Source organism: Nuphar pumila, chromosome 16 (assembly GCF_984573655.1).
Source record: "Nuphar pumila chromosome 16, dmNupPumi1.hap1.1, whole genome shotgun sequence".
NCBI lineage: Eukaryota > Viridiplantae > Streptophyta > Magnoliopsida > Nymphaeales > Nymphaeaceae > Nuphar > Nuphar pumila.
The window spans coordinates 70,500,446-70,628,634 of NC_143264.1; the positions used below are offsets into that span (position 1 = coordinate 70,500,446).

At 38.0% G+C, this 128,189-nt stretch overlaps 2 protein-coding genes across 6 annotated transcripts; one reads left to right on the forward strand and one right to left on the reverse strand.

Annotated features, from left to right (window-relative positions):
* Positions 1-20,867: 20,867 nt before the first annotated feature.
* LOC149813481 (cyclin-dependent kinase F-4-like) lies at positions 20,868-93,382 on the forward strand. Of its 5 annotated transcripts, XM_089992329.1 has the most exons (21): positions 20,874-21,073; positions 23,516-23,767; positions 23,869-23,940; positions 24,019-24,122; positions 24,213-24,375; positions 24,802-24,876; positions 24,974-25,052; positions 25,136-25,204; positions 25,396-25,485; positions 25,582-25,720; positions 34,561-34,663; positions 34,745-34,797; positions 34,887-34,953; positions 35,740-35,848; positions 60,126-60,191; positions 90,913-90,981; positions 91,067-91,127; positions 91,294-91,410; positions 91,541-91,572; positions 91,654-91,732; positions 92,838-93,382. In XM_089992329.1, exons 6-21 carry the CDS (start codon positions 24,869-24,871, stop codon positions 93,059-93,061), a joined length of 1,365 nt encoding a protein of 454 aa, XP_089848455.1. In that variant the 5' UTR covers positions 20,874-21,073; positions 23,516-23,767; positions 23,869-23,940; positions 24,019-24,122; positions 24,213-24,375; positions 24,802-24,868; the 3' UTR covers positions 93,062-93,382. The 5 variants fall into 5 exon arrangements, with proteins under 5 accessions (XP_089848453.1, XP_089848458.1, XP_089848456.1 ...); XM_089992327.1 differs by having other exon boundaries at positions 20,868-21,073; positions 23,516-23,735; positions 24,213-24,876; XM_089992332.1 differs by having other exon boundaries at positions 20,872-21,073; positions 24,213-24,876; positions 91,070-91,127.
* Positions 93,383-95,294: 1,912 nt separating this feature from the next.
* LOC149813482 (protein BREVIS RADIX-like) lies at positions 95,295-98,413 on the reverse strand. The gene is made up of 4 exons (XM_089991926.1): positions 97,656-98,413; positions 97,039-97,174; positions 95,983-96,353; positions 95,295-95,373 (listed from the first exon to the last, which is right to left on the reverse strand). The coding sequence occupies exons 1-4, from the start codon at positions 98,135-98,137 to the stop codon at positions 95,295-95,297; spliced, it is 1,068 nt and encodes a 355-aa protein (XP_089848052.1). The 5' UTR covers positions 98,138-98,413.
* Between the last annotated feature and the right edge of the window lie 29,776 nt (positions 98,414-128,189).

Genomic DNA, 128,189 nt, shown 5'->3' on the forward strand with positions numbered 1-128,189 from the left:
AATTCAGACTCGTCTGGACATCTAAGTAAAGTCACTGGGAACCAAAATCGGCCAATGAATGAACGAGTTCCGCACACGTACACTGAAAGAGAAGATGGCACAGATGGAGAGAGCTGCAGACAGTGATAATCAAGGAAAGTACCTCACGGACAAGCCAAACAGAGGGAACGCCCTCGAGTCGAGGCTATTCCCGTAATTCCGCACCAGACAACGTCCTTCCTGTCGTCGTTTCAGAGAGAGAGAGATCAACGAGGGAGGGGCACTCGCTCGGGAGTCGTAAGTGTCTTGGCACTGTCTCTCTTTTCTGGATCTGTCTTCTTCCCCCAGCCGTTCTTATAAACAACTGTCTTGGGGAACGGACGTAACATGAGGACGATCAATTTACCAGAATGCCTACAATAATGGATTTTAATGACGGCGACTGAAGCTCTCGTGACGGAGAAACGTCACTCATGCGGACGAGGTATTTGACAAGGAAAGGAGAGCAGATCAGGTGATATGCCAAATCACTTCAACTGATTTGGTGGCATCCTCACCAAATTGCATAAAGACGGTGGGGTCATTAGGACGAAGCAATGGACGGTGAAGATGTCAAATCACTTTAAGAAAGTGATTTGACGGATCACCTGATCTGCCCTCTAAGGAAAGGAGATAATGATACGGTTTTGGAGAATTTAGCTTTTTTTATTTATTTTTTTAAATGACCTAACCCTCACCCAGAATCGGGACAGTTAATGAGTTAATGGACCCGCTGCCAGCTAGACAAAAGCACAAAACTCAAGTGGGGCCCACGACCACCCCTGCCTTACATGGCCCACCCTCTTAAGATTCCGTTCAAAATTGGCATCTCCCGTACCCACTCCCTTTGCAAGAGATAAGGGTGCAAACAGATCTAATTTGATTGGATCTATGATCCAAATCCAATACATTATTTTCAGAATGGATGTGAAATAAAATCCTTGTTATGGCTATTGGAGTTCTGATGTTGAAACCCTACATCGGATCTTTACCTAATAGGACTTGTAGGGAGCTAACTCTGAAGTGTAGGGATGTCAACGGTTTGGATTTGCCAAATCCCATTTTTTACATGTAAACGGATTCGAATATCTATCAAATCCTGATATCTCTGTCGGATTCAGTATCAAGAAATCAAAACCATACCCGAATCCCATTATAATAGGACATGGTCTTGGTTAACCAAATGCTACTAAATAAAATCGGGTTTGGCTGGATATCGAATAAAATCCGATCCATTGACCCGTACACACAGAGACATTTCAACCAAATCCCGTACATGGACATCCATGTTCCTCCTTAAGGGTATTCTTGTTATTTAAATGGCCCCTTTGTTATTCTTGGGAGTTGATCATATAACATAAATGCCACTTATTATTTAAATGTTCCCCTTCAAGCCCAAATGGGATGATTATATTGGTACTCGATATACGCTTTATGTGTCGCATGTCAAGCATACCCGTATTTAGGGGTGTCAACGGGCCTGGTTTACCCGGATCCGACCCAAACCAAACCCTAGAGGGTCCAGGTATGGTGATAAATAAGAAAAATCGATTAAGACCTAAGTCCAAACCCAAAGCTTCGATTAGTACATGAATTCGGGTACAAGTCGTGAAATTTTATACCAGACCGGGACCCAACCCGAGTTTTGATTAAGACCTGCAAATTTTCATTGTAAAAATGATTAAAAAAATATGGTTTTATCAGGTATGCTCCAGGTTTGGTTCATGTAGTTCTTATCGGGTCCGAGTATGATTTTTCTAATAGTGAACCCAATTAAACTTGAGTTTGGACCCGATATCTTACCCGAAAATCTGGTCCAAGTCTGGTTTCACCTGGGTCTAAACCAAACCTGAATTGACACCCTTACCCGTATTAGAGACTGGTATAAAACACACTTAAATCATGCATAGGAGTACTAAAGACCAAGAGAAAGAGAAACTCGTACCATATACAATTGAAAATCATTTCATATATAATTTTTAAAAAGTAATATAAAATTCTAATCTTTATAGCAATTTTGTAATATTGAATTAGTAATATGTATAATACAATAACAATAATAAGTTACTTATTACTTTTGAAAAATATGACTATAGACTTAAAAAATATTGTTAATTATTGAAAAATGTTGATGAAACATTAGCCATGTAGTTAGTGTGAACAAGAGAACAATAGCCTGATAAATGCATTTTTCATTTTTTATAAAATTTTATATAGACACCCACCCAGCCTGGGGAGAAGGTGCTGACCCCTTTGTCCCGTGTTTGACTGCCATTGGGTGTGCATGTGACCTTAACTGATGGGCCTCGTTAGGGCTTGGATGTCAGTGACGCCACCCAAGGTTTACCTTGAGGGGGGACCCAATAAGTGGCCTGGTTCTCGGTGAGGGTTCTTAAAAAAAAATTATATAGAAAAACACTGGTCGTGACAATTTCACTTGTAAATTCATTTGAGTTGGTTAAGATATAAATGTTTTTGTGAGAATTGTGCATAACAAAATTAAATAAAAAAAATTTGCTTTAATTATTAAATATTATTTATATTAAAGTATATACTAGTAATCTTTTTAATAACTTGTATTAATCTTTCATATACTCAAACCAAATTTTTTTTTTCAAGTCATATATGATTTGGTGCATACAACAGTAACTGTCATAATACGTAGAGGATGTATAGAGGCATTCTCATCATAATTAGGAGCACTAAAATAAAATCCATTCTTACCACAAACTTCTAATAATATGACCTTTGATATCTCCTCGCCAATAATTTTATTATTTAAAAAAAAAAATTGTTTACGTTAGATTTCAAGAATCTCAGGAGCCGTCTGCGGGTGCATCTACTCCCAACGGTTCAAACTTCGATGGTTTAACGGTCATGAAAATGAAAGATTTTTTTTTGCCATTATATTTTGAAAAAGATAAAAATAACAGCATCTTGACAAGAAATTCCCTCTCACCAACCAGGAGAAAACGATGTACAAACCGTCTTACAAATAATTCAAGGGTATTTTCGTCTTTTATATGTCAAGAGTGTTATTTCATTTCTTTTAATTATTTTTTTTTATCCGAAACTCTGCCGTGTTTCCTTATTGAATAATTAATAACTTCTGGTAAGACTTAGCCAAAAATATTAAACATATGAAGGGAAAATTCTATTATGAAAATGACAAATTAAGGAAATCAGAGCAAATGACTAAAATATCCTTTTGTAGGCGTTGACTAGCGATATATATATATATATGGCAGACCCCTAGCAGTTATACAATAATACCATTGGGATTCGAACTTGCAACCTCCCGACACAAGGTGACGTGCACTAGCTGCTCTTACCAGACAAGGGGGAGCCCCTTTGGTGCGGTCCTGATATTTGCTCAAGGCTAGCATTTTATAAGTTCGTAAATAATTAGGGGTCGGATCCCCCAGCACATATCTGACCCGACCAAAGGTATTTCGGACGAACACGGTTTATAAAAGAATGCCCATTTTTTATAAATGGGTCGGATTTGGAACAGATATAATATCTGCTTAGATTCTGATAAATAAATATGTTCAAAACACCCCAGCTTGCTTATCAAAATAAATAAATATGTTCAAAACCAGGTCAGAACCGATGTATTATCTATTTCACATGAAAACCAATATACTGGATCCATTTTCTGTGGATCCAGTATAAAATGGGCCATATCGTCTCCAGATCCAGAGATCTACCTTGTGTTTCGAGTCAAATCCAAATCCAGAACCAGACTTATTGAAAATCGAATCCAGTACCGGGTCAATGGCAAATGTGCATGAGAACTGGCAGGTTCATTTTCTAAGAGGTTAAGTTGAAAGAAGTAGGATTTCTTAGTTGAACAGGCAACTTCATGCCAACACTCAATTAAACCAAATAACCAACCATGGGTGAGTAAGAGCTGGTGCGCACAGCCAGGGCTGGTAAACGAGCCCAATGAGCCGAGCTTGAGCTGTTAGGGTTCGACTCATTAAGGGTACACCCTTGCTCTGGCTCAGCTCATTAACTCATCACGAGCCAAGCCAAGCCAAGCTTTGCGAGCTGATCATGAGCTGACTCGTTTCCTAAAAAAAAAATTGCATTTTAGAGCTTAATAATATATAAAGTATATATAATATATGTATAATACATATATAATATGCATTTTATGTATATAATATATATAGTATATGTATATAATATATATAGTATATGTATAAAATATATAATATATTAATATATAATATGTAAAACGAGCCTATACTGTGCTTGGCTCATTTACCTAAATGAGATGGCTGGTAGCTTGGCTCACCGAGCTCAATTTCTGAGCCGAGCCGAACCGCAAGCCACTCGTCTTGTTTTCCAGCACTAGCAGAGATTAGATTCATTTGAAGGCTTAAGTTCGCAATTAGTTGACTTAATCAGATCACTTACTACTCGGTCCAAGTAGGTCTGAATCTTAATATTATTAGGACTCGTTTTCCCATTAAATCATGGATTATGACCTTTTGGCAGCTCTAACCTCCTAGTCCTACGCTGACTAGGGGTGCAAACTGATAGGATTTAAGCTGAATCACGTCAGATCTGAATCTGAATCCAAAATGCAAATAGTAGATCCAAACCCAAATTCAGATCTGAAGAGTTAAGGTTAAAATCGGTCCCAAAAACACATGTGGCAATACCAGATCCTGTAAAAAAGGAATAAAAACAAGTTATTTACATGTGAAAAAGGAAAAACTATCAGATGAATCTGATCCAGTTTAAATATTGATCCAAATCCGAAAACAAACTGATTTAACATATCTAAATCTGATCTGAAGTGCACATTCTGATCTTGCTTTAAGGATCTGTATCTAAAAATAACATGCCGGACTCGGATCAGATATTAGCCTGTATTCAATCTTTTTGCAACTTCTGCATTACTGTGAACTTCAACAGCATTTGTTTTTATTGCTTACTTATAATCAACCTTGTTCCTACATAACCCCATCAATTCGATCAGGCACTCGCCATCTATTTTCTTTGTTTAATTTTCTACAACATGAAAAAAAACAAATCAAAATCTCTGCCTTTCATCTCTATCTAGAACCGAGGGGCAGAGGAAGGTTCCCCTTAGTGCCCCTTCCCGTCAAGAATTGGTTTCTCACAATTAGGAGTGTCAACGGTGCGGGTTTACCCAGACTGGACCTGAACCAAATCCTATAGGGTCTGGGTATGGTGATAAATAATAAGACCTGGGTCTGGACCCGAAGGTCCCATTAATACATAGACCTGAGTATAGTTTATGCAATTTTATACCAGACTCGGGCCCGGCCTGAATTCCGATTAAGACCTACAAATTTTCAATGTAAAAATGATAAAAAACATATTGTTTCACCAGGTATGATCTGGGTCTGGTTCATGTAGTTTTTATCGGGTCTGGGTATGATTTCTCTTATGGTGGGTCTGATTAGACTCGGTTTTAGACCCAATACCATACCCGAAAATCTGAGCCCGGTCTTGTACCACTGGGGTCTGAACCAAACCCAACCCGTTGACTCTTAATGAGATTGACTTATGGTGGGTCTGATTAGACTCTGGTCTGAACCCAATATCATACCCGAAAATCCTCATGTGTTTAGTTGTTCTTGCATCCTTTGTTTTGAACTCGTGACGTCCCTTTATCTGGATAACGTTGCAAGCTGCCCCCTAACCAAATGAGCCTAGCCTGTGGGCTAAAATTGTTTTTTTAAAGCATCTAAAATTGTACTTTTCTTCCATCTTTGGCAGAAGTGTTTGGTGCAATGTTGTCATCGGTCCTGTATCGTTTGGCCGATTCAGGTGAGTCGGCCTATACCGATACTCAAGTGAATCATTTTGAATCGACCAAAAAATAATTAAAAAATATTACTGTCAATTAAAACGTGACGTGTTAATAATATAAAAAATATTTAAAATAATTTTGAATACTTTTATATTTATTAGAAAATAGCCGATTTAAGGGTGAAGCCGTATCAATTTTCAGACGATACGATACTATCCGCTGATATGCACGGAAACTGACAACATTTTGGTGGTTTTCTAAGACAAAAAGTCATTAGGCGGTATTTTCCTTAGACACAACCTCCCAAGCCCCAACAGCTTATATTTTTCACATCAATGTAGGCAGAATTAGTTTTTGAACTGAATCTTTTTAGGGCATGTTTGAAAGTGAGAAAATGGTAGAAAAAATGTAAATAGAAAAGAGAAAATGTCAAAATTTTCAACCATTTCAAATAAGTAAAAAAAAAATTGAAAAAAAGTTTTTCTAAAAAGTATGATATTTTATAGAAAAGATTTCTCTCTTGCTGGAAGATTTTTATATTAAAATTTATTTTTTATTAGAGTAACCATTCACTCAGATCAGAACACATCCCATTTCATAAGCCGCTACAAAAAAGAGCTTCGTGTCTTCATCTTCCTTTCACCCACCACCATTCCCAGGTCTCTCGCTCCTAGACTAAGGAGTATTGCTCTCATCGTGAAGCAATGTCAGATGATGCACCGCCCAGGCAATCTGTGTGGTCCTTTGCTCCATGCTAAGTACGGTTCTCTTGAGGCGATCCATTATAGTCATCGTCCCCACAGGCTTTATATCTCGCACTTGTGTCGCATGTAGCTTAAGGCCATGTCTTCCGTCCTTATGCAAGATGGTGATCTCGATCTTGACTCACAGTTTTTGCAATGGGCAATTGCGCCTAGCAGCATTTTTTGCACCAAAACTTTATATCGATCTCTTCTTCTGCCTGGGGTTGACTGGCTTCCTGAGCGTCTTTTATGGGCTAATAACCCAACTTCTCGCTCTCGGTTCTTAGCCTGATTAATTTTACACGATAGGGTACAGACCGACAACTTCCTTAAGAAGGTGGGTTTTCAGTATCTGAGCAGGTGTGTCCTTTGCCAAGCGGCGGAAGAATCAACCTACCATTTGTTTTGGGTTTGCCCAATCTTTGTGGATCTCTTTAAAAGTACATGGAATCCGCTTGAAGTCATCGTGAGACAGAAATCCTTCGTGCTTGACCTTCTGTGGAGTCAATCGCGGGTTCGCAGTTGCAAGCGGCGAAGGCTGATCTGGAGAACTTTGCTTCTTACTTACTGCTGGGTTGTGTGGATGACTCGCAACAATGCGATCTTCCGTTAAATTTTGGTTGCCTTCAATAAGCTCGTCCATTGCATCTTGGCTGATGTGTATGCAATTATGCGCCTCTCTTTCCATGTTATCCACCCCCTTCAGCCACCTTCTCTTCCTCAAGACCCTGGCTGATCTCTGTGTTCTTCTATTTTTATGTTTTGCATTCGTGCTTTCGGCCCTTTGTTTTGGGTTTGTTGTTGTTTTTTTGTTTTTGCGGGGCTTAACTTTTTGTTGATCCTCTACCTTAGTAATGTTGATGTTTCTTTCGTCTCTCTCTCTCACACACACGCACCCAGAGGGCCGATTGACCCTTTCTCTCATTCATTTTCTCACATTTTTTATTTCATTTTTCTCATGCTACACAAACAAGTGAAAAGTTTTCATTTAAAAAAATTATCATATCAAAACTTTTAGTAGGCAAAAAAAAGATTTCCTGGGAGAATTTTGCTTGCTTAACTCCAAACATGCCTTTAAACTGAATAATTCAGGAATCTTCCAACTCATAATTGAATTGAATCACACTTTTTGTTTTTTTGTTTTTCATTTTTTAAATAAGTACAAAAATCATAAAAATGAAAATTTCAAAAAATTATGAAAATACAGAAATGAAGCAAATGGACGTACATAGGGTCAAATCAAATAGCCAATACATTCTATAATTATTATAAAACCTACCAAACAAAAAGAAAACTGATTCAACTGGTTTTCTAGAACATTGGTGAAGAACCGAAAAGATTTGAATCGGCTGACTCGATTCTGGTGACATTGCTAAACACCGATAGTGTTAGGGGGTGTTTGATTGACTGGATGGCAGTGTCCTCTGTCCGCGCAATGCGTGTGGCCCATGCACCCACGCAAACGCCGGATGTACGGATAGGTGGGACATGGCATCCCGCGTGTCCCCTTGGGACATGTTTTGGTGTCTGGTGATCTCTGCCCTCCACCCTAGAACAGGAGAGGACACCACATCACTGGATGCCTTTAAAAGAAAAAAAATGCATTTCAGGTGTCCTTGTCTAAGGCTGTCTGCAGACTGAACAAGACAGGACATGGTGTCCTTGTCCATCCCTGTCCACGAATCAAACGCCCCCTTATAGGGATGCAGATGGATGGGATCCGGAATAGCTAAATACATGGCATGGAAAACTAATGTTAATGAAAAACAGTTGACCTGTGCCTTGTGGTGTCCTTTTATATACTATATTGTTAATGAAAAACTTACACAAAAATAATTTCCACTGTTTTAATCATTTTAACTTGTCCATCGCATATATAGCCCTTAACTTTTGAAAAGCCACAAACTTTTTTCATATATGGTCTTTAAACTCTAAATCTGGACTCCAACTCAAAGAAGGTACGTAATTGTCAAAATTTTAGAAAATCAGGAAACTAAATTTTAATAATGTTGTACATATCTATGTAAAACATAATCTAGGTGCATGGTTTTACGCCGCCGGCACGACGACGACCGTAGGTATGGCAGGCTGAGCCAGTGCGACCAGGTCAAAAAAAAAGAAAAGAAACAGAAGGGATAATGGTAGGCTTTGCTTTTTTTTATTCATTGATGTTCCAGTTGGTTTTTGCTTGCTTGACAGGGCAAGAAACTGAGTTAAGGAGCTAATTTAATTGTTTAGATCTGCTTAATGAAGTGGTTGGGACTGGACCAAGTCTGATGAGCAAAGGATTCTACTCACACAAACAAGTTAAACATGCTCCCCTATATCTAATTTTTGTATGCTTGGTTTGATGAATTTTAGCTGGTTTACTTGTACTTTGGGTTTTGGTGGTGACATAAAGAAAAATTGTTACCTAGATATGATCCTCTTTGATGTAATGGGATTGGATGATCTCATATCTCATGGCTTGGGTCTTTCAACAAATCACTTTGAGTGAAGTTGGCATTCAACAGCCGCAGGATCTGTGCAATGCCACCATGTGATTGCTCATGAGGACCCAAGCTATGAGACAGGAGATCATTATATTCAAGTTGCTGCCTTCTCTATCCTGTTGGTTTGTCATGAGTTGCAGCTATGTCAGAGGGACACCATCTTGATTGAATGTCTTTGGTGTGGGGGTGTCAACCAGTCGGTTTTGGTTCATGCCCAGGTGAAATCGGACCTGGCCCCAATTTTTGGGTATGATATTAGGTCCGGACCTGAGTCTGATTGGACCCACCATAAAAAAAAAAACCATACCCAGACTCAATAAGAACTACATGAACCAAACCGGGGCCATACCTGGTAAAAGAATTTTTTTTATCATTTTTACATTTAAAATTGCAGGTCTTAATCGGAACTCGTGTCAGACCCAAGTATGGTATAAAATTTCACAAACTATACTGAGCTCCATGTATTAATCAGACCTTCGGGTCTGGACCCAGGTCTAAATCAGATCTTCTTATTTATCACCATACCCAAACCCTATAGGATTTGGTATGGGTCGGGCCCGTTGACACCCCTACTTTGGTGGGACAAAGGGGATACACTATACCACACTGATGTGTTGTGTCACATAGACACGCCATTTTGGTGGCGTGTTCTTGGTGACATGAGCAGACATGTGGATATAGACACCGACACATACAAATAATATTTTAATGTTTTAAAGTATTATTTTAATAAAAATATCTTTTTAACATTAAAATATTAGAAATATTTTTTATTAATTAAAAATTCAAAAATTCCATGTCCAGGTGTCTTATTTTTCAAAAAAAAAAACTTGTGAGTTGAATTTGCATCATCTATCGTTATGTCCATGTGTTTTTGTGACATGGCTGACATGACTTAGACTCTTACAAACATTGTTTTGTTATTTTAAAGTAATTATTAATATCTTAAATATTATTCATAAAAAATAAAAAAATGATGTCTTAAGTCTTATTTTTCAAAGAAAAAAATCGTTTAAGGGTGAACCTTTTGTTGGAAATTTGGAACTTCTCTGCAGTAATTCGTAGGACCGAAGTTTGGAGGCGTGCAACAATGATACTTTATTAAAAGCGACAGTTTTCCAATCAAGGTTGAATACGCAAAAGGGTTGAAAACAACCTTGCTTCTGGGATACAAACAAGCTTGCACCTCATGTATAATACTAGTCACTCATATCACTGAGTAGACTAGTCGAACTACCCTAGACAACTTCATAGGAAATAATAGAGAGAGTGAGAGATGGAGAAAAATGTAAGACCCATAAAATTTTTGGAATTGTTAATGAACATTCTTGACCAATGAGAAAATTTTGATTTTTTATTTGATTGACCTATGTGAGTGATTAAAGATTTAATTTCAATTTTCCTAGTTTGTTTTCAATACAACGGGCAATTATGGGTCAACTCACAAATAAATTATAAATAATTGATTTAATTATCAAATAAATTAAATTATTATTATATGGTCAAACTAAATTGGTTTAGATGTCTAATTAAATGGTTAGAGCATAATTAGTTATGTAAATTAATCAAATAAAAAATATTTATATTAAAAAAATACTATAGATCGATTATTTTAATCCTTACTAAGTTAGATTCAAACTAATTGGATCTGGGTCCAATTGGGGATTCAATGAGGAAGGACATGGAGATCCAATAAATATATAAATATATATATGTATATAAAAAGAAACAAAAAAACTAATAGATATAATATATAATAAAGAAAATATAATAGATTTTGGGTTTGGAGTTGGATCGAGTTTGGATTCAACCAAACCCAAGGTGGGGGCCAACCTTCCATGTGGGCCCTCTTCTATGCCATGTGCACATGGAGAGGAGAGATGCATATTCCAAGGAAGAAGATCCCAAAGTGGATAAAGCCTTTTCTGAAACATAAGGCATATTTTTTTTTGTGAAATTTTTAAAAGTGGTTTATGACTTGGAAAAAGGCATTTTTAAAAGGAGGGTTTGACCTCTTCTCAGCCTTTCATCTCACACTTTTAATCTTAACCATACATCTACCTCAAACAATAGGCTAACTCTATAAATATATGCAAAAAAGGTAGAGAGGGGTCATTATCTCCTATTTTCAAAAATCTCTCTCTCCTTGCTCCCTCTTCCCCTTCCATGGCTTTTCTTATAGCTCTTGGTGAAGCTTTCAATCTCCTTCTCTAGCGCATAGTGTGAGGTACCATCAAGGGACTTCACTCTACACAATTTTGAGGAGGTTTCTCTTTTCTTGTTTGTAATTTTGTAAAAGTGTTCTTCAAAAAAATATAAGTAAATCTACCAATACATGTATTTAACTTTCACACACACACACACACACACACACACACACACACACATATATATATATATATATATAGGTATGAGTATGGATAATCATGAGAAAAACTCATGTACATATTTCGTTCATTGCTAGATCATATGTGTTTTGAGTTTTAATGGTCATTTTTCATTTTTAACTCATGTTAATGGTTAGATTTTATGTATTTTAATTTTTAATGGTTGTTTTTTATTTTTAAGTCATGTTCATAGTTAGATCTTATGTATCTTTAGTTTTAATGGTTGTTTTCTATTTTCAACTCATGTTCATGGTTAGATCTCATGTATCTTGAGTGTTAATGGTTGTTTTCTATTTTTAACTCATGTTCATGATTATATCTTATGTATTTTAATTTTTAATATTTGTTTTTTATTTTAACCTCATGTTCATGGTTAGATCTTATGTATCTTAAGTATTAAGGGTTGTTTTCTATTTTTAACTCATATTCATGGTTAGATCTTATGTATTTTAAATTTTAATGATTGTTTTATATTTTTAACTCATATTCATGGTTAGATCTTATGTATATTGAGTTTTAATAATTGTTTTCATTCTTAACTCAGGCTCATGGTTAGATCTTATGTATCTTGATTTTTAAAGGTAAGTTTTAAAATTTTAATACATTTTCATACTTAGATCTCATGTATTTTGATTTTTTTAATGGTGGTTTTATATCTTTAATACATATTCATAGTTAGAAATTATGTATTTTGAATTTTAACATGAATTTTCATTTTTAATACATATTTTTAGTTAAGGATTCTAAAACTATAGTCATTCTATTTTTATTAAACTAATAATGATTTTAAAACTATAATCATTCTGTTTTTATTAAACTGTTAATTATTCTGAATTATAGTCAATATATTTTATTAATCTTTTAATGATTCTGAAATTATAGTCAATCTATTTTATTAAATTGTTAATGATTTTGAACTATAGTCAAACTGTTTTATTAAACTCTTAATAATTCTAAAACTATAGATAATCTATTTTATTAAAATATTAATGATTCTTAATTATAGTTATTCTATTTTTATTAAATTGTTAATGATTATAAAACTATAGTTAATCTATTTTATTAAACTGTTATTGATTCTGAAACTATAGTCATTCTATTTTTTTTAAATTCTCAATGATTCTGAACAATAGTCAATCAGTTTATTAAATTGTTAGTGATTCTAGAACCATAGTTAATATGTTTTACTAAACTGTTAATAATTCTAAAATTATAGCCAATCTATAATATTAAACTGTTAATGATTATGAAACTATAATCATTCTTTTCTTGTTAAATTGTTAATGAATCTAAACTATAGTTAATATGTTTTATTAAATTGTTAATGATTCTAGAACTATAGTTAATCTATTTTATTAAACTTTAATGGTTTAGAACTATAGTCAATCTATTTTATTAAACAATTAATGATTCTGGAACTATAGTCAATCTATTTATTAAACTATTAGTTATTTTAAAACTATAGTCATTGTATTTTATTAAGTTGTTAATGATTTAAAAATTATAGTTATTTTATTTTATTAAGATATAAATGCATGCAATAAAATTATGAACGATGTAAATGCATGCAACAAAATTGTGCATGATGTAAATGCATGACTAAGTATGCAATATGATGTAAATGCATGCAATGAATTAATGTATGATGCAACTGCATAAGTATGCAATATAATATAAATGCATGCAATGAACCAATGTGTGATACAAATGTATGACTAAAAATGCAATACGATGTAAATGCATGCGATGAAATTATGTATGATGTAAATGCATACAATGAAAATGTTATATGACCTAAATGCTTAAATTATTTAGACAATGTGATTGAATATAAAACATGTTATTTTTTATGTTATATGTATATTCGAACCATGCTTGCATTATGAATTGCTTATGTTTGAGCATATGGTTTAAGAAACGTTCGCAGTGTCAATGAACATGTTTATGTGAATGTTTCTATTATTGCACGTAATATTGTTATACATGTGAGTCATGTCATTCATGTGATAGCTCAGGTATGAGCTTGGGTATGTTAAAAACCCACGAGGTGCGCATGAGTGTACCATACTACATGCATATATCTACACCATGAATGGTTTTACTCGCCTTCATCGGTGAATTGCTTATATGGCTAAAGGCATCAAAACAACGTGATTGAGTTAGGTACATAACAACATCATGTTATAGATTTTGCCCTAAGAGGGTACTTGGGCTATTGAGCTCTGTTTGCCTAATTGATCGATATACATAGAATGCCAAATGCATTAATTAAGAAAAATCATGTATCCCATTCACAATTGTGGTCTACCTTGGAGAGAGTAGATGATATAGGTTCGAATAACGCAAACACATGTGGATTTATTTACATGGCATATTAAACGCTTTGTAGGAGTGATGACATCCCTTTGGTCTCCAATCACTCAAAGTTAGGGAGGTCTGGGTTATTCATGTTTTCTATGTGATACACCTCTAGTACTGTATATAGTCCTTGATTATAATTCTTAATGAATGTTTAGCCTTTGCAAGAATTCTCTCAGTCACAGGTTGTCCACTTTGGATATCCAGTTTGTTAGGTACTTCGAGAAAGAAATTCATATAGCATAATAAACATCCATCATGACTTTATCAGATACGATGATTACACCCGAGTACCCGAGGATGTTAAAAAAGAAAAACAAGATATGCATTGACTCATAAAATGTTATGTTTTATTGTTGAGATATATAATTGTTATCTTCATTGATGTTGCGATACATGTTGTTTTTCACATTAATGCTAAGTTTCATGCTTGTTCTTTATTTCTATGATATCATGATATGATAAATTATTGAACTGTGACTATGCTGAATGTTCTAGCGTATACAGTATTTTTGTTATTGATTTAAACTTGCTTGAAAGAGTCAAACCCCATTTTATGGGGATACAGGTGATAAATGATCAGCGGTGCGATGTCGCGATGTGGTGGCGAGGCCACATACCCCATTTTTATCTTCTTGTCGATCCTAAGATCTTTATATCTCAATTAAATTAGTTGTTTTGGTGACTTTGTTGTATGGACATGGTTCAATGGTTTTAAATACATTTAATCTTTGATGAAATTATATTATATCTTTACTTTTATTTTTGTGGAATCAAATTTTTGATGTTATTGTTATTAATTCTATAACCCGCCCAAGGTTGTTCCATTTGAAAACCAAACAATTTTTGTTGTGCATCGATCCTCTCATTCGAGTTGCATTGTATTTCAAAAAAAAAAAAATAGTTGTAAGTTTTTACTTATTTCAAATTAAAAATTCTGGAGCGTTACAAAAAAAACTTGCTTGTTGGCTGACCTGAGGCAACTGAAGTTTATATATACCTCAATAGAACAGTCTAGAGAACCGTTTGCATAGGTTCATAAAAGCCCATTAAGGTTCAAATCGATAGTATGCACCCATTAAAGTCAAAATGGGTAACATGCACCTAAACCCAAACAACTGCCCACAATGGGCTGCTTATGCCCACTAACAACATAATGTCCCTAGACACATTGAGGCTATAGCTATTAAGGTTAGGTGTCACCCACCAGTTAGGTCACAAATGACCTTTGACGACCTTTGTTAATTACCAAAATGTTTTAAAAAATAAAAGCTTTTTGAAAGATATAAAATTATGCAAAATAAGTAATAAAAATATTGATCAAAGTCAAAATAGGACTAGAACCAAGGTTAGATAAGACCAAACTGAGTTGAGCAAGTTTGGGCTAGATCTGAATCCAAGTCCAAAGTTTAAAGTTTAATTGAGAAGCCCCTTGAGGGCCTTGCCCTCTAAGTTAACTCTACACATTTTAAGTCCAAAGTTTTTCTAAAAACTATTAAATGTGGAACTAAACATTCTTCATAAAGTAGACTTTCCCTTCAAAATCTGTTTTTTATAAAACTAGGCAAAGAGAGGATTATTTGGCCAAAGTGTTTGGTTTAAAAAACTATAAATTTGAGTCAACAAAAAAAATTCATCACGTGTGTCAAAATTATAAAAGAGGAAAACATGAAGTTGTTGATGAAAGTCATATACATAAATGATGGTATTTTTTAGGTTTGAACATTCACTTAGTATATACGAGATTCAGGTTGTCTGAGAAATCAAGTAGCTAGGCTTTGAACTTAGTCTCTACTATGGACATCTTAGGCCCATTTACACATATTTTTTTCAGGTTTCCATATACGTCATCAATATATAGAGGTTGCATATATTAAGGGTCATATGCAGTATCACATTTCATGAGTGCTTTAGAGACAACTTAAATCTCATAAAAAGTAGTTCACACCTTCACACTCATATAAGTGAGTCTATCTAAAGTGAAGACCTGTTTGAATCAATTTAGTCAAATTGACCTATGAATCTCATTAAGAGTCTTGGGACTCATCCTTATATCATAGTTTTTTGAGCACTTACATCATAATGGGAGATTAAGATACTACCTATCTTCACATATACTTTAGTGCTTACTCAATTACTTCAGTATCTTGTTCTTCCCATTGAACCAAGAACTCGAGTAACCCGAGTCACTTGGTTGAGTTTCTATCATAGGTAATTTCTTTGATAAGTTTTAATCTCATTATTCAGATGTATTTTGGATAATCTTTTCATGGAAGACCTTTTGTACATGGATTTGCCTGGTTTTAACATGATCACTCATAATCAACGAAAATTACTCATTGATTGAGTAATGATTCATTAGAGTTTGTAAGTCTAGATTTCTTTAAGTTCATATTATTCACCTATTATTGTTTGATTTATGTGAGCTTTTATATAATAGGTAATTTTTATATTAACAAAAACTAATATTATCGATTGTATTTATAGAATCAAGTAGATTGTCACAATGTGTTTTAGATGTCCAAGATACTTGAATATCTAAACGTACTAGAGTAAAATTCATCTACTCATACATTCAACAAAATTGAAATTAAAATTGTCATTCCCATAATTATACTTTTAAGTACATCATATCCCATAATCTTAAATTTTCAAAATTCTTCATAGCATAAATGAATAGTATTTCTATTGCTTATTTCTCTAAATTATCAATTCATTGACTTATCTTATGATATAATTGATATTATTCTAACTAATAGTATAAATAAAAAGTACAACTGATATCCATACACTTAAGTTATGATCAATATCGTTTAATGTAAAATAATACTAGGATGATACATTATATCAAATATTAGACTTTTCTACAACTTTTCAATATGAATGAATTGTGATCCATTTGCATAATAAAACAATTATAACACCACACATTAAAATAATTAATCTCATAACAATGAAAACAAACATTGCAATTCATTTTATTACTCAATATCGCCCATATGTAAGCTGTAAGCTCTGTGACAAGCTTTAGAGTTTTTACTTGGCAAATCTTCCAATCAAACAAAAGAACCCTCATCACATTCTTTCAATTTATATGCTGGCCAACAGTCTAACATGTGTTGCAATGTTTGTGTCTCCAAATGGAAGAGCTATAGAGCAACGTATTGTCAATAAGATTACATAGATGGAATCACTTTTGCTTGTTGGAAAAAATTGACATCACATATCTAGATTTTGTACGGGTATCGAGAAAGCAAAGTTTGGAGTTGATTGAGCTCATCCATTTTGTATTTTAGTTACACAAGTTATTTTGTATTTTTTTTTTCACAAAGGTGCTCTTAAGTTTATAAGAACTTTTTCCCTATATCATTCTCTAGGCAACCTCCCTCCAAAACATGGCTTTCGTTGATTATCCCAAATTTAATTTTGTTCAATTTAGCTGAGGCTGTCAATGGGTCTGATCCATGAGACGGGCCCAACATGAATGTACTAGCACTCACTAGTGACTTGAATAGGCTTCACAGCTTGAATTGGAGTAAGATTTGACAAGATCACAGTATACCTAAGTCCAAATCTGACCTAAAATTTTAGCATGACATAAAATCTCTCAGCATGCAAATGAAAAAACAATGAAAGATTCAGTTGTACTACTGCTAAGCCTGGTTGGATCTAGAAGTAGGGATGGCAGTGGAGCGGGGGAAAACGGAGGCCCGCCCGCTCGCCTTGCCCCGTTTGGACCAGGGATGGAGGACATGAAAAGGGGATGGAGGTTAAAATCAAAACCCGTACGGGGATGGACTTACGTTTTTTCTCGCCCTGCCCTGTCTCCGTCTCAATCCCCGCCTTGCCCCATCCCCAATCCTTCTTTAGGAATGACAGTGGACCGAGGGAAAATGGGGCTTCGCCCCACCTCACCCCGTTTGGACCAGGGATGGAGGACATGAAACAAGGATGGAGGTTAAAATCAAAACCCGTGTAGGGATGGAGGCGGGGATGGAGACCTTGTCCCCCACCCCCACCCTGGTCCACTGCCATCCCTATCTAGAAGTGGATCTGAAGAGAGAAATGGGTTGCAAGTGTGTGGGAAGTTCTACCGCCTGGAGAGTGGGGGATTAAAAAAAACGTCTATGGTCAATTGGCATCTTTGCAACTCAGATTGAGGGATGTAGAAGAATCATAGGATTGTTTTGGGTCGCGTCTTACAGGGCAGTGATAGTAATAAGTATGGCAGGCAGAGCCAGTGCGGCTAAGTCTTTGATCCTGAGATGGTAGATCTCCATGTAAATATAAAAGAACAAGCTGAAGGACAGTGCAACCTAACCAACCAGCTACCTCATTCAACCCGTAGCACTGGAGGCCTTGGCTGAACAATTTCTTGAAGTTGGGCCAATGAACGGAAATTCATGTTAAGTCAGTCCACTAGGCTCATAACATATATGTGTAGTGTGTGCTAGCTTTGCATTTGTAGGCTCCTTCTACAGTTGTAGGTTCTCTCTGAGTAAGAACTCAGGCGGGTGTTTGCCAAAACACTTTATAAACAATGAATTATATTTTAAAATCCAAAGAAAAAAAAAAACTCTTGGTTTCATTTCCATCCCTCATCAATTCATCTAGGGCTGCAAAACAGATTGGATATAATTCGATATCTAATTCCTATTGGGCACATTATTTTCAGATCCGGGTCTTTACAATAATGCAAATGTAGATTCGGTTGGGACTAGGATTTCTTTTGGAATCTGGATAAAAATGCGATCCTTCTGATTTCATTTTTTATGTGAAAAGAGCTTAATTATTAGTTTTTTTACTCAAACCCAGTATTACCACATATTTTGGATCTGGATTCAACCATACCATATCAGATCATATTCAAGTATGATTTCCGTTACAAATATTTGAATCTAGCAAGATCTGGTTTACGATCCTTTTACAGCCTTAACTGCATCCTTTCTTGCATTCACATATCTCTCTCTCATAATTCTATAATCTCCTCCATAATGGACAATGCTGACATTTTGTATAGCATTATTATACAAGTTTTTGTTAAAAATTGGCTGGATAAATATGAGCTAGCTGTGCCCTTATCCAAAGTCCAAACAACTGTCACTTTTGTCATGCTCAAAACATTATTAATTATTTTTTTATGACGAGGGGCCCTCGCTAAAATGAGCAAAACCCCGGGTGGGCCCCTACGACAACCCTGCCTTACGCGGCCCACCTCTAAAAGCTACGGACACACCCATGCACCAGTGGGCTTTGATCCACATAAAATTTTTGTCTATTATATTTGCCAAATTTGTATTTATTAGTAACCAAGTATAAGGGGTGAAATTGGATTGGCAGGCTGTATAACGCTTGATCCGAAATAAAATGGAACATATCTGGATCCAAGTCTTGTCTTGGACGGTGTCCATTAAAAGAAGGTCAAATCTAGATCCAAATGTTTGTGATAGGATTATATCTAGTGAAAAAAAGGAAAAAATTCCAAACATAATAATTTGCAGAAGGATCTTATTTCGATCAAGAGTGAAAGCATTCATACAAGATCCGGATCCAAAACTAATTTGACTAAGGACTCTTAAATCCAATCCAAATACACATTCAGTCATTCAGATCGTACTTCAAGGATCTATTGCAAAACTGCAATGTTGGATCAGATCCATTTACATTCAACCGAATATCTCTCTAGCCATTATTAACAACCTATTATGGCTTGTAAACGGATCAAACTTGATGTAAATCAAAAGTTTAATTATATGAAAAAATAGATTTAAGCCTAAGTCTAGTTCCTAATGATCACGCCCACTGAACCATGCCAAAAATGAATGTGATAATGCCAGTTAACGTAAAATGAAAAATAGTTAAAATAATGCAAATGGGTCAATATTTTACTGGGTACTGCTATCTTGTGACCCAAATTAAAGACGAGGAGCTTGGCCTAAAACTCTATTGAATACATAGTTTTATTGGATACTCTGTCCAATTATATTCTATAAATTCACTTCACGTATCTTCTAGTTGGTCCCATTTGGATTAGGTTCTTTGACAACTTTCCAAGCTATCAAAACACATGATTTAGGTCCATGATTGGATTTATGTGATGACCCATCTTTTCCAAATGATGATGTCCTAGCCACATGTGCATCTAAATGGGCCACATCTTGTGGTATTTGGTGCAAAGCACTAGCACTGTAGAACATTATGTTATATAGATTCAACAGGAACCATCAAATTTTGATTATAAATTTGAATCTTACTTTTAATATGCATGCTAAAAAGTATTTTAAATTTGGACAGGGTGTTCAAGCTTAGATTGATTTTTAGCAAGTTAAGCCGAGTTCGAACTCGTAACCCACTCGAACTAAATGAGCCTAGTTCGAGCCAGCCTGTTAAAAAAAATGCAATTGTTAAGTATGATTTTAATTATAAACCTATTGACCCAAGCTTAAGCTGACTGAAAAATGCATTCTTTCAAAGCTAGAAGAAATAAGATTTGAACTCTAATCCAAATGTTTGAAAGCAAAATAGGTTGATTAGAGCATCTAGCGCAGGTCACCTTGTGTTACATTGACCGGGTTTTAGATGCCGCTGGTGGGCCTAGGCTAGGTGCACTACCAAACCAATTCCCAAGGTTTACTGGCTATAACGTTTGACCCTCTAATTTTGGTCTCATTTAGGGTTTGAAATGATGGTGTAAATTGAGACTGAACCAGTCGCATGTGTAGTGGGTCTCAAACTAAAACTAAATCCTAACATTGCGGGGAGCTTCCATTGACCCAAGGGTCCAGTTGACTGTGATTAACAAAATGAGCTAACCAAGAAAGAGAGTCAAAGAACCTCACGAAGTTACCCAAGATATGAGGACCTTTTCGGATCATGCAGTGGGGTTGACCAAACGTTTTTCTCGGACCCACATCGAGTCCAGGTCCAGTCAAATGATGGCTTAGATGGTCGAGACTCGAACATACAAGCGAGAACAGGAACAGGGCTCGAGAAGGGACATGGTGGTTATTGTTAGAGAAGACAAGGGCAGAACCGGGCTTAGGTAGGGTATATGTGTATACTGTATAGGTAGATAGAGCGCGGTTTGGGTTGTGCCGAAGGAGAACGGGGAGGGAATCGAAGTGACAGTTTCGGGAAAGGGGGATTCGATGCGTGTCTTTGCGGTGGGGAAGAAGAGGATGATGATCCGTACGGTCTGAAACCCCAAGGGGAAGAAGAGAGTCTCTCTCTGCTGGCCTGTCTTCCGTGGGGGCGAAGGAGCTCGTGCTCGAAGCTATCCACGTAAATCTCTCTCTCTCTCTCTCTGTTGATCTTCTAATCGTCATGCGTTTTTTCCGATCATTTGTTGATCGTAGTCGAAATCCTAAAACGGACGTAATGTCTTGAAATTATCGTGAATCCTATCGAGTTTTGTTTCGAATTCATGGAAATTCTGATCCCGTTGTTGTTGTTGTTTCGAGCTGTAAATTTAGATCCAGGGTTGGTAATTGCTCAGATCTGTTGATTCTGTGATAAGAGGAGGAAGTCTAGGGTTTCTGCAGTTTGCGATCTTGTTTGTTCTTAGAATTAGGGCTCCTGGTGATCTCTATGCGGTTGGAGTGGACGAAAAGGGATTTCTTGGTTGAAGATGTTGCTTTGCAGGGTGTGGCGGTTTTCTTTCTGATTTGTTGCTTTGAAATTTGAATTTGTTTGACTGGATTGCTTGTAAATAGCGGTGCTTTGGTGTTTTATTATCTTAGAGTTTGCACTTCTGTGTTTTTTCGTGGTTATCTGCTTTGTTCTTTTTAAGGGCTGGATGAACAGAATGGGGCGGAGATTGCAACCGCTTATCCTCAATTTTGAGCATCCTATTATCTCAATCCCAGAGTTCCCTTTGATATAGGGCTTTTTTGAGTACTATTTTTTTTTGGTTTATATTTTCGCCTAATTTTGATGGCCTTTCTTAAAATTCGTTGGAGTAGTAGCTTGTGGATTGACAAAAAGGGATCCCATTTTGAGGGTTTAATCTCTGGTCTTGGTTAAGATTCCTGACTCCTTGCAGTTTTGATAGTTTTATGCTGATAGCATCTGTAACCAAATTGCTTTAAGATCGTGTTTGAATTTCAGACTTTGGAATTGGAATGCCAACCTAGCTCACAATTCGGGTGTGTGGATTGGCTCAATTTTTGAGCTGTACCTTCTTCCAGCAGCTGTATCGGAGATCTGGTCAGATGTCTCGGTGGATTGGATCCAATTATGATTATCAGACACATGCTTTTTGCGGGCTCTGCCAGGAGTAAGGGGAATAGGTACTTTGTTTGGAGGGGATGTCTTTTCCAGTAGTGAATTTAACCTGGAAACCAGGGTTTCACTTTGGACTGCATTCGTAGTTCCCTACATCACTATGTTTGTATGGTTGCTATTAATGAGTGGGGCCTGCAGGAGCTTGTGTGGATTGGCTCTTTGCAGACTGGATTAATGAGCAGCCTAGGGATGTTGTAGCCTCTTATTTATGTGTCTAGGTTTTCTTTTTCTGGTGATTTCTTGTCTCTTGTGTTTCTCTTGGGGGTTTAATGAAAATTTGCGCTTTTTTCAAAAAAAAAAGTCTATAAAGCTGTAATAGATTCTTGGCTATGAAATTATAGTTTGAGCATATCTTTTAAAAAGAGGCAAAATTAATTTGTAATGTTATCATCGTGTCATAGCTTGTGGAGTTAGATATAGCTCAACAAGGTCCTAATCAACATCAGGCTCAAATGAATGTAGAGATATGAGAGTATATCTTATGATTGAGAACCAGACGTGAATAGACATACTTGAAATTGCACTTTCTTTTCTCTTGTGTGCATGAACAGATGCATGTATGAGTGCATATGCATGCAGAAAAATCAAGGGAGGGAGAAAATTATTATTTTATATATTTTCAGTGTATGACATGTATATGTGTTGAAGCACCCAGCAATGTCATAAATATGTTGAGGCACCCAGCGCCATCACCCTGAAGTACCCATATCAACACATGTAAGCTGCACATTTTGAAGCACTCATGTACAGAGGCTACTGACCCTTTAAAGTTTGAAGTTGTCACAGTAAAAATGTTTTCTGTACTAGATTGTGAGCTTCAGACTATTGCACATAACATTAGGGTGGATGAAAATGGATTGAAAATCTTATTTTAATGACAATCTGGTTGGCTTATTTCAGGCATCAACAAGATCACCAAATTTGTATACTGGAAACAAATTCAAAATTCTGATGTAATGCTTTGTCCTGGATATTACAACCAGATCTATGTTTGTAAATTTGTAGGCATGCAATCAGATCATACTTTATTTAACACTAGAAAATACTCTTGGCGCAATTGAAGATGAAGTACTTTGATGAAGCTCCCTAATTTTCTTACATTAATTAAAGTTGGTGAACTTGTTAAGATCTGCTATAACTCTTGCAAGTTGACAAGATCCTACTCGCACATGCACACATACACACCTCCCTGTGCCAGTCAGTTAGTCACAGACTCTTTATATCCTGACTAGCTGATTTATCCTACTTAGAGTTTTACACTATTAAGCACCAGTAGATGAAGAGATTCATAATTTCAAAACCTTTTGTGTGTGTGTACGTTTTCTGTTTTGTGGATAGGCAGGTTTCTGGCTGATCCTTTTTGTTTATTGTCCTCATTCCATGTGAATTTTGTTCCTGCTTTATGGTTTGTATTAATGCTTTTGTTATGGGCCTTTTCAGGTTGCATCCTCTTTTGTTGGGAATTTGTGTAATTTAACAAAGATATGGAGCAACAGTTTTTTTGGTCAAATTGTTTCCAGTATAGATTTTTATCATTCCACAAGGTTCTCAATTGGTGGTTTCTCATCCTTGGTGGAGTTCTTGTTCTTGCTTTTGTCAATTGTACTTAACGGCCATCTGCTGTTACGAGGAAGCCACAGTAGACACAATGCATTCTGAAGTTAGTGTTGAATGTATTCTCTCTTTTTATGCGTAAGTTGGTTTGGAACACATGCATGCTTTATGTTTGTGTAGACTGCTTCTTACTGTGTTATGCTTTGCCTGCTTTTCTTTTTCTTTGTTCCTTTTAACAGAGTGCTACCAACACCTTGTGCACCCATATCGACTCTGAAATTGGATGCACTTTGTGTAGCAGATTGTCTGGGGTAAAGCCCGGCCTTAATTTAGTTGAGTGTATGCTTAGCACTTGGTTTCTTGTAATGACTTGTCTGATTGTGTTCCAGGATTGAACCTATGCATTAGCAAATGAGGGTCCTCTCTAGTTTCTGTACGCCGAATATCAAAGGTGCATGCTGTTTGTGTAGCATGGACTCTAGTGGCGAACTTTGTGAGTCAAATTTAACAGTCTCTGCCTCTTAAGTTAGTTTTTTTTTTTGCTGCATATTTTTCTTACTGTGTATGACTTTTTGGATGACAGGAGCTATTTGGATGAGACTGGAGTTAAGTTCACTTCAGCATCTCTTTCCAGATTTAATGCTTCACTTGAAGGTTGAATACATGCTAGGCATAGCCCTCACTGAGGTTTAGGGCAGTTAAATTTCCAGGGAGAAGTTCTTGTTGAATCGGTCACGAGGCAGAGTGTAAGATGTTGTGCTTCACAGTATTTCTGGACATATTTAACAATGATTTGCATAGTGGGGTGTCCTTATGGGAGTCCTTATTACTGCATGAGGCTTTTAAGCCTGTCAGAGAAGATTTAGATTTTGATATATCTCCTCTTGCAAGTCATTAGTGATACGAAATTCACCTGGCAAGCTTGTTCATATTTCTTTTGCATCGAGGAAGTTGATCCTTTAATAATCACTAGGAGTCTTTTTCGCTGAATGAGACTTCTAAGACTGTCAGAAAATGTTTAGACTTCGATAGATCTCCGGTTGCATGTCAGACTTAATACTGGTTTTCCCTGGCAAGCTTGTTTATTGTTCTTTTTGTATCAAGGAGGTTCCTTTCAAATCTTCAATTAAGTTGAGGGATTGTTACTGAAGCTTTATCTATAGGATATTCAGCAACACTTGTATAAGAGTGTGGCAGGCATATAGACGCCACCATCTACAATACTTCAAACCTACCAGAATGGACAAGTATGTCATATTAATAACTTTTTCCTTGTATATATCTCTTTGCTGGATAAACGATCTGGATGGGATATTCATGATCTAGAGGGAGCGAGTCCTGCAGGTACACACTTATTAAGGAAGTAGGTGATGGAACCTTTGGGACTGTCTGGAGGGCCATTCATCGTCAGACCGGCGAAATTGTATGCCCTTACCCTTGCATAATTGTAGCAATTTATACTGTTGAATATTTGTTTGAGATGGAATTGAACTTTTCCTTTGGCAGGTGGCAGTCAAGAAAATGAAAAGAAAATATTACTCGTGGGAAGAATGCATGAATCTTAGAGAAGTTAAGGTAATTGGAAGTGCCTGTTGTCTTTATTTACATTATTGACTATATGAATATTTCATTTTGACTCTTATTCTGCATCTCCTTATATGCAAGTCATACTAGAAACTTCATAAAAATGGATGTCAACTGTGACAATGTGACATAGATTATTGATTATTTCTCTGTCCTAATTCTTTTATTCTTTTTAATGGCAGTCATTGAGGAAGATGAATCATCCCAATATTGTGAAACTTAAGGAAGTCATCAGGGAGAATGACATTCTTTACTTTATATTTGAGTATATGGTATGTTCGGCTGTGGTCTCTGCTCTGTTGCTTTTAGTTTTTTCATGATTATTGAGGAAAACGTCTCCTGATTCATAGCCTTCACTTTTTGGTTAGGAATGTAACCTGTACCAGCTGATGAAAGACAGGGGCAAGTTATTCTCGGAGGCTGTAGTGCGAAATTGGTGCTTCCAAGTATTTCAGGCTCTTGCTTACATGCATCAGCAAGGGTATTTTCACCGAGACCTGAAACCAGGTGAATTTTCCATTGCACACTAGGTTCATTTGACTAAGTGGATCATATTGATCATTGAATATTTTATTCCATAGTTATTCTTCCTAATTCAAGTTTCTGCTGCTAGTGGTTTAAGATCAACTGTGTCATACAAGTGCATGTGCTATTAAATATCACTGGTATATAGTCATCAATAAAGCTCATTGAATAGGTGGTGCCTGGAGCGACATTTTCCGGTGGTTAGAAATAATTTATTATATAATTATGATTTTGGTGATGGAAAGATCATCGAGCGGTTGATGCAAGATATTCTGCTTTGGTTTCTAGTTGTTAATACCAGTCTGTTTCAGATCTTTTGTCCTTGTGCTGCCTTCTGCTGTTTTAGTTTCAGAATTATTATTCAAAATTGGAGTTTGGTATTGGTAAATTATTGTGGTATTAAGAGCAGAAGCAGCAGTTCTTATCCTGTAGCAATGCTACAGTTAACTATGATGATATGGTCTGCAGCATTAGTTATGTTATGTTTATCACATTTAGAATTATGACATCAGAAGATGATGACACATTTGCATGAAGATACGAAGGGTCTTCTTTTGGTTCTTTGCTATTGTAACCTGACTGTTAACTGCAAGTTATCGTTTTACTGTTTGAACTTTGAAAGAGTAATGGGTGGACTGTTTTATTGCATTCTAAGTAAATTAATGTTGTACTTCATGGAAATAAAAAATTGCTAGCAATCAAGTGTCATCACCATTTGTTTACTCAAGAATGAGGGGATTTCGTGTTTAAGACTGCGTGGTTTCCTATGAAGTTCTTGTCTATGTGATTATTTGTGGACATCATGTGATTATTTTTGGTTGTCTGTTTGATTAGTTCACACATGTTTGTGCTGCCTTTTCTCCCTTGTAACTTCAAGGTGGTTCTTAGAATTAATGCCCTGTGCCATGGTCATGGTTAGCTATGTTTGCGGTGCTCATATGAATCTAAGGCACAAGGCATGCACTTACAGGTAGTTTCACAAGAAAATAATTAAAATTTTCGATATGGCATTTTAAAGATGATGATCATCTAGTAACTTTTATTTTTCAATTTTATAAGATTCATTTAAAAATGAATCTTTGTTTGGGCTTCCAGACAATATCTAGGTGTTGCCTAGCGCTTCTCACTGCATAGACAATAGAGCATAAATATCAGTGGAGATGTGTATTAAGTGCAGTGTAGTTGGACCCAGTTTGGGGTCTGACCCAGACCCAATCTGGGATTGCGTATCTCATTGACGTGCTTACTGGGGCACGGATGTATTATTGCCTTTTGTTGCAGGACAGTCATGTCCACAAATGTATTGTCTTGTAACCTAATGTTTATATACACAAAACATGTCACAATTATGTTTAAGAAAAATCGTGCACCTGTGCAGCCACACGACTTTGTATTTTCCCTCTTCTTCTTATCCTACCTTTCTTCTTCTCTTTCTTTCTTTGTTGAAGACCAGATCTGACGCAAACTCAACTTCTATCATGGTATCAAAGCAAGGCTGGTTCTAGGGCTCGGTGTTGCTTCAAAAAAGGTATGACCATAGAGGTAATCTGATTCCGGTCAGGAAAGCGTTCTTATTTCTCTCTTTGTTTGATTTCTTCTCTTTCGCAACCTATTCTATCATGTTTTCTTCCAAAGGACAATCCCCGATTCTTTTATCGTGTTTTCTTCTAAAGAACGCACCCTTTCTTTCTCATCTCTATCCCTTCTTAAAACTTTTTCTCGTGTTTTCATTTGAAACACGTGTTTTGCCTTTTAAAAAAAGGCTGATTGAAACCCTATTCGTGACTCATTTTGAAGCTTGTAAGTTTTCGGTTCTCCTTTGAAACCCTACGTAACCCATCTTAGAATTCGTTCCAACTTAAACTTGTGTTTCCTGTTAGCTCATCTCAAAACTCATCGCTGATTCATCTGAAATCACGATTCATCGTGATCTTGGTCCACACTAATCGAACACGGCATGAACTGGTGACTTGATTCAGTAATATCGGATTGATATTTTTTGAACTTTTACGTGATCTGATATCTATAAAAAAAAAGGCAGATCCGAATTTGTCAGAATCAGTTTTCTTCTGGACTGAATTCTCACAGTGTCCCACAATCATTGAATTCCACTTAGAGTATTTTCCATTTTAGATTCCCGTGTCTTGGAAATGCTTGGGTGAGAAAGGTTTAGAATGGTTCACAAATCTTTTTAACAAGATTTGGCGGACAAATAAGATGCCTAATGAGTGTAAGAAGAGTACTTTGGTGCCTCTATATAAGAATAAAGGTGATATACAAGATTGCACAAACTATCATGGTATAAAACTCATGAGTCATACTATGAAACTTTGGGAGAGGGTGATTGATTATAGGTTGAGAAATGTTGTCATGATATCGGAGAATCAATTTGGTTTTATGCCTAGAAGATCAACTATGAAAGCTATACATCTTCTTAGACAACTTATTGAGAGATATAGAGGGAGGAACAAAGATTTGCATATGGTTTTTATTGATTTGGAGAAGGCATACGATAAAGTACCTAGGGATGTTCTCGGGTGGACAATGATGAAGAAAGGTGTTTCTCTGAAGTACATTAGTATAATTAAAGATATGTACGAAGGAGTAGTAACCAATGTCCGCACTTGTGGAAGGGTGACAACCAATTTTCCTATAACGGTTGGGTTACATCAAGGATCTGCATTAAGCCCTTTCCTATTTGCTATAGTGATGGATGGGCTTACAAGATCAATTCAAGAAAATGTGCCGTGGTGTATGTTGTTTGCTGATGATATTGTTTTGATTGATGAGTCTAGAGCTGTGGTTAATGCTAAGTTAGAATTATGGAGACAAACATTGAAAGCAAGAGGTTTTAAGTTGAGTCAAAGTAAGACAAAATATATGGAATGTCGGTTTAGTAAGCAACAAAGTAGTGATGGGAGTGTAGTGAAGCTTGGTGATCAAGAAATACCGGTGGATGACTGTTTCAAATATTTGAAATCTATCATTCAAAAGTATGGAGAAATTGATGGAGATGTAAATCATAGGATAAAGGTTGGGTGGATGAAATGGAAAAGTGTAACCGGGCTGTTGTGCGATCGTAGAATGTCATTGTGGTTGAAGGGAAAGTTTTATAGGACAACAATTAGGCCCACTTCACTATATGGTACAGAATGTTGAGCTGTCAAGAGACATCATATTCAAAAAATGAGTGTAGCTGAGATGTGTATGCTTAGATGGGTGTGTGGAAATACAATAAAAGATAAGATTCAAAACGAGGAGATACGTAAGAAGGTAGGCGTTGCATTCATTGAAAATAAGATGAGAGATAATCGTTTGCGATGGTTTGGACATATTCGGCGAAGGCCTAATGATGCTCTAGTTAGAAGGACGGAGAAATGAGAAAATATATTAGTTAAAAGAGGTCGGAGTAGGCCTAAGAAGACTTGGATGAAGATGATAGGAAAGAATATGAATGCTTTAAACCTCACCGAGGACATGGCATTGGATAGAAATGATTGGAGGAGAAGGATTCATGTGGAAGACCCAAATTGATTTTCTTTTTTGGTTCATATCGCCGACCCCAATTGTTTTGGGATGAAGGCATACTTGTTGTTGTTGTATTCCCGTGTCTCATAGTCATGAATTCCTCTTCAACCCAATCCGGTTTGTCATCAAACTTTCTTAGCCAACTCGTCTCTGAAAAATTAAATAATTTCAATTTCCTGACTTGGAAGAGACAGATAGCTCCTTTTATCAGGAGCCAAGACCTCTTTGGTCATCTGGATGGATCAATACCTGCTCCACCAGAATTCATCGCAAAGAAGGAACCAAACGCACAAGGAGCTACATCTACCAAGCTTGTTCGCAACTCGAATTATGTCTCTTGGATGAGAAAGTTTCAGGCATTAATTGCCTACATAACATCTATCCTGTCTCAGGAAGTACTTGTTGCTATTCCCGACGACTGCACAACGATGGAATTGCGGAATAGGTTGACACAGACGTACTCTCAGATATCTGAAGCAAGAGTTTTATTTCTCAAGCGTGAATTCCATCTTCTCAAGAAAGGTAGTCTATCTATCATGGATTACTTGAATAAGATGAAAATTATTATAGATCAACTAGCCATTGTTGGAAGTGAAGTGTCAGACAAGGATAAAGTGCAACAAACACTGAATGGCTTAGGCCCAGATTATCACGTGTTAGTGACATCACTGTTATGCTTGCCCACACTTCCCACATTTGAGGACCTCTGGGCAAAACTTCTATAATATGAAATGTCGATGAAAGGCATTGCTGAAGATTCTGGTACTCAATCTGACTCCCAAGATGTTTTAGTCACTGGGTTCTCCTTCGGTCGTGGTCGTGGAGGAAATAGCTTCAGAGGAGGAAGAGGTCGTGGCAGATTTGCAGGTCCAGGTTTGCTTCCCACACCCAATATGTCGTTTATCTCTAATGCGAAGAATCAAAATCAAAGAGTTATCCCAACATGTTACCTGTGCAATAAAAAGCGGCATATTAAGGCAAATTGCTGGTTTAATCCTCAAAATAAAGGCAAATTGCAAAACACTGAGAGTAAGAAGGAAGATAATGCCATCAAGTCTGATGGGGAGGTGAAACAACTTTTGTTAGCAACATTGTCTGGTTTGCACTTGAAGCAGAATGATCAAGGATCATGCTATGTTGATTCAGGAGCAGCGACCCATGTTACCGATGATGTTGGTAAGCTCTCGAACTCGGTTCTTTACTTTGGTAAAAATAGTATTGTTACTGGAGATGGATCTCACCATCACATTTCTCACATTGGTAATGCAAGCATTCCTCTGTCAAATTCATCTCTTGATTTGTCAAATGTTGTTCATGCTCCTAACATAAAAAAAATATTGTCTCTGTGTCCAAACTTGTTGATGATACACATTCTTATGTTGAATTCACTCCCTCTTCTGTGTATGTCAAGGATCTTCAAACGAGGGCAACATTCGCTGAAGGGGAGTGAAAAGGAAATATGTACATCTTCAAGGAAGATCCATTTGTGTGTACCAGTTCTGTCTTGAAGCCCTTATTGAAGTCTAAGTCCTTTCAGTCTGAGTCATCGAAGTCAGGTCCTGAGTTTGTTTTTAGTCTTTCTAAATGTAATAAGCCAAGTCTTTGGCACGATCATCTTGGTCATTGCAGTTATTCTTTTCTTGAGAAACTTGTATCAAGCAAATTAATTTCTAAATCAAGTTTAACTCTTGAGGACAGTAATAAAAAGTGTCTCAGTTGTCAAAGGCGTAAGAGTCATGTACTCCCTTTTGATTCTATAAATAAAAGAGCTTCAAGACCCTTTGAAATTGTGTATTCGGATGTTAGGGGTCCTGCGCCCGTATGCTCCTCTTCTAGTAGCAAATACTGTCTCATCTTTATTGACAACTACTCTCGTTATACTTGGATATTCTTTATGAAGCATAAGTTTGAAACCTTTCCCATATTTCGCAACTTTCATGCCTTTGTTTGAAACCATTTTTCTTCCAATATTCTGCATTTTCATTGTGATGGAGGTGGTGAGTATACATCGAATGATTTTATTGATTTTCTCCGGAATATTGGAATAAAGCGTAGAGTGTCTTGCCCACATACGCCACAACAAAATGGGGTTGCTGAGAGAAAGCATAGACATATTGTTGAAATGGCCATGAGCATGATGCACAACAGTAATCTTCCCATTAGTCTGTTGACAAAAGCATTCCATTCAACTGTTTATATTATAAATCGTCTGCCTATGATAGTTTTGCAAAATAGTTCACCGTTCTTATCTCTTTTCGGCATCCAACCCGATTATGATGCTCTGCCTGTGTTTGGATGCATTTGTTATGTTCATATTGATGACTCTCTCAGGAATAAATTCCAACCAAAGGCTACCAGGTGCAAATTTGTGGGATATGCAGATGATTATAAAGGTTATCAGTGTTATGACTCTATGACTAAGCGTGTCAAGACTTCCAGGAATGTTGTGTTTGATGAGAATGATCTTGGAGATGTAGCGTTTAATACCTGTCAGAGGATTCTCAGAGAAGAGGTTTATCATTCGCGGATGAATACAAAATTATTTGCATATGCTTATGGTGATTGCTCACCTCGGTGTACTCAAGAAACACATCCAGCAGACCTAAATGATATTGACTCAGGTCAAACATGCTTACCTCAATCTGGTGATTAGGTAGGTGAAACTTCACACACTGAAGAAGGGTATGTGTATGTGCGGAGAGAAAAAGGTGCCCCTCCTACTCCTCACATTGGATCAGATACTTGTGTGCCAGCTGAAAACCTGAGGAGTTCGAATAGAGTCAGACATCCTATTGACAGATGGGTCAGCTACAATAATTTTTCTATGGATCTTCAACTTTATGTCTCAGGTTGATAAGCATGGTTACCTCAATCTAGTGATTAGGTAGGTGAAACTTCACACACTGAAGAAGGGTATGTGTATGTGCGGAGAGAAAAAGGTGCCCCTCCTACTCCTCACATTGGATCAGATACTTGTGTGCCAGCTGAAAACCTGAGGAGTTCGAATAGAGTCAGACATCCTATTGACAGATGGGTCAGCTACAATAATTTTTCTATGGATCTTCAACTTTATGTCTCAGGTTGATAAGCATGATTAACCCGTAGGGTTTCATTAAGCTGTGAAATCAAACAAATGGATTGAGGCAATGAACGAAGAAGTGGAAGCGCTTCATGAGTGTTAGACATGAGAAATTGTGGCCAGACCTCCTAACAAAAATGTTGTTGATTCCAAGTGGGTTTATAAAATCAAGTACAAACTTGATGGTACCATAGAACAATACAAAGCAAGACTTGTTGCAAAGGTGTTTACACATGAATATGGTCAGGATTATGATGAGACTTTCAGTCCCGTGGTCAAAATGGTGACAATAAGAATTATACTGTCTTTAGCTTTCAAACATAGATGGACATTAAGTCAGTTAGATGTAAAAAATGCATTTCTTCATGGAGACTTGAAGTAAGAAGTTTACATAGAACGACCTCCAGGATATGCTAAGGGAGACCCAAGCACATATGTATGCAGACTAAAAAGAGCCATATATGGTTTGAAGCAGGCCTCACGCTCGTGGTTTGAGAGTTTCTCCTTAAAAATACAGAGGCATGGGTTCTGTAGATCTTTCTTAGACCACTCATTGTTTATATTCAAGGGTAAAGGCATAATCACCATGTTGTTAATATACGTTGATGATATTATAGTTACAGGGAATTCAATGAATCACATTGAAGAAATAAAAGGACTATTAAGTAAGAGGTTTAAGATGAAAGATTTGAGAGATTTGCGTTATTTCCTTAGCGTCGAGGTAGACATGAAGGATGGTTACCTGACCTTGACATGATGGGTAAAGGCATAAATACACACTCGATTTATTGAAGAAATTTGGCATGCAAGATTGCAAGCCTTTGTCTACATCGAATGTCTTACATCAAAAGCTCAGTTCACAGGATGAAGATTTGTACCCAGATCCTACAAGATATCGAAGTGTAGTCAGTATGCTTCAATATCTTACCTTTACTCGCCCTGACATTGTTTATTCTGTCAATCAAGTGTCGCAGTTCATGCATGAGCCGCGAACAGGGCATATGGATGCAGTCAAGAGAGTGTTGAGGTATTTAGAAGGTACCATTGAAGGTGAGTTGGTATATAAGAAAAGTTTGGAAAGAGGAAGCATGCATGATGTTACGATCTACAGTGATGCAGACTGGGCAGGAGATCCTGATGAAAGAAGATCAGTTTTCGGATATTGCATCTTTCTTGGAGAAAACCTAGTATCCTGCAGCAGTAGAAAACAAAAGGCAGTAGCTAGATCAAGTACTGAGGCTGAATATCGATCAATGACGGTTGCAACTGCTGAAGCTACTTGGACAAAGCATTTGTTGAATGAATTGGAGGAACAGATCTCCAAATCTATCTTATTGTGTGATAATCAAAGTGCCATTAAAATATCTTTTAATCTCATTTTCCACAGTAAGACAAAACATATTGAGATAGATCAACATTTCATTCGACAGCAGGTTGAAGACAAAGAGATTGAGCCTCATTTCATTCCTACGGAAGACCAGGTGGCAAATATGTTTACAAAGGGTTTGACGCAAAAGAGATTTTGGTTCCTAAAGAACAAGTTGTCCATGGTTCAAGACCATGCACAACTTGAGGGAGGGTATTAAGTGTCGTGTAGCTGGACCCAGTTTGAGTCTGACCCAGACCCAAACTGGGATTGTGCATCTCATTGACGTGCTTACTGGGGCACGGATGTAATATTGCCTTTTGTTGCAGGACAATCATGTCCACAAATGTATTGTCTTGTAATCTAATGTTTATATACACAAAACAGGTCACGATTATATTTAAGAAAAATCGTGCACCTGTGCAGCCACACGACTTTGTGTTTTCCCTCTTCTTCTTCTTCTACCTTCTTCTCTTTCTTTCTTTGTTGAAGACCAGATCTGACGCAAACTCAACTTCTATCAATGTGGTGATTGCTTCTGTTGCTTAACACTACAATTGGTAGAAGTGGTAGCAGTGTAGCACTAATTCTTCTTTGCAAGATTCAATATTATATTAACAGAAGTATAAGGAAGGCCTTGAGCATGATGCTTGTGTTCCTGTTTTATAGTCAAAACCATGGCACAGTTTGGTCATTAACTACAGTTTTTGTTATTCATTATAGTGTTTGATTAGCGGTTGAGATGGGTGATGCTATTGCGGTGAAAATAAGTTTATAGGTCATGAATTAAAAGTGAACATGCTTTCTTTTTGAGTAGTAGTGGTAAAGGTACTTGTATTTTTCATGCAGAGAATCTTTTGGTTACCAAAGATACAATTAGGATTGCTGATTTTGGTCTTGCACGTGAAGTCTTCTCTAAGCCACCATACACAGAATATGTTTCAACTCGATGGTAAGGCTACCATACATCTAAGGTCCTGTTCTTACAAATTTTCTTTTTTGCTCCAGTTTTTTCTGACCTGTTATCATCCAGGTATAGGGCACCCGAGGTTCTGCTCCAGTCACCTGCGTATGACTCTGCAGTTGGTAAGTTTGCTCTCTGGCCAAATCAAGAAGTTCCTTTTATTAATAAATGATGATATTGACTCCATGGATCTTCTTTTATCCTTTTGTAGATATGTGGGCTATGGGAGCAATCATGGCAGAGTTGTTTACTCTTCATCCTCTCTTTCCTGGTTCAAGGTACTCCTAGCAGGAGCATAATGGATGCGTTACATTGTTAGTGAAGCGCTCAGGAGATCATCAGACACACGAGTTTGTGCACATGCATCCCTTTTCTTTTTCACTTGGAGAATTCTCTGGTAACCATGTTAATCACAACTGGTCAAAGTTTCTAAGACATGGCATAGTTGCTTATGCTTGAAACGTTAGACCCAAAGTTACTTGGACACTTCTACAAGCCAACAGTGTCTGTGTTTGACACTCGGTGACACTGGCACCTGAGGATGCTTAAGTTTTTAGCTCATTTAATCTACAAGTATTCATTATAAATTTACCTTTAGGTTTTTTTTATATTTAAACATACTTTTTATGATTAAACGTGTTAATCTTGTTAAAAAGTACAAGCATCTTAATGCCTTTGTATTGGCCACACATTCATGGTTTTATTTGAATCCTCAAGAAAAATTACTAATGAAACACTTATGATGTTTTTTAGTCTTATGCATTGCATTGCTGATATGACACCTTCTCTTTGAAGTTTGATGTCCAAACACGCTTTACCTGCTCTCATATATATATATATATATATATATATATAGTTGTACCCCCATATCTACCACTTCTCAAAATCCCATTGTCGTACCCTTCGTTCCTGTACCTGAACCTGAACCTGTACATATGTGACATAGGTTGAGGATTTTTTTTCTGTTTACTGACTTGATTTTACAAACAACGCAACTTTCACTTTCCTTATTGATCCGTTTGGTTGATAATTCCTTGTATATCATATTTGTGAACTTTTTGCAGTGAAGCAGATGAAATATACAAGATATGCAGTGTGATAGGTAGTCCTGATCAAAATACCTGGGCTGATGGGTTAAGACTTGCTGATTCAATCAACTATCAATTTCCAAAGGTAAGATCTGTTTGTATATTATTACCACTTTCTGTGTGCCATGCTATTGTTTCTTGATTAGCATCCATCTATAGTGCTTTTCTTTTAAAACTTTGTGTTTTTTAAATTTAGTGGATGGATGTGTGTTCCAAGTTTTAATATGGGTGATCTGCTGCAATGCTTGGAGATACTTACTGGTTATGAAAATGAACATGGTTTCCTTTTTCCAAGTTTGTGGTATTTGAATTCCCGTTAGATTGGTTAGGATATTTTTATGATATGAATGTGAATCAACACATATAACTGGAAAGAGTTAATGTGTTAGGATTATTTGTTGAATTTGAAAGTGGCCATAGTATAGTTCTGGGCAATGTTGTCTGTATCGTATGATCCAGTACGATATGTATTGTATTGATACAATACACACCCATATCTCGATACAGGTGTGTGTCATAGATGTATCTCATGTATCGGACGATATGGTGCCTGCGGACATAAAATAGGTAAAATTGTGCTTTTATGTTTTTGGGTTTTAAAGAGCTTTTGAGGGCCGAAACCCTCATTCATATAGAACATACTGGAGAGCTTTCCATGCACCCTAAGAGTCATGAGATCGTTTTGGGGGTCGATCTTTGCGCCGAGGAGAGGGCTTTCGTGATTTCGTCAAGTAAGAGTGCATTTCCACTGTTTTTTCACTCAAAGAAGTGGGTTAAGGTAAAAAATGCATTTTCACCGTTTTTTCACTTAAGAAAATGGGTTAAGGTAAAAAATCTTTATTATGAGTAAAATTACAAAGTTACTCTGCAAAAAATTTCCACCTCAGTGGATGCTGCCCCCTACAACGAATATGGCATCAAATGATCCGACACGACAATGAAACAGTCAAATAATGAGTAAAAACCTAATGAAAATTGAGTACAATTGTTGCCATAATATTTTTGTTTATGTAATATGAAAGTATGAGTCTTGTGGCATATTCTTAATTGCTAGATAATTAATATTTTGCATTTTTCTTTTGAGATAGTTTATGTTTGATGATGTCTTATACAACTCATAGAGACATAAATGCTTCATATGTGATTTTATGGTTGCATTTTTGTGCATTTCATCATTATGTTTTTTTTTTAAATTTTTGCTATTTTTTCTGATTTTTTAGAATTTTTTATTTTTTTTTCAAAATTTATGATTTTTTATGATACGATACATATTTTATTTTGGATCGAATCGGTACAGGTTACGATACAATACTTACAACCTTAGTTCTGAGGTTCTTGATAGCTATTAAGCTCTTGAATTGTGTCCAAGTTGCATCCGTTGTTGAGCAGGGTTTTGTATTGATGTTAGGTTTGAAGAATGTTTTATGAAATTGCTGGATAATCCAGAGTTACCGGAAGCTTCTTAGATAGGTGGGAAGCTCGCTTTGGAAGCGCGATCCTCCTCGCTTTCGAAACTTGATGGGAATCTCGATTCTCCCATTCTTCTCTTATGCTTTACACATGCCTCATTTGTTCTTATAATTTTTCTTCTCTACTTTTCATGTTTTTTATGTGTTTCCTCTCACACTTCACACTCACTTCCATGTGCTTTCTCTAAATTGGCAGTCATCTTTTTTAGATTTTGTTAAAAATTTAATTCTTACACTAAAACATCATGAAATATAAGAATAGTCACTTTTATTTTAGTTTTTATTTACATTTCATTTCGATTCCCATTCATTTCTTATGTTGTTTTTTTTATTTCTCGCTTCCCGCTTCCTATACATTTTAAAACGCATTGCTTCTCGCTTCTGCTTTCCCGTATCATAAATATACATGTTAAAATGTATCTCTCTTATGTAAATATTTACATATATATATAAAGAGAGATACATATACATATATACATGATGTATATATGTACATGTATCTATCTTTATATATATATGTAAATATATATGCTTCCTTTTTTCTTGTAAAACCTGCAAGGGTATTTTAGTCATTTTCCTTCCTTTTGCGCATATTCATAATTATGAATATGTTGTAATATTTTTTGTATTTTTACTTTTTCTTCCTTTTCTTTTTTCTTTTCATTTTTATTTCTTTTTTTGTTGACTCAAAGTCAACTTGGAGGGGGCTCAACACTAGCTGTTGAGCCTCTCCAACCGTTAGAATTCTAACCGTTGGAGGGGCCCCAACAGCTAGTGGAGCCCCTCCAAGGCTCCTTTTCCTCTTATAAATAGGGGAGTTCCCCCCTTTGTAAAACTCACTTCTTGGAGCTTTTGTTCTCCATTCTTCTCAATAAAATTCTTTATATTTTGTATGCCTTTGTGCATTTGAGTTTCTTTATTGTACCTTCGTGTACATTTGTTCTAAGTGTTCTTGTGCATTTGTGCGCATTGGTGGTGTTGTGCTTATCACACACTTTATCTCCTTTTTGAGATATTCTCACATGGTATCAGAGCTAGGCTTAAAGGAAAAGAAGATCGTGCTCTTTTCTCTCTTCGGTGGAGTACCTCGAAAAGCGTGCCATTAAGTTGTGGTGGTTAGAGTGAAGACTCAGCTCTTCATTCTATATTTTAGAAGCTTCCTACATCAAGAAGGGACTCATTTCGCATTGTGGTACACATTTATTTCTTTTTGTATCCTCTCTAATGGGCGAAAAGGATTCTCACTTCTCTCTTGGCTTCAAATTGAATGGAACGAATTATCATGTATGGGCCGGGAATATGGAGGCCCATATAAAAGGTAAGAGTCTTTGGGGATATGTTCAAGGAACTATTCCCGAACCCGAACAAAAAATTACTACCCTTGAGAGAGGGGAGATCAAGGTTCTTGAGGGAGAAGAAAGAGAAAAGGCTTTTGAAGATTACAATAAGAAGCATGAAGAGTGAGAAATGAAAAATTACAAAATACTCTCATGGTTCTTCTCTTCGGTTGAGACCAAAATTAATGCTAACATTCTAAAGTTCAAAAAGGCATATCAAGTATGGGAATATCTTGAAAGAATGTATACCTCAAGAGATTTATCCCATAAATACTATCTCCAAAAGAAGGCTTTAACCCTTCAACAAGGAGAAATGTCCGTTAGAGAGTATTTCGCCGAGTTATCCACTATTTGGGATGAGCTTGCCCTCCAAGAACCTAAATGGAGTGGTGAGGCTATTGAATTGAGGTCCAAACAATTAGAAGATGATCATTTCTTTAACTTTTTAAATGGGCTTAGACCCGAGTTTGAACAAACTAGATCCTCTCTCTTATCTTCCTTCTCTTCCCCTCCTTTGGAAGATGTGCTTACCAAATTAAGTGGAGAAGAAACTAGATTGGGAATGAATAAAACCAATCTAAGTGTGTTGGCCGTTCCCTCTAAAGATGAGGATGAGGGTGCTTATGCCGTCTCAAGACCGGGGAATAATGTTAAAACCTATAAACCCCCTCATTTTAACAAAAATCAAGGAGGAAGAGAAAATGGTGGGCATTATGGAAGAAGAGATTATAGTAAGATCATATGCCATTTTTGCAAAGAACCGGGTCACATTAAACCAGTATGCCCTAAATGGAAGAAGATGGTGGCTATGTCTACTACTTTCCAATCAACCAAGGAGGAAGGTCCATCAACTTCCAACCATGCTACTTTGTCTCTCAATCAAATCATGGAAGCTCTTCAACCACTCCTCAAGGGATCCGTTTCCGGAGCCGCCATGACCACCTTTTCTCCTCCCGGTAAGACCCTTTGGCTCTTAGACTCGGGTGCATCCTTTCATATGACTCCAAATGTTTTTGCACTTTCTAAATACTCAAAAAATTTGTCACCCTCTTTTGTCTCCACCGCGGATGGGGCTTCTCTTGAAATAAAAGGAATTGGTGATTTTGAAAGACAAGGTTTTTTTATCCCTAAAGTTAGATTTATACCAAAACTAAATTTAAATTTGCTTTCCGTCTCTCAACTATCGGATCATGGGTGTGATATCAAATTCTCATCAAATAAATGTTGGATAGAGGATCGCCGGTCCGGGAAGTTGATTGGGGAAGGCTCTAGGAAGGGAGATCTTTATCTTATGGAATTTCTTCAAATTCCAAAAACCTCTTTTTGTAATGTTGCCCAACATAAAGATATAAATGTTTGGCATAAACGCCTTGGGCATCCAAATATTGTCAAGCTTTCTTATTTACATTTTGCTAAAACTTTATGTAAAAACAATTTCAATTGTAATGATTGTATTCTTGGTAAAATGATAAGCTTACCTTTTTGGACAAAGAACTATGTTTTCAACTAAGCCTTTTGAAGTTGTGCATTCGGATGTTTGGGGACCAGCACCCGTTGTGTCTAAGGGAGGTTTTTCGTATTATGTTATTTATGTGGATGATTTTTCAAGGTATAGTTGGATATACTTCCTCAAACATAAATATGAGGTTTTCTCTACTTTTAAGGTTTTTTAATACAAAATCAATTCAATAGTAAATTACAAATTCTTAGAACCGATTCCGGGGGAGAATATCTCTCAAATGATTTCAAAAGTTATATTGAAAATAATGGGATTGTTCATCAAAGGTCTTGTCCCAAAACTCCTCAACAAAATGGGTTGGCCGAACGAAAACATAGACACATAATTGAAACTACAAGAACTTTGCTAATTTCTCAAAAAATTCCAAAAAGATTTTGGGCCGAAGCGGCTCTTGCATCGGTTTATCTCATCAACCGACTTCCATCCAAAAACTTGAATCAAATATCTCCATATGAAATCTTGTATAAAAAAGAACCCGATTACAATAGGTTAAGAATTTTTGGTTGTAAATGTTTTGTTCTCACTGATAAGAATGATAAATTATCTCCCAAAGCTATTCCTTGTGCGTTTTTAGGATATTCGGAAACCCAAAAAAGTTTTAGGTGTTATGATATTAAGAATGATAAACTATATGTTTCAAGAAATGTAACCTTTTTAGAAAACATAAGTGGTTTTGAAGAACACAAGACTCATGAAGATAATGTCGATTATTCTTTCTTGTTTGAACTATTATCTAGAAATGAAGATGTTTTTAGCGATGATGAATTAAATGAGAATGAGGATATAAGTGAAAGTATTCCTCAAACCATTCATGATGAAGAAGAAATGATAAATGAACCAATTACCTATACACATAGAGATAAAAGCACTTTTAGAAGTGCAATAGAGAAATATAGTGACCTTAGTGAATCTTCCAACAACTCTCGAAGAACTGAAAGATCTAGGAAAAATCCTTCTAGATTTATATCCTATGAGTCTTTTTCTCCAAAGCATAGGGCATGTCTTAGTGCCATTCACTCATATCAAGAACCTAGAAATTTTAAAGAAGCTAAGGAAATGATAGAATGGAGGGATGCCATAGACAACGAACTTAGAGCCCTCAATAAAGCCAAAACGTGGGTTTTTCAAAGTCTTCCAGAAGGAAATAAAACAATAGGATGTAGATGGGTTTTTAAAATCAAAACCAAGAGTGATGTCACTCTCGAAAGATATAAAGCCCGTCTTGTCGCAAAATGATATAGTCCAGAATACGACATCGATTACGAAGAAACCTTTGCTCCTGTTGCACGAATGATTACTGTAAGATGTTTGATCACCATTGCATCTATTAAAAAATGTAATATTTACCAAATGGATGTTAACAATGCATTTCTAAATAGGGACCTTAATGAAGAAGTCTACATGGATGCTCCTTCTGGTATGAACGTACCAAAGGGGAAAGTCCTTCGTTTGCAAAAAGCGCTTTATGGTTTAAAACAAGCCCCTAAGGCTTGGTATGATCGATTTAATGATGCAATGGTTCAAAATGGTTTTTCCTCATGCTACACTGACACTTCTCTGTTCGTCAAAAAGTCTGATGCAGGAATTGTGATTTTACTGTTGTATGTTGATGATATGTTGATAACAGGTAGTGACATAAAGGGCATCAGAAACATTAAAACCACTTTAAAAGAAAAGTTTGAAATGTCAGACCTAGGGTATCTGACTTACTTTCTTGGTATCGAGGTAGCCTACTCTCATAGAGGCTATTTTTTGTCTCAAACTAAACTTGCCTCTGAGATTCTTGACAGATCAGGTATTACTGGTGATAAAATCTGTGACACCCCTGAAATTGTGGGATAAAAAATGAAGATCGATGATGGGAAACCTTTGGAGGATCCTACCCCCTACCGGCAACTTGTGGGATCTCTAATGTATCTTAGCATCACAAGGCCGGACATCTCTCTTGCTGTGCATACTGCAAGCCAATTTCAGCATGCTCCTATATCCGTTCATATGAGTGTCGTTCTCCGAGTTGTCAGATACATAAAGGGAACTTTAAACAAGGGAGTTTTTCTTTCCTCATCTTCTGAGTTAAATTTAATTGCATATACTGACTCTGATTGGGGAGGTGACCCAAATAATCGTCACTCCACTACAGGCTTTTGCATTTTTTTAGGTGAATCCCTGATCTCATGGAGATGTAAGAAACAACAGAAGGTGTCTCTATCATCCACCGAAGCAGAATATCGAGCCATGGCGTCTACAACTATAGAGATTGTCTGGATTCATCAGTTGCTGCAAGACATGGGGATTCCAATTCAAGAACCCATAAAGTTATGTTGTGATAATAAGAGTGCAATCTATATTGCTAAGAATCACACGTTTCATGAGCGGACAAAGCATATTGAGATGGACTGTCATTATGTCCGAGAGGCATATCTACAAAAAGTCATCGATCTTCCTTATGTAACGTCAGAATACGAGTCGGATCATGGGTGTGATATCAAATTCTCATCAAATAAATGTTGGATAGAGGATCGCCGGTCCGGGAAGTTGATTGGGGAAGGCTCTATGAAGGGAGATCTTTATCTTATGGAATTTCTTCAAATTTCAAAAACCTCTTTTTGTAATGTTGCCCAGCATAAAGATATAAATGTTTGGCATAAACGCCTTGGGCATCCAAATATTGTCAAGCTTTCTTATTTACATTTTGCTAAAACTTTATGTAAAGACAATTTCAATTGTAATGATTGTATTCTTGGTAAAATGAGAAGCTTACCTTTTGGACAATTAACTATGTTTTCAACTAAGCCTTTTGAAATTGTGCATTCGGATGTTTGGGGACCAGCACCCGTTGTGTCTAAGGGAGGTTTTTCGTATTATGTTATTTATGTGGATGATTTCTCAAGGTATAGTTGGATATACTTCCTCAAACATAAACATGAGGTTTTCTCTACTTTTAAGGTTTTTTAATACAAAATCAATTCAATAGTAAATTACAAATTCTTAGAACCGATTCCGGGGGAGAATATCTCTCAAATGATTTCAAAAGTTATATTGAAAATAATGGGATTGTTCATCAAAGGTCTTGTCCCAAAACTCCTCAACAAAATGGGTTGGCCGAATGAAAACATAGACACATAATTGAAACTACAAGAACTTTGCTCATTTCTCAAAAAATTCCCAAAAGATTTTGGGCCGAAGCGGCTCTTGCATCAGTTTATCTCATAAACCGACTTCCATCCAAAAACTTGAATCAAATATCTCCATATGAAATCTTGTATAAAAAAGAACCCGATTACAATAGGTTAAGAATTTTTTGTTGTAAATGTTTTGTTCTCATCGATAAGAATGATAAATTATCTCCCAAAGCTATTCCTTGTGCGTTTTTGGGATATTCGGAAACACAAAAAGGTTTTAGGTGTTATGATATTAAAAATGATAAACTATATGTTTCAAGAAATGTAACATTTTTAGAAAACATAAGTGTTTTGAAGAACACAAAACTCATGAAGATAATGCCGATTACTCTTTTTTATTTGAACTATTATCTAGAAATGAAGATTTTTTTAGCGATGCTGAATTGAATGAGAATGATGATATAAGTGAAAGTATTCCTTAAACCATTCATGAAGAAGAAGAAATGATAAATGAACCAATTACCTATACACATAGAGATAAAAGCACTTTTAGAAGTGCAATAGAGAAATATAGTGACCTTAGTGAATCTTCCAACCACTCTCAAAGAACTGAAAGATCTAGGAAAAATCCTTCTAGATTTATATCCTATGAGTCTTTTTCTCCAAAGCATAGGGCATGTCTTAGTGCCATTCACTCATATCAAGAACCTAGAAATTTTAAAGAAGCTAAGGAAATGATAGAGTGGAGGGATGCCATGGACAACGAACTTAGAGCCCTCAACAAAGCCAAAATGTGGGTTTTTTAATGTCTTCCAAAAGAAAATTAAACAATAGGATGTAGATGGGTTTTTAAAGTCAAAACCAAGAGTGATGGCACTCTCGAAAGATATAAAGTCCGTCTTGTCACAAAAGGATATAGTCAAGAATACAACATCGATTACGAAGAAACCTTTGCTCCTGTTGCACGAATGGTTACTGTAAGGTGTTTGATCACCATTGCATCTATTAAAAAATGTAATATTTACCAAATGGATGTTAAAAATGCCTTTCTAAATGGGGACCTTAATGAAGAAGTCTACATGGATGCTTCTCCTGGTATGAACGTACCAAAGGGGAAAGTCCTTCGTTTGCAAAAAGCGTTTTATGGTTTAAAACAAGCCCCTTAGACTTGGTATGATCGATTTAATGATGTGATGGTTCAAAATGGTTTTACCTCATGCTACACTGACACTGTTATGTTCGTCAAAAAGTCTGATGCAGGAATTGTGATTTTACTGTTGTATGTTGATGATATGTTGATATCAGGTAGTGACATAAAGGGCATCAGAAACATTAAAACCACTTTAAAAGAAAGGTTTGAAATGTCAGACTTGGGGTATCTGACTTACTCTCTTGGTATCGAGGTAGCCTACTCTCATAGAGGCTATTTTTTGTCTCAAACTAAACTTGCTTGTGAGATTCTTGACAGATCAGGTATTACTGATGATAAAATCTGTGAGACCCCTGAAATTGTGGGATAAAAAATGAAGATCGATGATGGGAAACCTTTGGAGGATCCTACCCCCTACCGGCAACTTGTGGGATCTTTAATGTATCTTAGCATCACAAGGCCGAACATCTCTCATGCCGTGCATACTGCAAGTCAATTTCAGCATGCTTCTACATCCGTTCATATGAGTGCCGTTCTCCGAGTTGTCAGATACATAAATGGAACTTTAAACAAGGGAGTTTTCCTTTCCTCATCTTCTGAGTTAAATTTAATTGCATATACTGACTCTGATTGGGGAGGTGATCCAAATAATCGTCACTCCACTACAGGCTTTTGTATTTTTTTAGGTGAATTCCTGATCTCATGGAGATGTAAGAAACAACAGAAGGTGTCTCTATCGTCCACCGAAACAGAATATCGAGCCATGACTTCTACAACTATGGAGATTGTCTGGATTCATCAGTTGCTGCAAGACATGGGAATTCCAATTCAAGAACCCACAAAGTTGTGTTGTGATAATAAGAGTGCAATCTATATTGCTAAGAATCACACTTTTCATGAGCGGACAAAGCATATTGAGATGGACTGCCATTATGTCAGAGAAACATATCTGCAAAAAGTCATCGATCTTCCTTATGTGACTTCAGAATATCAGTTGGCAGATTTATTCACCAAGGCGCTTTGCTCTGCAAGATTCAACTTTCTCCTTAGCAATCTTTCGGTCATTGTGCCCTAAGTTTGAGGGAGGGTGTTAAAATGTATCTCTCTTATGTAAATATTTACATATATGTATATAAAAGAGAGATACATATACATATATACATGATGTATATATGTATATGTATTTATCTTTATATATATATATATGTAAATATATATGTTTCCTTTTTTCTTGTAAAACCCGCAAGGGTATTTTAGTCATTTCCCTTCCTTTTGCGCCTATTCATAATTATGAATATGTTGTAATATTTTTGTATTTTTACTTTTTCTTCTTTTTCTTTTTCTTTTTTTTTTCATTTTTATTTCTTTTTTTGTTGACTCAAAGTCAACTTGGAGGGGGCTCAACACTAGCTGTTGAGCCTCTCCAACGGTTAGAATTCTAACCGTTGGAGGGGCCCCAACAGCTAGTGGAGCCCCTCCAAGGCTCCTTTTCCTCTTATAAATAGGGGAGTTCCCCCTTTGTAAAACTCACTTCTTGGAGCTTTTGTTCTCCATTCTTCTCAATAAAATTCTTTATATTTTGTATGCCTTTGTGCATTTGAGTTTCTTTATTGTACCTTCGTGTACATTTGTTCTAAGTGTTCTTGTGCATTTGTGCACATTGGTGGTGTTGTGCTTATCGCACACTTTATCTCCTTTTTGAGATATTCTCACAGTTTTCAGCTTCCGCTTCCTAGTTTGGCAACCTTGGGATAATCTTACAAAAGTGTGAAGTGCAGCGTGTGAGAAACGTTAACCAAGGAGGGGAAGTCATTAAGAAGAAATTGAAGTTGATTATGTGTGTCCAATGGTAGTTTGCATTCTTTGTGGTTGGATGTGAAATACATTAATAAGTTATGTCTGTCTATCAGCCATAGAAAAACTAGGTACCACTTTCTGCTAAAGAAGTTTCTGTAAATACTGTAGCATATTAAACCAAAAACATAAAATCTACAATATCGTAGGTTTGTCAATTAAAACATTGCGGAATTAATTAAAAACTTATGTAATAGCAATTGCAACAGCATCAGCATCCCTATACGTTAATTTGAAGAATATGTATTTCTGTATCGGTAAAGATCTATGTCATGTGGATATGGCTGCAGATGCAGGGATACAGCCATTTGTATGAAGTTTTAAATATGACTAGTATATAAGGGGAATACTAAGCAGGAGCCAAAATGGGGTACATATTAATGATCGAGCATATCTTTTGGCGTGATTTTAAGGAAATCCAACCACATAAAGTTAAAAAAAGAAAAAAGAAAAAAGAAAAAAGAAAAAGCAAAAGTGTTGTGTAACAAAAAGAGTTACCGGAAGCGCCTATACCATAGGGGAAGCGCGCTTCCCCGATACACGTTTCGGAAGTGCGGAATGTCGCACTTTAGAAACCCGCGGGAAAGTGTTCCTTTTTTTGGGAAGCGCACTTCCTTTTTATGAGAAACACACTTTCCCACCCTTCCCTCAATGCTTTCCCCATGCTTCCCTCTTTTTTTCATTTTTTTTTATATTTTATATATTTTTATTTTTATTTATTTTTCTTCTTTTTTCGCTTCCCCCTCGCTTCCTAGGTCGCTTCCGGTTCCCTTCCGAGACGGTTCGTGATTCGCTTCTAAGTCGTCCCACGCTTCCCGCTTCCTAAAATTTTGAAAGTGCCTCGCTTCCCGCTCCCGCTTCCTCGACTGGCAACCTTGGTAACAACAAGGTGTCCATATTTTAAGAAACATAAAAAATGACAAGCTGTGAAAATTTCCATTTATAATATGCCAACGTAGCAAACTTTCTATCCTTCTGTGCTTCGTTCTCATTTTGTACATGTTATCTTGGTTCTTCTTTTGATGATAGCTTTTGGCCGTGTTGACTCAAACATGGTTTTTGACTTGCAATGTTGTTCCACACACTTTTTTTCTCTCATCTTTTGATAACCAGTGATTGAAAATGAAGGGTTTATGATTACTATCATTTCTTTATTAGTCTATCAGGTTCTGTCCCTATCCAGTAGTGATTTGAGAAACTATGATGCTTGTAGATCATGTAGCATCATTTTCATTGCTACTGCAATTTTCACCTTTTTCAAGTGCTAAGTGACAAAGCTATTCTCCTTAAATTCAAACTTAAAAAGAAGTATGTTGATAAATGATAAGACGAAGTTCGTATCCATGATACACAGCAATATAGGTTATTTCTTTCACTCAACGATTTGAGCAACTAGATAGGATGTACGCCCGAGAATTTTTTTGACTTGATTTGGTGTGCATATTGACAGAGTCCTAGCATCTTCCTTAGTTCTTTTTAATCTCTGGTGTCAAATTTGCATTCTTTGATGAGCTCCCTCATTGCTATGTCTGGTGATGTTTACCGCTTCTTTGTTCTGCATCTTGTGTTACTTTCATTGGCGGGCTTCCCCATTGTGAGAGATTTTGATGTTGCTTAGCTTGAGTTGGACCTCTTATTGTCTTTGTGTGAGTAATCTCTGTCGAAAACTTGCATCCAGGATAATGTTTGTGTGTTGGGTTGTGCAAACGGGATCTGGGAAGTGCTAACTTCCTAAAAGTACATAAGGACGTGTTGTTGAAGTTCCAGCTCAAAATAGATTGTTTCACTCAGCTTGCAGCATCTGGAGTGTATTTATTTGTTGACAATGTGCATACTGCAAAAAAAAACTTTTCATACTTTGAATGCTTCTAATTCTATGTTCTATATTAAAGTATGATTTCCAATACTTTCTTTGCAAACTCTTAAGAAATTTGAAAGATGTGGATATGTAGGGGAATTTGATGAAAGTACGTTGTAAGTGTGGATACTTTCGGAAAAAGTTTAATACTCTGATTCAAAAACTGAAAGTTGTGGTAGAAGTCTCCAAGCGTCATTATAGTGTCTGGCACTATAAATGTAATCTGACGTCCTTGAGATAAATCTACCTCCATGGTGGCAAATATTGATTGATCATTACGCCACCGTGTATCTCTGAAGACGATGAGGGCCTGTGTGCCTTCATCTCTTATGTGCAAGATCTGCAGCCGGACTTGTGCTAAGCCGATATGGATAAAGCGGAAATTACTCCGCCTCAACTCTTGATAGCTTTCCGGTTGAATGAACGGCCGGTCAATCTGCTGGCTGTCTAGAATAGATACAGCTTCTTCAGACAGGTGTTGATACACCCGATGCTGATTAGTATCCTGCCTAGAATTGTACAGAACTTCTGCAGGTACCATGTTTGCACGTTCACGGAGTGACCGCTGCAACTGTTGCTCCAGAATTTCCCGGTACGGTTGACGGTGGAAGAGTTAACTCTTCTTCGCATATTATGCAGGTTCCGTTGGCCGGTACGGTAGTCCCGAATTTGGTCTTGGAACTCCGTTGTTGTTGAAGAAGTGGAAGGCTGGTTAGCAACGACAGCAGGGCGTCTATCCATCTTCTTACTTGGGCAACTTTTTGATTTCGTCACTCAAAATGGTGTACGGGTCTTTGAAAACCTTGAGTTTTCCTTTAGCCTCAGGAGCTTTAATCGAGAGATTCTTGAACTTTTGAGTAATCTCTTCGATTATATCGTCTTCCTTAGACTGGATTTTAGATTCTGAACCTTGAAGTTCAGATATCTTTGACAGGATAACAGCTTGGTTCGAAAGAACCTGAGTGAGAAGCTCAACGATTGAGTTGCCTTGTTTAGCAAGAGCAGTCAAGGCTAGACCGTTGGTCGTAAGAATGCTCGGATGAATATAGGCAACACCAGGAGCGTCGATCGGACTGGTTGAATCGAGCGCTTGGATTTGAACAGTTTGGGCAATGGATACCAAAAAGAAAAATACAGAGTGCGGAAACAAAAGAAGAGCGGAAACAAAACAAGAACTGGGAAATTTATTTCAACAAGTTATAGAACACTTACAAGAGACACTTGAAAAACCAAGAAGACAGATGCTGAAACAGAGAAGGGCTCGCTCTGAGACTAGTGATCTCACAGAAAACTTCCGATTCTTTCAAATGAAGAGTGAATGGGTATTTATAGCCCAACCACTCTTACTTTGCATTATTGAAGCTGACGCAGCAGATCAATAATGCGTTTCTAAAGTAGATTCGCTTATGTGAATTATTACAAGCCGACAATCTTACTTTTAAAAAGTGATTCGTCCACTATGGCGAATCATTGCAAAACGACAAGAAGTAAAAGCAGATTCGTCCTCTGGACGAATTATTACAAACCGACAAAAATCAAATTATTACAACCCGACAAACTTTTAAAAAAAGTAAATTCGTCCACTTGACGAATTATTACAAGTGACAAAGACAAGTGGGCCCTATATCATTACTTTGGCATTCCTGGTGAGGATTTTGCTTAGTTCAGAAGCAATTTCCCTGATTTTGGCGAGGGATTGCTGAATAATCCCTCGTATGTCACCCCAGTAGTTGTCCCGTGTGGAGGAATTGATACAGGCTTCAAGCTTTACCTCCTGTATTTTGATGACAACATCCAAAGCTTCTTTGACCCTTTCATGTGCGGCGCATTCTATGTCGCGTAGAACACCGCTGAGGTCGCTGCACTCTTCCATTGTCCTTCCTGGGTTTGTCCGGCCATATATTTTGGCGGGGTGCAGTTTTTCCATGTTGATCTTGTATCTTGCAACAAGATCATCACCTTTGCGCACATTTGATGAACTTTCTTCATCATCTGAGGTGATTGGGATGGTTTTGAACTCCATTCCTGAGAAAAATCATAAAATTTGTTAATAAAACTTAATTTTTCATCAGAAAAACACCCTTTTTCTTTAATGATCACTTTGATCATTCTTGATAATGTGTCTGCCAACACATTTTCCTTTCCTTCAATATGTTCGAAAATAATATTGATGCCTAAACCGGTGATGAAGTCCACGAACGCGATCCACCTGACTCGCGAGGGCTTATTGACATTGGTCTTGTTGAAGAAGTTTATTATGGCTTGACAATCAGTTCTTATTAGCAGCTCTTTCTGTTCCAAATAATAAAGCTTCAGACTTTCTAAGCTGTTCATCACGGCATGAATCTCTGCATCAATTGATGATTTTGGGGGATCAAATTTGCCGCTGGCATAGGCGCACGGCTTTTCCATTGTTTTGGGATCATATTTCTTGGGTTTCCACTTAATGACCCCTCCCCATCCTTCCATGCATCCATCAGCTTCCAAAACCATATAGCAATTTGCTGGTGAGATGGATAGTGGTGGCAGGTTTTTAACCTGCTCCTTGATCTGTCGAACAAGCTTCCAGTCTTGTTCGTTCATCCTTCTTTCTCTTGTTGGGCTTGTTTTGCCATACAGGGGAGTCAATAACTTACCAAGGTTGAGAATGAAGTTTCTGGCGTAGTTTAGTATGCCCAACCATGAACGCATACCAGCTTTAGTTGTGAGTTCCGCATCCGTTTTCTCAAGAATTTTCTTGATGATATTTGGCTGTAAGTAAATATCACCTTCTTCGATGATTGCACCTAGGAACTCCATCTTTCTCTGTCCGATTGTCATCTTTGTTGGACTGAGGACGAGACCATGCTGCTGGCATTTTTCTAAAAGGATACGAAGATGTTTTGCATGAGCATCCTCTGTCTGAGAGAAGACGAGGATATCATTAATGTATACAGCAATGAAATCTTCTGTTCCTTTGAAACAATTGTCCATCTTCCTTTAGAAGACGGCTGGTGCATTTTTCAAACCAAATGGCATTACAAGTCATTCATAAAGCCCTTGAGGCACCCAGAAGGCAGTCAAAGGGATTGATGAGGTTTCCATCATTACCTGATGAAAACCACTTTTCAAATCGAACTTTGAATATATTTTGCTGCCTGCTACCTTCTTAATGATAGAATTGATACCTGGTAATGAGTACTGATCTTTTTCCGTATTGTCATTCAATCGTTTGTAGTTGAAGACCATTCGTTCTTTACCTTTGGTAACAATTCCAGTCTTCGGGTCCTGTGTAGTTCCCGAATGCACAATAATGGCGGTGGTTCGATGCTGACTCTGTGATGGTCGAATCACGCCAAGTTGCTGTAGCGCTGCTACATGCTTCGCAAATGACTCCTTCATTTGCGGTGTGACCTGCTTCAGTGGCCGATCTTCTATGAGAAAATCGACATTCTTCAGAGTGATTTTGCAGGTAATTTTGTTTTTGGACCAATGCTTCAAGGGATCATCCCCGATGTATCCTGCATCTTTCAGTTTTTGAATCAGAGGATTAAACTTTTTCCGAAAGTTTTCAGGCGTTGGTCCGGCAGAGTACAGGACTCCTTCCTGTAGCTTAATGTATTCCAGGTCATCGATCTCTTGAACAAACGCAGAGATCTGCGTTGTCTGCTGCGTTTGGATGGTGGTCACGTTCTTGTAGAAGGTGATGATGTCTCCTTCTATTCTTAGGTCACCCTGCATAGCTCTTATGAAATTACAGCCGATGATCATCTGGATTTCGCCTCCTAACTGCATAGGAAACACATATGTATATGGAATTTTAAAGATGTTATCTCCTATAATCATCTTTCCATATTTCAATTTCTTGTTGGCGCTCTGCTTCGAGTTTACTCCAGTAAATTGTACTGTGAAGGTGGTGGCTTCCAGTGCTGATGATGGTATAGATCTTTCATCTATACAGAGGTAGTTGCGCCAGTGTCCAGGATTGCTCTTACAGTAAAGATTGGAGTTTCAGGGATTTCAAATGTAACATTTAAATTATAAAGGCGGTTTCGAATTGTCTTACCACCCTTAACACCCCCACCACACTCCGCTGCGAATGAGGTAACTTGTTGAACCTCTTAAGAAAAACACAGAGTGCGGATTTCAAGAACTTCTTTTGTTTCCGCACTCTGTGTTTTTCTTAAGAGGTTCAACAAGTTACCTCATTCGCAGCGGAGTGTGGTGGGGGTGTTAAGGGTGGTAAGACAATTCGAAACCGCCTTTATAATTTAAATGTTACATTTGAAATCCCTGAAACTCCAATCTTTACTGTAAGAGCAATCCTGGACACTGGCGCAACTACCTCTGTATAGATGAAAGATCTATACCATCATCAGCACTGGAAGCCACCACCTTCACAGTACAATTTACTGGAGTAAACTCGAAGCAGAGCGCCAACAAGAAATTGAAATATGGAAAGATGATTATAGGAGATAACATCTTTAAAATTCCATATACATATGTGTTTCCTATGCAGTTAGGAGGCGAAATCCAGATGATCATCGGCTGTAATTTCATAAGAGCTATGCAGGGTGACCTAAGAATAGAAGGAGACATCATCACCTTCTACAAGAACGTGACCACCATCCAAACGCAGCAGACAACGCAGATCTCTGCGTTTGTTCAAGAGATCGATGACCTGGAATACATTAAGCTACAGGAAGGAGTCCTGTACTCTGCCGGACCAACGCCTGAAAACTTTCGGAAAAAGTTTAATCCTCTGATTCAAAAACTGAAAGATGCAGGATACATCGGGGATGATCCCTTGAAGCATTGGTCCAAAAACAAAATTACCTGCAAAATCACTCTGAAGAATGTCGATTTTCTCATAGAAGATCGGCCACTGAAGCAGGTCACACCGCAAATGAAGGAGTCATTTGCGAAGCATGTAGCAGCGCTACAGCAACTTGGCGTGATTCGACCATCACAGAGTCAGCATCGAACCACCGCCATTATTGTGCATTCGGGAACTACACAGGACCCGAAGACTGGAATTGTTACCAAAGGTAAAGAACGAATGGTCTTCAACTACAAACGATTGAATGACAATACGGAAAAAGATCAGTACTCATTACCAGGTATCAATTCTATCATTAAGAAGGTAGCAGGCAGCAAAATATATTCAAAGTTCGATTTGAAAAGTGGTTTTCATCAGGTAATGATGGAAACCTCATCAATCCCTTTGACTGCCTTCTGGGTGCCTCAAGGGCTTTATGAATGACTTGTAATGCCATTTGGTTTGAAAAATGCACCAGCCGTCTTCTAAAGGAAGATGGACAATTGTTTCAAAGGAACAGAAGATTTCATTGCTGTATACATTAATGATATCCTCGTCTTCTCTCAGACAGAGGATGCTCATGCAAAACATCTTCGTATCCTTTTAGAAAAATGCCAGCAGCATGGTCTCGTCCTCAGTCCAACAAAGATGACAATCGGACAGAGAAAGATGGAGTTCCTAGGTGCAATCATCGAAGAAGGTGATATTTACTTACAGCCAAATATCATCAAGAAAATTCTTGAGAAAACGGATGCGGAACTCACAACTAAAGCTGGTATGCGTTCATGGTTGGGCATACTAAACTACGCCAGAAACTTCATTCTCAACCTTGGTAAGTTATTGACTCCCCTGTATGGCAAAACAAGCCCAACAAGAGAAAGAAGGATGAACGAACAAGACTGGAAGCTTGTTCGACAGATCAAGGAGCAGGTTAAAAACCTGCCACCACTATCCATCTCACCAGCAAATTGCTATATGGTTTTGGAAGCTGATGGATGCATGGAAGGATGGGGAGGGGTCATTAAGTGGAAACCCAAGAAATATGATCCCAAAACAATGGAAAAGCCGTGCGCCTATGCCAGCGGCAAATTTGATCCCCCAAAATCATCAATTGATGCAGAGATTCATGCCGTGATGAACAGCTTAGAAAGTCTGAAGCTTTATTATTTGGAACAGAAAGAGCTGCTAATAAGAACTGATTGTCAAGCCATAATAAACTTCTTCAACAAGACCAATGTCAATAAGCCCTCGCGAGTCAGGTGGATCGCGTTCGTGGACTTCATCACCGGTTTAGGCATCAATATTATTTTCGAACATATTGAAGGAAAGGAAAATGTGTTGGCAGACACATTATCAAGAATGATCAAAGTGATCATTAAAGAAAAAGGGTGTTTTTCTGATGAAAAATTAAGTTTTATTAACAAATTTTATGATTTTTCTCAGGAATGGAGTTCAAAACCATCCCAATCACCTCAGATGATGAAGAAAGTTCATCAAATGTGCGCAAAGGTGATGATCTTGTTGCAAGATACAAGATCAACATGGAAAAACTGCACCCCGCCAAAATATATGGCCGGACAAACCCAGGAAGGACAATGGAAGAGTGCAGCGACCTCAGCGGTGTTCTACGCGACATAGAATGCGCCGCACATGAAAGGGTCAAAGAAGCTTTGGATGTTGTCATCAAAATACAGGAGGTAAAGCTTGAAGCCTGTATCAATTCCTCCACACGGGACAACTACTGGGGTGACATACGAGGGATTATTCAGCAATCCCTCGCCAAAATCAGGGAAATTGCTTCTGAACTAAGCAAAATCCTCACCAGGAATGCCAAAGTAATGATATAGGGCCCACTTGTCTTTGTCACTTGTAATAATTCGTCAAGTGGACGAATTTACTTTTTTTAAAAGTTTGTCGGGTTGTAATAATTTGATTTTTGTCGGTTTGTAATAATTCGTCCAGAGGACGAATCTGCTTTTACTTCTTGTCGTTTTGCAATGATTCGCCATAGTGGACGAATCACTTTTTAAAAGTAAGATTGTCGGCTTGTAATAATTCACATAAGCGAATCTACTTTAGAAACGCATTATTGATCTGCTGCGTCAGCTTCAATAATGCAAAGTAAGAGTGGTTGGGCTATAACTACCCATTCACTCTTCATTTGAAAGCATCGGAAGTTTTCTGTGAGATCACTAGTCTCAGAGCGAGCCCTTCTCTGTTTCAGCATCTGTCTTCTTGGTTTTTCAAGTGTCTCTTGTAAGTGTTCTATAACTTGTTGAAATAAGTTTTTCGGTTCTATAACTTCTTATGGGGAATTGTATTGGGAAGATAGGTGCAACCAAAAGGAAAAAAAGCCATTACTTGGATTGGCAATAATAAGGGCTTCTCTCACTTGGTGGAAATCATCGAAAGAACATAGTAATGGGTTTCCATCTATGTCACATGAGTGCCGGGGTGCGGCAGAGCAAAAATGTAAAAAATTATATATATATATATATATATAATTTTGAAGTTTTAACAATTAAAATTGTCACAATTTAACAATTAACATTGTCATAATATCATTTATCATGCATGCAATTTATCAACCTAAATATCAATCAAATAAGTAAAACAATTACATAAATCAACCTAAATATCAATCAAATAAGTAAAGCAGAAAAAAACTAAATTACATACCAAAAGTATATCCTACATATGACGATGAAGTAATGGATCTTAATAATTTTCTTCTTCATCATCAAATCCATCATTAGAAGGAATACTGAGCTCAAATAAATCCATGTTTGTCATGTTGAAATCATGCTCTCCTTCGAAGTCACATTCTTTTGGGTTTACATCCCAAAATTTGGATGTTCTTTGTCTGCGTTACAAACCCTATTTGAAAATATTAAATACAATACAAGTATATTTAAATAAAAAACTAAGAAATAATTAAATAACTAAGAGAACAAATTAGCACCTGTATTCATCATTGGTTCGCGAAAGTAGTCGAAGATTTGAATGAACATATACTAAATCCTCTGCACGCTTGTTGGTGAGTTTGTTTCTCTTCATGTTGTGGATTTGAGAATATGTGCTCCGATTTTTTTCACAACAAGATGAACTAGCAGACTGCGATAGCATTCTTAATGCAAGACATTGGAAAAGAGGTATTTCTGATCCAAATATTGACCACCATGTGATAGGATCTATATTATCTTTCTCTCTCGCGAATAATGCCGATCCATCTAATCTCGAAGATGAAAATTTTTCAAACTCTTGTGTGACTTGATTTAGAAGACATGCTTCTGGAAAAAGTCTTATCATACACATATTTCTATGTCTTGATAGCTCTGGGTCTAAATTTGAAGGGACACGACTAATACCACCTGCCCGCCACTTATTTGCATAATATTTTGGATTAAGAGAATGTGTCATGCAATGCAAAAGAGTGTTGCTCTTATCCCATCTTCTGACTAAAATTGAATGAATATGGTTAAAAAATTCTGAATCATCCAATGCCAGATTATTTTCTTCATGCTTGAAAACTACAACTTGTATTTTTTTAATCATATTATCCTACATTTCATAAACTCTGTGAAGCATGGGCTTATCCTTATCAAATTCTTTTAACATTTCCCAAATAGGTTGCATAAATTGAAGGGAGTATACAACTCTGTTCCAAAACTCATCGTCAATAATAAATTTCTTAATTTCTTGAGCCTTGATATCATCATCAGCACGATAGAATGCCCAATTTTCATCAGTCACCATGCTAACCAAAGTATTCTTTACTTTTTTAATCCTCTTCACCATCACAATGATGGACGCAAAACGTGTTTCAATGACCTTCAACAATTTTAGGTCAGAATGCCTATTAAATATAACATTAGCACGATGGTGGTCAAACAACAAAATTTCTAATGCTTTTGACATTTCTTTCTAAATCTTTAATCCATGAATATAAAACATATGCTTGTGAATTTTCTTCTTCTTTGGGGTTGCAGATGCTCTTTAGGGCCAAATTTAAGTTGTGTGCTATGTAGGGAGTCCAAAAAATATGAGGGTACTCACTCTCCAAACTCAACGCTGCACTTTTACAAACTGGAGCGTTGCCTGTAATGATTTGTACCACTTTCGGATCACCCACTTCTTTTATGACTTCTATACACAACCCCTTCAAATACTCGGCATTTTTATATTCCCCAGATGCATCAACTGCTTTCAAGAATATTTCGCCACTAAGCGAACAAACAATGAAATTGATCAGTGAACGCCTTTGAATATCTGTTCATCCATCAGAAACAATAGAAACTCCATTTTGCTCTCATGAATATGTTTTAATCTCTAGCAACCTCTCCATATTTGCCCTCTCTTCTGTCAGAAGTGTGGTTCGTAGTTTTTCTGAGTTTGGAGGCATATAGCTACTCAAATTACAATTTGCCAAAGATGTTACTAAATCCTTACAATAAGGATTTCTATCCGTATTAAATAGGAGTGAACTAGAATAAAAATACCTCCCTACTTTTCTATCCATATCCTCCCTTCCATATGTATTGAATGCTACTTGTATCGTTCCTTTACCTCGTACATTGACTTTTTTTTTCCAGCATCTTTTAGGTGGCTTCCAAATGACACACTAATTGCACAAGAATCACTCATTGTCTTTATCTTCTCATATTCTTCTTGTATTTTTGTGTACTGTTTTCGCATTGGCTCGTCAACTTTTCTACATCCTGAAATGCCATGTCCTGGTATCTTCAACAAATGAGTCTTAACTCTTGCGTAATACCTAATAAAATCCCTTTCACAGAGCTTGCATCGAAATATCTTGTTTCCACCACCTTCTTCTCCAGTTTTTGTAAGATTATCTAAATGTACCTATAGTGGCCCCACATCATCACTTCCACTACAACTATCAGAAAAACTAGCAGCAGAACTCATATGTGGGGACGAAGATGACGCAAGTCTTTTCCCTTAATCCGTCATTTTTATCCTGAAAACACAAAAAAATTTATATTAAAATCAATTATGCAGACAATCAAGACTTATAATATTGACTCCAGCTCCCGACTCTCCTGCCGAAAACAGAGAGGGGCTCGGCCTCTCCCTTGAAATCAGATGGAGCAGGAAGGGGGGCTTGACCCCTCCCCTTCGACCCAACAAGAGAGCGAGGGGGTACCTGCGACGAGGGAGAGGAGGAGGTGGCGTCTGTAATGAAATATGCGGAAGAATCCAAGAATGCTAAAGCATTCACTATGTCTCACACGGACAAATGCAACAAGCATAAGAGAGGAAATCCACTAAGGGATATACGAAGGGCCTTATAAAAAGGCTACACACATGAAAAATAATATCACTATTTTTGAAGAGGAGCTCTCAAGAGCAATACCACATACAAGTGGGGTTCCCCCTATTTATAAGAAAAGGAGACCAAAGGGGCTCCCAATAGAGTCGTTGGGAGCCCCCACCGGTCACAATTGTGACCGTTGGGGGCCCCAACGACTCCATTGTGGGGCCCCTTTTCGGTATCCAAAATACATTTTAAAAAATAAAAAAAACAAAAATAAAAAACAGCAAAATAAAAGAAATAAAACAAGTACCCCTATTGGGTACTTGTGAAATGACCATAATACCCCTATCGGGTATTATGGTGAATATACATCTATATTTATATATATAGATGTATATTATTACATATGTTTTAACAGCGTCGGGCTGCCCTGCGAGACGTCGGGAGGAGAGCGAGAGAGCGCAGCTGCGCGGGAAAGAAGAGGATTAGGGCAATTTTGCCCTAATCCTCTTTCGCAGCCCCTTTTGATCGGGCAACAGATTTTTTTTTACGTTAAAAAATTGGATGAAAACGACCCTGGGTGCATTGATGGCACCGGGTGCCGCACCCGCACGCACACCCGCGTCGCGTCGACGCGGGTGCGGCACCTGCTTTGCCGAGTCCCTGTGACTTAGGTTTCCATGGATCCACATGGTCATATTCAAGAGAGTTGGCATTGGAACTGCTTTATGAGCTGCCTAGTTTGCAACTTGCAGACCATGATGTTGTGACTTCTTACCAATGTTACATGTGCAGCAGTTCATTTTTCGAGTATTGTCTCTGGCAGAGAGACACCACTTTGTTTTCCTTATTCTCTGATCATACTTTGTCATTGTATTTTCAGTTGTGATAGCTTTCTAAGAATGCCCATCGAGTTGCTTTTGGTGGACATTTCTGGAAGTGCTGGTCTTGAGTTAAGATCACCTCAGAAACTGCGATGTAGGAAGTTCCTTGGTTTGATCACTTCCTTGTTAGGCCCGACTTTTTGTAGCTTTCTCTGCCCCCTTTTCTTCTATTCTTTCTTGGTAATTTGTTTGGTTCATATAGTTTTTTGATTTTGTTGATGGGTGAAGCCTGTGTTTGGCCGTGGGGTGTCCTTTATGCTGTGTACAACTATTTAGGATGATTGGCATTTCATGTTGATTACATCAGATGACATTCCATCCTGGTCAGGAATCAAAGAAACTATGGCAATTTACATGAGCATCTGCATAACCTTTTCAGGTTGGTTTCTTAACTTGGTTTGTCAGCTTTAGGGATATGGGGGTTAGCAAGAGGACGTACTAGTGGCACTTGCAGGTTTTTTAATTTGAATATTTTCTGTTACCAAGATAAGGGAAAGCTCACTCTTTTCTGTTGTTTGTGGTCCTAAGTTGGATGCTATTTGTCAAGTTTGTGGTGTCATCTCATGTATGGTATTAAATTGGCTGCCTTATCTATTTGAATGTTTTCTGTTGTCAATTATTGGGTAAAAGCTTGTGTTCCTGCTTTTCATTATCCTCGGTGCTACATCAGGATGAGTTATGATAAGTTTGTGGTATTATGTTCCGTGTAGTGTAGTGTTTATATATAAACTAAAAATGTGTTGGTTTGAAACTTTGAATTTCTCTCACCATGATGTGAAGCATTTAAGTGTAATATTTAAAATGTCCTAATAAAATTTCTGCAGCAATGATATATTTGATCAATGGGCTTATTTTTCTATGCTTGATATGCTTTAACAAAAACTTGAGGTGAGTTCTTTCTTAAAGAAAAACAGAAACTTGAGGCGAGGATTCCATCTATGGAGATTTTCTTTCATTTTTCTGTTTTTTGTTTGAATTATTTCATATTCAGGTGTGGTATATCATATTCTCTTTTCAGCCATTAATGCAAGCATCATGTTGCTTTTATGTCTCCTAGCAGTTTATTTCTTTATTTTTTCTTCCTGATATGCTGCAGTTTGCGAGTGCTGATCTGTCGGTTCTGATACCTTCAGTCAGTGAGGACGCCATTAATCTCATCACTGTAAGTAATACCAGAAGTGAATCAGGTCTTTCTTTTTTCTAATTCTTGCATACATCTTAGTTTGGTATATTGTTGCCCCATATAAGCTAAGTGGAATGGCTAGAGGTGGTCCACCTTAATGAGGTCCCTAGTTTTGAAATAGGGATAATTCCAATTAGGGGCCAACCTTTTGCCCCTAGTTCCAAATATGGGCCACACTTTTCTGATTTTCCAAATATGGGCCAAAGTTTTCCTGACAAAATCCCAAATAAGGGCCTTCTACAACCTGCCATTAACCTCATTTGATTAACCAGAGTTAAATGTTTACCAAAAATACCCTTGGGCTCTTTTTTTCTCAAACCGTTCACCTTCCTTTTTCCTGCTCAGCCCCTTTCCTTCAACCTCCTCTCTCATTGTTGATGGTCCCTCCAGTCTGTACTGCCCCCACCATCCCTTTTCTCCCGCAATCCCCATTGTTCTTTTTTGTATCATCCTCCATTATATGCATTGATTGTCAGCAACTTTTATCAGCAAACCATTATACAAAAAAGTACAGAATGATACAAACAACACAAGACATTCAGGTTGTTCATTTCTGTACATAAAGCTAACATAATTAGTCCCACAACTACTGCTTCATGAGATGACGCATGATCGACCCTACAACCCTCTTTCAAGCGTTGTATATGCTAATTCTGTCCGTGCATCTTCCAATTCAGCTGCTAAAATTTAGCCCTTTTTGCATCACCTGTGATTCCTTTTGCTTACAACATCATTAAACGAAGTCAAAAAATTCAGTTTGAAACTTTGAATAATGCCAAATGATAACAGAAAACTGAGGCCTAAGAACCTTGCGTCAACAAGGATTTTCGCCAAATTATGCAGTGTTCTTGTGCTTACCAATGAGAAGCAGATCACTGGTTTTCCCTCAAGAAGGTCCTGAACAGTTGCCTTGAAAATCTGAGAGGATATGATGCACCAGGTTTCTTGTGTTAAAATATGTACATATAAATATATATCTATACATATACTTGTATATATACATATGTATACATATATATAAGTATATATATACGTTTTTTCTTTTTTTTTGTACACCCAAAAACCCGATAGGGGTATTTTGGTGAAATCCATGTACTTTTTAGGTTTTTCATTTTTCTTTCTTTTTATCTTTTCCTTTTTTCCTTTTATTTTTCATTAATGTAGGACCACAAGGGGACCCACCCATCTAGTCGTTGGGGCCCCAATGACTAGAAGGGAGCCCCCTTGTGGTCCCTCTCTCTTGCATTTGATCCTCTATAAATAGAGGGCTTTCCCTCTTGTAATGCTATGGGTTTTTCAACCCACTTCTCTTCTTCAATCATATTTGCTTTTGCCGTTTAGGCACTTTACCCCTTAGTGGGTTACGTATGCACTTTAAGTGCTTGTGTGCTTGGCTCCTTGTCTAAAAAGTGCTTTGCATTGTTGGTGCTTCCGCTAGTTTCATTACATGGTATCAGAGCCAGGTTGGTGATCTTGTCTCTCTTCTTGTGGGTGCATTGGAAAACGTGCCTCTCAATCTTTTGAAGATACCAAAGGTTATTCTTGGCATCTATGGAGCACGAATCAAAAGTGAAGCTTTCTTTTAAGCTCAATGGATCCAATTATCTTATGTGGGCCTCCGCTATGGAAAATCACCTAAGAGGTAAGAAACTTTGGGGTTTTGTTATGGGAACTATTCTCGAACTTTCTCTTCTGCTCACGAAAATTGAAGGTGGGGTTGAAAAAGCTTTAGATGGCGATGCGTGCATCAAAGCTATCAATGATCACCAATCCAAAGTAGAGGATTGGGAAAGTAACTATGCCAAAATCTTGGCATGGTTCGTGAACAATGTTGACCTCAAGAATTGTGCCAACATTGCTAAGTTTAGAAGAGCCAATGAGGCATGGTTCTTCCTTAAGGGTATGTATACCAAAAAAGATCTAGCTAGACAATTTTTTTGTCAAGAAAAAATTAGGTCTACTAGACAAGCAGATATAAGTGTCCGCGATTACTTTAGTGCTTTAACCCCTATTTGGGATGAACTTGCTCTTCTTGAGCCCAAGTGGGTGGCTTCGGAAGATATTGAGCTAAGAAGAGAATAAATTGAAAAAGAGCATTTCTTTCAATTCCTTCATGGGCTTCGGCTGGAATTTGAACAAGTTAGGGCATCTCTTCTTCATAGAAGTAAAATTTACCTATTGAAGATGCTTTTGCCGAAGTATGCCAAGAGGAAACTCGTCTTGGCATAAGTATTAAGAGTGATGATATTTTGGTCGTTATTAGGCCCGAATCAAATGTTAAAACATATAGACCTCCCAATTTTTCCAAAACTAATGGGTATAGAAGGGGAGTGATTTGTCACCATTGTAATGAACCGAGGCATATTAAGCCGGTTTGTCCAAAGCTCAAAGGAAAGGTGGCCGCGGTTGGAGAAATATCTCCAAAAAAGGAAGAAGAAAATGCCAATGGAGGAGATATCAAAAGAAACTCTTAGCCATATTTCCGAAATTCTCCAACATCTTCTCAAGACTTCTTCACCATGAACATCAGGAGCCGCCATAGCCTATTCTTCATCACCTCTAGGTATGTGGATACTAGACTCCGGTGCTTCTTTTCATATGACATCTCATAAAAACTCTCTTTCTAATATTTTTTTCGAACCCATATCTTCTTATGTTTTAATGGCCGATGGGCCATCTTTAAAAATTGAAAGTATTGGAACACTTGATTTAAAATCCTCTCAAACTTTTTTGTTCTCAAAGTAAGAATTGTTCCAAAAGTTAAACTAAACCTTTTTTTTCGTTTCCTAAATTATCGATCATGGATGCCAAGTCTCTTTCTCACCTACAGATTGCACCGTGCAGGATCTCCAGTCAGGGAAGCTGATTGGGCAATGCCATAGGAGGCGCAATCTTTATTTTATGATTTTTTTGTCTCTTTCATCCAAGTCATTTTGTAATTTTGTAAATGACCAAAGTTTTGAAGTTTGGCATCAGAGACTTGGTCATCCGAACTTTTTAAAGATGTTTCTTTTTCCTTTTTTGGACAATACTTGTAAAGACAAACACATGACTTGTAAAGATTGCATTTTGGGAAAATCTAAAGCTATTCCATTTCCTCAAAAAAATTATGTTCTCACTCGACCATTTGAGCTTGTTCATTCTGATGTATGGGGACCCTCCCCTGTTGTATCGAAAGGAGGTTTTTCATATTACGTAGTTTTTGTTGATGACTTCACTCGATTTACGTGGATTTACTTCTTAAATTGCAAATCTGAGGTTTTCCCTTTTTTCAAAGAATTTCATGTAATGGTTAAAAATCATTTTTTAGGAAACCTATCCATTCTTAGATCCGATTCGGGAGGCGAATATATGTCCAATGACTTTCAAAACTACTTAAAAGAAAATGAAATTTGTCATCAACGTTAACACTCCGCAACAAAATGGTCTTGCGGAAAGAAAGCATAGACACAATAGAAACCACAAGAACTTTATTAGTTTTCAAGAACATTCCAAAATCTTTTTGGGCCGAAGCGGTTCTAACCTTAACATATCTAATCAATAGAACCCTTTCATCCTCTTTGAAAAATCTTTCTCCGTTTGAAAAACTTTACAATTTGTCTCCCGATTATAAAAGACTAAGAATTATTTGGATGTACATGTTTTGTCCTAACTGACAAAAAGCTAAACTTTCTTCAAGGGCAATTGAATGTATTTTCTTAGGATATGGCGAAAAACAAAAACGCTACTGATGTTTTGACTTATTAAATAACAAATTTTATATCTCAAAAGATGTCACTTTCTTAGAAGAAGAAAATGGTTTTTCACATAACCTAAATGAAAATGTTGATTATTCCTTTTTATTTGACTTGTTACCTCAAGAAAAAAATATAGACGATCATGTTGAAACTGTTGAACCTTGTGAAACTCTCATCAAGGATCATTTTGAACCTCCAGATGATGGGCAACATGACCTACAAGAAAATATACCAAGTCACACACAAGTTTATTCTAGAAGGAATGAAAGTAATCCTTCTTGTGCCCTTGAGAAATTCTCTCAAAACGAGTCGGTAGAAGAATCCTCTCAAAGAAGATCAAATCGTATTTCTAAAATACCTAATAGATTTGTATGTTATGATTCTTTTTTTCCAAATTTTCGAGCCTGTTTGTTAGCTCTTCACTCTTTCCATGAACAATCTCATTATAGCGATGCTAAACAATATGCTCATTGGAATAAAGCAATAAAACTTGAACTTGATGCACTTAAAAATGCACAAACTTGAGAAATCATTGATCCTCCTAATGACAAGAAACCCATTGGATATAGATGGGTTTTCAAAGTAAAAACTAAGAGTGATGGTTCTTTAGAAAGATTTAAGGCTCGATTAGTAGCCAAAGGATATTCCCAAAAATATGGGGTGAATTATGATGAGACTTTTGCCCTTGTTGCTCGAATGACTAGTGTTCGATCCTTTATTGCAATAGCTTCCATTAAAAAATGGTCTATTTTTCAACTTGACGTTAAGAATGCCTTTTTAAATGGAAATCTGAGTGAAGAAGTTTATATGGAACCACCTCTTGGCATGAATTTAAATGGTAAAATTTTGAAATTAAAAAAGGCTTTATATGGTCTGATTTATTTCTTCTTATAATGACACTGCTCTTTTTGTTAAGAAAACATACGACTCCATTGTTATTCTACTTCTGTATGTTGATGATATAATCATCACTGAAAGTGATAAAAATGGAGTAAATGATGTTAAGTCCATGTTAAAGAAAACTTTTGATATGTCTGACCTTGGATTTTAGAGATATTTTTTAGGTATTGAAGTGGCATACTTTCCGCGAGGATATATTCTATCTCAAATGAAATTAGCAGCAGACATCTGTACCAAGTTGGGAGTATCTGATGAAAAGAGAGTTGAAACTTGAAACTCTTGAAGTTATTAATGCAAAGTTGAAACTTGCGGATGTCGTTCTACTTGAGAATCCCACCCCCTATCGTCAATTGATTGGATCCCTTACTTACTTATCCATCACCCGTCCTGATATAGCTTATAGCTCATGTGGTTCATGCTGCAAGCCAGTTTCAGTATGCGCCTACTACAGTTCACATGGCGGTCGTGATGTGAATTGTGCGATACATCAAGAATACCATCTCCAAAGGGCTTTTCTTATCATTCTCTTCATCTATTGAATTAACTGCTTTTACTGATGCTGACTGGGGAGTAAATCCCAATGATCGAATCTCAACTACTGGGTTTTGCATTTTTTAGGTGAATCTCTCATTTCGTGGAGATGTAAGAAGCAACAAAATGTTTCACTATCATCCACTGAAGCTGAATATCGGGTCATGGCAATGATAACTATGAAAATCGTATAGCTTAGAAGTCTCCTCTGTGACATGGGCATTCTCATTATATCTTCCACCAAGATGTGTTGTGATAACAAAAGCGCGATCTACATTGCAAGCAATAATACATTTCACGAGCGAACTAAGCATATTGAAATAGATTGCCATTATGTTCGAGACAAATATCTTAGAGGAACTATCACATTACCATATGTTACTTTCAGAATATCAGCTGGATGACTTCTTCACCAAAGCGCTTCCAACTCCGCATTTTTTGTTTCTTCTTAGCAAACTTTCGGTCTTCTCCCCGTAAAGTTTTAGGTGTGTTAAAATATCTACATATAAATATATATCTATACATATACTTGTTGAGAATAGGTGGTTTTATGTTAAGTACTCTTATATTAGATTTTTTTTGAAATTTTACTCTTATAAGGATTTAGATGTAATTTCTCTTTTTGCCTCTCTCTATTTAATATAGAGAGAAGCCCTAATCAAGATTAAGTGATTGAGTTTTCTGTGCAGCCGTCTCTCTCTCTCTCTTTCCCTCTCTCTCTCTACACAGGTGGCTGCCCCTGTCTACATGGTATCAGAGCTTGCGATCTCGGGAGCGTGATTTTGAAGATGATTGATCTTCACCAACGAAAAAAAAAAATTTCAGACTGCGAGAAAAAAATTATATCAGGTTTGTTGTTGCACTAGTGTGGAAGATCTGATAACAGATCTGGGATGTTACCCAGATCTGTCGTCAGATCTAAGGATGGATGTTACCCAGATCTGTCGTGATCTCTTGGAGCTGTAAACAGTTTTTTATCTGTTTTTTTTGGATTTTTTATCTCCTGTCGTGATTTTCTGGAGATAAACGAGTTCATGTTGATGCGTGCATGCTGTGATTGACGTGCTGCTATTTGGCTAACGCAGCAGGCTTCTGTGCTGCTGTGTCGTAGCCGAGAGTTGTTGGCTGTTCCTAGCTGTTTGGGCCACGCAGCAAGTGTTTGTGATATTGTGTGCCAGCCGAGAGTGTCATATTTTCTGTGTTGATTGCGTGACTACCGTGATTCTGAATTTTTTTTGCTGCGTGTGATCGAGATATGATTGATCTATTTAATTGTTTGAAGACTGATTGGCAGTTATGCTTTATATGTTTTGGGAACAACAGTTGTCGTATTCATATGCGTTGCAACTGAATAGTATTGTTGGTCGTGGTGTGTTTGGGTGCAGCAATGGGCTTAACTCCCTGCTGGTGTGAGTTGTGTTTCGTGCTGTATTAGTTTCAGCTATCCATTTGTCGTGGAAGCAGCAGGAGTGATTACCTGCTGGTTGTGGACTGTTTTGTGGAAACAGCAGGGCTGCTTCCTTATAGTGGTGGAAAACTCTACTTAAATACTTGTTGTTCTAGTGAACAGTATGGCTGAAAGTTCGAAATATGATTCGAAAATGGAACAGATTGGGGAGTATAAGGCTTTTGCCAACCCCTTCTCATATGGCTCTTCCGTTAGGTTGAATGAAACCAACTATGCCCGATGGTCCAGAACTTTTATGATGTCGGTATCTGGACATCGTCGAAAACACATTTTGTTGGAAGGCGAACCCACTGAGAAGTTGGGAAAATATGTTACTTGGGATGAAGATAATGACATAGTTATGTCATGGATCATGAATAGTGTCGAACCCCATATTGCAGATGGATTGATCTACTATAATCCAGCAAAACTGATGTGAGACAATCTTCGTGATACATACTCACAAGAAACGAATGTGAGTCGTATCCTGCAAGTCGAACAAGAAATATATAATTTGCAACAGGGAAATCAGACCTTGGCCCAGTACTATGCTTCTGTCAAAGCTGCGTTTGAAAGACTTAATGCTCACAGGCCTCTTTGTTGCTCGAAGCAAAAGGATCATCAAGAACAAACCATGGTTGCTCGTTTTCTTACAGGTCTTTCTTCAGATTTTTCTGTTGCAAAAGTTTAAATGTTGACTGGATCAGATGTTCCCACTCTTGCTGATGCTTATAATCGTTTGAGTAGACTTGCGATCTCTCTGCCACAGTCTCAGCCTGTAACTCAGTCATCTGCTCTTGTTGTCCCATCTAGTTATGGGCGTGGAAATATTCAGAATATCAGAGGACGAGGACGTGGACGTGGTATGGGAGGCAGAGGAAAGCTTCAATGTACATTCTATGGAAAATCTGGACATTTAGAAGATCGTTGCTGGGATAAGCATGGTCGGCCAACATCTTTTTCATCAAAGTCATATACTCCTAAAGCAAATGTGACTACTCTCGAGGCAACAAATGTACAAGAGAATATCGCTGATAATGAAAGTAGTATCACCCTTAGTCGTGCAGAATATGATGAGCTGATAGCTCTTCGACCTCCTGTAGCTGGTGTTGCATATTCAACCGGAAATCATCTTCATCCGACTGATAGTAAGTGGGTTATTGACTCTAGTGCTTCCAGACATTTGTGTGGAAATTCACATGTTTTTTCAGATCTTAAGGATGTTAAGGCTCAGCTTGGAGTCTCCTTAGCCGATGGGAGCTCCTCCCCGGTTGCTGGTCAGGGAAATATTTCTATATCTTCCTCATTACAGTTGAATAATGTTCTTCATGCTCCAAACTTTCCTCAAAGTTTACTCTCTGTTAGTTGCCTTATAAAAGAAAAAAAAACTGTAGAGTAATATTTGATCAAATGGGTTGTCATTTTCAGGATTTGCTGACGGGGAAGAAGATTGGTGGAGGCTATGAAGAAAATGGAATTTACTACCTACATCATCCAATGGGTTCTGTTCATGCTGCAGTTGAACATTCATTCAGTCCTGTTCAGTGGTATCGTCGTCTTGGTCATCCTTCATTGTCAAAGCTTCGGTCGGTCTTTCCTCAGATTCCTTCCACCACATCATTTCAGTGTGAAGCATGTCAGTTGGGCAAGCATCATCGAAGTTCGTTCCCTTCTAGTCAGAGTCTGTCTAGTAATAAATTGTTTGAACTTCTTCATGCAGATGTATAGGGTCCTAGTAAGATTCCTACTAGGACTCAGTGTCGTTATTATCTTGTTATTGTTGATGATTTCTCTAAGTTATCATGGGTATTTTTAATAAAAGAACGATCTGAAGTTCCAAGTCTTATCAAATCCCTAATTCTTGAAATAAAAACTCAGTTTGAATCTATTGTCAAGATTGTTCGCACTGATAATGCTCTCGAGTTTAAATCAAAAGGTCTGTTACAATTTTACCAAGATCATGACATCCAACCACAAACTTCCTGTGCCTATTCATCTCAACAAAATGGGGTGGCTGAGCGAAAACATCGGCACCTCCTTGATGTTGCCAGGACCATTATGATTCAATCTAATGTTCCTGCGTTATACTGGGGTGATGCGATTACCACTGCTTGCTATCTGATCAACCGCATGCCTTCGTCTTCTGTGGGTGATCAAATTCCATTACATATCCTCAAACCTAATGCTCCACTTTTTCCTTTATCACAAAAAATATTTGGATGTGTTTGTTTTGTACACAAACTTGGCCCTGACCGTAATAAATTAGCGGCTCAAGCTACAAAATGCATATTTATCGGTTATCCCAAAAATCAAAAGGGCTATCGATGTTATGATCCTATTTCTCGCCGAGAGTATGTTAGTGCAGATGTATCTTTCCTGGAATCCTCTCCATATTACTCTATTTTCGGTTCCCCGCTGCAGGTTGATCCAACTGAGTCTTTTCCATTACCTATACCTCCTTTTCCTTTGGAATCTGTGCCCTCATTACCAAACCAAACTTCATCCTCTTCCAGATTTAATAATCCACCATTGGTATATGTGCGTAGAGCTCCACTTCCGCAAGAGCCTTCATCTTCTTCTTCTTCTAAGGTAAGTTCTACTGACAATTGTGATCTTCAGGATGATGATAACATGCCTATTGCTCTACGAAACGGGACAAGACAATGTACCTTATATCCCATATCTCACTTTGTCTCCCATGCCAGAATTGGACATCAGATGAAGTCGTTTATCTCAACCTTATCTGTTGAAACTATTCCTCTGAACTATCAACAGGCAAAACTTGATACTCGCTGGAAGTTGGCTATGCAAGAAGAAATGACAGTTTTAGTATCTCAGCATACCTGGGATCTAGTTGATTCTCCAACAGATGCTGACATTGTTGGATGTAAATGGGTATATACAATAAAGTATAAATCTGATGGTTCTATTGAAAGGTACAAGGACAAATTAGTCGCGAAAGGGTATACTCAGACATATGGAATTGACTTCTTTGAAACTTTTTCTCCTGTTGCACGGATGGGTACCATCCGTCTTGTTCTCTCAGTAGCTGTTCAACATGGTTGGAACTTGTGTCAATTAGATGTGAAAAATGCATTTCTATATGGGGATCTATCTGAGACCGTTTACATGCAACAACCTCCAGGTTTCGAGGTTGAGGGGGAGTGTCAGAAGGTGTGCAGATTGAGAAAGGCGATTTATGGCTTGAAACAAAGTCCTCGTGCATGGTTTCAAAAGTTGTTTGACGTGATGTTAAGATTTGGCTTTAATAGATCAGCAACAGATCATACACTTTTTATAAAGAAAACTAGCTCTGGCATAGTTGTTATGGTGGTATATGTGGATGACATCATTCTTACAGGAGATGATGTGAAAGCTATTGAAGCCACAAAGGCTCATCTTCAAAAACACTTTGTTACAAAAGACCTTGGGTCACTCAGGTATTTTCTGGGTATAGAAGTCGCTAGAAGCCGTGAAGGGATGGTTTTGTCTCAACAGAAGTATGTTCTTGACTTATTAAAGGAAACGTGCATGTTGGGAGCTAAACCAACAAATATTCCCATGGACCATAAAGTTCAATTGTTTGAAGAAGGGTCAAAACCAGTTGATAGCAAAAGCTATCGCTCCCTAGTAGGGAAGTTATTATATGTAACTGTGACCAGACCAGATATTGCTTTAGCAGTAAGCAAAGTTAGCCAGTTTATGGATAAACCAACTGAGGTACACTGGAATGCAGCCATAATGATTCTCAGATATCTAAAATCTTCTCCTGGAAAGGGGTTATTGTTCAGGAAAGGTGGAACTTTGGAGATAGTAGCCTATTCTGATGCTGACTATGCTGGATCTGTAGTAGATAGAAAGTCTACCACAGGATTCTGTGTGTTTTTGGGAGACAACTTGATTTCATGGAAAAGTAAGAAACAAAATGTGGTTTTCAGGTCGAGTGCAGAATCAGAATATCGGGCTATGGCCCAAACAGCTGCTGAATTGATATGGGTTCGCACTGTTCTTCATGATCTTCAGGTGAAGGTTTCCTCTCCAATGACCATGATGTGCGATAACAAAGCGGCAACATATATAGCAAACAATCCTGTCTTTCATGAGAGAACAAAGCACATTGAGGTTGATTGCCACTATGTAAGAGATATGATTCAAGCTGGTCATATCACTACAAAATACCTAAAGTCGGAAGACCAAGTTGCAGATATGTTTACAAAGCCTCTTGCTAGGCCAAATTTCTCCAAATGTTGTGACAAGCTGAGCATGATTGATATCTATGCTCCAGCTTGAGGGGGAGTGTTGAGAATAGGTGGTTTTATGTTAAGTACTCTTATATTAGAGTTTTTCTGAAATTTTACTCTTATAAGGATTTAGATGTAATTTCTCTTTTTGCCTCTCTCTATTTAATATAGAGAGAAGCCCTAATCAAGATTAAGTGATTGAGTTTTCTGTACAGCTGTGTGTCTCTCTCTCTCTCTCTCTCTACACAGGTGGCTGCCCCTGTCTACAATACTTATATATATATATGTATGTATTTTCTTTTTTCTTTTCTCTGTACACCCAAAAACCCGATAGGGGTATTTTGGTAAAATCTATATATGTTTTACTTTTTAGGTTTTTCATTTTTCTTTCTTTTTATCTTTTCCTTTTTTCTTTTTTCCTTTTATTTTTCATTAACGTAGGACCACAAGGGGCTCCGCCCATCTAGTCGTTGGGGCTCTCAACGACTAGAAGGGAGCCCCCCTTGTGGTCCCTCTCTTTTGCATTTGATCCTCTATAAATAGAGGGCTTTCCCTCTTGTAATGCTATGGGTTTTTCAACCCACTTCTCTTCTTCTTCAATAATATTTGCTTTTGCCGTTTAGGCACTTTACCCCTTAGTGGGTTACGTATGCACTTTAAGTGCTTGTGTGCTTGGCTCCTTGTCTAAAGAGTGCTTTGCATTGTTGGTGCTTCCGCTAGTTTCATTACATCTTGACACCCCAAAATAGGGAGATCTGAATTCACTTTGCTGCCACCACGTGATACAAGATCATATTACTAAGTGAAAGACAAAATGAAAAATGAAAGGAGCTAATGAGACTTATGAGTATTTTTCAACTAGGACAAACTAATCAAAATCGGGTGAAAATTTCTCCTTTCATTTCAGGGTCAAAGTCAGATTAGGCACTGCATGATGGAGGGATCTTTCTGGTTTGCCACGAGAAAGGACTAGAATTCAATTGTGAGGCTCCATCTGAATCTCTCCAAGAGAACCCACTGAACATTGCAAGGGATGCATTTGTCCAAGGCATCTCACCCAAAAGTCGGTGAGATGAGGCTAACTCCGAGGCTGGTGAGGTACCAGAAGTTCCTTCATCAGCAGGTTTCCGTCTCAGGCCTTTTTGAACCCATCATCTCATTTTCTGGGGGTAAATATGTAACAGGAACAAAATGTGAAACTAAAAAATAAAAATCACTTTTCCGTTGGTTTAGATGACGGGTGTCAAAGTTTTACGTCACACCTGAATTTAGAAATCATGAGTGAGAGAGAAAAGGTAGATGACGAGAGCACAATCAATCCCACGATTTTGCTTCGTGGGTTTCCTTCTCATTAGATTAGTATATATAACTTACAATAGGATTAGACAAAAGACAAGTCTACCCTCAACCAAAATACATTATAACTTAATAACATAAAACACAACAGTGGACCAATATGCCCTTATAGAACATGATTAATACACAAACACATAATTCCTTACAGCCTCCCTCAAGTTGTACATAATCTCTTGATCATGGACAGCTTGCCTTTAAGAAACCAAAATTGCGCCTTCGATATGCCTTTCGTGAAAATATTAGCCTAATTCTTTAATCCAACGAAACACACGTCTAGTTCTTGATCCTCTGTCTTCCCTCTTATGAAATTTTGATCAATCTGAATATGCAACATCTTCCCATGTTGAATTTGGTTCATGGATATCTTGATTGCGCTTTGATTATTGCAATATATCACAAACTTGCCTATACTTTGTCTCAAGGTAACTAATAGATGTTTAATCTAAGTAACCTCGGCTGCCACCGTTGCCATCAAACAATATTCAGCCTCTGTACTGGACCTGGCAACAATTCTTTGCTTCTTATTATATGATATATTTTCCCAATAAACACACAATATCCTGATAGAGATCTCCTCATGTCTGGATGGCCAGCCTAATCAGCATCCGTGAAGCCTACTACAATCAAATGTTTATCACAATCTCTTATGTACCTCAATCCATCGTTCAACACCCCTTTAACATATCTCAGGATGTGTTTTACTGCCTCCATGTGACCTTCCCTAGGATCTTGCATCTACTGTGACACTTATTGATTGCATAAGAAATATCCAGGACCTTAAATGTCAAGTATTGTAGTGCTCTCACTATACTTATTGTATATCTTTGGATATCTACATGGCCTCCATCCGTTTTCAACTTCAAACCAATTGGTGCATGCTTAGAGTCCTTCATTCCGCTTCTTTTAAGCAGGTCAATGACATTTTTTTTGAGATAAGAACATCCTTTATTTATCAGGATCAATCTCTACTCCAAGAAAGTACCTCAACACTCCCAAATTCTTCATCTGGAATCTTCTTTGCATGTAATCCTTTAATTGATTTTATGATCAAGAGAAGTTCCAGGAATAACAATGTCATCCACATATATCAATAAAATAGTAATGTCTGCTAACATTGGTAAATAAAAAATAATCTACCCGACTTCACTGAAAATAAGCCTGAATTTCATATGAGAACCTCTGAAATCATGCTCTAGAAGCCTGCTTTAACCCATATATGGATTTCTTTAATTTACACATTTTCCGATAGGGATCACCCACCGTGTAACTTGGTGGTTGCTCATGTAGACCTCTTCTTTGAGATCCCATTAGGAACACATTCTTGACATCCATTTGATACAACTCGCAATTGTGAATCATGACTAAGAATATTACAAGTCTAATTTTGTTCATTTTGATAACAAGGCTGAAGGTCTCATCATAGTCCAATATGTATTCTTGGGTGTATCCCTTAGTGACCAGACATGCCTTGTATATTTTCACACTCCCAACTGCTTTATGTTTAATTTTGTACACCCGCTTGCATCCTACTACATTCTTATCCAGAGGCCTATCGACAATTTCTCAAGTATTAGAGTAATGCAACACACTCATTTCTTCATTTATTGCTTCAACCCACCGGTAATTTTTGCTTGCTTGAACATACAATATTGGTTCTTGTTCTTGCTGAATGTTGTTAAAGAATGATTGTTTTTTCAGGCTGAAAGCATTATAAGAGACCCATCTATCAATTGAGTGTTTTACTCTGCTCGACTTGTGAAGAGAAAACTCTTGAATCTATGGTTCAGTAGCATCAACTTGCTCTTGAACATGTGAGACAACTTCATCGTTCACTGAAAACTCATTGTTTGCTTCTGCATTAGTCAGCTGCCCATGTACTCCAGCTTTGTCAGATCAGATCTGATTTCTTTCCTCTGATAAGTCTGACCATAGAATCTGTCCCTTTCCCGCTGAGTTGTTTTCATTGACTGTTGTAGTACTAGACTCTCTTAGGGCTGTGGGGTCTCTTATTTGTCTCAACATGAAGCTGGAAATCCTTTGCATGACACCGAATTTGAGGGCTAATGTCTGGAATTACTGTTCCACATGCTGTCTCATGAGCAGTCATGTCACCATCTCCAATGATAGTAAGCTTTCCACAACTTTCTATGGGCTGATTATGCTCCAGGTTGCATTCATCACAATACCCTATAATAGTGACAGATCTGACTAGATTTGAAAATCATCAGTTTGTAGAGAGATATTATCATTATGCACTTGTTCACAAATTTTCAATAATATTGGTTTTTTTCATAAAAAATGATATGCCGTGATGTGATTATGCATCTTCACATCGGATTCCAACACCTACGTTCCTTTATATCCATCAGCATAACCAACAAACCTGCATACTTGGACTTTAGGATAAAATTTGTTTCGTTGGGACTCATCGATGTGTACCTAACATAAACACGCCTAAAAAGGCGCCATACCCGTGTCAACAAGGGTACCACCACTAGGCGCAGTGCGGGTATGCCACGGATTGGGTCTCGTAATGTGTTGGGCTATGTCACACGGACTCGGCTAGGGAGGTGCCGCTCCCGAGTCGACACGCCCCGACACGGGTGCGGCTTCGGACTCGGCCCAGACTCGGTCAACGCCGAGTCAGACTCGGTCAAAGAGTCGAGGCCAAGTCCGTCCACATTTTGGACTCGGTCAACTTTGACCGAGCCCAAAAATGTCCATTTTAAGACGAAAAACAAAAAAAATCATTTTTTATATAACTTTTTTTTAAAAATATATATATATAACCAGACTGCAATGCAGTTGCACAGTCACAGACAGTGCAACTGCACAGTATGTGACTGTGCACAGTCTGTGCAACTGCAACTGCACAGTCTGTGACTGCATTGCACAGTCTATGCAACTGCAGTCCATTTGATTGGGGATGTGTGATCTTTAAGGGGAAGCATGATTCCTCCAACGAAGGGTGAGCTGCCTACTAGAAAGTTGCTTCTCAGTGTTCAGGACCAATACTTAGTAGTTGTATATGCATAATTTTATATTCTTGAAATATCTTCCAATTTATCAATTTAAAGGAATATAAATACAATACAACCAGGATTTAGCCAGAGCAAAGGTAACTGAAACATGAATACGCCCTCTTCCTGTAAGATGTATATTTTCATATGCAAGTCATATTTTCTCTACTGAAAAACTTGATATTTTTATATATTCATGTACTGATAAATGACAATGTAATTGCTAATAAATTTTTTCTGTTGCTATGTTATTGCTTTTATATATATATATATATATATATATATATATATATATATATATATATATAGCCGAGTCCCCGTGTCCAAAATTTTTGAAATTGCGCCGCACCCGTGTCACACCCGCACCCGCACCCGCACCCATGTGACATAGGTGTTGGGTTGGTCCCAACGAAGACCCAACCCGTTTTGGTCTTTTTTGAAATGAAATGGGGATCTTCGAAACACGAGCTTAGATTCACAAGGGCAAGTGTCAAGAATGACACTAAATCATAATCCTTAAAAAGGGTATAACTGATAACAAAATAAAGATAAAAATGTATTCTTTATTGATATGAAAAACCAATTGCTTAAGAAGCATTGGAATTAAATTACCAGAGGGGCTGCACCCCTTTATATACACAGCTGAAAGAGGACTCAATAGAGTTGTTGGACACAGTCCAACAACTCTATTTAGAGTTGTTGGGTTGTTTCAGTCCAACAACTCTATTAAGAACTCAGTCCAACAGCTCTATTGCTAGTCAAGTCTGGACAGGACTTGACTAGCAACAATCATTCTAGTTCAAACTGAACTAGATGACATAAATTCAAAAATAAAAATAAAGGGAAAAAATTACAGAAAAGAAAGAAATGAATATATATATATATATATATATATATATATATATATATATATTTTGCATTTTAACACTCCCCCTCAAACTTACGGTACAATAAGCGAAAGTTTGTCTAAGAGAAAGTGAAATCGGGGAGCAGCGAGAGGCTTTGTAAAGAAGTCTGCTAACTGATATTCTGAAGTGACATATGGCAGATCAATTATCCCGTGTAGATATTCCTCTCTGACGTAGTGACAATCCATTTCGATGTGTTTGGTGCGTTCGTGGAATGTTCTGTTACTGGCAATGTAGATCACACTTTTGTTGTCACAACACATTTGTGAAGCCTTTGTTGCTTCAGCTCTCATGTCAGCAAGCAGGCGTCGGAGCCAAACTACTTTCATGGTCGTGGTTGCCATGGTTCTGTATTCAGTTTCGGTGGATAAGAGAGATACCTTCTGATGCTTTTTACACCTCCACGAGATCAATGATTCCCCTAAAAAGGCACAAAATCCAGTGGTTGAGTGTCTGTTATTGGGATCACCTCCCCAATCAACATTAGTATATGCAATTAAATCAAGAGAAGAGGAGGAAGATAAGAAAAGTCCTCGTGAAAGAGAAGACTTGATGTATCTGATAATACGCATGACTGCTCTCATATGAACAGAAGTAGGAGCATGTTGAAATTTACTTGCTGTGTGAACAACATGTGTTATATCTGGTCTGGTAATGGATAGATAGGAAAGTGCCCCGACAAGCTGTTTGTAAGGAGTAGGGGCTGCAAGAAGTTCTCCATCATCAATCTTCATTTTAACATTAACAACTTCTGGAGTGTCAACTTTCTTATCATCAGCAATACCAGACCTGAAAATAATATCAAAAGCAAATTTAGTCCGAGATAATAAATATCCTTTAGGAGAATAAGCAAGTTCAATGCCTAAAAAATATCTCAACAAGCCCAAATCAGTCATTTCAAAATGAGATTTAAGAAGTATTTTGATTGTTTCAACTCCTTGTTTATCGCTTCCGGTGATGATCATATCATCCACATAGAGAAGAAGCACAATGATCCCTGCATCAGAATTCTTAATAAACAAAGCAGTGCCAGTTAAACAGAATTGAAAACCAATATCAATTATAACACGGCTAAACCTATCATACCAAGCTTTTGGTGCTTGTTTAAGTCCATATAGAGCTTTTTCTAAGCGAAGGACTTTACCCTTAGGAATACTTAGACCAGGAGGGGGTTTCATGTATACTTCTTCAACTAGCTTTCCATTTAAAAAAACATTTTTGACATCCATTTGAAAAATAAACCATTTTTTTATAAAATCTAAGGCAATTAAGGTTCAGACAGTTGTCATACGAGCCACCGGAGCAAAGGTTTCTTCATAATCAATCCCATATTCTTGGGCATAACCTTTGGCTACTAAACGGGCTCTATATCTTTCAAGAGTACCATCACTCTTGGTTTTAATTTTATAAACCCATCGACATCCTATAGTTTTCTTCCCTGGAGGAAGATCTTGAATATTCCATGTAGAAACCTTTTCAAGTGCATCTAATTCAACTTTCATGGCTTCTATCCATTTGATATCATTTTTTGCTTGAAAATATGTGGATGGTTCTTCATATGAGTGAATTAATGCAATAACTGCCCTATATGTGGGTGAGAAAAACTCGTATGGTGCAAACTTTCTTGGAGGCCTCGAGACTCGAGATGATTGTCTAGTTCAAGTGCACATGGAGGATTAGACTATTGTCGCCTGGAATATTGAATACTAGTATTTCAATGAACTTCATTTTCAACATTAAGATCAATAATTCTTTGATCATCATCAAAGTTACAGTCAAGGTCATATTCATGAGATGTTGATGTTAGATCTAGCAAAAAGGAGTACTCAGTGACATCTTTTAATTTTCTAAAATCAAAGAAGCTCTTCTTTTCAAGAAAGGAAACATTTCTAGACATATATAGTCTATTATTTTTTAAGTCAAAACATCTACAACCTTTCTGTTTTTCAGCATATCCTAAAAAGGCATAGGGAATCACACGAGGGGAAAGTTTATTATTTTTGTCAGTAAACATGAAACATTTGCACTCAAATATTCTTAGTCTAGAGTAGTTTGGAGAAATGTTCATAAGTTTTTCAATGAGAGTGATATTTTGTAACGAAGAAGATGACATCCTATTAATGAGATAGGTAGCAGGTAAGGCAGCTTATGCCCAAAAGTCTTTCGGGACTTGATTTGCTATTAATAAAGTCCTAGTGGTTTCTATAATATGACGATATTTTCGTTCTGCCAGTCCATTTTGTTGAGGTGTATAAGGACAAGATCTTTGATGTGTGATGCCATGTAATTTAAGATAATTTTGAAAATCTGTGGATAAAAACTCTCCCCCTGAATCTGTGCGAAAAATAGTAATATCATTTTGAAACTTGTTTTTAATCATATTATGAAAAGTTTGAAAGTATGAAAATACTTCAGACTTATGTTTGATAAAGTAAATGCACGTATGTCGGGAGAAATCATCGACAAAAATAACATAGTAAACAAATCCTCCTTTAGAAATTACTGATCCAGGACCCCAAACATCCGAGTGTATTAATTCAAGTGGTCTTGAAGAGAAAAAGGTTCTGTTCTGAAATGGTAATCTTTTCATTTTACCGAGAATACAATCTTTACAATCAAATGATTCAGAGTTACAAAATTTCCCTAGATTTGAAAAATGTTAGATTTTGGCTATATGTGGATGACCAAGTCTCTTATGCCATAGTTCCAACTCTATTTTTTGAATATTATAACAAAAAAGCTTTCTTCGACATTTTCAAAAAATCCATGTAATAGAGTCCTTCTCTATGGCATTCCCCAATCAGCTTGCCTGACTGGCGATCCTGTACCCAACAATCATGAGAAAAAAAAGAAATATTACACCCATAATCAGAAATTTGAGATACAGATAAAAGATTTAAATTTAATTTGGGAACATGTCTAATTTTTGGAATAGAAAATTTCTTTGTTTTATAAATTTTTTCAAAAAATTTTATTCCTTCTATTTCAAGAGAAGTCCCATCAGCAGTAAAGACCTTTGACACACTTGTTTTATTTTTAACACATTTGGATAGACTTTGATTATTTGGGGTCATATGAAAAGATGCACCAGAGTCAAGGAGCCAAGAAATTTTACCTGGATCAGAAAAAGATGAGGTTGCTGCGCCGGTTGAAGCTTCGGATGACGAAGAGACACCTTTGATAAGAGGCTCATGAATCTCCATTTGTTGGGCTAAGGAATCTTTAGGCTCTGATCCAACAATTGCAGCTCTTTTTTCTCTCAGCTCCTTAAGTTTGGGACATTGTTGCATGTTTATGAAATACATGCATTATTGCATGTTTATTATTTATACGCTTTTTGCGTATTTTGTTCAAGTGTTGTGAGAGTGCTTTCGTGCACTTCTTTTTTAAAGTATTTATGCTTGTATGCGTATTGTCTCTTCGTAGACAATTTCACATGGTGTCAGAGCTCGGTTGGTGATTAAAGATTGTGGGATTCTCCTTTTTTCGAGTGCCTCGAAAATCGTGCCTTCGGATTCTTAGAAGTCGAAGTGGTGGATCTTGCTTCTCAAATATTTTAGAAGGATCTTGTGCAAGCTATAAGTTAAGCATTGTGTTGGTACGCCCTCTTCTCATTTTCTTTACTCCTTAATGGGTGAAAAAGAGTCTCAACTATCATATTGAATGGGTCCAACTATCATATTTAGGCCGGGAACATGGAGGCTCACATAAAAGGTAAAGGATTATGGGGTTATGTGCAAGGCATAATTTCGGAACCGGAACCGGAACCCAAAATAACCGTGATGGACGGAAGTGAAATCAAGATTCTTGAGGGAGAGGAAAGGATCAAAGCTCTTGAAGAATACTCCAAGAAGCACGACGAATGGGAAATGAAGAACTTCAAGATTCTTTCTTGGTTCTTCGCATCTGTCGAAACAAAGATTAATGCCAACATTATCAAGTTCAAGAAAGCATCGGAAGCTTGGCATTATCTCGAGAAAATGTATACATCAAGAGATCTATCCTATAAGTATTACCTTCAAAAGAAGGCCCTCTCCCTTACTCAAGGTGAAATGTCTATTAGGGAATATTTTGCCGACCTTTCCTTCATTTGGGATGAGCTTTCCATGCTTGAACCAAAATGAAGTGGAGAGGCAATTGAACTCCGCCACAAGCAACTTGAAGAAGATCGGTTCTTCAATTTTTTTGAATGGGTTAAGACCGGAATTTCAGCAAATAAGGTCGTCACTTCTATCCTCATTTACTCCTCCCTCTCTTGAAGATGTTCTCACCAAATTAAGTAGTGAGGAGACTCGTATGAGTTTATGTAAACAAGGACCAAATGTTCTTGCGGTTCCTTGTAATTATGAAGAAAACAATGAGGTCAATGCCGTATCAAGACCCAGAAATAATATAAAGACCTATCGGCCTCCTCATTTCAAATCACAAAATCAAGGAGGAGATGGTGGACAAAGAGGAAAGAGGGACTATAGCAAGATTATCTATCATTTTTGTAAAGAATCGGGGCATATCAAGCTCATATGTCCCAAATGGAAGAAGCTTCTCGCCATGGCTACCACCGGTGTACCGCAAAAGGAAGAGGCATCATCAAGTGGGGCACTCTCTTTAAATCAAATAGTGGAAGCCCTTCAACCTCTTCTCAAGGGAGCTACATCCGGTGCCGCCGTATCTACTTCTCCATCCCAGGTAAAGTCTCTTGGCTTTTGGACTCAGGTGCATCTTTTCATATGTCTCCAAACATGTTTTCACTTTCCGATTACTTAAAAAATGTTTCTTCATCCTTTGTTTCCACTGCGGATGGAACCTCTCTTAAAATTAAGGGAATAAGTAATTTTGAAACTCAAAATTTTTTCATTCCAAAAATTAGATTTATACCTAAACTAAACTTAAACCTTCTCTCTGTTTCTCAACTCTCGGACCATGGTTGCGATATTAAATTTTCATGTGATAAATGTTTAATACAGGATTGTTGGTCCGGGAAATTGATTGGGGAAGGCTTTAGAAAAGGAGACCTATACTATATGGAATCTCTCGAAGTTCCAAAATCTTTTTGTAATGTTGCCTGGAACAAAGATATAAATGTGTGACACAAGAGACTTGGTCATCCTAATGTCACCAAGTTATCTTATTTACATTTTGCGAAGGATCTATGTAAAAGTTCTTTTTCTTGTAGTGATTGTATTCTCGGAAAAATGCAAAGTTTACCTTTTGAGCAAAGAACTATGTTCTCATCTAAAACCTTCGAAATTGTTCATTCCGATGTTTGGGGACCCGCACTTGTTTCAAAATGAGGCTTTTCTTATTATGTTATTTTTGTGGATGATTTCTCCATATATTCATGGATCTATTTTCTTAAGTTCAAACATGAAGTTTTTACGTGTTTTAAAACATTCCATTCAATGATCAAGAATCAATTCAATAGTAATATAAAGATTTTTAGAAGTGATTCTGTAGGAGAATATCTCTCCAACCAATTTAAAGTATATCTTGAAGATCACGAAATTATTCACCAAAGGTCTTGTCCTAAAACCCCCCAACAGAATGGGTTGGCCGAAAGAAAACACATGCACATCATTGAGACCACTAGGACCCTTCTTTTTTCCCAAAACATTCCTAAATTTTTTTGGGCTGAAGCAACTCTTGTTTCTATTTATCTGATAAATCGTTTACCATTTAGGATATTAGGGAAAATATCCCCCTTTGAGATCTTATACAAGATTGAACCTGATTATAATAGGTTACGAGTTTTTGGGTGTAAGTGCTTTATACTTACGAATAAAAATGACAAGCTCTCTCCCAAGGCTATCCCCTGCGCCTTTCTTGGGTATTCCGAAACTCAAAAAGGGTTTCGTTGCTATGATCTTCGAGATGATAAGTTATATGTTTATAGAAATGTAACGTTTTTAGAAAATGAAAGTGAATTTGAAAAAAAATGTTTCTCAACAAGAAATTTTTGACTACTCATTCCTTTTTGACTTTTTAACTAGTAATTATGATATATCTAGTGATGATGATGTATCATCAAACCATGATGGGGATAATAATGGTGATGTTGAAGAACCTAACTTACTCAATGAACAAGAAAACCGGATTTCAAGTGATCCCATAACCTACTCACGTAGAAACCAAGACACCTTTAGAAGTGCCATTGACCAATATAGTGAGCTTGTTCCTGCTATCGATCACCGAAGATCTGAGAGGAATAGGAGACCTCCAACTCGTTTTGTCTCTTTTGATTCCTTTTCACCCCGGTATAGGGCTTGTCTTAGTGCCATTCACTCTTACTTTGAGCCAAGGAATTTTGAAGAAGCTAAAAAATGTATAGAATGGCAAGAAGCCATGCAAAATGAACTTAATGCTCTTAAAAGGGCTGAAACTTATGATTTCCAAACTCTACCCATAGGAAAGAAAACTATAGGTTGTCGATTGGTTTTTAAGGTTAAAACTAAGAGCGACGGATCCCTGGAAAGGTATAAAGCTCGCTTAGTTGCAAAAGGGTATGGGCAAGAGTATGAAATTGATTATGAAGAAACTTTTGCTCCTGTAGCCCGAATGGTTACCGTCAGATGTCTTATTACTATTGCATCTATTAAAAATTGGAATATTTTTCAAATGGATGTGAAAAATGCTTTTTTAAATGGTGATCTTAACGAAGAAGTGTATATGGATGCTCCACCAGGCATGGAAATCCCTAAAAATAAAGTTCTTCGTCTTCGAAAGGCTCTCTATGGTTTAAAACAGGCCCCCAAAGCCTGGTATGACAGATTTACCAGTGTAATGCTGGAAAATGGTTTCTCCTCATGTTATACTGACACTGCCCTATTTACCAGAAAATCTAATGCAGGGATTGTGATATTATTACTCTATGTTGATGACATGTTAATTACAGGTGATGATGTTCAAGGAGTCAAGGGTATTAAGTCCGTCTTGACTTCAAAATTTGAGATGTCAGACTTAGGTTTTCTGACATATTTTCTTGGAATTGAGGTTGCCTATTCGCAACGTGGTTATTTTCTATCATAGTCTAAACTTGCTTGCAAGATTATTGACCGGTCGGGAATTTCTGATGTCAAAGTATGCGAAACTCCTGAAGTTGTGAGAGCAAAAATGAAGATTGACGACGGTGTTCCTCTAACCGATCCTACTCCTTACAGGCAGTTGGTAGGTTCTTTAATGTACCTTAGCATTACTCGACCTGATTTGTCACATGCTATACACATCGCCAGTCAGTTTCAGCACGCTCCTACAACCGTTCATATGAGTGTTGTGCTTCGCATCATCAGATATTTGAAGGGAACTGTGAATAAGGGAGTATTTCTATCTTCTTCTTCTGAATTGAAATTGCTTGCTTATACTGACTCAGATTGGGGAGGTGACCCTAGTAACCGTCACTCCACTACTGGCTTTTGTGTTTTCTTAGGTGAGTCTTTGATCTCATGGCGATGTAAGAAGCAACAGAAGGTCTCACTATCATCCACTGAAGCCGAATATAGGGCCATGGCATCTACCATCATGAAAATTGTATGAATTCGACGCCTTTTAGAAGATATGAGTGTGTTTATCAGAGAACCAACAAAGCTATGCTGTGACAATAAAAGTGCAATCTATATTGCCAAGAACCACACCTTTCACGAGCGAACAAAGCATATAGAGATGGACTGTCATTATGTCAGAGAAGAATACTTGAAGAAGGTCATTGATCTACCATACGTGACGTCTGAGTATCAACTTGCAGACTTCTTCACCAAAGCTTTATGTTCGCCCAGATTTCATTTCCTTCTTGACAAACTTGCGGTTATCACACCGTAAGTTTGAGGGGGGGGGTGTTAAAATGTATCTCCGAAAAACCTAGTTGTAAATATAAATATATATATTTACATATTTAGAGATACATATACATATGATATATGTATATGTATCTCTATATATATAAAAATATATATTTATATACCTTTTTTATTTCTTACCCAAAAAGGGTATTATTGTAATCTTGCGCATATTCTATTTGGAATATGTTGTACTTTTCTTTTTTATTTTCCTTTTGTAATTCTTTTTATGTTTTCATTTTTATTTTTCTTTTTTATTAAAGGTGCATTGGGGGTCCCCCAATAGAGTCGTTGGGGGCTCTCCAACGACTCCTTTGGAGCCCCCTTTTTGTACCTCTTAGTTCTTGTATAAATAGGGGTGTTCCCCCTTTGTATTTCCTAAGCTTGAGAGTCTGAAGCATTTGCTTCCATTTTATGAAATACATGCATTATTGCATGCTTATTATTTATACGCTTTTTGCGTATTTTGTTCAAGTGTTGTGAGAGTGCTTTCGTGCACTTCTTTTTTAAAGTATTTATGCTTGTATGCGTATTGTCTCTTCGTAGACAATTTCACATCTTTATCTCCCTCTTTTTTTAGTAAGAGATAGCTTAGGTTTCGAATCAGAACCATCCACAATCCCCCGTAGGCCTTTTCCCCATATATGGTGCTTCATGATTGAAGCCCATGTTACATAGTTCGTATCGCTTAGTTTCATAGGCATGATGGTGACTTTATCATTGTCATCCATCAATTACAAGGAGAGAAAGAATAGGGATAGAAGAGAAACAAGAGGGAAAATGAAAAAGAAAGAAGAAAAAACAATACAACAAGACATGAAATCTTCCCCAATGAAGTGATAAAACACTTCTCTTCAAGTGGCGAACACTTTTGCAAACGGACACGGAAATCGAGACAACTTTTCCTCAAGATTTAGTACTTCCGCGGCTCTGATACCATGAAATGAAATGGGGATCTTCCAAACACAAGCTTAGATTCACAAGGGCAAGTGTCAAGAATGACACTAAAATATAACCCTTAAAAAGGGTATAACTGGAAACAAAATAAAAATAAAAATATATTCTTTATTGATATGAAAAACCAATTGCTTAAGAAGCATTGGAATTAAAATACAAGAGGGGTTGCACCCCTTTATATACACAGCTGAAAGAGGACTCAATAGAGCTGTTGGACTGTGTCCAACAACTCTATTTAGAGTTGTTGGTTTGTGTCGTTCTAACAACTCTATTAAGAGCTGTTGGACTATCAGTCCAACAGCTCTATTGCTAGTCAAGTCTGGACAAGACTTGACTAGCAAGAGTCATTCTAGTTCAAACTGAACTAGATGACATAAAGACAAAAAATAAAAATAAAGGAAAAAAATTACAGAAAAGAAAGAAATGAAAAATATATTTATATATATATATGATAATATAATATTATTATATATCTATATATATATATATATATATATATATATATATATATATGTACAGTTTTACATTGTAACATTTTTATCCTGGCCCAATGAAAACCCTCACTCTCTCTTGGCTGTCTCCCTGTGCCCTAACCCCCTCGCTTCGCCTCGCAGCCTTGCTCAGCCTCTTTCTGTCTCCCTCTCGACTAGCATTTCTCATCTCTCTCTCTCTTTTAGGGTTTCCCATCTATGTCTCTCTCTTGATTTCCTTCTCTCTCTCTCTCTCTTCTTCCTCCTCTTTGTCTCCCTCTCTCATGCTCTCTCTAGAGAGAGAGAGAGGAAGAGGAGGAAAGAGAAGAAGAGGAAGAAAGAAGAAAGAAGGTGAGAGAGATGTGTACCTCTTCTGCCTTTTTCTTCCTCTTCTTCGGACCCCTCTCTTCCTTCTTCGGAGAGAGAGAGAGAGAGAGAGAGAGAGAGAGAGAGATGCCCTCCTCTCCCTCTTCTGTTTTTATACCCACGTTTCTTTTTTATTTTTTATATTATAACTTTACCTTTTTTATTGAAAATATCAGTTAACCCTTTTCTTGATAAAAAATATCAGTTTACTCCTCACATTTATTAAAAACATCAATAAAATTAATTTTTTGCTAAAAACTATCTTTTTTTACTAAAAATTGTATTAGATCTATAAACCATTATATGAATCTTACATTGAATCCACACTAGAGTTACCAAAGGCTTCTAAGATAGGTGGGAAGCTCGCTTCTCGAAAACTTTTGTCGGAAACGTGATACTCCTCACTTTAGAAACTTGATGGGAATCTCGATTCTCCCACGCTTCTCTTATGCTTTCACATGCTTCGTCTATTCTTCTTATATGTTTTCTCAGTGTACTTTTCATGTTTTTTATATACTTTCTCTCACACTTCTCATTCATTTCCATGTGCTTTCTCTAAATTGGTAGTCATCATTTTTAGATTTTGTTAAAAATTTAATTCTTACACTAAAAAATCATGAAATTTAAGAAGTCACTTTTATTTTAGTTTTTATTTGTGTTTCATTTCTATTCTCATTCAATTCTTATATTGCTTTTTTTTTTGTTCCTCGCTTTCTGCTTCCTATACATTTTAAAATGCATCGTCGCTTCTGCTTCTCGTATCGTTTCCCACGGTTGCTTCCTAGTTTGGCAACCTTGATCCACACTATATATAATTATATATATAGCCGTGTCCCCGTACCCGCATTTTTTGAAAATGTTGTATCATATCCTCCATACCCGTACCTCTACCCGTACCCATGTGACATAGATGTGTACATAACAAACACAACCCCATACTTACAATTCATCATAAGGTGGTTCCGTACCATATAACATGTAGTACAGTGATTGTTTTCTTAAAATTCTCATTGGCAACGGATTAATAACATACACCATGGTGTGAAAAACATAAGACTTGTGTTTCATAAAGAATACCCATGTGAATCTGCTGTAGTCATCAATGAAAGTGACATAGTATTTACTAGATGAAAAATGAATCTTTGCGTGCAAGCTTTCAAACATCAGTATGCACAATTTCAAATGATCAGGAAGCTCTTTTATTAAAGCTGAATCAGAAGTTGATGACCTACAAACTTGACAACTTGAACATAATGTTTCATTCACCGACTCACTATTATAGGACTCTTTAGACAAGACACCTTTATTTGACAATGATTTCAAGAATGGAACACTGCAATGTGTTAAACGACTATGCCAAAGATCAACTTCAAACTAGGCTTAATCTTCGAGATCAACACCTCGGACTTTGAACTTCCTGAAGAGCCCAAACTGGACGAACTTGAACTATAAGGACCATGAGCTTCCTTGATGACATAAAGACTCCCTCGTCTAACTCCTTCAACGTACGTTCTGATCCTTCACATGCATACAAGTAAAGACAAAATACAATTCTGTTTGATCACATAATTAGGATATAGAAATTTCTTTCTAATTCCAAGAACAAGAAAAGTAATTGGAAGGGACACATGACCAGTTTTACACAAGATTTGGGCATTTCCTACATGAGTGATGGGGTGAGTAGTCCCATTTCTAGTAATAGTTCTACCATGCTGATCAAAGGTTTTGAGATTACAAATCATACCTGCATTGCCAGTCACAAGATTACTGGCTCCCGAATCCACTCTCCTTGGGGTGCATTCTGATCCAACTTCAAACCTTCAAAAGTGGTTGCCAAAATCTCATTGTTTTGTTGTCCGTGCTGTCCCTGTTGTGTACGATTCTCCTGTGTCTTCACATCCTTGTTACCATTATAATCCACTTTCTTTGCAATGGCATCAACACCATAAGCTGGTAAATCTCAATTGTCTGTTGTATGCCCTCTTTTCTTATAGAGTGACACTGCACCACATTCCGATGTTGAGTAGTGTTTTGACCAGCACCACGAAAGCCATTTTGTGGGAGAGGTAAAATGCTTCTACCACCAGTCCAAGTACCCTTGTCTCTGCCACTTCCTCCTCTTCAGTTATTTTGCCAGTTCCGTCGACGCCCTGCACTTGAATTTGTATTCATCACCTCATGGGTATTATCATGCTGCTCATTTTTCACTCTCTGTACATGTGATGCTTCAAAATGCAACAATAAAGCACAAAGACCCTCATAACTTGGTAACTTCTGATACTGCAAGGAGACAACCAACAGGGTATATTCTGGACTCAATCCTGCTAAAATCTGTTGTACATGATCTTCCTCTGCAATAGGCCTATCGATAAGTGCCAGTTCATCAGCAACATGCTTCATCTTATTCATATACTCCATTACCGAAGAGTCTTTTCGCATTGTGTTTTGAAACTCTTCAACTGCATTCCTCTAGATTCTGATGCCTGGGAATAAGTTTGGGGTAACCTGTCCCACAAATCCTTGGCTGACAATCCATCATCAAGACCAACAAGAATTTCCTGCAAAAGCGTAGATAGCAGACATGCAACCATCATTTTATCTTGTCGAATCTAGCTACAAGCCGGATTAGTCGTGGAGACTGTCTTGACACTCTCTCCTTCCCCTTTCCTTTTCATAATGAACTCAGAGGGAATAGGATCAGAATTGTCCAGGTGTCCCATTAAATCCAAGCTTTCAATGAATGGAGTGATTTGACATTTCCGTATTAGGAAGTTGGAAGACGTGATTTTTTCCGGAACAAGCTGAGAAAGGAACGAGAAATTTATGGTTTAAGTGAAAGACATGTTTGCAGCCATGTAATGACAGCAGCGATAGGGATCAGAAAAATAATCCAGAGAAAAACTACTCAAAACAAGCATCACGTTTTTTGTTTTTGTTTTTGCAGACGACCTGGAGCAAACAACCAGAACCTGAACAATGTGTTCAGGTTAACAGAAGCACTCTTGCATGGAACCCACATATTCATGGAATGCAAACTAAGAAAGCAATACACAGATTTAAAAGGGAAATGATTTTTTGTTTTTGAGAAATATTTTCAGATCAGATAGACAATTCAGATTAATGGAGAAGGAAAACGATATGTATATGTGTGTCACGAAAAAGTGGATTGATTGAAACAAGGAGATATATCTCAGAATGATACAGATCTGATTGATCAGCAACAAAAATTATGTTTGGGTTTGGACAGATTCAACAACCCAACAACAGAGTGAAAAATGGAGGAAGAAGAAAGAAAGGGTTTTAAAAGAAAGAAAGAAAGATAAAGAAAATCGATAGGAAGAGGAGATAAATAAGAGAGTGAAAGCTTGAATCTAAATGATACCATCATAGTTTTAGGTCACACCTGAATTCAGAAATCGTGAGAGAGAGAAGTAGATGACAAGAGTGCAATCAATCCCACGAATTTGCTGTGGGTTTCCTTCACATTAGATTAGTATATAACTTACAATAGGGTTAGACAAAAGACAAGTCTACCCTCAACCAGAATACATTATGACTGATTAGCATAAAACACAACATTTGACCAGTATGCTCTTATAGAACAGGATTAATACATAAACATGTCATTCCTTCCAGGGTGTTAACCTCAGGCCCTTATTTGGGAGTTGTCAGAAAATTTTGGCCCATATTTGGAAAATCAGAAAAGTGTGGCCCATATTTTTGAATTAGGGGCAAAAGATTGGCCCCTAAATGGAATATTCCCTTTGAAATACCTGTCTGCTCCACTTGTAAGAGCTTAGCTGTGGGTTGCGGTGGTGATGCCTATGTTGCATTCTGGTTTGGTAGCCTGAGTTTCTCACGCCTCACTATTTGCTGCAGTAGGTTCTTTGATGTTATGTGAAAATGTCAGAAATTATGGGATTGACTTTATGCCAAGAGCCCTTTTAAGGATTTGGTGGATTTCAACAGAATTCTTTAAAGGTGTCAGCGGATTTTATTCTTTGCTATTTAAAAAATAAATAAATTTTGGGATTGATTTTATGCCATGAGCCTTTTAAGGAGTTGATGGATTTCAATACAGTGGTGAAGTGTTTTTTTAAAGGCATCGATGGTCAGGTCAGGGTCTGATATCTGAACAGACAGATTGCAGTTTACCGGCGAGATCACCTGCTAGATCCAAATAGCTAAATAGTTGGACATATTTTGGGGTTCTCATATCCAAATTTGGTTTGTGATTGAAATGTAAAACCAAATCCAGTAAGGGTGCTAAGTTGGTTGGATCTGGGTCTTATAAGCACTATCTCCAGCTGAACCCATAGTCTAAATTGATTGTGGTCTTATATTTGAATTCTTTACATCTTGTCCTGTGGTCACCCCAGAGTAGTTGTTCATGCTAAGATCCATGTGGCAGGAAAGAGTTCAAGCCTTGCACAGAAACTGGTTTTTGGTTTGTGTCTAGGTTGCATAGTCAACGCCCTGTTGTGTTGCCCAAGTTATAAATAATTATGAATCTAGTTAAGAGAAGAATTTGTAATGGAACAAGCTTAGTTCTCATCATTTAACCTTACAACTGTAATCAAGATGTGTTTACATATAGTTGTGGTCTCTTTTTTCTTGTTCTTTTTCTTTTTTAAGTCATTGAAAGAATTTTTTGGAGAGTATTGGCTGAATCAGTTACTGTAGAGTTGAATTCCTTTCGTATTTGCGTAGCTCAAGTTGAATCAGTGGATTTGGACATAATAGAGGAGTCTGGTTGTTTAAATTTACTGCATGCATGATGAAAATGATGGTCCTGAGTCAGTTGATTTGGACATAATATAAGAGTTCTAGTTGTGCAAATATATGGTATATAATATAAAACGTAAACATTTGAGCCTTGATGTGAATCTTGTGCATTTTCATTTGCTCATAAGACCATTATTTTGTTATGAATTTGTTTAGTTGCTTTGTTCATGGGATCCGAAGATGCGACCAACAGCAGTAGAGGTGCTTCGGCATTCTTTCTTCCAGGTTTTGCTCATGCTTTCATCCTAAACCATTTAAATTCATGCATATGCTTCACTTTCTGATGTTAACTATCAATATCTTTTTTCAGCAGTGCCTCTATATTCCTCCTTCACTTCGAGCGAAGGAAATGGTGTCTAAAACACCTCCTGGTTTGTAACTGTTCCACTCAACTTTTTTTCCCCAAAAAGTGAAAAAATTAGGGACCTCTCTCTCTTTATATATATATATATATATATATATATATATATATAATGCATGTGTTCACTTGTTTCTCATGCTTATTGCCGATATCACATTCATTGAATGGTGCATTAGTTGGGGTAAGAGGCGCCTTGGAGCAAAAAAGCTTTAAGAGAGTGGTCGAGAGTCTATCTAGTTCAAAGCCTTCAAGCAACTTTTCTACTGCAAAGACGCATGCTTCTTTGAATTCCGGTGATTCACTTGAGAATTTTTGTGATTGTTTTTTGTTTTTGTTTTTGTTTTTTCTTTTTTGCATGTTTGCTGTGATGGTTTCGATATCCTTGTATGATGAATAATTTCTTGTTGACGTTTAATTTTCCAGGTGTCCAGCGAAAGTTGGAAATGGATAGCCCTGTGAGGAACTAGTCACTCCACTTTCCAATTTTAAGTTTTTGTTGCATAATTTGGACAATTGCTCATTCAGTGTCCCTGCAGGATAATAAGATCGAGAAGAACAAAATTGGATCCAGACAGCCAAGATACAGACCACCAGTGAGGAACAGCCCAGTCAAGGGTATTAATTCCTATCATTATCATGGTTCATTTGTATTCCTGCTTCAAAATGTGGCTTCTCGCCCTTAAGGGCAGCTCAGTTCAAGTAGTTGGACATGGCTGCACTTATTCTTACGGTGGGGTGTTATTAACTTGAATTCATCTATCACCAAATGTCTTAAACCAGTTACAAGATGAAAATAGGAAGTTTTTTTTTGGCAAAATTAAATTAAGGAACCAAATTGATTCTTTCTTTGACCAGTTAGTCATGCTGAAACTTGTGAAAATGTTTCCTTTTATTGGAAATGTTAGAATCGTATACCCCTACAGTGCTCTACTTGTGAAAGCTACTGTTTCTAGTTTTGAGGCAGTGATGGATGTATTACTTACTATTTATTCGATGAAAACCTGTCCAAAGATTGCATCTTTGCAACAATCTGAGTTGCAGAATTGTGGGATGTAGCACTACCCCTACAGGTTGTTGATTACATGGGTAGTGATATACCTTCGGACCCCAACTTTCCTTGTTTGTTAAACCAGGGTTTAGCCACAGTGCTCTACTTGTACTTAACCAATGGTGTGACTCAAGTAGGAAAAGTTTTAATCCTTTCTTCAAAGTTTCTGTGCCGTATTTGCAAGAATAGATTGGGTGGTGGTGTTCCAATGAATTCAATTTTTTTTGTTGGTTGAACTTGTTAATCTTTTCAGGTTCTACTAACCCATTGTTTCATTGTTTTGATTCTTTTGAATGAAAACATGTCCTTTGGCCAACTTCAAAAGTGTTGTGCTCTTTCTAGCAGCTGCTTTTCCAAATTGAAATCTGATGATTCAGATTTATGCAGTGGCTACTTTCCACCTCCAATCCTATTGCTAGTGTTATGCAGTGCTCATGTTTCTACGATGAATTTTGCACTGGATACTAAGTATTATGTGTCGGGTCAAAGTGTTGTTGACTTTAAACTAGAGGTAACGTGGGCCAGTAGCATCCAAGCATTGACACTAGATTGCACCTTGCCTACAGTGTAATCATACTTCTGGGCAGTGATCCACCCTGCTAGTCTTTTATTGTATCAATAGCAAAATGCCAGTGCTAAAATCCTGATTAATCTTGCATCCTCTCCTTGCAGCTTCTGTTAGCAGGTATGGAAGTGCACGAGGCGTTTCTGATGCTAGTCCGAATGGAGTGAACCAGACGAGCCAATCGATGGTTGGCTCTAACAAGCATCCAGGAAGTGCAGTGAGGCCTCCGATGAAGGCTGGTGGATGGCACAGCCAGCCTGATTTGTTCAGTCGGGCTCATGGAATTCCTGCACATGTCAGTAGGAGCTATCCCAGGAAGGTTGCGGGTTGATTACGAGAAACTGATACATTCTGTTGGTACATAGCTTTCTGTGGACATTGGTTTTGTGTTACCTTTAGGATTAGTGACTGGCAAACCTTTATTCACATGTACATGCTTTGTTCCTAATCCTATACACTTCTGCATGTTAAGATTGGTAGAATCATTGGTGCTTATGTTCTAGTAGCTTTGAGTCAGTCGTTCATTGAATGCTTTATTAGTAATGTTCACATCTGTTGTCATGAGTTAGTTTGCGGCCAAGCCTGTTTAATAACAAGTGGATAAGGTATGGCAACCTGATCATACAGTGAGAATTATTGATGGCTTGTTTTTAACTCGGCTTTTCTAGTGAGGGCATGAAACCCCTTTAGAGTGGAGATTTCTTTTTATTAGTAATTGCTTCCCTCCAAAAAGCTTTTCACCATGGTGTTTGTTGATTGCGATTTAAACTTATTTTGAACAGGATTTCTCTGCAAATTGTTTTGTTATCTATATTTAGAGTATCGAGTTCGCCTTGGTTTATCTGTATGTTGAGTTGATGTGGATCGTGGTAACTCGGAGTGAGGCTGATGGTGAACATGGCCTGCTGAAGTGGTTTAAGACCTTGATAGGGAAGGGGAAGCATTTTGACAGTGGAAAACACATTTAACAAATCATAATCGATGGCTTTAGAGGCTCATCTACGTTGGGTCCATTTCAATCACTGATTTTGCTTTTACTGGCGTTTGATCACATTTATGGTGTTTTTGTCTTGCTTATGGCTGTGGCCGTTGATTCTCGTCTTCTGGGGTGAAGTCAACAGAGATATGTAGCGAATGTAAGCCCAGCTTTTTCTTGGATTGAAGTCTAGCTTTCACCAAAATTAACCGTGAAACAATACTTGATAAAATACATCATTGTTGGGGTTATCCGTTTAAGCCTCAATGGTAGCCTCTTAGAATCATGCTGCTGTGAATTATATAATTGTGTTTCGGTAGGGTTGGTTACGCTTGCTCTAGTATAGACCAATCGAGTCATATTTTAAGTTGCCGACCTGGTTTAAGAGTGGATGGTTCTCAGATATCTCAGTTTAGAGCTTGAACTATGGGGCACCAGCCCTTGGTTTTCGGCCCTGCGCCGACTTGGAATCAGATTCAAATGCAAGGAACTATGCTTATATGCTCATCATGATCGGACTCTAAACAAATTGAAGACCGATCTATGTTTATCTGAGTTTAGTCCAAACTGTTTGGGAGCGAAACTGATATATCACACCCCGATAGCAATGTCCTGAATGGTTGTGCCGTAAATGGTATACCCAGTGCAAAACCTGAAGTGAGCGTGAGTTTAGCTCTGAATCTTGGACATGAATCTTAGACATGGTTCAAAACTGGATGTATCAACGTTATGCAAAATAGGTTATTGTAGATCCTAGTCTGATCTTATTTAGAGATTCCATTATCAGATTGCATTCAGAGATCAAGGTGACCAAACAAGTTTCCAAGGAGGCCTTTTGAAGCATTTTAGAGCTTACTGTAAACAACACTTCAGTCATATGTTTGTTTTGCTCATGACAGGCTGTAGTCTAAAGTTTCCAACCTCGAATTAGCATCGGCTCCACAAAAACGACTCATTTATAGTGACATTGCAAGCCAAACAAGTGACTCACTGCCAGACACAGGTAATTAAGGCCCTGGATCACTGCTCCCAGTTCCTGGGGTCTGTATATTTTGGCTGCTCTGTAGTTGCAATGGTTTGAAGCTGCAACTGTTGCACCGGTAGTATGTTTCAATTGGATATTTGGGCCTGGATGGTTCAACTCTGATTGTTGGTACAATACGATATGACCTTACTAATTAAGCATGGAAGGTAAAATTTGGTAACAGCATCTTATTGCTCGATCATGGATTATGGTTCTTCCTTCGGCTGATAATAAGAAAAGAAATGTATTAAGGATCATACAGTTTGGTCCCAGAAGTGGGGAAGTCAAGGTCTGTCATTTATCCGACCTGTGATTCTCATGATATGATTGGTTGAAAGATCAATCGTTTGCAGATGTTTTTGCTGCCAGATATTTATTTAAGTCGGATATCAACGGAAGCTAGCACATTAAAGCAGCCACTGGATCAAATTTTGGAAACTGATAAATGGAACATTGCTAGTTCATTATATTACAGAGATGGAGAAATTTTAGATGGAAGGATATGAGAAAAGTATAAAAGAAAGACTCCACAAAGAATTTACCTCAATTGAAGCTGTGTATTGTTCAAAGATACTGAGCTTGTATTCTTTCTCTGTTTTCTTCCCACCAAATCTTGGCGTGTGCCTCTCCAAATCTTTCGCGGCTACAATTACAAAGTTTCATATTTTAAGTCTTGAACCTTTCAAGTAACAAATCATCAAAAACAAGTCCCAGATCTATTGTTATAATTCCAAATTTAAGTTGGTCTGTAGCCTCTTACAAGGCCTGGCTATTTTATGATAGGATAGCCCAGTATCAGCCATGCATTAATATTCTATTACTGTTAATAAGTTGCATTTCTGTGTGTCATCTACCATCTGCATAAGTCAGTACATCATAATCGCTGTTCCAAAATATAATCTAAGCAATTTTGTCCCTGGTAATCAACATTTGAATAATAAAGCTGATATTCAAATTTGGTGCAATATGCAGCTGGATCACCATGAATGATAGTAAATTTGGACAGCAACATGGTGTTCTCTATGTCTGATAATCAAAATGGATGGTACCATCATCCATTTTCACATCAATGTAGGCTGTAAGACTACGGAACATCATATGCAATACCAGGATAAAGATCTTATGGATGCTAAACTTTCTCCCTTGTCCAAGAAGGATAAATTTGATTCTTTTTTTTAACGGAAGAGCTGTATATATAGTTTTGACTGGTCTCAATGAAAAAGTCAGTTAGGAAAAAAGAAAAATAAGTTACCTGAACCTAACTCTTCTTAGTTCCCTTGTTCCATCAGGCAATGCTCTTATGGTGATGTATACTCCCGGTTCATCTTGCTCAACCCACTCATTCTCCATGTCACTTGCATTGCTCAGTGATACAGAGGCTTCATCTCTGGAGGAGCTTGTGGTTCTTGATGCATCCACCGAATGAGTTTCTTTCTTCCCACCCCAACCTGGGATACGAGGACTTGACGTGGATCCTGCATCATAGTGATGAGCTGCCTCTGTTGGCTCGGCATAATATGGCTTCCCTGGTGGTCTGTAGAAATTCCGAGGATATGCCTCCCTATTCAGTGGGGTGGCAGGGCTGTCCCGTGCAGATCCCATTCTCGACACAGAATCTCTCTGCTGCATATGAAGCATAGATTAGACTTCAATATGAAATAAGAAAAAAACAGGATGATTCCACAGAATGAGAAAGGATGAGAGACCTTGCTGCACTTAGCTCCCTATGTACAGTTCTCTACGGATCACATAACGGCTCTCAAACACCATCCATCTCATGGCTGATGCCCAACATGGGTTAGGATGTATAGATGCTAGTGATGCTCTAAGGTTTTCTAGAAGACTTCCAATATAAGAACAAATTTGTTGCCAATGAATTGTTCCTATTATGATGAATAAAAAACGACCAGAGGTGCATCTATCAACCATCTTCCACATTGATGATCATAATTGCAGGTGTGAGAGTGACCAGTCTCACTGAATTTATCACACAGAAGATACTAACAGATATTTATAATAGAACCTGGCTGGGGGAACCATGGTGCCAAGAAGGCTGCAACCTATGTCACAGAGATGCTCCAATTCACTCTCGTATCTTGTCCTCTTATGTACTTGATGAAAAATCATGCAAGAATGGCTTTTTCTGTGTCCTTTTTGCTGCATCCTTGTGACAGAGGCTTCAACAGGGTTACCAATCTCCTATGACTTGACATGCACTTGCAATGGTTAACCGACAAATACACAAACCTATCGAGTAAAAGTGACCTAGCTAAAAGGCCCTTGACTGTACCAGAAATCGTTATCATACCTCATCCTCGGACCTTGGTGGAGTAGGAAGATTGACGGCTTGCCGACTGAATCTCTGCACATTGTAGAGTTCCATAATTCTGTCGTAGTTTTCACCCCACCATCGTTGAGCTTGGATTTTGTTGAACATCTCTCGGCTGTAAACCAATCAATGCCATCAAGAGAGTGCTGAAAGCTTTGGTGAATTATGATACTGAATTGAATTTATGTAGATGAACAGAAAAGGTGTTAAGAAAGCTGAATTGCATGGAGAAGAAGAGCTAGCGGTGCTGGTCTCCGGGATAATGCAGCCCTAAGAGCTAAATTTATGGACCTTTACATAGACACTCAGGAAACTTGAGTTGATACAGACTCATGGTGGATCTTCCAGACCCTGCACCAGCTCAGGATTCAGTTTCATGTGACTAAACCATGTGATATCCTGCCTCAGGTGATGCACAATTCTCTCTCTCTCTCTCTCTGCATGTGTTTATGCGCATGCGAAAAGGAGGCCGTGTCCCTGTTAATTAAGTTTATACAAACTACTACATTCTGAATATATTAAGAGTTCAGTTGGACTGTGTTGTGTAAATTTGAACAGATGTCTACCAAGAAAGACATTGAAGAAGAGAAAGTTACCTGAAACGAATGCGTTTAAGATCATTCCCTCCCTGAGGCAGTGATACAAAGGTGATGAGAACCCCTGGTTCTACTTGAGCCATCCATTCTCTCGGTTCATCTTCCTGGACAAGAACAAACTCGCCTGAGCGCGACGACACCGAATCGAGTCCGGCAAGTTCCGCAGTCGAAGAATTGGCATTGTTCTGTCGCGTTGAATCTCGTAGCACGCTGAGGTCTCTGTTGCTGGAAGCATGGAAGTCCCATGCCGGAGTAGAGCTGCAGCTCCCTGTCCTCTGGCATCCATAATTCAAACTCTCGGACGCCGCATCAAGATCTGTAAATGGATGGCCTCCTTTGCGGTTACTGCTGCTGCTTGAGCTTGTGCTGGGCTTGCATTGCCTGTAAGCGCTAGAGAATTTGAGAGCCATGTCCTTGATCTGCACCATATTTAAAACCTTCATCAGAATAGACTCTCCAGCATATGATATACACCTTTTCATACCAAGAGGTTCATTAGAGATCAGAAATTATTGAATAAACAACAAGATGTTTTCTCTTTTGTCCAGGCAATCGAAAAGAAAAAAAAATGGTTGATCCTTGATTCCTTTGGAATTCAACTCGGGACCTGCCAATTTCTTGGTCATTCTCCCATTCACTAAATCGTTGGTGCACAAAGTGGGGTAATGGAATTTACCCTCAAATGTCATGAACCACCCTCACCTTGATGTAAAAAATGGATGATGCACATTCTCTTACTGTGCGTTTCCACGCAATTACAGATCCTAGGGATCTGTGGATCTGAAATCTCTGGACCTCTAGTCCGGCTAAACATGGTTAGGTGATCGGGTCGTTCCTGGTCGGACCCAGTTGGATACAGGGTCACGACACGACAGACCAGATCCGTACCCAGACCCAGGGACTACTCCCATAGGTTCCCCAAGTCTGACTAATATAGTGGAAAATCCCCAGGCGGTTTTGGACTTCAGATACTTTTGTGGTACGTTGAGATTCCTGTCGGATATTCAGAGCAGACATGTCATACCACGAATAGCACTCCTGTCCTGTTTGGACTTGGGACACAACAAAAGATCAATGAGGACCTAATTCGGATCCGATCCGAAACAGACCCATTTGACCCATCTACAGAACCACGGATCTGATCCCGTAACCCGATCCATTGATAGCCCCCGCATGGAGTCTGCAATCTTGATGCATGCAGCACAACCACACACAGACACACGTCCAAAGCCAGCCAGAGAACAACCCGAGACAAGGAGACACGGGTCCTTGCCAAAGAAAAAAAGAGAAGACCGACCCGGTCCAGAAAGGCTCAGTGTGGGTCCCACTGGCATCGAACGGGATCCCATCCTATCCCACAACGGAAGGTCCTGATCCTGTTCCCTCCAAGAAGAACACATTGTGAGGATGCGCTCTTGGTACACTAAGAAAAGGAACAAACATTTAAGATGAAACGAGAAGAGACGAGAAATGGGTCGTTTGTTATCCAGAAAAGTGAAGTAACTCAAGAAGAATCTTTACTCTTAAAGATGAAAGTTCTTAACTTATCCCACTTTTTCTGGATAAGTTGGTGCATTAAAAAATCAAACCATACTAACTTGAGCAGCGAAGCTTTTAACTCTAGGGGTGGCACGCTCATCCCCGTCCACTTCAAGTTGCTTTGAGCACGCTATGCACGTCAACATCTTTTTATCTCCTCTTTTTTCCCTCTCTCTCTCTCTTCTGGTCCTGCCACCACCTCTACAAAACACAAACAAACACAAAATGATAAGTATAACAAATAAAAAAAAAGTAAAAAAAAAAAAACTTCAAGTTTGCCGCATGGCTAAAGCAGCAGGCTCCAGAGTTAAAAGCTTCGCCGGGTATGATGACCATAGGTTGATAGGGCTTTAGAATGTGACAGATCTCCCGACCCAATGCCGGTTTCCCCGTGCAATAAAAAGAAAGAAAAGGATCATAGTCAAGGGAAAGAGAATGATCCAAATCTATTTGGATCAGCAATCTAGCCCGAAAGATTTGCTGCAATTTTCTGCTCTTAGTATGGGCCAAGGGTAAAGGAAAAAAAATTCGTTTTCCTCTGCATTCCTCATTCCCATCAATTCCCATCTATGTGAAAAATGTACCCTCCGAATCTGGGGTGATTAGGCATCCAAACAGATGCCTACCCACCTCCAAAATCTAACAGAAATTTACTGTAATGAGAGTGAAATACATGGAAGTAAGCTGGCACTCTCTCTCACCTTGGAGACTTGAATGCTTTGATCCACAGTAACTCCTACTAACTTAGAAACGTTTCTTCTGTTCCTGATGCTGTTGAAGAACCTCTTCTCTCTCTCTCTCTCTATAGAGAGAGAGAGACCTGTTTGCCTTACGTCCCTCTTCTTCTTTTGCACTCTGCCTTGCTCTGGCCCTTTTGTTAAGTGGTTAGGGGCCCCTTTTCAGTGACTGCAAACAGCATAGATGGGGCCATTGATGCAGTGTTGGCCATCCACCATTTTGGGCTAGGCCCAGTTCAGACCTTTGAATGCAGGCCTCTTCTCGATCCTTTCCTTGGCTCCCTGGTCTTTGTAGATCGGCTTTTCAGGTAAACTGCCGGTTTTTCAATGGTTGGTGCTCTCTCTCTCTCTCTCTCTCTCTCTAGCGCTTGCTGACTGCCTTTCTTTTTTAAAATCTCTTTCTTTGTGGGGTGTGTGGCTGCCCAGTCTGCTGCCGTTTTATGGAATCATGGCTAAGGGGGGTCTCGTCTCGGAGAGAGTATTTGCTTTTTGGCTCGCATTGAAGTGAGGAGGGGACACGGCAGTCTAGGACTTTAGGTCTGGACGACTGTCAAGTCTCGTATCTACATTTAACTATGTCATAAATTTACTGATTTACCCCTCTTTTCACTTTTTTGCCGTTATAAGGATGTTGTGTTGTGACCATTCTTTTTTTGTTCTTGTTCCAAACTTCAAAGTGTTGATGTACAAATTTTGAAGTTGAATTAACCCTGCTTTTTAACCTTAAAGAACCCTTGTGGGCTTGGGGGATACGTAAAAGCATGAGGGGGCATATTGGTGTTGTACAAAACTTGAAGGGGGCTTACCAAATTGTGACAAAAAGCATGGGCCTGCAATGTAAATATGCTTCTCTTGCACGTTTGCTTTGGGGTTTGTAAAATAATAACACACACCTGCATATGATTTATACCTTGAATCCAAATACCCAAATCGGTTATTTATATCATATTTAGAGTGGTACTCTTCAATCAATGTGGTTACAATATGGCTAGAAGTGTGTTATATGCAATAAATGGTATGTGTGCAATGCTGCTATGGATAAAGAAAGTGAGGAATACGGCTAGTTGGAGTTGGGCATATTTGATATTGCAGTTTTCCACTTAAATCATAGTGCCTTATTGAGTAATGATACTGGGGAGCCCACATGGTACTTTAAGCATCAAACTAAATGAGAAAGGGATCTTGGGAATAAAAAAATTCCCTTTTTTCTTTATAGTGACGTTGCAGAAAATAGTTAAATCAATGCTTATAGCTCAAATGCCAGTTTGAATTTGAAATATTGGTATGGCAAACTCTTATTTGATATGATTCCTGGTATCTCTTTGCCCATATAAGATTGATATTTACATGTAAGGGGAGTTGAGACTTATTATGATATGCCACTGAAATAAGATTTCTTGAGTTTTAATGTGACTTGAATTTGAAAATCTAGCACTAGGTTCAACAATATGTTCAATTGAATCTAGTAGGGGTTTATCCAATCAGATTAAATGGATTCATGTCGACCCGATCCAAATAGATTGCTGGACTTTTGATAATAAATTGTTTTGCTGAATTGATGGCTAGATTAACTGATAGGATTGGACAAACAAAAATTCAATCTTAGATCTCACAAAAAAGAAAAAGAAAAACAGATATATGGTACTTATTGTTTTTGCTCCCTGAGGTCCAAAGATATGTGTATCTCTAATCCGAGTTCGAGAAATGAGCGATTCAACGAAACCTTAAGAATAGATGTGCGGCCATAAACAAGCCCTAGATGACCTAGCTTAGACATACAGAGATCTCTAGTCATAGATGATCAAAATGGAGCCTTGGCACAATATGACTCCACAGGTTCATTGCAAATCAAATAGTCCCACAGCTACAGGTTTAGGTGTGAGTCCAGTCGTTTTCAGCTTGGATATATCTCAATCGATCAGTCTGACTCTTTCAATTGCCTCTACTCTGCCAGAGGTTTAGGAGGCTTATACAATGCTTATATGTTCAGAGCCACAAGTTGGTTGATCCATTTTGGTTCTGGATCCAACCACCAGTATAGGCTTTTTCCAATGTTCCCTGTCCAATCTAATCCTAGAGTAGTCATTTCTGGACTAAAACTAAACGTTCCCTTATTTCCTTCATGTGGGTCTTGTTGACCATACTTGGATGCAGATCCATATCTGGTGGACCCTACAAGGCATGCTGGATTCGAAATTCTAGGATCCGACCCTGTCAGAAACTGTACCCATGATGGCAATTTCGTTAAAGCTTTGCTTTTTTTTATGCTTAGCAAAAGAGTTTGCGTACATCTTATTCCAAACATTCAAACTTTGTACCCACAAATCTAGCAGATCAACTGTGATTCTTTCAAACTTTTGGGAATTTCATATTCCTCATTCTCCTTTAAACTAATTTCTTAAAAGCCCTCTCGGATAGGGGGAATTACCGAACCAGCTTTTGACCAATTTTCCACTTGACTGTTAATTGTATGGAAAGAAAAGAATTCAAGAAGAAAAAAAAAAAGGTATATTAAAAGTTTATACTTGCTGCCTTTTTAACTTGTGAAGTTATTCTAATTAGGGGTGTCAACGGGTGCGGTTTAGACGGACCCGATCCGAACCAAACCTTATAGGGTCCAGGTATGGTGATAAAAATAAGAAGACCCAATTAAGACTCGGGTCCGGTAGTTTGTGAAATTTTATATCAGACCCGGGCTCGACCTGAGTTCTGATTAAGACCTGAAACTTTTCAATGTAAAAATAATTATTATTTTACTGTCTGGTTCATGTAGTTCTTAGCGGGTCTGGGTATGGTTTCTCTTATGATGAAATTGGACCCAGATCCAGACTCGATACTATATTCCAAAATTGGGGGCCAGATCTGGTTTCACCTGGGTCCTAACCAAACCCGACCTGTCGACACCCCTAATTCTAATGAGTTACTGACATCAAAAGGATAGGTAATTTATAAAATACTAAACCATTGTAAATGGGAGGAGTAGAGGAATTAATTAGGCTGGAGTTAAAGGAAATATATATGTAAATTTTCATCCCAGTTTTACTTGGGTGTGTTTTGGGCTTCGGCTTACACAGGGAGGTGATGCCCATGGGATTTGAACCTAGACTGTCTGACAAGAGGATAGTGTCTGAGTGGACTTAGCCACACCCAAGCCCTTATAGAGTCCACCACTGAAAGGCACCCGCATACCCAATAGGAGTCGAACTTAGAACGATGGGGTCAGCACCTTCTCCTCAGGCCCGCTACCACTCGGGAGATCCGGGCAGGTGGTGTTGAAATTGTTGATTTGGGCCTTGCTAAATATGGTAATTAAGTGCCATACTTTGTGGGTGACATATATATCCATTAGAACCATTACATTTCACATAATGGCCCTTTTCACTCAGCATAATGAAAACCATCATTAATAAGTTGTACTGAATCAGACATGGAACCCGCATTGAGATCCAAGCCCTGAAGCTTTGTTTCAAAACTTTGGATTCAAATCTTAGGGAGATCCTTGGATTCGAGACACGAGAAAGTTTGAGGATTTGAGATTCCTTGTTTGAATAGGCTGGGATTTTGGCATAAGGCCTACACCCCATCAGCAAGCCCCCACAACGCCGTAGATCCTTGAATCTGAGATCTGAGTCCGGTTGAATACCGCGGTTCTCAACACCGGTTATTCTTTGAAAAACCCAGATATCCTTGATTTGGGGGGATTTTGGGAATCTCTGATCCTTGATTTGAGATCCCTGTTTGTTGTGGGTCGGGGCTCGGGTAGATCCAACTTCGATCCCATTGTTTGGGGTGTTCAAACTTCAAACACCCCCTTCGAATCTCAAATTCATCTTAAAGTGTGGATATATATGGCCCAATGGAAAGGATGGGAGGCCAGGCCAAAAATACTTGGTTCTCAGTTACTCGGATCCTAAATCCGAGTTTGAGATCCAACCATTCAAACGTACCCGAAACTGCAAGACATGCCTGTCATTTCTCAATTTACTAGGGAGAATCAAGACAGAAAGGTCGTTATTTTTTTAATTTAATTTAATTTTTTATCCAGTTTGTTGTTGCTTTCCCGTGGGGTCTGGAAAAGATGCGAATTTTTCGAGGGGTAGATTAGTCATTTTAGATGAAAATGGCGTGCGTATTGTACGGTCAGTATCCCGTTGATCGCGTGTATTTTTTTTTCTCAATGATGCGTGAAAAACCAACTATTACTTTCGTCCCTTTCTTCCTTTGAGCTCAAGCCTGGGATCTGAATTCAGAGCTCTCTACAGGTGGGTATCGATTGCATAAGCGCGATGAGCACGAGCGTTCCATACGCCCATGATGTAGACCGTTCGATCGGCAAGATCTAAAAACGTCTCACCGTCCTTCGGGCTGGGCCGTTCATTGCAGCTTTGCGTTGCCTTTGGGAACGAAAGCTCATTCAAGTGCCACGCGCATCTGTTTGTTCCTCAGTCCATTGCTAGTGTTTGTTAAGAAATTATTTACACCCGGGGTTCTCTAGGTGGACTCATTAAGTGACTCGGTTCTCGGCAAAGGTTCTTTAATATGGGTTCAGGCCGATCCCTACCAGTTATACAACCATACCATTTGGGGTTCGAACTTGCAACGTCACAACACAAGGTGATGTGCACTAACTGCTCGTGCCCTCCCCCGTTGGTTCTCGGTGAAGGTTCTTTATAATAATAATAAAAATAAATAAATTATTTACGTGCATTAGTTTCATATGACTTTCCAGTGCATCGGGTCTTCAATCCCCGTATCGGTTTCTCGGTACAATAAAACAAAAGAAAAAATTATCCATGGGTTTCGGATCGGGTTATTGATGGAGCCAATCAGTCCGAATGTCCAGACGCGACTCATGACAAAGACTCGACCGAGCAACCACCAAACAGGCCGGGTCTGTGTGGTCAGCTCAGTTCGAAGCAAAACGGAAAAAGACGAGCCCGGTACCGTACGGATGGTCGGCAGATCGGGGGATGGGGCGACGGGCTACAGCCGGGGAAACCGGGTCGCGTCAGGACATTATTCCCGTACGGGCCGCTTCCTCCGTAGGGGCGACCGGCTGCAGTCGGTCAGCGACCGGTGGAGTCCCTAGCTTTTAATAATACTCCTCTCTTTGTCTCTCTGATGATTCCTGCTTTTGGCCTTATTCTAAAGCAACGAGACAACCTCTCAAAGCCGAAAGCGACACGTGTCGCGTCCTGGCATATCAAGGCTCTGCAAAAAGTGGGTCTGGTGGGGTCCTCCTTACCCAAGGAAAGGCACGGTCAAGGAAACTGGGGACACTGACGTAAAAGGACCCAAAAAATAAAAAAATAAAAAGAAGAAATTTTATTTAATGTAAAAGCAGAACAATGCACATGAGATATTGCATGTTTTTTTTTTTTAAAGAAAATACTTTTCAATTTGTTTTGCCTGTTAGAAGCAAAAAAGTGAAAATAAAAAATTATTGGTATATATAAGATGGAGTGCAGTTCAGTCACCCAAAGTCAAAATAATGGAAATTTACTAGTGAATGTTGAATGGATAGAGGAAATATGGATTTGGGTACTGTAGATCCAGATGGGAATCAAGGTAAAAAGAGGTAAATAACTATAAAATGGGGAATATAAAAGAATTACCATGAGTAGGGCTCTAGATGGGGACCCAATTGGGCATGGATCTAAATCCATACATTGAGACTGTCCACAAGGCCCTGAGCAAGATCCAACAAGTTATGATGATTTGGATCTGGGTTCATCTCTGAATTAACTGGGTGATAGCGCTGTAGGAAGTTGATTGTGCAGTTTCGGGTTGGCTATTGAAACAAACACATATCCGAAATCTGATAACCTGAAAAGAAGCCAATTCGATTCGGTTATTGAGCCATTCAGACCGGATCTTGTAACGTGTATCCTGACCAGAGGTAAATAAGTATAATGCCAAAGAACTCATAAAATGGATCGTTGATCTTGAAAATCCAAAGGCCAAGGATTTAGAGAAGTATGCAATAATCGAAAATCCACGTGATCACTTTTTTTTTTCTTGGGTGCAATTTGCACATAGCTGCCTAATCCGTAATGTATGACAAAATTACGTTTAACCACTCAAGTTATCAAATATTTTAGAAAAGCGCACAAGCTTTTAATAAATTGCTTTTGCTTTTTATTTACCTAACTCTAGTTAGCTCTTAAAAATGACGGTTTCAACAATTTTCCTTTTATATTTTTAAAAATTAAAAGATGCACTTAAATTAATAAAATATAAAAAGATGCTCCTAAATTAATAAAAACTAGGACTAAGTTTTTGAAATTGTTAACAGTAGACCCAAAATTATGCCCCGTTAATCAAAATCATGTTTCATTAAATGTAAGTTCGGTTATCATTAATCCAAGTCAAATTCTCAGGGTAAATTCATACCTTTTTCTTTTTTGTTAACCTAAGTTAGGTATGCGTTTTGTTAAACATTGCTATAACTGCTTTTTTTTAAATGAAGGAAAATTTATTAATTTGAAAAGTTATTTCTATCATTACTATAAGTAGGGGTGTCAACGGGTCGGGTTTGGTTCGGACCCAGGTGAAACCAGACCTTACCCCGATTTTTGGGTATGGTACTGGGTTCATATACGGCTCTAATTGGACCCACCATAAGAGAAATCATACCCGGACCTGATAAGAAATACATGAACCAGACCCAGGCCATGCCAAGTAAAATAATGTTTTTCTTAATTATTTTTACATTAAAAAATTGTGGTCTTAATGGAGATGAGTCTGGTATAAAATTTCACAAACTATACCTGGATCCATGTATTAATCAGACCTTCAAGGTCAGACCTAAGTCTTAATCGGGTCTTCTTATTTATCATCATACCCGGACCCTATATAGGGTTTGGTAAAGGTCAGATCCGGGTAAACCCGTTGAAACCCCTAACTATAAGTCAAGTTACTTTGTAAGGGTAAAACGGTAACTCATGCAACAAAAACTTGAGTGCATTTCTAATAATTTCAAAAACTTAGCTGTCTTTTTATCATCATTAATAATTTAGGTTTATTTTTGAAATTTTTTCTTAAATTATTGAATGTCTAGCTCCCCATTTTGTTAGTTACAATTTAGGGCGAATAAGTAATTTAGATAAAAGTAGCAAAGGTTCTTTAAAAAATGAAGCATTTTTCTCTAAATATTCGAAACGTAAGCAAGTTTAAGATAAATTCACCACAAACTAGGCACTTATATGTAAATCACCTCTTTTTATCTAAAAAATATGAAATTTTTTAAAAATCTCCCATGCCGGTAACCCTTCTTTTAAGGTCATAAAGTACATCCCACCCAAGTGCACTTTGTCTCGATCTTTTATTATTTTTTAATTTTTTTATAGTGTATTTTTGAACCCATCCATGTTGGATCTGGGTCCAGATTTCTTATACCTTCTACGTACGTTTCCTGACCCAGTCTTCGGTCAAGCCTCCCTTGTCCTTTTTCTCTTTTTCTTTATCCCTTTTTCTTCTCCTACGGTAAAAAAAAAAAAAACTGAGCGGTGGGGACAAGTGTACCCCTAGACAACAACGATGTGGGCACGATTAATAGATCGGGAAAAGATAAAAAAAAAATTTAATTCTTTCTTTTATACCTTGTCTGTCATTCTTTGAGAACCTAACGGTTATTTGGCTTTGCATTTTTGTCTGTCACAAGGACACGGACACAAACAGGGACTCGATACAAATATGAGATGACAATTAGTTTTTTTTTTTTTAAATTGGGATATAAGAGCAGGGCACATAGTTTTAATTATGTAGTTGATTAAAGCTAATTTTTGATATTTTATAACATAAAATGTTTGTTGTTACAAATATAATAGAAACTATTAAAAATTTGTTAAAATTTATAAAATAATACCTGTACATGTCGCATGTCTAAGTGTCTGGTTGTATCCCCCTAGACAATGAACCCTAAATGGCTGTCCTGTTGCATTATTTTTGTAACGTTATTGAAATATACTTGGTCGTTATGATGAATATACAACTTCATTAAAGTTTGAAATTTCTTAGGATTAAAATCCTACCGTCGATTCTTAAAGATCTTGAAATTAAAGCATATATGTAGGTCACATTTACATGATTCAAAACTTGTTATCTACAGAAAAAGGCATGCAGATCATATCTATATGGTATGATCCTGTGAAAGAGGTTCTTTTATTTATTTTCCTTAAATCTGACCATGGGGAAGTGGTCTATATGCTTGTTTTTTTAAGGGACCGGATCTTGAATCATCCGATTGCGATACATAAGCAGGATTTTTTAATGCTTGAAAATCAGCAGCTCAGAAATTTCATTTTTTTTTTCAAAGCATGATCCAAAAGTTAATTAGTTCCTAACAAACTTGTTGAACACATCTGCATGAAAAGTATAAAAAATACCTAGTTCACACTCTTTCCACACACATATATATATATATATATATATAGAGAGAGAGAGAGAGAGAGAGAGAGAGTAAAAAATATGAATATACAAAACAAACATGGAAAGTGATTTTTTCTAGATTTTTCATTAATTTCAACCATACATTTAATTTAAGTGTTTGATTTTATAGAGATCAGAGATCAACTAATGAATCATCCACAATTCCTACATGTGGATAGATTTTATAGGGTTTGAAGATCATTGGCCTGAAATTCTTATAAGTTTTCAAGACTCAAGAATTCATTTTTTTCATAAAAAATTCATAAAAAAAATATAATTCAAGTGTTCAAAAATATGAAAAAGGTGCTAAATTTTCATTTAGACCCATTTTTCATATTTTAATGAAAACCTGCTAAATGGAAGGGATACAAAACCTTCTAAATGCATGTGGGCTGTTCCATAAAAACAGATTGGCCGACCCATATATGAGTATATCAAATCTGCCCATTTTGGATTCTCGCCCCCTTTCCCCTTTCATGAGCCCCCACCCCTTCTCTCCCTCTTTCTTTCTTGTTCCTCAAACCTCCTGCCTCAAACACACCCCTTCTGGTTTCTGGCAATGCCTCTTTCGGTTTTATCTGATAGGGCCTCTAACAAGCTCAATGAAGTAGGGTTGCAACAGAAAGGAGCTTGCCTCATTCTTTCCTCTCTGGCTGCGTCCAACAGAGGTCATCCCAAGCTCTCTTGCCTCCCTTCTTCATTGTTGCTGCATCTAGTAGGATCGTTGGCGACGCTCAAGAGCACCACCAACACATATAATTATGTAAAATGAATGCATAAGATGATCACCATGAAAAAAATCAAGTTTATTCCTGAATATTTTTATGATAAAGATATATCAAGAATGAAAAGTCCAGCTAGTATATATATGTAAAATCTCATGTTATTATAGATAAATTCATATTATATGTAAAAATAATTATTGTTCATGTAACGATATAAAAACCACATGACTATATATGTAAGAAAATAACCTATAACATAAGTGAAAAACCTCATTCCTAAAGATTGAATGGTAAAAAAAAATTCAAACAATTAATTAAGCAATAACTTATAACATGCGAGAAAAACATCATACTTAGATGTTGATATAACCCTTGAAATTGTGCAAGTTTATTTGGTGCATGTCTTGTCACGAAAGTTCAACCCCTCCTTCTACATTACAAGAAACCTATGGATTAGCGACAACCTAAATCCGTCGCTAAACTATTTAGCGACGGATTAGCGTCGGATTAGCGACGGATAACTTTCAGCGCAAATTTTTCGACGCTAAGTAGTGCCACAACTTATCCGCCGCTAATTCCGTCGCTAATTTGCGACGGATTAGCGACGGATATGATCCATCGCTAGTCCTTCGCTATTTTAAATTAGCGATGGATAATATCCGTCGTTAAATTTAAAAATAAAAAATAAAAAAAAATGCTCGCTGTCGGCGCGTTCTTTCGGCAGGGAGCAATTTTTTTTGTACAGAACCGGCGTCGGAACGCTCTTCCGCAGCGAGCCAGTCACGGCTGGAGACGGGATCCGGCGAGGGTCGTAGTGGAGATAAGATTCGGCGAGGGAGAGGCGGAACAGGCGGTGGAGACTGCCGAGGGGCACCGCCGGGAGGAGCGGTCAAGGCAGACGGCGTAGCCAGGGTTCACGGGGGAGAACTTGCAGGAGGCGTCGGGCTGGACGACGACGCGGAGGATGGAGGTGCCATTGGTGCCCGAGCAGTCTCCACCGAGAGGTGCCTGAGAATGGAGGATGGAGGTGCCGTTGGGCTGGACGACGAGACGACGACAAAGGGATCGCTGCAGAGCGGCTGCAGAAGTTGCGCGTGGTGCGAGAGGTGCCGTCGGGCTGGACGATGAGACAGGGACTGAGGGATCGCTGCATAGCGGTTGCAGAAGTTGCGCGTGGTGCGAGAGGTGCCGTCGGGTTGGACGATGAGACAGGGACTGAGGGATCGCTGCATAGCGGCTGCAGAAGTTGCGCGTGGTGCGAGAGGTGCCTGAGAAGGTCGACCTCCGTGGTGTGAGAGGTTGTTGCGCATCGTCAGAGGAAGGTGGGGATGGTTTAAATCGAACGGGAGGAGGGAAAAACAAAGGGAAGAAAATTTTTGAATGGGGGGAGGGAAAATTTCGCGCCTCAGGCGAGATGGGTTTAAATCGAAAATTATTGACGGAATTAGCGAGGGAATTTTTCCGTCCCTAATCCGTCGCTAATTAGCGACAGATTAGGGACGAAAAAATTCCCTCGCTAATTCTGTCGCTAATTAACATTTTTTTTAGTGTTTTGGCGACAAAAAAACAGTGTCGCTAATCCGTCGCTAATTAGCGACGGATTTAGCGACGGATATATTTTCATCGCTAATTTTGCAAAAATTTCAAATGTTAGCGACAAATAGTTTTCGCTCGCTGATCCGTCGCAAATTTGCGACGGAAAAAATCCGTCGCAAATTTCCGTCGCTAATTAGCATTTTTCTTGTAGTGCTAGTGCACATGTCCCATTGATTCGATGACCAAATCCAAATTGAGTTTAGAAACCTTATTGGTTTCAGCAATTGAATATAACTGAAGTGTTTGTTATATACAATATGATCTGACCAGCTTTGGTTGGCTAATCTGCAACATGTCTACTATTTGCACAATGTTTTAGCCTATGTGGGTGATAATTTTTTGCCATTATTAATCCTTTAATACAAAAAAGCTAAAAAACCACAATTTTGCATGTTATCTTGTATTTTCGCCACAATGCTCAATAATTATGACTGTTTTTTTGGATAATCCAAAGGAAAAAAAAACTCACCGTCGACCACACATTGGCTGGTCTCCGGTTGATAAAACCATTGAGGTCCGCCACTGCCGACCCAAGAAGTACACTCAACTTTAACCTTGTGGCAAGAGACTTCACCTATGGGTTTCGAACTTGTAACGTTCCTTGGACTTGTTGACATTCACCAGTTGCCCCTACCATATGAGTATACAAGAACTCATTAAAATTTTAAAATAAAAGAAAGGAGAATGGAGATTTAAGAGCTGTCGAAAAAAATGTGCTATACAACTGAATAATTCAGGAGTCCTGAAAGGACTGCAAGTGGGGAAGGTTTGTTGTCATTGGATTAATACTTTTTGTTGTGAGTCATATTTTTGCTGGGATAAGGAGACCCATTAACCATAGTTTATACCACAAATCCTAGCATAATAAGCAAAACTCCATTTAAAACACATATTTTTTAATGCTGAAAAAAGCACATTTATGGAATACCACTTTCTAATTAATTTCTATGAGACAAGAGGGAGACATATTTGGTTTTATGGATGTAAATGAGAGTGCAGTTCATCATATAAAACAACTTGGTGGACCATCAATCTTACTTACAAAACATGATTCCTACAATGATTCATTTCTTTTATTTTGCTTCACATGGTAGCGCCCACATGTCTTTGTTTTGTCCCTCCTCAAGATGAATTATTAGACTTCTTTAAGTCCCATTTTGCCTTTTATTCCTACTTGAAGGCCCTAAGGCCCAAGTTCTATGTAGCGTTTAAGAGAGAGAGAGAGAGAGAGAGAGAGAGAGAGAGAGAGAGAGAGAGAGGCAACTTTCCAAGGAGTAGTGAATGTGAATTGGGGTATAACTAGGGGTGTCAACAGGTTGGACCTCTGCCAAAATGGGTAGGTCCATACCTAGATCCAATTAGGAGATGTCGGTATTGGATTCAGATTCAGATCTGATCTGATCTGATATTTCGTAACAAAAATCATACTCATATCCAATAAAGATTACATAAAGAAGACGTGGTCTATACCCGGTAAAATAATATTTTTTGTCCAGATTCGGGTTTGGCATACAATTTTTATAAACCATGCATACCCTGTCCTTATAATAATCAGACTTCATGGGTTCGTCCCGAATAGTTAATGGAACCCCTGCTTTATTACTAAACCCTGACCTTATAGGATCAGGTACGGGTTGAGATTCGAATACCAATACCAGACTCATTGGCACCCCTAGGTGTAGTGCTGCCAAGTAGACTAACTACAAAGAATCAATGAATCATAGCATATGAAAAAAAGCAATATTTTGAGTGACGTTTTGATGGGACACCAGGTATTGAGATGACATTGTGGGGTTAACTTAAAAGGCTTACTAATTGATGATATATCCAACTTTGAATTCAATTTGGTCGTGTATTTCACGGCAATATTTCATGCATCAAGTTTGAATAGTGGGATTCCTAAGAAAGGAGCCAAAGCATACCATATTGGTTTGTGAAAGATCGCAGGGGATTACAACGCTTCAAAATTTTAACCTTTTTAAAAATTAAGTAAAAATTAAAACTTTTCTTTATCATTTAAAATTGTAAACATTTTCAAATAAATACTCAAAAAGTTTGACAAAACATCATGTGCACCTCTTTGCAAACCAATATTAAAATACATTAATTCATTCATTGAAAGTATAACCATTACATAATACATTTTATTTTTAAGAAAGTACCACAACCAAAACCAACACAACACTACACTTGTAGCAGTCACAGGTCAAATCGGTAGAGGCCCGTTGAGTCCTCTAGCCGGTCTGCTAAGCACCTAAAAAATAGTTGAAGTAATGAAGTGAGGCAAACAACAATGTCTTAACATGATCCAACACCCAATATGCATCATAAGACAAGCATACAAGCATCCATGGTTGAAAAGCCTCTCATGAACAAAACTCTAATTTTAAAGAATACATTATGATATTCTTTCAAATTCATACAATCATAAAGCGAGTGCAAATCATCATAATCCAAGACAAAACCAACAAACACGAGTTCACTAGCATTCAATGGCACAACACAATTACCAAAAACTCATAGCTATAGCATAACATGTATCCATACATGTCAGATTCGTGGTTAAGACAATCTAAGCTAACACTCTATGTACCGCACCATCATGGTGCCAGGGTCGTGGTCAAGACACAACTATTGCCACAAAACAAATTACATTCAACCAAAAAATATTGTACCCTCTAGTATTAGCTCTCACAGCCAAAGCTCCAATATCCCTAAGGTATGAGCCTCAATCACATCATGTCCACTTACTCTCAAGTGCGAACAACTAAGTACCATACTGGTACTTGGGTCTGGGCCAAAACATAACACAATCGATGACAATCAACACAAATGTCAACTTGAATTACATATCAATATCTAATACTTAATTAAATACATACAAGTTAATACCTAATCATACGAGCTCATGCTCATCAATACCAAAACGCTTCTCGCATCCTATGCAAACGATTGCACAACCGAGTTCCTTGGTTTCAATACATTTCAAATCCATCCTATATAGATCAAAGATCACATGGTTCAATGATGATTGATTTCATACACAAAAGCATAACAAAAGAGTTGACTCTTAACAAAATGAGATCATTTAGAAATAATAGAAAGATATGCATTCAATCATAATCGAAAGATATTCACTCAATAACAATAAGAGGAGATGCATATCATATAGGAAGAGTCGATCCTGTGATTATAGGGTCAACCCAAGTATAAATCTCAATCAAACAAGCTAAGAAAGGTCCACTGACCATTTCACATCATAACTGGGTTGGATCTCTCATATCCCAAGCTCGATCGCCTTAATTCGATCTCAAAGCAATATGGAGAAACCATTTAGAAGCAAAAGAGTCGACCTAGACCACTCAGGAAGGGATCGACCCATAATCAACAGGGGTTGATAGTCAAGCAGGGGTCAAGCCAGCCACTGAAAGGGTGGACTCTTCAAAGATCAAGAGTTGACTCTTTCCTGCAGGGGGTCAACTCTTCAACAAAAAAGGGTCGACTCTCCCCTACAAGGGTTGACCCTTGGGTAGACCAACAAAAAAAGAAGAAAGATGGGTCGACCCTGAATCCTAGAGGTCGACTCGAGGGTCTATCAGCAAAAACAAGAGAAAGGGGTCGACCCTTGGGTAGGCCAACAGAAACAAAAGAAAGATGAGTCAACCCTGAATGCTAGGGGTCGGTTCGAGGGTCTGTTAGCAAAAACAAGAGAAAAGGGTCGACCTTGAATCCCAGGGGTCGACCCATGGGTCCACTAATAGAACCAAGGGGAAGAAGGATTGACTCTTGTGCTGCACCAGAACAAAACCTAACTCTGTCCATTTTCACAAACTGAAACATAAAAACCTTCTTAATTTGTTTCAAAACAAAATTCCAACATATGATTTCACATCATATTAATATTTCATTAAATAGGAAAATCTTCATTCTCTCAATTTACATAAATCCCCCAAAAAATCATGAAAATACAAGATTAAGCATGCCATTCCTCCATGACTTGATTCACTCCAACAACATTTTCCAAACCATGCATAATCATCCTCATATGCTGCATACTGTCAAGGAAAATGAAGAGTAGAGGACCATACCTAAAAATAAAAAGACTATGCACAAATCATGGCACACGATTATCCTTCAAGCCTCACCTATCAAAATGCTTCCACCATTGAGGGAGAGAAGAAGATCCATGGTGAAGGTGAGCAAGATAAGAGTAGGGAGGAGAGAGCCATATATATATATATATATATATATATATATATATATATATATATATATATATATATATATATATATATATATATAGAGAGAGAGAGAGAGAGAGAGAGAGAGAGAGAGAGAGAGAGAGAGAGGGCAGACCTGACAGGGGTGGCTATCGTGCACAAGAGAGATGGGAGAGAGGAGAAGAGGAATGACTTGGAAGAAGAGGGGGTTTCATAAGGTATTTAGAGGATGAGAGGTGGTTAGGGTGAGTGACACATGGAGTGGGTTAGGTCACCACATGGCGGTTTTGGAAAAACAAAGGGAAGGCCTCCTCAAAACCGCATGCAGTTTTAGTTTTTGGGCATTTCAAAAAGCCAGGGTTGACCTTCGGGCCCTTAATACACATTGGTTTGTGAACAAGGGTTAACTTTTTTCTCTAAGGGTCGACTCTTCAAGCCCCACCAAGTCAGTTAGCCCTTCAAACTTGTCAGGTGCGCTCCAACCTCATTTCAACTCCAATTTTAGCGAAATAAAAACTGTTCTTTTTGAAATTTTGATACGAACGCAACCATAAACTCAAAAATCATAAAATAGGTCTTCAAAATCATAAATTTACATTTGAGCAAAACAAAATCTGATCTAAACTCATATTAATCGATTTGTGATCCAATTAAAAAAAACAAATTCAATAATATTAAATGTCAAATCATAAAGCAAGGGCTCACAGACAATAAATAAATTCACACTATTAATAAAGGCTAAAAAATCTGGGATGTTACAAGATGATGTAGCGTGTGCATGCCAGCAACTGACAAAACATGGCTTTTCTTTCTTTGTCCTTTTATAGCTTGTTTGGAAGTGGTTATGAGAGAAAATTGATATTAATCAGAGAGAAATCCTTCTTTTGATGTGTCAATGGACTCCAAACGTGTGATTAGGGGCTTCAGGGTGAAATAGTTTCAATTTCTTTGGGGTTTTCTCTTTCTTGACCCTCTTTTTATCTGTTGCAATCCTCAATCACCAGTCATCAACTTTTTGGTGTGCCCTTGCTTCTTTGTTGGTTGGTCACATGTACCCGGACCTGACCTGTACCAAACCCTATAGGGTTCGTGTATGGTGATAAATAAGAAGATCCGATTAAGACTCAAGTCTGAACCCAAAAGTCTGATTAATACATGGATCCATGTATAGTTTGTGAAATTTTATACCAGACTTGGGCCCGACCCAAGTTTCGATTAAGACCTACAAATTAATTTTCAATGTAAAAAATGATAAAAAAAATAGTATTTTACCGAGTATGGCTCGAGTCTGGTTCATATAGTTTTTATCGGGTCTAGTATAGCTTCTCTTATGGTGAGTCCAATTATATCGGATTCCGACCCGATACCATATCTGAAAATCAGGGTCAAGTCTGGTTCCACCTAGGTCTGAACCCGTTGACACCTCTAGTCACATGAAGAAATGTGTATTAAGTTAACTTACAGCCATAAGGAACTTCTTCACTACCAATATTAGGAAAGTTAGGAAAAGGTAGACTAATGTTGGCATGTTGGGAGAAAGAGAAAAATACAGATAAGAAAGGATAAGAGACACTACAAGAAAAATGCTAATTAGCGACAGAAATTTGCGACAGATTAACGAGAGAAAACTATCTGTCGCTAAGTTTCAAAATATTTACGAAATTAGCGACAGAAAAAATTCATCGCGAATCTGTCGCTAATTAGTGACAAAAAAAATCCATTACGAATCTGTCGCTAATTAGCAACGAATTAGCAATGGAATGTTTCTGTTGCCAAATCTCAATACAAGAAAACGTTAATTAGCAAAGGAAAATATCGATCACAAACTCTGCCGCCAATTAGTGACGAAAAAAATTTGTCGCAAATCCGTCGCTGATTAGTGACAGAATTGTTCAGTTGCTAATTTTTTATTTATTGGGCACGAATTTTTTTTTCACCCCCTTCGTATTTTTCCCCGACTGTACGCAGTCACCCCCTATGCCTTCTCTTCTTCTTCTTTCTCTTCGTCGTTCACGGACCGGTCGAAGCCACGTCGTTGCCGACCCCCGTCGGTCGTCTCTTGTCTTCCCCTCCTTCCTCTCTCCTTTCCCTTCTCTTCCCTTCCCTTCTTCTTTTCCTCTCTTCCTTTCTTTATCCTGTGTTTCCCCTTTCGTCCGAGCACCCACTCCACTGCCGATGCCGAAAGACGGTAGGGTTAGGTCGATGGCGGAGAGGGCGAGGGAAGAGATGTAGGTGATGACATCGTCGTCGACGTTCTCTGCGTTGACGTCAGTGATTGATCGGAGGTACGAAGAGGCAGAGTACCCTTTTCTGCGAGGCTTCAGATTCCTGGGCATTCGCCTTCTCCCTTCTCCCTTCTCTCACGTAGCTTTCAGAAATTGCAGGTTGGTGAGCTATTTGATTCCTTTTGCTATCTTTTTCCTTTTTGGTTTAAGGTTTTATATTTGTTTTTTACGCTATGATTTTTGATAGATATGAAGAGTTTGGGGGTGTCGTTTGTGTTTGGCGTTTGATTTGGGCGGTTTGAAGTGATGGTGGTCGTGAATTGATCGCAGAAATCAGAGGAGGGTGATGGCGCCTGCAAAGAGGGAGGGTTCGTCAGTTCTCGCATTCTGTAGGGATCCTTATGAGGTGTTGAACGTCTCGAGGGATTTGTCGGATCAAGAGATCAAGTCCGCATACAGAAAATTAGTTCTCAAGTATGTACTTGATATCTTAAAATATCGTGCTGTCAGCATTTCTTTTTTTCGAGATAGTTCTTCTGATATCGATGGCTGGGAAAAATGATGTTTCTTCGATCAGTGACCGGTGCAAGATCAGGGTTTATGCTTCTAATTGTATCTTTTTAAGTTAAGAATTTGGAGAAAGAGTTCTTTTAATGCCGTCCACTTTTAGCTACTTCTTTGACTGTTAACCAGTTGTTGCTATTATGCGGATTGAGAAGTTGAGAAATTGCATTTGTTTAGATTGATGGTTACCTTCTCTTTACGATTTTGAGAGCTTCATGATTGATTATTTATGTTATTATGCTTATCATTTTATTTGAAACCTTAGGGTAGAAGATTTATACCATTGGTCTTTTGTTCCTGATTCTAAACAAAATGACTATGAACGACAGTTGATGCGTTACTTTTTTTTTTTTAAATATAAAAGAATGAGTTTGGCAAGAAACTTGCATCATTAGCAGATTTTGTCATCGAAGTTATTGAAAGGAGATTTCATTTTTGAAGTTCTTGAATGCAAGCGATATGATGACTTGCTACTGTGACATCTATGTTTTGCTCATTTCACCTCTCTTTCCACTCTTCCTTATTACTCTGTCTCTTCTTATCCTTATCGTTGGTGTCTTTGCTCATTCTGGTTTCATAGTTTACCTGTCTCAACTCTATACAGATATTCTGTCATTGATCCCAAACATGACTAGATATGTGGAAGCTGCTGCTGTTAGCTGGATTGTGGTTGTTTTTAATGCTGATAAAATTTCTTCTGCCAACAATTTCTTATTTATTTTAAGTTAGTCGTGTCTCCTTTTTTTCTTAGGGATAGGGTTTTACAGAATCATGCAAAATCTATCACCTAAATGATTTTATACTGTATTGGTTATCCTCTTTAGTATCCACTCTGTCATAGTTCTGAGTGTTCCAGTTACATCTATTCCACCTTTTCAACTATAGATGAAGCAAAGATTATGAGACTTCCTTTTATGAAACACCACACAAACCACCCTCAACATCTGAAAACCCAGTTTAGGCTAAAGCTCACACAATGTTTCAACTTTCAAGTGCCTTGCGGTTGCCAACTTTCAAGTGCCCTGCCTATTCAAGGTGCCTCGGCTTGAGGCGCGCCTTGCCTCGAGGCATGCGCCTCAAGGCGTATGAGGCACACGCCTCGAGGCTCTTTTATTTATTTTATTTTAAATTTGGTGACGGATTAGCGACGAATAATATCCGTCGCTAATATTCAACGATGAATTTTCAATGTTTTGCGACAAATTTTATTCCGTCGCTATTGCAGCGACAAAATATAAGCTGTCGCAAAACCAAACCAGTCGTTATTTAGCGACGGACATGATCCGTCGCTAATTAGCGATGGATTGGCTACAGATAAATTTTGTCGCAGTTTAGTGACTAGAATTATGCAACAGACGTGATTCGTCTCTAATCCGTCGCTAAACAGGCAAATTTTGCGACAGATCACGTTCGTCGCTAATACACATTTTTCTTGTAGTGAGAAGACAACTAAGCCTTTCTGCTTCCATGACTCAACATGTATCTTTTGAGCCAGCCAATCTAACAATAAGAATCCAGCCAGAAGCCTCTGATATCTTTGGGTGGGTTGAGGTGGCATTTACCAAATCAATTTCTTTGAAAAGTTCTGGTTGAAGTAGAAAACTACCGGCCAGTAAACAACAAAGATGGTAAATCTTGCTACTTACGGGCTCTTATCTTACAGATACACATGCCGGTTCTATTCAAATCCTGCACACCTTCTAGACCCATATTGTACACCCCATGTGGGATTAGTACCTTCTAGACCTGTACCCTACTCAATAGGTTCAGCAAGCTGAATCAAAACCGACCCCACCGGACCCACTTGTACGCAGGTCCTCATAGAGTTCTCAATTTCGTAGCTATACCCAACAAGTCGCCATACTCAATTTTTTGATATGTGAGGTAGGAAGAAAACCAGCCAAACTAATTAGGGTTGTCAACATCCAGAGTAGATTCTAATGTCACTGCACTATGATAATGATGTTATATTCCATCGCCACCGCACATCTCACTTGATGGAGGCGTGCATGAGCTCCACCTTCGTAGTGGGAATTGAATATAATCATGATCGGTTTTATACAATGAGTGTAACTGCACTCGATGCCAATAATAGACTTGTTTACCAACGGGTGGGCTCAGCTTGTTTTGTAGGAGCTGTTAGTGCATGTCACCATGTGTTGGGACGTTGCAAGTTCAAAACACAATGGTATGTTGTGTAACTGGTAGCACAGCTTGCCTTTCAAAAAAAAAAAAGATTTATTAGTTGTAGGAAGCCCTTATGGGCTACAACTGACAATTTATCAACTCAAACATAATTATATTTATAAAACTTGGTAACTTTATCATTAAAAAAACAATAGTCTTGATGAACTTATTATTTTCTTTAACAACTAATGTATTATAAGAGATATTTGGAATAAAGCCCGTGGGTAACTGCCTGAAAGCATATGCAAAGACTCTGCAGTGTAGTTACAGGAACAGAATGGATACGGAAACGGATGCGTGAAGCAGAAGAGGGAAAGTGAGTTAAAAAGTAGTATGAAGCATAAAGTAGAGATCATTTTGATGCGAACAGCTAAAAAAGAAACCTGGCGGAAATGAGTGGGAAGTGAAGGAAAAGCAAGGGAGGAGCCAAGAAGAAGCAATAAGAATCGAGTGAGAAACAAAGGGATGCGAGAGGAAACGATTTGAGAAGCACGCTTCCCACAAATGAGAAATGAGTTTTCCCTATGCTGGAAGAGTGGCGCTTCCCACTTTAGAAGAGCACTTCCTTACTAGAGAGGCACTTTGAGTAACTATGCTTTGCACACCTGACTAGGTAGATCAAGTACTTTTAAATGCTTTTAAATTGAAATACATTGAAAGTTGAATATACGAGTGTGCCCTTTTATTTTTGGACTATATATTGGAGATGGGTTCACTTCGGTAGTTTGTAAAAGTATTTTTTTTTCACTTATCCCAAGCACGTCATGGTACGAGACTATTTGGATTACAAGATCAAACCAGATCCTAGAATAGGACCTGACAAGTAATGTTCAACAGATTTGGATTCATTCATCAACAGACTTTTATCTTCCTGAAGCTAACGGAAAACTGTTACAGGTAAGTAGAGAGGAGTACTAGAGTTTTACACCACAGACACCGAAATATGACCACGGTTAACATGGCACCTCTCAGCCTATAACAGGACATCCAAACCAAGGCAATAATTTGGCCCCTTAAAAAAAAATCCTGAACAGTGGAAGCATATGCTTATAATTTAACTAGTGCATGATAAGCACACACACACAGAAACTTTTAATGTCATCTCTTAGCTGACCTGACTTGTACCATATATTCAGAGAGATGCTTATAATTTAACTAGTGCATACATAGGGAAACTTTTAATGTCATCTCTTAGCTGACCTGACTTGTACCATATATTCAGAGAGAACTGATCATTTCATTTGAACGATTCATGTGACTGCACAAGAGATCTGCAGTGCCACCGACTCTTTCCCACATTTTTCCATGGTTTTCACTTCCACAAGAATGGAGCTAGCACACCACAAGTATCACCCCAGCAAAAATCCAAATAACTAATAAATAAATGTCATCTCCATAGACTATTGTTTCTCATCTGTTCTTATCGGTGCAATATACAAGAAAGTCTACAAGAATGTGGCAGTATGATCGTGGAAGTCTCATAGATAGCATGAGTTGGGACAGAGATGATGGCCGACTTTTGTTATTGGCTCTCTCCATTGTATTCATGGGGGCAATGGGGGTGCCTGAACTGAATCATGGCCTAGTCAGACAAGATCAAATGCCATAATGCTCTGAATCTATATTGTATGCTCACTGACAGATTCCCCATTTTCCTTTTGCAAAGTCCAAGGGGAAAAGGGGTTCCTTGATCTATGACAAATCAAAGGGACTGATAATTCATACATTTCAACTGTTTATCTACAAGGAGAGAAGCTTGTCGTTTTTGCATTACATGAGAAGACTGGCAGAAAAGAGGACACAATGATCATTCATTCAGCGCAACTGGAAGTGCATATTTTGGTGGAGAGAGAGAGAGAGAGAGTGGGGAAGCGGGAGTAGATAAAACTGGTTCTATCTCCTATGGTACTTCAGAGAGGCCTTCAGCTCCTCTGTCAGCTTCAAAGAGTAGTACACGAGGAGGACCATGAGTAGCCATTTTCAGGGCAGATTGCCTGACCTTTCCAGGCCGAACCACCAGAGGGCATGCGAGAAATGTACCAGTGATCGGGACGATCTCGGGCCACACAAAACACAGAGAATCACTGGGCGTGCAGTTATCTGTCAGAGAGCGATTTTCTGCGTAAAACATGGAAAATCACTGCGTTCTATGGAGAAAGTTGCTGCACGCACAACGCTGATTTTACTGTGTTTTGTGTGGCCTGAGAAAGTACTCGGGCCGATCACTAGATTTGCTAGAGGGCATGCCTAGGACTTTAGCAAGGGTGCGATTGTGGGGCCAATTTCACTCGGGGGGTTTACTATTTAGGGTGTCACTCAATGTGATTCGACCCTGAGTGGGTTCCTCGTTATCAAAAAGAAGAAAAAAATGCCCCCCAACTAATGCAAGTATTGGCAGTAACACTAATGTAAACAAAGGGAACAAGAACAATAACACCACTAGTCACAGTAAAGACCTCAGTAAGAGATAGGCCTTTGCTGAGTTAAATAAGATGTAAGGAACAGGCAAAAACATCTTCAGCTATAGTTGTATCTACCATATTGTCACAAACTCCCACTTGTTGGGTCCGGCGGGGGTTTTCCGGCGAGGCGGCACACCAGACGGCGTGACTGTATGGCAGTGACCCTGCATAAAACAAAACAGAAGAAAAACAGTAGACAGCTCAGCCGGACTGCTGCCCTCCACGAGCCCAGGCTTCCGTATGCAGTCGGTGAGTAGACCTGTATATTCTTGACTTGGGTCGCTCATGATACCCAGTCTTTATAAAGCATACGGTGGGAACGGTTTGCGTAACCGTTCCCCCTAATCGCATGCACATTTATCGGATGGATCATCCCTGATGTGGGGATGTATCCACATCGTGGATAACCACCACGCCAATAGTGGTGGTTAATCCAACACCACTAACCCATATTTGTACTTCTAGAGAAAGAAATTCTACCATTAAATGGTCCATCACTTTGGATTGCCACCAACCCATTTGTCAAAAAGGGAAACAACATCCTCACTAATCTGCACTTTGCCGGTGTTGGCAGTTCATGTAAATAATTTGTGAAAGGAGTTATCTATCCACAATATCAACATGGAGAACAATATCCTCACTAATCTGCCCTAACATGCCTCTGAGGTTACTTTCTAGGATCAATTAACTGTCATTGTTGCAGAACAGTCACATTTCATACAACAAATTAAAATGGACATCGAGGCTTGTTCAAGTGCCTGCCTATGTGGCACAGGCCAATCACATGACAGCATTTTGAGTGGGGCCCGCTTCTACGTGACACAGGTAGGCCCCCACAACAACATGCTGTCATGTGTCACATAGTCAGACACTTGAACAGTCCTTGTATCCCTGCTCCTAATTAGAAATATGAGAGGAATAGTTTCTCTTGTTGAAACGTTGGGCGGGGAGAACTGAAGGATGGTTGCAAAAGGCAGTTTGTGTTGTTGTTCAGGATTGTCTGCATGCAACACAAGGGGTTTTCGCAGGCTCCTACCTTGGTGAATGGTAGTAGGGTAAACGAGGATGGTTATTTACATGTGGGAAACCCTAAAATCTCTGATTTTTAATAGATTGCAACAGAAATAGGAACCAATAGAAAATAAAATGGAAACAAATGCCAACATTTGGAGCATTTGTCATTTGAGGATTTGATATGTTTCCTCCACATACCTTGTTCAATAAGTGAAACTCATTAGCTGTATGATTGTGTCTTTCTTGGTTACGCGGGGAAAGTCGAAAACTATTTAGATGGTATGATTTTAAGAATGATAAACTTTATATATAAGGAATGTTACTTTATATAAAAAAAAAAATCTTTAATTTAAATGTGCCTATTAAAGAAAAAATGATTACTTTTTTGCAATTATCTCCTAAATATAAAGATGTGTTAAACAACAATGATGTTAATGATGAACTTCAATATTTCAATATGACATCCAGTTTGGTGAAGGCCATGATATTAATGACCTTTAGTTATCCAAGGGTTGGAGAAATGAAATTTGATATTTGGTGCATATCAATTCGGGTACAGATCTCTTCATTTGACATAAGATGTGTCCCATCCTACATCCAATCCTAGCCATCCAATAAATGGCTAGGATTGGTTCACATTTTCACCTGGATGTTGATTGAACCTAGCCATCCAGTTGTTTCAGCTGGACGACTAGGATTGACTTAGGATGAAACTCATCCTATGTCAAAGGATGGGGACCTTTTTTATCAATTCTGGTTTTGTCAATTGAGGATTTGATTTGCTTCCTCTTGGATTTAGAATGGTGCATGTGGTGGACATATTATCCCCAACAGTGCCCCTAAAGCTCAACACATTCCAGGAATAGCAGATGAAGAAAATGTTTAGCACAGCCAGAGGCATCGTTAAGATATCAGCAATTTAATCCTTAGTGGAAATATAATGGACCTCAGTTTGATGGTTGAAAACGCAAACTCTAAAAGAGTAAAATAAAACCAATCTTGATGCAAAACCCCAAATGAGGCCCCATGACTACCTTATGTGGCCCCACCTCTGAAAGCTACGGACACACCTGTGCGCCAGCGGGGTTTGATCTGGTACCTTCATTTCAGCACCATCACAACCACCCGCTGGCCACCCTGTAGTGGTCTGGAAAATACTGCACCCCAATGTAAGCGATCAAGAGAGTTTGCTGCCTACTTTTGTAACTGAAATTGTCCATAAAAATCCACAGTTGTTCGTGGCATAGTTCAAAAAGCAGGCAGGTTGAGCCAATACTTGTCTGAGTCAACCGAGTCACCCTTCTACCGAGTCAAACCTGTAGAAAATCTTTCAATTTTTATGTTGTTTTTAAATTGAAAAACTTTAATACTTTATCACAATTTCACGAGAGAGTTTTCTTTATGACGGTATTGTTGAATTAGACATTTTATACAACACCACGATTAGTTGATTAATTGTGGTGCTTGATATATTATAGTTTGGTGAGTCATGAATGTCAAATTTACTGTCATTTATATTTCTTGATACTTAGATATTAGTTATATCACTAAATATCATTTAAATTAAAGCTTGTATATTAATGTTTTGATGTGCAGATATATTGTTGCCATGGTATACAAATTTTCTATTTAAATAATATATCTATACTACTTTTCTATTACAAATAAAAGGTAACAATACCCAGCAAGGACATTGTGTTGACATGGCCAGTCCCAAGGCAAGGCCAAACAAGTTGAGTCAGTGAGTCTTGGGCTTTTGAACTATGGTCTGTGGTTATGAATATGGCCAGCCCAATTCACATTTTGAAATATAGAGTGATGGATTGGAGATCATGTGTAAGAACATGTTTTCCATGTATAGGTGTAGAAGGATATGCTTCACTGCACCACAATGAAATTAAAGCAGGCTGATGTTGAAATTGGCATATGATTAGCTGCATAAGCAAGGCATCCACCATATCAAGCTACTCAATGCATAGTGACAAATCTTGCGGGATTTATGAAAATCTCACAAAAATATCATGAGAAATTACCTGAAAGTTAAAAATGATAATTTCTCACGTGTTTTCGTCAAAAGCATAAATATCACATTTTATCATGAAAAAACATTTGTTTTTTTATTTTAAATATTTTTATTTATATTTTCTGTTTTTGTTAAACACTTCCACCAATCAAGAGGATGGCATTTTGTTAAACACTTCCACCGGTCAAGTCCTCAGGACTTGAGTCTCGTTCTCTCATTTCTACAAACTTGAAACGTCCCAGAGTTCTCTCTTTCTCTCTCTCACAAATATAGACGTAATGCAGAGAAATTTCAGCAAATGGCTGCATGGGATCATGAAATTTCTGTGTTGTATCAGTCTATGTCTTCCCCGACACTTTCTCTGATTTGCAACTTCTCAGTTTTCAGGCCAGGTCCTTAGAGTTAACTATGCTCTTGAAAAGCTGGAGGGTTAAGGAGGAAATTCGTTGAAAGCAGAGGTCTAGGGTGAAATGACTTGTTGCTGGTGATGACAACACTAAATTTTTTTATTCATATGTTTCCCATCGTCATAGGAGGAAGGTCGTTCCTTCTATCTTCATTGGAGGTGTTCCTTATCTCAATCAACAAGTTAATCCGACAGTCACACTATATTTTAAGGCCTTATATCCTGCTTCGTTCGCTGCAGAGGGTGTCATTGGTAAAGTCCTAGTTGGGTCGATTCAGCATTAGCAAGCCAGATCTATGTAAAGGAGATTCTCTGTAGATGAGATTTTTAGGACCATTAAGGATCTGTTGGGTTGGAAAGCACCTGGTATTGACGGTTTCATGTCAACTTTTTCAGAATCTTTGAGGACTGTGTTAAGTCAGACGCGGTGAGCATGCATATTTGACAAGTTCTATTGTAACTCCAGACTGCCTTATTATTTTCACTTAACTATCATTTCTCGATTCTGCCTGATCTTGGTTATGAGTGCTCTCTATCAGATGTTTGCCAAGGTTTTGGTGAATAGGCTGAAATCGGTGGCTCACCAGATTTTTTCAGACCCTCAGTTTGCCTTCATCCATAATAAGAGGGTCCAACACTCGTTCATCATGGCATCCGAGGTTGTTCATTCCTTGCAACATAGGGGTCAGCCTTATTTTGTTCTTAAATTAAATTTTCATAAAGCTTTTGATTTCGTGCATTGGCCCTTCTTATTTCATATGTTATCTAATTTTGGGATTAGTCGTCATTTTTCTGGTTGGGTGAGGGAGATGGTTTCTAATGTCTAGGCCATGTTAAATATCAATAGTGTTAGAGGAGACCGGTTCAAGCTGGGGCAGGGTCTTCGACAAGGGTGCCCTCTCTCTTCTTTGTTATTCAAAGCAGTTGCTGAGGGTCTTGTCGACTTGCTTAAGCGGGCAACAACATCGCGATTTATTGATCCTTTGCAGGTTCCAAACTTTTTAGGTCATATTCTTACTTATGCTGATGATATGATCATTTTTTGCCATGCAAATGTTCAAAATATGCTTAGGTTTAAGTTTATCCTTTAGTTCTTCCTTTCTCTATCTGGGCTTTCTCTGAATGAGAATAAATGTTCTCTTACTATGTTCAATGTTCAGTCCACTATGCTTGCAGCTGGGAGGAAGATTTTTAATTGTATTATTTCTGAGTTGCCTATAATGTACCTAAGTTTGTCGTTACAAGTGAAGCACCTCTCTTCTGTTGCATGAGCTCCGATGCTTCAAAAAATGAACCATAAATTACTATCGTAGAAGTCATCTTATCTCTCCATCGCTAGCCATCTGACTTTAGTCAGACATGTTCTTTCTACTATTTTAATTTTTTTCATGTCTATGTTTATGATGCCAGTGGGAGTGGAGAAGCAACTGGCGTGCTTGCTGGCAAGTTTTCTATGGTCTGGGTGTCAACTTAATGGTAAGCGTCACTTGATTGGTTGACGTTCGGTGGTCTTACCTCGGCGTATGGCTGACTTAGGTGTTCATGCGCTCAAACTGCGGAGCATTGTTCTTGTCACCAAGCAATGTTGGTTGGCCCACCAACTGAACAACCCTTGTGCTCGTTTGCTTCTTGCTAAATATGAAGCTCCTACTATTATTTCGGTTTGTCTGGGAACCCGAAGTTTGGCATTCTCGCATTTGCATAAATCGTGATTGAGGGCTTTAGCCTTCTTCAGAGACCATTTTGAGGACTCCAAAAATTTTGGTCAGTGGTTGCACTGGGTGCTTGCGCCAAGCGCGAAGTTCCTCACCTCCAAAGTCTATAGATCGTTGATATCCCCGAGGGCTGATTGGTTGCCCTAGAGTGTGCTTTGGGCGAAGGGCCCTTCTCCCCGTTCTCGGGTCCTGGCTTGGTTAATTTTGCACGATAGAATCCAGACCCACAGTAATTTAAAGAAATGGGGCCTTCAACTCCCGAGTTGGTACATGCTTTGTCAAGCTGAGAAAGAATCTACGTTTCACTTGTTCTGGTCTTGCCCAATATTTGTAAAACTCTTTAACAGGACCTGGAGGCATCCAGAAGTGTTTGTTAAGGAGGAGTCATTTGCGCTCGATCTGATCCTGGGCCCGGTTTGTATTAGAGGCAGTACGAGGTGGAGGTTGATCTGACAGATGTGGTTGCTTACTTCTTGGTGGTTTGTTTGGATGGCGCGCAACGATGCTCATTTTCATCAAATTTCGATTAACATTCATAATCTGGTGAATAAAATCTTGGTGGATGTTTATGCGATCTTACGTGTGCATCTTAGTGATCTCCCGCTCTCTCTTGCTGATGCTCCTCCTCTTTTGTCAGCGGCTCCTGCGTGAGCCCGTTTTGTCTATTTCATGTTCATTTTCTCTTCTTCTT

Excerpts from the sequence above, each read along its gene's own strand:
- LOC149813481 (XM_089992327.1), top strand. Across the intron at positions 34,798-34,886 it reads TGCGTATGACTCTGCAGTTG|ATATGTGGGCTATGGGAGCA; the intron begins GTAAGTTTGCTC and ends ATCCTTTTGTAG. Across the intron at positions 91,573-91,653 it reads AGTTGGAAATGGATAGCCCT|GATAATAAGATCGAGAAGAA; the intron begins GTGAGGAACTAG and ends GTGTCCCTGCAG.
- LOC149813482 (XM_089991926.1), bottom strand. The coding sequence starts at position 98,137 with ATGAAAAGGTGTATATCATATGCTGGAGAGTCTATTCTGATGAAGGTT. Across the intron at positions 97,175-97,655 it reads CTTAAACGCATTCGTTTCAG|CCGAGAGATGTTCAACAAAA; the intron begins GTAACTTTCTCT and ends ATTGGTTTACAG. Across the intron at positions 96,354-97,038 it reads CACCAAGGTCCGAGGATGAG|CAGAGAGATTCTGTGTCGAG; the intron begins GTATGATAACGA and ends CTTCATATGCAG.